This window comes from Lytechinus pictus, chromosome 5, assembly GCF_037042905.1.
Source record: "Lytechinus pictus isolate F3 Inbred chromosome 5, Lp3.0, whole genome shotgun sequence".
Taxonomy (NCBI): domain Eukaryota; kingdom Metazoa; phylum Echinodermata; class Echinoidea; order Temnopleuroida; family Toxopneustidae; genus Lytechinus; species Lytechinus pictus.
The window spans coordinates 45,630,650-45,774,828 of record NC_087249.1 but is presented as its reverse complement, the minus strand read 5'-3'; the positions used below and the strand labels follow the sequence as shown (position 1 = coordinate 45,774,828).

Here is a 144,179-nt window from a genome sequence, read left to right as displayed (position 1 = left end):
ATCGCCAACATCCGAAGGGCGTAGAGCGTAAGGTAACATTCGATGTCTGAGGGTGTTTATTCATTGCATTTTATATTTTCTGTATTTAGTGTACATGCAACATGTATACAGGAATATCATGTAGTGGAATTTATTTTTTCAACCAAAGCACTTGTATCTAACATTTTCACTTAGGGCCCCGTTACAGAAATGTAGAACGGTGGTCCCTTAATACAATGGTAATCATGTATTTGTGTGTGTCTTAATTACCATTGTAGCTATATCAATTACGAATTATAAGGATTCGATGCAAGTCACCATAAAACGACAATGTTGCAATGGTTATAACGTTTATGCAAAGGGATAGAGGGCACACGTAATGGTACACATTCACGTACAAAATATATACTAAAGACGTAAAGGAACAAGATTTTTCATCAATACCATTATCACCTGTGAATCGTACGACATCGTTAATTCACACTGTCCTGTTATCCGTTACGAACTCTACGATTGGTCTTTCGTAGCTTACCGCGAAAAGTCTTGAACCGTCCAAAATTTTCTGCGATTTGTTCGATTGCCACGACTTAACTGATACGATCTGACACGAACACGATTACTCCACGATTAAGATCGCGGTTTCAATCGTGACGCAGGTCGTGGCAATGAGAACAAGGTATTAAAGACACTCCTTTCACCCCCATGGCTACCCCACCATGTTGAAGAACCCAACACACCAGCAACCACCTTGCAGAGCAATCAAACCCGATCAATCAGGGAGGGGGTGATTAAACATGCCAGACATCGAGCAGCTTAACAAGAACATCATGCATCTTGCCCCGGCTACCAAACTCTTTATCTTTCCTCTTCCAAACCCCTTGATATCTCATCGGTATCGATTACGTCAGCATGCACGCCAATCTCCCCGAAATGAATGACGTATTCATTTTCAAGATTACGTGATGGGTTGGAAAGCATCTGCGAAGATGGGTTTTAGTGATCGAAAAAAAGGGTGTCCTGGATGTCCCTCCCGCTCGAAGAGAAACTAGGTAAAATGTGAATTCGAACGTATGTCTCGGTGCTCTACATGAACAACATTTGAAACACTTTTTTAAAACAAATTTAGGCTCCCCCAGTAAACTTCCTTACACACCTTCACAAAAAAGCAAGATGGACTGATTCTTGAGTTCCCCTACTGTCCAAAAAACTCAGACATGTCAGACACCATCTCTTTGTTTCTTTCTCTCCCTAACGCACATAAATCTCATGTTGTCCTTTCTTCCCTTTCTATAGTTTCAATCACTATTGGGAAAATACATATATGTGTATTTTAAATAGAATCGAGAAATTTATTATTTTATTATACACTCATTTGTACTATCTCGATTAGATGTTGGAAATGCTCTTCTTTTTAACATAACCTCACGCAATGTCAATAAACTTCAGTATGCTCAGAATACAGCTGCCAGAGTTTTAACCGGTACATCAAAATATGAACACATTTCACCAATTCTCCAAAAGTTACATTGGTTGCCAATCCGGAAGCGTATAAAATTTAAAATACTTCTTCTCACTTGGAAAGTGTTAAATGGTTTGGCACCAACATATTTTTACAAGACCTTGTCATGCCTTATACACCAGCTCGTAGCCTAAGATCATCACACCAGCAACTTCTTAAGACTCCCAAGACACGTGTAGCATATGGTGCGCGAGCTTTCTCTGCCTCAGCACCTTCTCTCTGGAATAATTTGACGTTATATTTATGAATGATACCATCACTGGAGACCTTCAAATCTAAACTGAAGTCTTATCTTTTCTTGTGCGCCTCGGAATAGAATATTTCTAGATAGATGGCGCTATATAAATGCATATTATTATTATTATTATTATTATGCACCAGCACCTCCCCCCAAAAAATGGAATGAATAAATAAACACTCTCATGTAAAACAACCTAAAGATTCCTTGAACAAAGTTAATATTGATCACAGGCCTACAATCAAGCATAAGTGTAGCGTGATAGCAAACCACGTAACACAAATTTTCATTGAATTATTAATATTAAGCATTTCTTTATTGTTCCCCGATGTATAACAATTATCGTGCCCACTCGATCTAGTGGGGGAAAAGGAAATATTTAAAAATGCATAGCGTAATTCTCGGTTCGTTGACAACCACTGACCTGTATCCACACGGATCAGTGTTGGTAGCTTATTTGTGGTGAACAAATGTTGCATTATGGTAAGGAATCTAGAGCATTATGAGTACTTCAGAAATACAGCTGCTGCTATTGAAGCTAAAATTGTCCTACTGCCTTTTTAAAGGGGAACCGAACGTTGACTTTGTACTATTAAACGGATAGTCTTAAAATATACCTTTTGAGAAAAAAATTGATGATAATTATAGAAGATAAATAGCCAATAATTTGATTTGTATATATAAACTTAAATGTTTAAAATGTGAAAATGCATTTGTTTTTGCTACTTGGTAACATAATCATTGCGATATGAATCCATTGAGTTGTGAATCAGTATGTTATCATTCAAGAGGGCATTTGTTACAAGACTACACTTCTAAAATCGTTGCATTATGGGCAATTAGTCTAGTCAGATATGAGTAGCACAGGATTTTAGGTGGGACTATTTAGTTCGTATGCCCTTTAATGTCTCTCGAGCACGGGCTTAGGATGACTGTTTTGCCATGGTGTGATGAGGCAGGATTAAGTTCAGGAATGTGAGCTATATCCCCTCGTGTGTTATTGACTATCATTCCTTCAAGTTCCAACTTAATATCGTTCCCGGACTGATAAAAAGGAATGATCATGACTATAATTCCTGGCTGTACAAACGAACCTTTCTTCCCCCTTTTTTTTTAGGGGGCGTGCATGGGGATGGGGCAAATTTAAGATATTAGAAAATTTATATAAGCGAGGGCAATTTATTATTATTTTATGTGTAGTTGAAGTTGAAAACTGAAGGACGCCCACTTTGGTTGGAGTTTACTAACCCCACCCAAATTGACGATTTTCGAAGCATGCAATCCTCATCCTTACCATTATAGTAGTACTACTACCATTATCAATGATTAACAGGGTGGTGTTAGATTATTAAAGGGGTGTTGTTGTGATTTCATAGTTATCAATACTGTTATTAGCAACTTTCTAACAATTATGTTTCATGACTTTCCATGTTATCTGACATGTCAGATCAGGGACGTGTTAGGAAGGACAGAAATGTGTACCTGCTTAGTACCAGCCTGCTTTAACCCCATTTGACGAGCCGGCAACAGGATATTGTGTTTTAATCAGTTGTTCCAACAATGCCTTTCGAGTGTTTCAACAATACAGACATCTTCATTTTATTATTTGGGCGACAGATTCTCGGAGCAACAAGATAAAGTCAGATTCTAACTCGGCTTGTTTTGTTCTTAATAATGCCTTGAGTACGTTTTGTGAGCATAACGGGTATCGGCGAACAGAAATAACCATAATTCGAGTAATGTTAAAAATTGATTATCTCAGGATCACGCAAGAACACGCATAATGTATTATTTAAAAATATGTTCATAATCATACATCTTTCATAATGAGTGAGCTCTAAAATAGCGCGATTTTTGTCGAAAAATGTTTGAATTATTCAATTTTGTGAGTATTTATAATTTTGTTCACTATTCTTGTATATTATGCTGACATGAAAATATCACAAGGGCTCCGAAGGGTAAACGTCGGCACGCCACATGGAAGATGAAACCCCGGTGGTATTCTTTGTAAATTATTGAGATGCATATGTATTCCTATAGATTTTCGAATGTATTGTGCTTGAGTTTCCTATCCTTCCTAACACGTCCCTGGTCAGATATAGAGTAGTAACACTTTGAAAATGGGAGTCTCTGTCACGCTTATTTTGACCTAAGACTTCATACGGGCTGTGATGTAAAAAAGTATAACACGTTATATCCTGAGGCATCGTTGTATCACATTTCTTCTGTTTTGCCACAATCCGAGAGGATTTTCCCCGTTTTTTTAAAGACCTATAATTTGTATAAGAGTTGTAGGTTTGGAAGGCATGATGACAAAAATATTAAAGCAATTCCAATTTCTGGAAAATTCAAGTTACGTGTGTTCACCCAAAAAAATTTAAAAAAATTACGAAAAAAAAAAATCCAAAATATCAATGATTGACGTCAATGGAAGTTAACAAATTCACTTTTTTAGCAAAATATCACTCCATTTTAGGGTGCAAAATATGTCACTTCTAATATTCGAGTCCCGGGAAGGAAAACAATGGGAATTAGGTTATGCAGGTATTGAGTTTCACAAAAAGAGAGAGAAAAGTGGATACTGACTGAAACTTTGATTCCCATTATCCCCGGTGGAAATGCCGGGAAGCCGTTGTGCCGGGGCACGGTAATACTAACCCCACCATGGGGCCATTTGAGAAGTTCAAATACACATTATCCGGATGCGAGGTTGTCGGAATATCCTGTAACAGTGACGTTAATATGATGGTGTTAAAGTAGAAAAAATTATTTTGGGGTGTCTTTTAAAAGCTTATGCCGTAGGTTACAAGCAACACACTGCCTTTGTCAGAGTCGTATTAGGGAGTTTTCGCAAATACTATGCAGACGCTTTCTGACACGTAGAGAACCAATTGTCAAAAGCCTTTCATGACAAAGAAGGTTTTGTCGAAAATCGGTGAGTCAAAACAGCAGTGTCGTCCTGGACTCTGGAAAACGAAACATGTGCAATTTATTGTCAGTTCCGAAACGTATGACGATCAGTTCTCCCCGTTCAGCAATCTTCAAAAAAAAAACTCTCAGCTGTTAATCGTGATTTGACAGGCATTTTCAATAGATTTATGTTGTAGAATCCGTCCCCGTTGCAACTCGCCATCGTCCCATACTAGCATCGCGGTTTAGACTTTATGCTACTCCGAGAAGGGACAGGTGTTCAGTTGGTATCATGTCAAATAAATTATTACCGCATCACGCATTTAGCAAATTGGCCCTGAACTTTCCACCCTCCCCTCCCACCCCCACCCCCCAACCCGTTCATAAAACCCGTGAGTGGCTATATGTTATCCGACCTATTAGGGTTATTTCTATAAGAAGAGATTATATTCCTAGCTAAATTACATCTAAGTAGTAAAAGAAGTTTCAGAGCTTCGAAAATGTCATTGCCAAATATCTAAACATCTCGGCGAAATAGCCATTTCCCAAAACATCACCCCTCACCCTTTTCTCCATGTTTTCCCTTAGTTGAACTGAATTTTAAGCTTGAGCAAAGTATATTTTAATATTCAATTTCAATTGACAAGAGAGAAACACGTACATATACGTATATCCATCTAAATTAATATTATAATCCTACCAATTTTTACGGAATCCGCTACAAGAATCGTCTTTAAAGGATTGGCCCATCTGAGAATAATTGCTAGATTACTGGCCGTTCGATCAAACTTTTAACAGAATATTCAATCGAGGACTCCTGCGGATACAGATAAACGACATGCTTAGATATGGAATACAAAGCCAAAAAGACTCAAACTAGATTGCATATAAATTCAGTTTTTATCGTTTGAAATTCGGGTATCTGGTTGATTTGTACCCGTTCTCAAACCGTAGGGATTTTAATTTACATGGAAATCATCAGATGCATGAATATCTGGAACAAGAAAGCAATCTGTGATAATCAGTATGCTGCCTTGTACCGTCACAATCGGGAATGAATTAGGTCGAAGGAGAAACGATTATGAGACGAAATATCTATCAAAAAAAAAAGATCACGATCATTGCTGTTTAGAAACTGTTCAATCATGAACACGGAACAAAAATGAATATCAAATATTTTATCTAAATCACAATAAGTTTGTGTGTTGATATCTAAGGGAGATGTCAAGTTGTTGAGACTTCCTTCTTTCTTCCTATCTCTCGGCTCGTTCTCTATCCCACACTAGCATCTCTCTCTCTCTCTCTCTCTCTCTCTCTTTCTCTTCCTTCCTTTCTTCTTCAATCCATAGACCTACATCTCAGAGCCAAGTTCCTCTTAATGAAAGATATGTCATGATTACTGCCACCACCTCCGCGAATAACGATTCACTCACATTCAAATATTCAACACGTTGAGATCAGATCGAAGCGAGCGTGTAAGCCTTCATTTTCTGAGAAACCGATACTGTGACAATCGAATATTTATATGGGTTTTTATTGATTTATGCTCGTCAGTTCCCCCGCGTGAGTCCACCCCGTGCTGTTACTGGCGCTGAAAGTCACACCTTTGTATGCATTTCCTTGTGCATTCCAAGTGCACCGGTTGTTGTTGTTGTCATTGGCGGCGGAAGCCAAAAATTTTAGGGGGGACCAACCAAAAAATGTTGACAAGCAAAAAAAAAAAAAGTTTATCAACCCAAAATTTTAGGGGGGGACGCAGGAAATAAAATTCACAAGCAAAAAAAAAAAAAAAAAGGATAACCACAAAATTTAGGGGGGATCGTCCCCCCCACCTCAAATTTAGGGGGGACACGTCCCCCCCCCCCCGCTTCCGCCGCCTATGGTTGTCGTTATTATTTATTTTTTTCATTTTAGTTACAAAATTAATGTCATTATCATCATCATCATATCTCTCTCTCTCGTTCTCTCTTCCTTTTTTTTCCCCTCACTCTCTAAGAAGAACACACACCCTCTTTCCCATGCACTATCCCCAGTAAGGGGATTCGGAATCGGAACTAAAGGGAGGGTGGGGGGTTCTCCAGACCTCCCCCTCTCTTTTATAAACGTGCACATGATTACAAGAACGTAAAAATGACAATCTGAATGTGATCCCCTCCCCCCCCCCGTGCCAGCACGGCCAATGTCCCCATTCGTATTTACCTGCGCACACACACACACACAATGTTCACACAATTTCCACCCCCTCTTTCTCTCTATTCCTCTCTACCTCTATCACACCCATGAACCCTTCCGCAGACCTTAACGTCTGCCTTCAAACTCATCCACCCTCACCTCACCCACACCAATCCTATCCCGCTCACACACTTCTAAACACACGCAAGAGCCATTACAACCCCCATCCTCCCACGGACAGACCATTGCGAGTTTTCCCTCCGCCTTGTACGGAGGATTCAGGAACACTGTAAATGTATTGAATATTTCCGTCAAAGGACAAAGAAAAGCTAGAAGTTCTTTGTTGAAAAATGGTGAACCGGAACAGCAGTTTTGTCCTATAGATTTTGATGCTGACGAAAAATTGCAAATATGTCTTTTGTCCAGAGACTTAACTGCTGTCTTGATTCATCTATTTTCGACAAAGACTTCTTGTTCTTTGTCATGAAAAGCATTTGACAATACATTTTCGCAGTTATTTCTCCGTTATCATGTCGCTGTATACAAACGCCCTCCTAGCGCGACCATGATCCCTTTCCCAACTTTTCTAATGTTAAGAATGTAATCCATCAGAGGAAGAAGAATTTGGGAACTATATCATATAGACATACAACAAGTGGAATGCCTCTGGCCGTCTCACCTGCATCACGCGATTCAATATAGCAGCAGTGCTGATTTTGAAAACTACTATAACTCGCACAAGATGTTCAGTGATACTTGGTTACTCTTATTTCCACGTTTTATGAACTAGACCAATACACTTATAGAGATATGATGGCAATTCAACAAATACCCCCAACGTGGCCAAAGTTCTTTGACCTTACATGACCTTTGACCTTGATCATGTGACCTGAAACTCGCACAGGATGTTCAGTGATACTTGATTACTATTATGTCCAAGTTTTATGAACTAGACCAACACACTTTCAAATTTATGGCTGTAATTCAACAAATACCCCAATTTGGCCAAAGTTCATTGACCCTAAATGACCTTTGACCTTGATCATGTGACCTGAAACTTGCACAGGATGTTCAGTAATACTTGATTACTATTATGTCCAAGTTTCATGAATCAGATTCATAAACTTTCAAAGTTATGATGGTAATTCAACAGATACCCCCAATTCGGCCAAAGTTCATTGACCCTAAATGACCTTTGACCTTGGTCATGTGATGTGAAACTCATGCAGGATGTTCAGTGATACTTGATTAACCTTATGTATAAGTTTCATGAACCAGGTCCATATATTTTCTAAGTTATGATGACATTTCAAAAACTTAACCTTAGGTTAAGATTTTGATGTTGATTCCCCCAACATGGTCTAAGTTCATTGACCCTAAATGACCTTTGACCTTGGTCATGTGACAGGAAACTCAGGCAGGATGTTCAGTAATACTTGATTAATCTTATGGCCAAGTTTCATGAACTAGGTCCATATACTTTCTAAGTTATGCTGTCATTTCAAAAAATTAACCTCAGGTTAAGATTTGGTGTTGACGCCGCCGCCGCCGTCGCCGTCGCCGCCGCCGTCGCCGTCGGAAAAGCGGCGCCTATAGTCTCACTCTGCTATGCAGGTGAGACAAAAATGAGAAGTGGAGATGGGGTTTTGAGAGAGAAATGGATTTCGGTTTATCAAATAATTTGCAGCTTCGTCATTGGTATGGGATACTTCCTTACTGGATTCAATAGGTAATTCCTCGTCATACACGATAGTTTGTAAGTTACTGATAATACTACTAGAAACTGATCTGACAGAAGTTCTGATTAATCATGAAACAATATAATCAAGCTAAATCCAGGTATGAACAAAAGTGTACCAGCAGGTATATACTGAATCTCTAAAATAAATTGTGCTTTGACATAATTATAGTCATGTCCCACATTTTTACCCCCCCCCCCCTTCATCCCCCAACTTTTCCTCTGATGTTAATGTTTTCTGTTTGATTATTATCATCAAGTATAGTTTCTCCCTCTCTCTCTTTCTCTCTCACACACATAAGCACCCCACACGCTATGCTTTAAAATTGTTTAGGTTTCAAAATAAGAATTGGTTTAATCGGGTCAAGATCACACTTTTCATTGGCAAAGTACATAAAGCAGCTTGAAAACAAGAATACTGCACTCTGATTGGTCAAAGAGACCACATACTGGCAAATTCCAACGGTTCCAGTGCCTGGGTTCATGGGAAGGTCACACTTCCCATGTGGTAATCTCCTCAAATACCCCGCGCCTATTGTTCTGTGAACCTTATCCAGCCAATCAGAACTCTGGATTTCATGCAAGTACAAAATTTCAGAAATCTCTTCTTGTACCTTGGTGGGAAAAGTGTGATCTTGACCCGATTAAAAGGTGCCGCATATCAAGAGCGGCATTGTGAGAAAGTACAGAAGTTCAGCTTTATGGTGATATAGATATCATTGAGGCTCAAAATAAAAATTTTTGCACAATTTGCAAAAGAAAACAGAGGAAGAAAATTCAGTTTTGAGGCACATTTTCAGGCCAGAAATTTACTTATTTAACAAAATATTGTATACAAAATAAATGACCAATATGAAAGAGTAACATTTACTCTATCTGATGGTGCAATAATATTTAATTTAACTTGAGGTAAAAACGGGTAAATTCTTAGAGAAAGAAAATCTCACGAATCACGAGATTTTGCAAGAAGGAGGATTCAGCCACGAGATGATTTGGATGAATCTGGCCTTTTTGCTCATTAGCATAGGGACCTGCGGTCTGACTTTAAAAGTCGGTTGTTTATTCAAAACACGTAGTGCCATTCGCTGTCATAGATCGATGCTACAGTTTAAAATTAGATTACGAGAAAGATTCATCATTTGTAAAATACCCAACAACAAAACTGACAAGAAAATGGACAGCCGTGTAATTTGCATTTACTTTTACAAAACAACAATCTATTTTTGAGAAATTTCTAGAATATATTGTTTGTTCCTCACAGAATGCCAGAAGGCTTAAAGACTCTTGTTAACATTGCAAAGGTCTCGTTTAAAATGCCCCTGAACTTTGTAATGTGTTGTATCATTATTGTTTATATGGATGAATAAACACACACAATGATAAAAAAATGAATCAAGTTCATGCCTTCACTTTCAAGATTTATGATAGTGTTTCTGGGCACTTTACTTTCTACCTCTTTAAGCACTGAAAATTTATTTTCGGGTGAATGTTTTTTTTTCAGGGCTTAATTTTTACAACATACCAAAGCCATGCGCAAGTAACAAATGGGATCTTGTGGTTAAGATTTGTTTTAAGTAAAGTCGATATCAACTAATGCCTTTAATCTCCTAAGAAATACCCACTGCCATCCCTGCATTCCTGGAAAACTGTGTTTCAATTAATAACAGAGTCTTATTTATCCTTGTCGGCAAACATTGTTTTTCCCGTCGTCAAGCTTCTTCGACGCCCCATTGACAACCGCGGTTGAGATGCATTATTGAACATTAACTGACATTTCAGAAAGTAATGTGCAGCTCTTTCCGAGCAATTTCCTTTCTAAACTATCCCTTATTAGCATTGCCAACCTAAATAATAATCTGAATACTCCTCATTTATTTTTTTCCCTTCTCCCTAAATTTCGAGTTGTAAAAGTAGTACATGCAATATATATAATATACACGAGTACAATCATGTTTCCAATAACGTGTGAAAATTTTATCAAACTGTTGTATAATAGTTCGTAATTTTGCGACATGATCAGTCATTACGATGAGGGAAGTTACGAAAGAATCAGCTTTAATTTTTTTTACTATTAAGATACTATTTCTCTCGATTCTCGATAGTAACTCAGATGAAATTGATGTATAAACTAATTAATCGTATTGAATTTCAATTCATTCTATCTGATGATATCAATTCAAGTGCTCTCGTTTCATTCTAAAGCGGTTTAAGTCATTATTTAGCGATAACTTCAAAAAATATCTTCTACATTAGGTAATACCAAGAAAAGTACAACGTCACATTGTCGGGAAGAAATTTTAGAGATGAGAACGAGATTCGATGGATGTTGGACTATTTTCCACGACGCTTGGTCGAGAACTAGAGCGTGATAAGCTTCTTCTCTTAGACCCTCCTTCCGATCCCATCAGCGCTGACGTAGATGTGACTAGAAATTGACATTTTGATTTGAGTAGCTAAGCTCGCCCATTAATAGCCATCGCTCGCAATGTCGGGCAACCAAGCGTAATACCACCATGATATTAATGAACTTCAGAGAGGATGGAAGCACGGTGGATCCATTTTGAAGGTCACAGCAGACAAGGTGCTGTTTCGTAGAGAGATATTTGCCAACGTACACGTGACTTTTAAAACAACTGAAGTGTGGCGCGCTACCTGCGATTTTCTTTCCCTTTTTTATAGTAATAACGAAAATGAGTTGTATGATGAATTTACATTGCAATAAAAATTGTATTCATAATTTTCATGAAAATACATTTAATTTCATTTATTTGATTGAATTGGGACATTTAAACTAACCTCTCTAGCCAGACTTTGCATGGACATTAGAGGAAACTTTATTTTCTCATCTCGCACTTCATACAATCATGTCACATTTGAAGTTGATCAAAATCTATGTTAAGTAGGGTCGGTCGGCACAATTTATTTTTAATGAATCAAAAATCAAAAGTTGGCAGCTTTTAAAAGGGTGACCTTTTTTATCACGATCTGATCTGACAAGGAAATATCTGAAAATATTTTATGTCCAGTTACACCAAAAGACCGACTCCAGACCGATCAAAGCTATTACGTTATTTCCGATGACATACCATCGGTCGGTTTGGAGTTGGTTTCGTTGGTGTGACTGACCGTTGTTATCTGTAGGTTTGCTGAGATGGCGCTGTTAACGAACATTTGCCAGTCTTGTATATTTCGATAACGATCATGAATATATATATATATATATATATATATATATATATATATATATATATATATATATATATATATATATATATATATATATATATATATATATATATATATATATATATATATATATATATATATATATATATATATATATATGCCGCTGAAACTAATTTAAATAGACTGAGCGTTTGGGATCGGCGCATGAATGCTCTCGAACACAGTAAACACACAGTTTCGTATATAGTTTGTTAATTAGTATTAAGTTTGGGGACTTGCCTTCTATACAAGCTTTTCTTTTCTTAATTTCCACATTCTTTTTATAGATAAAATAATTGCATGCAACTCACTTTAGTTTTGTTTCAATTTATCTCCAATATTTGTTATGAATGTCATTGAACTGTTTGTATTATATTGAATATGTATTGTTGCTGTTATTTTATTTTAAAAAATTTGGTGAACGGAAATAAATGACTTTAAATCTAAATCCGTGTTTAAAATGTATAGAACGCCGTTTATTATAATGAACCTTATAGTAGTTGTTAACGAATTAAATAATCACGCTTAATTTATTGAGAAAAAATAAACTGCTGTTTAAGATTTTGAACACTCGTTTAAACTGTTTGAACAACCACTGTAATGTTTATACATGCAGTGAACAGCGTATGTACAAAAAAAATTAAACAGCGTTTTTACTGTGAAGAAAACTCACTTTGAACATGTTACAAACAATTTAGACATGGGTCATGATTGGATGTGTCATCATTCAATTTAAAATACAATACTGCATAGTGGTCACAAAATATGTCCATCTTTTGGTCTATTCTACAATTTCGTTTTCTTGCCTAGCTTTCTTGTATTCTTTTCTCCCCCTCTCTATAGAGTAAAAACGGTGTTTAAAATGTTATACTACGCTGTTTACTAAGTTAACCTTTGAATACAGTAGTTGTTGAAAAGTGTAAAAGATCATGCTTTATTTATTGATACTCAAATATTAATAATTGAACGTTGCTCTTTGAGACTTTAAGCACTGTTTTTTTCACTGCTCACACAAGTTACTGCTGTAAGGCTCATATAGTAAACAGCATTGTATGATTTTTTAAAGCCCTTTTACTGTGTACATTGTTCTTGTCACATTTTGTTTTAAATAGTTTAGAATATCATTTGCACTATCATTACTGTGAGTTGAAAACACACTAGACAATCCCCTCGGGCTTTTAGCTCCACCCGCTTTCCATATTTAATCGTAATTGTAATTATTACATGTACTTATTTCAATTCTGTCTTATATCCTTTTAAATCGTGTTATTTTTTTATGTGAAATTTATTTTCTTTGTGATTTACGGGTTACAGCGCAAGTTGTTATCTTTAGATTTTAATATGGAAATAAAAAAGAAATGATATCCTAATGAGTATCCAACGTGGAGATGTAATATTTTAGGGAAAAGGTTTATATTTCTTCCTGAATTGACTTTTTGAACATGGTTTGCTTTACATATGCTAAATTTAACGGTCGATTTCATCTTTAATGTTACAAAGCCTTGGAAGATGTAAAAAAAATTAATTAATTTAATTTCGTTTCTTCGTGTTTTTTATGCTTTACAGTCAGTTGCTTGGTCAGGCAAATCCTAATCAGTTAAAAAGGGTTATACCTGTGATATCAGAGCCCAACTTAACGATAGTGCTTTTATACCTGACTAGATTAAAAGCAAAATATCTACCGATTATTAGCCCATAGGTAAAACGTGTTCCCCTAGAGGTCAATAAAAGTGCGAGTGCATTTATTTTTTTTTACGCTATGGTATTTGTCACACATATTTAACCGACTTCACATTGACCGAGGATAGAAATCGTTTTGCTTTGCCTTCATGACATTATTGGTGTAATTTTATCATTGAATTATCCTTTTTTGTTAAAGAGGGGGGGTCGAGGGATAGTCTAAAGCAGGCACAGATCTAGGGTGCGGCGCGCAGCACATTGCCTCCCCCCACCCCCTCTGGACCCAAATCTGTCACAAATACTATCTCATTTGGTGAAGTTCCCTTTTTTAATGAAGATCATTGTTTGGGGTTGCTTTTAAATTTATCGTCTACAAAGGGGGTGTGACCAAAATTTAGCAGTAACATTTTTAGTCAAACTCAAGAACCGGCTTGATTTTAAGAAGTCTATCTAAATATTTACTTCCGCCTTGTCTTATATCTCTTTTAAAATGTTACGAACATCACAGCGATTTCACAGTGACAGATCATTACGTAACAATGAAGGTGCCCGAATCAGATAATCATGAATATAGAATAGGATATTTCAGAAATAAGTAATTACAACAAGGGTACATATTCCATAACAAAACAATAGAGAGTATGCAGTAATCGTAATCAACTTAGCTGTGATGCAACTGAAAGAACGGCAAAGGATAAAACGAATTATTTTGCAATGTTAAAAAGGCCCTGTTGCACTGTTTTCTTCCTCCAAAGTCTTCCTGGTCACGTCACCATATTCTTTCATCCTGTATTGCCCAATCAATTTCAAATCGCTTTCGACTCTTAAACGGTCCAAATACCTGCGCCTTGCTACTTATCGAGCTATTTATAGACAATGATAATATAGGTAAACCGTCTTTGCAGCAAGTAGCGAACTTCAGTAAATGCGCATGAGTTATTTTAAGCTTTTTCATTGCCGAAATTATTTATTGTAATAATAAATTTCATTTCGACATTGCATTGAACGGAATATTATTTAAAATCCTACACTCTGAGTAAAATTTTACCTAATATTGGGTAGAAAGGGAACATGCATGTTTGCTTGGTATTTTTTTACCTCATATTGAGCTATTTGGTCGCAACATTGCGTAAAATTTACAAAATATTTGGTATCTTATTACCCAACCAACATGCATGTTCACATTTTACCCAATATTGGGTAAACCTGTTTTAGAGTGAAAGCAGGCGGTGCATGGCTTGCATGTATCCTCTATAATGTTGTTTTTGTCTGTGATTGTGTATCCTCCATCTTATACCTTTTTAATTGTCGAGTATGTTTTACTGTGAAATTTTTTCCGCCCTTGTTAAAATTCATCTATGCACTGTAAAAAATGAAGTGCTAATTTAGCACTTCCAGTGCTTGTATATATGGTGACTGCACTACCAGTGCTGATTTTCTAGTTCAAATTTGAACTAGAAAATCAGCACTCGAAGTGCATTCACTATACAAGCACTGTAAGTGCTAAATTAGCACTTCATTTTTACAGTGTACCCCCCCCCCCCCTCTAGTCTGCTGTTCAGACTCTTCACTCGAGTTAAGTGATTTGAATACACAGCCTTCAATGGCTTCTGTAGGCCTACTGAAGGCCCTATTGCTATTTCATTCCTTAAATTGAGACAATAAGTTTTAAATGTGCTATTCAATATTATTGTGAAGACCTTATTGTTGATCAGTTAAGGGTATGTGTCTGCAGACTTCCCCATCCCTACCACCCCCACCCCCTTCGTCTAAGTCCCATAATCAGAGCTTAATTGCCCAAAATACTGGCAGTGGTAATTTATTTTAAGCTCATGTTGTTTGTTGATTTTGGTTGTTGTATTTTTTTTTTTGCTTTCTTGTAGGACGTAGGAATAACAGTAAAATCAGGTCAACGTTGTCAAGAGATCTTCTTCTATATACCAATCTGTTGTTCTACTTATGACCATCCTCAGTCGTCAAGTCCGCAAATTCCTAGTACTGAGAATGATACTACAAAGTCGAGCGATTTGGAAAAGTTCATAGTCCTCGAATCTTATATTAGTATCAAGTACTGAAATGTCCATAGGTAAATGTTCTTTGTTACGGCAACATGATAGCCCGGGTAAGTGTGCCACCTGAGTAAATGGATTTTCTTCACCGAGATACATCGATCCTCTCTCAACTTTAAAGTTATTTTGAAGATTTTCATCGCGAACAAGCGGACTTTCTCCTGAATTATCCGAATTATCTCTTTATCATCATAATAATCGACTATGTTCTTGTTCTATAATACTCTTTCCTCTCATCACCCAAACTATCCCCACTCTCACTTTCTCTCGTACTATTTCTTTCACTCTCTCCTCAATTATGTATGCCTCCAGGGCCTCTCTCTCTTTCTCTCTCTCGGTCTTTCAACATAATTGTATATATATATGAAAATTATATATCTTTTTATATCTTTTGCTCTCTCTCTCTCACACAACCATACACAATTTTGTAATATTGGGGATTCACTTATAATCGCAAAAGTGAGGACGTGTGTTTGCGGTCCCATACTCTTAAAAAACGAATTTAATCTACTACTGCGCACATTTTCGGAAATACGTGAGCAGAGCACTTCTATTGGGGACGCTTCCTCCCTCCTACATGAGCTTTTTATAAAACATGCTTTCATAGGTACCTATCTGGAGCGTTGTGACCCAGTGGATTAGTCTGCGGACTTTGAAACAGAGGGTTGTGGGTTCGAATCCCAGCCATGGCGTACATTCATTTGGCAAGAAATTTATCCACATTGTGCTGCACTCGACCCAGGTGAGGTGAATGGGTACGCGGTAGAATGTATTCCTTAAACACTTTAGCGCCTATTAATATGGCGGCTCAGCTACAGCCGGGATAATATGATACCAAGTATCAAAGCGCAGTTGAATATATGCACATAGTAACTGCGCTATATAAATGAACATTATTATTATTATTATCTGACACGGTTTGAAATGAGACGAGGATTGATCCTGGCATGGTTATCTGGACCGGGGACGTACCCGGTTATAAGACGTCTCCGGTTGATGGGTAAAGTGTATTAACGAAAACGTGCACAGAAGTGTGTAATTCAATACAAACTTATCCCCCCCCCCCCCCCCCCATACACCCAAAATTACACCCTCACACAACTTCCGCATTGTCCTCACTTTCAAGCACATGTACGCGTTTGCCCTCAAAAGCACAAGAACACGTTCACTTTTCTAAGTCTCCACACTGTCCCCACTTTCACCATGTTCACACAGTACATTTAAAGAGTACCGAGCGAGTGGAGCGCACGAGCGAAGATTGTAGCCTTTTTTAGAATCGGATTTTCTTTTACAAAATGACATACCTTTCAACAAACGGTATCATATTCCACCATTTTCATTCCCTTTTCCTCTTTTTTTTTTCTTTATTCCTGGGTGGTTATATGAAAAAGAATTAAGGTTATTGAGGAATGAAAAATTGATGAGTTCAAAATTCATCGCCCCCTCCCTTCATTAGGCCAGGTACCGTCATTAACCAAGTTCATTTTTTTAATGAGAAACTACGCAAATCCAAAATAATGATCCCATCACCAGACATGATTTTCTATGATCGTTATCATGATTTAAGATCGCATTATAGGACTGAGAAAATGTATTTTTTCTTTCAAAAGGAACTCATATTCATGCAATCACCCCCGCATCATTGAGTAATCCTTGTTTACCGAAGCCCCGATCAGAACATCCTAGTTTTATCGACATTCCATTTATCGTCAAAACAATTTTTGGGAAATTGGCTTCGATTTATTTTTCAAACCATTATAAGACATGTAGGCGTTCAAATGTGGCTTCAGTATTTAAAAAAATAACGAAAATATTAGGATGTGTTTTGCAATTGTGGAGGAAAACGATTAGAACTTTATACAGCAACCATGGTATCGCTTACACTGGCGTGGGGGCTACGGGGTCATGGACCCCCCCCCCCCCCCCCCCAAAAAAAAAAAAAAAAAAAAAAAAAAAAAAAAAAAAAAAAAAAAAGTTTCACAACCAAGAAATAAGTAGGGAAAGAAAGAATAAAAAGGAAAACGGGTTGAATTTATTGTCACATGTTATGTCAAAATCTTTCACAAAATTGGATTTTTGTATAAAAAAGGGAGAAAAATGCGCTCACTTGCTTCGCTCACTCGCAGCTTCTAATATCCTATACCCCCACGTCTCCATTTAACATGTTTAAGCTTACTACTCCACTAATCTATGCTAGAATCGACACAGATGAGTTTGGAAGAAATGGAAAATGACCCCTCACTTTCTCTGAAAGGTAATCTAAAATCCAGCCAATCGACTTTTAAATAGATCAGCGAATCATTTTTCTTACTCGCAAATTTAAAGAGATGAATTGCTATTGAAACATGTAAAGGGGCAACCCCACCCCAATAAAGATTTGATTTGAAAGCGAAACATTTAAATGTTAAAACATTTAAATGCGAAAACATTTTATTTTATATCGAATTTTGATGATTTTTTTTGTTAGTTTGCCTGGTTAAAATTTCTCTATTCCTTTAGATCAACTTTCTGCTGCGGAGGGGGGGTGCTATATACATGCATGCATGTGCGTATATATCAAACTATGCCAAGAAAAATTATAATCTTCAAATCCCCAAAAGAAAATTTGCCATCATGTTTTTTTTTTTCGTTATCCTTTTTTTGTTCTTAATTCTTTATCATTACTTATATTTCCCCGTGGATTAAAGTGCTAAATGAATTGGGGTTCAAGTGGATTTAATCGATGGATAGTCCTGTTTTATAGCTGTAATTGTTCTTCAAAGCTGATATAAATTACGGAAACCAAGGATGATAATTCTAACATATTGATAACGGAAAGCAGTGTGCATATAGACACATTCTGAAGCGATTTCAAGTATTCAAAAGGAGTTACTCCGCACTTTTTAGCCCCAAACATTAAATTGCTTCCCCACTTTGGCCCTATCCCCCCCCCCTTCCTTAACCATGTTCATGCAAAACTCCGCAGTCCACGCACGTATTCAGAGCGAGCAAATAAAAGAAAATGTATTTCAATAGACTATAAGCGATTTTTCCATACTTTGTACACAGCCTCAATAAACCTATTTGGTCTAGATTTTCTCTTTGTATCGAATCCATTAAAGCCATTTTGGAGACATCTTGACGGTGGTTTGTTTTGTCCTCGACTCGTTCTAGCCGATCTGGTTTCCTCCCTGAAGATATCACGTGACTGAAATCGTCAGTCACGTGACCTATTAGGATTTTAGCTAAATCTTATTTGGTGGGATTTTTGTCCTTTATTTTGTTTTTGATGTTTAGTGTCAATTCATTGTGTCAATTTCATCTTTTTATCAGTCACTATCGATGGTATAATTTCGTTTACATTTCCGTTCTAAATAAAAATAGGCATTCAAGTTTGTAAAGAGTATTACATAACACTTTTGTTATAACTTTCAAATTAATCTTACATACGTGTGTCTCACTTTCAATGAAATTTCAAATCACTTTCTTTTTTTTAATTCATAAAGGTAACAAACAAAAATACAATAACTTAATATACGACATAGCTAAGATTCGAACCCACGACCCTCTGTTTGAAAGAAGATTGTCAGAACTTCACTACGACGTGCCCAGGGGCGCATCCAGGATTTTCCAAAAGGGCGGCACATTTTTCCGATGAAAATTTGACAAGCAAAAAAAGGGGGTTTTCACCTAAACTCGGAGGTCATTTCGTCCGCGGAATATTTGAAAAGCAAAAAAAGAAACGGTCCTCTCTTCCAAGGGGGGGCACATGTGGGTAAAAACGGTTCATTTACATTGCAAATTTTGATTATGGCTCTCAAAAGGTAGGTACGGGAGGGCTGTGTTACCGTCCCCCCCCCCCCCTGGATCCGCCATTGGACGTGCCCACCGTATATAAGTGGCTGATTTAAGTGGCAGGAAAAATTACAGAATATAGGCCTACACGGACAGAATGGCGTACAAAATAGCTTTGAAAATACCGTGAAGCATTTTGACGAAGGAAAACAGAACAACATATCCACGGCAACTAAACGCCTCTATTTCTAGTTAGCCCCCCCCCCCCCCCCTTCTTCAAGGAATCCCGACCTTTTATTTTGGGAAAATAATGGATGACGGATATTTGAGGTTGAGTGCCAAAATGTGTGAGAGAGCGTGGCACTGTCCAACCAGGCATGCTTGGTAGTTTGTCAAGTGGAGTTAAAAAGTCAATTTTCACCGGTTCAGAAAAAACGGTAGGTCTAGTTGTTTCTTATGATTTAATTTTTTTTTCTGATCAATACATGACAGGTTATGGTATACTTGGGGTCCGTTTCATAAAACTTGTAAATACAACACATTTACAGTAAGAATTAAAATCTACTAGAATCCCTCAATCTGATTGGCTGATAGTAAATTTGTCCTCGAAATTGTGCATTTGTTTTGATAAGAAGTCTTTATGAAAACTAAGTCTCCTTCTACATGTTCTATCATCAACAGCTGGAAATTAGAAAAACCTTTCAAAATGGTTCAGGAAAGTGGTTGTTGTTCATCTTATAGGCCCCCGCCTATTTGATGTGCTGGAGGGGAGGTGCCTAAGCTAGTAAAAATAATGAATAATGTAAACAATAATTCGGAAAAGGGCAACCATACATGTCTCTGTTAGCTTTAACAATCTTAGACCTTTTTTATGAACCTTAATGTCACAATAATTGAACTATATATCGTACACTAGGTAAGGGAAAATAAATGTGTGTGTGTTTGAATTTAAAAAGACGTGTATCAAACAGATATGAACATTTACGTCAGTGGGACAGACCTTTAACGTCAGCATCTAAAAGACATGACCAGAGCTCGATCCTCTGCATCGAGTTGTAACTTCCCTTATTAAAGTAACTTGGATTACAGTCGCACGCAACAACGCCAACAGCAGACAGACTTCTTTCTCATTAACGATCAATTATGAATTTAAAGGGACATTGCAAAAAGTTATTTTGTTATCCTTGTTACTCGAGCCACACAAGCCGACTCCAAACCGAAGGATGGTCTGTCACTGAAATTAACGTAATAGCTTTGATCGGTCTGGAGTCAGATTCGCCAGTAGGACTTTTCACATTTCTCGGTTTACTATGAAAGTTTATAAGTGCCCCCGAGATGTTCAGATAATCATCTCGCCATGTCTACATCCCTGAGAAAAAAATGATCACACAAGATATCGGTTCTCGTCATGTCTGCATCCTTAAATGGGTGATCAGATGACGTGATCTTGGATCTCATCATGTCAACATCATGATTATATATGGGAGAGATGATCAGAAGACAAGATCTCCGACCTTGTCATGTCTACACCCTGTAGGAGAGATGATTAGATGCCATCATCTTAGATCTCGTTTATTCCTAAATCCTGATAAAGGGGGGAGCAGTATGATCGGATGACAAGATCTAGGATCTAGTCATGTCTATATCTATTACTGTTGATCAGATGCCATCATCTTACATCTCGTCATGTTTACATCCAGAAGGGGAGATGATTAGATAAATGAGCTCTCAGAGTCAATATCATGTCATTCCTGTCATCTGATCATCTCTTTCTCAGGAATGCAGACATGACAAGATCCGAGATCATGGCTTCTGGTTACCTCATCTAACAGGATGTAGACATGACGAGATCCGAGATCTCGTCATCTGGTCATTTTTTCCGTGAGATGTAGACATGACGAGATGATTATCTCGTTGGCATTTCATAACTTCCATATTTTACGGTCAACTTTCTTAAGCTAGCAGCTCTTTCTAGTAACTCCAGTGTCTTGAAGGATATAGCATTTCAATATTTTCCTTTGAACGACCCTGGTTTCATCGTTTTGCCGATCTCTAATGACTTGCTCGGAGGGAGACGTCTTTTTGTGAACCTCAAGTTTCGGGGAGAGGGTGTATTCGAATTCATTAGAAATTAATGAAACAGATTAAATTTCCATTGTGCAGGTGCACCTTGTTTGTTGGAAGAGGGTAGGATGATAATCATAATCTCTTAAAGCCATTTTTATCCTCTTGCCTCTATCTCCGCCTGTCTTTCTGTTTCTTTCTTTCTTTTTCACTAGCTTTCCTCACCCTTTCCTGTCTCCTGCTCTCTACCCCCCCCCCTCTCTATCTCTCTACAAATTGATGATATGAGAATTAGATCATCTGCTTGTAAACCAAGTGGGTAAAACCTGAAATATGCCTGGCACAGATTTATGCGACCTCTCCTCTATGAAAATAAGAATTTGATTGATTTGACTCAATTTGAACCTCCCCCTCGCAAACTTGTCACATTAAAAGACGTGTGAATTAATGAATCTTACGTAGATATGAACATATACTTTAGATTCTCCACCAATCCCCCCTCTCTCTCCCTCCCTCTCTCTTTCATGTACACTCTGCCTCACAAGCACACACTCATGCACCCTCACTTACATAAAACATGAGTTTAATTGTTATCTGGACCGGAAACGCCCCGGACGTCCCTGGTTGATAGGTAAAATGTAAGAAATGTTGAAAGTTGTACAAATTTGGCAATGAAACAATACTGAATTATTTAGAAGTGTTACAATCAAGATGTACCATTGCGCGGAAATGCTCCTGTTTTCCCCCCTAAATACATCACTGGACCTGGTTAATTATCTACGTCCATTCTTTATTTCGTTGTTCCCTTTTAAACTCTTTCCATTTGTTCTTCCGTTTTCACCCGCCCTTTTTAGCGTTTCACCTATGCACTCTCCTCCCTCTATTCCCTTTCATATTGCCCTTCATAATCTCGAGGCATTAAGGTAAAAGCACGCGTCCGCATCACTGCACAATAGAGAGGCCGGCTTTTCCCGCCCTCCGGCATTCTTCCTTGTTTTCTTCTTCCCGTTAATCTACTCAGATTGTTACGCCTGGGGCCGATTCACTTGTACGTCTAGTAGCTCTGTACGCACGAGTAGCGACCGAGGGTAATTTGGGGTGATGGTATTTTAATATTCGTTAAAATAAAGTCCTTGCCCCATTTACCAACTATTTTTCTTTGAAATAATCATGTTGATATTACCGTGATTCCACGGGAGGTTTCCTTCATAATCATAACCACTCATTTTTACTGCACAGTCTATCGCGTCTGGTGTTTTGATGCCTGCAAAATGAAGTAACTCCTTTCTATTAAAAAAAAAAAGCCTCGCTGAAATCATAACCGTACGCAGCGCAGGGGGGGGGGGCAAAGGGAGGGCTTTTGTCTAATCAGCCCCCCACCCCCCCCCCCCTCCCCTCCTCGCCGAAATCGTTTTAATCACAAAATTATTCCTAAAGTTTGTAACAGATCCTTCAATTACAAGTGAAAAATTAATTGAATATTTATCGGAATCAACTCGGTCAATCGACTCACTCCCTTATAAAATATATCTTTTTGAAGATTTTACACCACTTGGTATGCTGGAAGTACTCATATGCCATCTTTCCGCAATTTAAAAGGAAGCCTAAATTACGTGCATGTGTAAGTTATACATGTACAAGTATATGGTATTACCAAAAACTATTCACCAATGAAGAGTCATCTCAATCTCCAATGGAAGGGATACGTATACACAAACCTAGAGACCCGAATTTAGAATAAGAGTATAAATATTGTGCTCAATATCATAAACATGCATGGATATTTTGTTAGCAATAAACGGAGCATTTAACGTCACTACTTAAAAAAATAACATTGGAGTGCCCCCCCCCCCCCCCCCCGAGGAGGGGGACACCGCATCTACCAATGCACGCCAAATACGTTTACAAAATGTTACTTTGCATTTTTATCATAATCCGTTCCGCTGTGCGTCGCGAATTTCAATCTTAGTGGCGCCCACGAAATGACACAATGCAGGGATGGTTCAACGTGTACCTTGAACTTGTTCGACGAGTAACGATCCAGTGGTAACGATTCCCTTTCCCCGCCTTGTCCCATTTTCCAAACTTGATATGATCTGAGATGACGATGATGATGATGAGAAGTCGAGAGAGATGATCAAATCGTTGAGATAAATCGATCTTGGGGATATCCGATCGCCTTCCCCCTCGACCAGGGGAAGGTTACGGTGAAGTGGGGTTGCCATCCACGGTATCGCGTCCGTGATCATTGAAAAGCGCGGACTTACACTCTTTTGAATAGGTCAGAAGTGATCGAAGAAAATCGAGCCGTTCCCAGAAGGGCATCATCTATACAGTGCGTATCAAAAAACGGGACAGATTTGAAAAGTCTATAAAATTTTTGTTTCAAATTATGATGTCTATATTTGAGTGTTTATAGGTGTTCTGAAGTCTTATCTTTCAAATTCCATTAAAAAATTAGTTTCGTTCATGCTTGAGTGAACACGGAATGTTTTTGTCTTGGGTTAAAAAGGAGGCTTGTGCCAAAATATCATAAAATGAGAAATATGATGATCAGATTTCTTGCTAATCAGCAGACTTCCTCTTAACCTTTTCCTTATTTGTGCCATAATTTTCGAATTATGCGGTCAAAATTCATTTTCAAATCTGTTTATTTGTTTGAATTGTTGTGTTGTTGTTACTTTATAATATGTTCTCTTTTAGCTTTGAGTATTCTTCCATTAAGCAGAAACAAAAAAATTCAACCGAAGTATGGGAGAGCGTGTATTTTTTTCAAATCCTTTCATTATTGCTACAAATGTTATGGTGCCTTTAAACAGTGGCATGCAGATGGGCGGGGGCTCAGGGGTGCATCCCCTTCAATAAATAAGAGAAAAGTGGAAAGGAAATAAAAGGAAAGATAGAAAGTGAAATATGATTTATTTTCTGAATATTATGTCAAAATGAAAAATCTATCACAAAATTTGATATTTTAATAAAAAAGTGGAAATCTTTGCTTGCTCGTTTGGCTCCCTCACAACTTTTTAATACATTTTATCCGATCTGCCATATCTTGCTCCTTCAAAATTGACTCAATACACCATTGCCATTGAAAGACATGAATCCTTTCCTGTTTGTCCTGTCAAGAACATAATTAAACTTGGTCAAGGCATCAATAACCCCATGAAAATAGCATTCATGTTTTTAAAGGTACCATTAAACATAATTCGTTTCACATAATAAAATGATTTGAACAATTACAAGTTTTTCCAATGAATAATGCAAATCTCCTTGCTTTGGTTTACGAAAGGTCTTCTTTTTTCTTACTTATGAAGGAAAATTCAAAGGTAAAAGAAGTTTAAATGAAAAAAACAAAATAATTCAAGTAAATAAATGAATTTGTAAATGAAATTTGACAGCATAATTAAAAATTCATGGCAAAGATAATGAAAAGGTTAAGAAAAAGTGTGCTGATTAGCAAGAAGTCTGATCATCAAATTTCTAATTTCTGCCATTTTGGCGCAAGCCTCTTTTTGATCCCCCGACAAAAACGTCCCGTGTTCGCTCAAGCATGAACAAAATTAATTTTTTTTAATTGGCATTTCAAAGATAAGATTTTAGAGCATCTATTAACATCAAAATATAGATGTCATAATTCAAAACAATTTTTGTATAGACTTTTCAAAACTGTCCCGTTTTTTGTATACGCACTGTATATAGATTGCCAGGCATGGGACAGTGAGAGTGGGAGGGCGTGGGGTGGGGCTAGGGTATTAATTGATTGATTTATTTATTGACTCCATTTGGGGTATCAACGTAGGTCTAGGTTGGTGTGGGGTCATACATCATTGTACATGTACATGTAGATGAGGGCGGTAGTTGCATGCACTCTATCTCCACCCTTTAAGGAGGGGTGATCATGGTGATGATCAGATAAAAAAAAATCGCTGGTGTGTTTGTGTGGGTTGGGGGTGGGAAGGTGTGTGCGAATTGAATAGAGAAAGGGAGAGAGGGGGCATATTGGATGATGAGGGTCTGTATTCTTCTTTTTCTTCTTCTGCTTCTTCTCTTTTTTCTCCTTTCTCTTCTTCTCGTGTCACTAAAGCTACACAATTCCTGTCCACAGGGGGTAATACATGTAAGCATGATGAATAGCCGTGGATAGAGTGCATTATTAAAATGTATATTAACGAAGAAAGCAAATTATTCTTAGGGGTGATATTAAAGGGTAATGAAACCTTTGGAACAAGTAGGCTTGTGTCAAAACAGAAAAAGCAAAGACTTAAGAACAAAGAAAGTTTGAGAAAAATCGGACAAATAATGAGAAAGTTATGAGCATTTCAATATTGCAATCACTAATGCCATGGAGATCCTCCTAATGGCAATGCGACAAGGATGTGTGATGTCACATGTGAACAACATTCCCTTTGATGGACTATAAAATACCCCCAAAGTGTCTCTTTTTGCTTTTTCTTATGGTGATACAAACTCCTTATCCATGAAATATTCTTTGAAAATCTGTATTACATGCTCTCCTATAGAAAGAACACGATCTACTGATAGATGGTAAAAGAGGCAGTTTTAGTGAAATATATACTAAAGTAATGGGGAGAGTTGTTTACAAGTGACATCACACATCTTTGTCGCATTGCCAATATGAGGATCTCCATAGCATTATAGTGATCACAATATTCAAATGCTCATAACTTTCTCATTATTGTCTGATTTTTTTATCTGTTTCTTTGATTTTTCTGTTTTCATATACATGTAAGCTATCTTATTTCAAATGTTTTATTTTCCTTTAAGAATAGTGAAGAAAAAAAATAACCGTTCATCTAAACACGCTATTCTTGTCAATACCTTAACATGATGACATATGTATTACGACGATGTAAAGATCAACCTATTTAAAAAAAAATAATGTGGAAGCCGATTGAGCTATTTAACATCAGTGTAGTGTAAAATATGCCCCCCCCCCCCTACATCAAAAGAATTTTAAAATATGTCATTGCTGAAATTTGATTAAATATTTAGGGAAATTCCCCTTCGGACTTTTTTTTAAATTCGATGTGGTAGGGGAGGAAAGTCTTCACTTACTGGAACATGGTCAATCTGGTTGGGGATTCTCTAAAACGGGAAACCATGAATGCATCTCGAGACAGTCATATCCAACGCGTCAATATGGTTTAATCTACATAATTTTATCTCATTTTTCACTCGTAAACAAAATACCCGTGCATTCGTCAAACTGGAGACACTCTATCCTGATTAATCTCCTCCGAACTGCGAATCCGTCACATCCATGCGGATCATCGAGCGCTGTTAATGGCGTCCAAGAAGAGCTTCTAAGAACGGTGTTAGCAAAGATCTTTTGGGGTTTACAACTTGATACTTGCCTCTCTTTGCGAGCAATCGTAAGGGAGTAATTCTATACATTCACGCGCCCAATTATATCGCGGCGTATTAATAGATTTCTAACGCCTCCGATTGCAATTCCAAGGCCGACGTGAATATCTGAAATGTTCTTGTTGTTGTTTTGTACTACTTCTTCGCGCCGAAAAATCCGGGGCGTCGATGAAGTCGTGAAATTTAATTCTGTTGACATTTGGCGATAAGGAGACATACAGGAAGATGATCACGTGTGTGGAGCTCGGTTATTACATGCCATCACCACTTCGTCCTATTACAGAAATTGCGCCCCGAACTGCTTGAATATTCGATTTCGACGTGCGGCAGCCACGCCGGCAGCCACGTCGAAAGTGTGATCATTTGAGAAAACACGCCGTGTGGAGCATAATTTTATGCAAGGTTAGGTATTGAATAAAAATAAACATTTATGATCAATGATCGATTCGCGATGTCTGGCCTTGAACTCGAATGAGACCGTTTAGTCCAGTCAATCTAGCCAGAATAGGAGGGTAACCCACCACTAATTGCAACACGAGATATTCCACAGAAATGCTTTCCAGGAAGGTCCCCTAAACAACATACTAAAAGTCCCAAGAAATCCAAGCAGTGGAAATGTATGAAATTTGCATATTACGCAAATTAGCCATGAAAAATTAGAAAAAGAAAGGAAATAATCCAAAAATTACAAATTAAATGTCCAAAATAATTTAATTTGAATAGAAATTCATGATAAATAACTGAATTCAATGTTTTTAATCAAAAGTGCAAAAAATTCTACCTCATTTGCATATTATGCAAATAAGCATCCCTATATTGAAAAAATGTCAAGATATTGTGATTTTTCTCATATAGACTGCTTGAAAACATTTCATTAATGTTGACATTAATATGCTACTATATCACTAAGCATGAGAATTCATCACAATGCCTGAAAATTAATTTGCATATTATGCAAATTAGCCATTTAAAAATAGAAAATGAGGAAATTAATCCAAAGATTACATATTGATTGTCCACAGCGAGTAATTTTGAAACAAAGTTCATGATGAATAAATAAGTTCAATGTCTTTATTTTAAAAAGCTAGCAAATCTGCCTCATTTGCATATTATGCAAATAAGTATCCTTATGTGGAAAATGTCAAGAAATTTTGAATTTTATCACATTGACTGCAGTGAAAACATTTCAGTTTTTCAAATTAATATGCTGCTATCACTTAGCATTCAAATGTATCCTAATATGATTTATATTAAAGGAAAAATACTGGAAATATGTTCTTCGCTTCCTAAGCTGCGTTGTTAGTCTGACAAATTGATGGGATTGGCAAGAACAAAGCACAATGTGTAGTTTGTAAGAGTTGACAACACTTTCTTATATGGATGGGAACGACTTAGACTTTCTTGAAATTTCACCGTATAAACATGATAAAGGGAGGCCAGGAAAAGCAAACTTATGGCAGGTAAGATCTGATGATATACTCTCATTAAGAAGTGTAGCAGAGATTCCGTCAGGCCTAGTATAGCTTCATGCAGGTTGTTTTCTTTAACAATTTCTTCAGTAGTCTGCATGGCTTCACCTGCTTGACTAAACAATATGTTATCTGGCCATATCTGGGTCAGGACTGGGTCCCAGGACTTGTAGATCAGCGTCATCATGATCAGTGGTGAATACTAAGACTAAAAATCTTTGCCTTCCTTTAATAATGCTATTCCAATGTAGTCATAGCTATTGATATTAAGGGCTCCCAACATGCTAATTGTTACAGCCTGGATCATTGTCAATCCGGTCAACAAATTATGTATTATAGGCTTGTCTACTCTTTCATGCATTGTAGCAATTATGAGCTTTACCTTACTGATGCTTCTGGATCTCTAAAATGTGCAAGCCTTCGTAGCCTTTCTCTAAAACTCTTGACATCTTCCGACACCATTGTCCATTGAGGCAACTTGTGTCGGAAGAAGACATGGTTAACGGTGTGTACTTGTTAAAGTCCTCTTGATTGGCATTCAGTCTCCTATGCTCGACTTGTCGGATTTCAGTACAGAGAGTTGTATGATTGTCCAAAGTACATCTGCATGACACTATTAAAGTCAGCATTCCTCCAGAAGAACATCCTTAGTCGTACCATAATTACTAAAAGGTTTATTCCTCTGGATAACCTCACAGTATACCCATGAGTAACACATTGTGGCAAATAAATCCTGGAAGTGGTACACACTGTATCATCAATGTTGGATGGTATTTGATGCCCAATTTGATGGTGATGTTAAGGGTGTTGTTCCATTATGTTGTGTCCACTTGTTGGAAAGGCAATAATCTGGCTTAGTCCTCCATCTGGTTTGTTCATTGTCTCACTGAGGAATTTCTGTTTCCCATAAATATCAGGAAATTAATATTATTATCTGCATACGACTTACTTAGAAACTATAGCTTTTATATCTGGAGATGGTTGCCATAGGAGATTTATCAAAGAGGAAAGAACAGAAAATGGGTGCTTTATCCTGAAGCAGCAACTGGATTCAGCAAGAACGTCTAATCATGATTCCTGTATCTGAGAAAGATGTCTATAATACACTTAAAGCCTTCATCATGAATTTATGAATGGCTTTCATGTCGCTCGTATAGGCAAATGCCCATTGTTACTCTTTTTAAGCATGCCCAGAGATCTTGTGATCCAAGTAAGTACTCATATTCACCACCAAGACAAGTGATGATGATGATGATGATGATGATGGATTCTTGTAAGGCGCCGGTATCCACCTCAGCTGGGCGCTCAATCGCTTGCTCAAAAATAGGAAATATCTCACAAATTTAAATGTCTCCAAACAGTGCTTAGGATCATAATTCAGTTCACGTACTGTCCTAGTAATGCTACAATTGAGTTATTATTGGGATAATGTTGGAAAGGGGAACGGAAAGGTCTTCAGGTAACACTCAAAAGTTGATTGGGTCTCTGCTCTCCTGATAAATTGGGGAAGGCTATTCCACATCTTTGGTCCAGAGATGTAGGAGGCTCTATCACCCCAGGTTGTGTGGCTGAGAGATTCCCTCTGCAAAGCTTGATCTGCTGATCTGAGACTGCGTGCTGGTCTATGCTGAGATAAGAGCTCTGATATGTAGGGTGGAGATTTATCTTTAAGCGCTTTAAATACAAGGACCCCAAGTTTATAAGCTAAGTGGTGTGCTACAAGGACCAAATATTCGAAGCTAATGGGCTTTTATTCCTACGGGTGTGACATCTTGTGCTGATCACTTGGCAATCCAGGAGCTTGCTAGCGTGGACTATACTCGCAAGAAACGCAAAGTCTCTACAAAGTCAAGAAGAGAGCAAGACTAGGATGGAAATAATGAAGCATTCAAGCAGTGGGAATGTGGGATCCATGTAGAATGGACTCATCATTGTACAATATGAGTGGGGTAACTGCTCGTGACTAAAGTCAATATCAACCAAGCAAGAAGTGTAGGGAAGGTCATCATAGTTAATACACATACTCTACATGGAATTTTAGAGGAAAGCATCACGTATGTGTTTCCTTGAATATTTATAACACGTCGGATGCTTATTTGCATAATGATTATGTAAATTACACTTCAGATATCAAGCTGATTATTCATGTATTTGCCATTCTTAGTGATCACATATTGATCTAGACAGAAATGTTTTTGTGAGAAAAATACAAATTTCTGGATTTTTTTTTCCATATAAAGATGCTCATATATATGCAAATGAGGTAGATTTACTTACGATTTTTTATTTAAAAAATTAATAAATTTGTAAAACTTATCGTGGGCTTCAGTTCAATTCGTATTGTTTTCTGCACTTGATTTCCAATATTTGGATTATTTTCCTTATAAATTTGTAATTTATTATGGCTAATTTGCATAAAATGCAAATTTTTTTATTTTCCTATATGCCTGTATATTTAAGGACTTTTAATATGGTAACCTTCTTGTGAGGTATTGGCATATTCCAATTTCAATAGATAATCTACTTGCAATTTTTGAGGGATGTATCACCAGTGTGTTTTCTTGAATATTTATAACATGTTAGATACTTTTATTTGCATAATATGCAAATTACACTACAGACACCAAGCTGGATACAAATGTATTCAACGTCCTTAGCAATAGCAGCATGTAAATTTCACCATTAATGAAATTTTCAAGTAGATAATGAGAGAAAATCACAATTCTTTGACATTTCCATATAAGGATGTTTATTTGCATATTATGCAAATGAGGTAGATTTTTTTTAGCACTTTTGACAATAAACATTGAACTCAGGTATTAATCATGAATTTTCGCTCAAATTAAATTGTTTTGGACGCTCAATTTGTAATCTTTGGGCTATTTTCCTTATTTTTCTAACTTTTTATGGCTAATTTGCATAATATGCAAATTTCATAAATTTCCACTGCTTGGATTTCTTGGGACTTTTAGTATGTTGTTTAGGGGATCTTCCTTGAAAGCATTGCAGTGGAATATCTCGTGTTGCAATTAGTGGTGGGTCAAACCCTATATTGACTGGACTAGTTTGAGAGTTCGCTCGTATGATATGCTCAAAAGCCTAAAAAGACATGATAAAGTGACATTTTATTGCATGATTCGTTAAAAAGGTAAAATAACTATTCTCTGCTCGCACTTCCTAGCGGTATTTGTTCTTAATAACTGAATCATGAAAACACTTTCTAATGCAAGGTCTACGCATAATTATATCTTTTTCTATCTATCTGTCTATATATCTATATATCAAGTATCTACCTACTCAATGATTAACACAATATTAAAAAACGCTGTAACAGTTTATGTATAATACTCTACATACAAATTATGTGTATTGTTATTATTATCATTATTATTGTTAATGTTATCATTTTTTTAAGTATTATTATTGTTATTATTATTATTCTGAATGAATCTTTTCTTCGTATTAATCCCAACCACAGCATCAAGAGTATACAAGTACTGAGAGCAAAGAACAAAATTTTAATAATCAAAGAATATTTAATCTTTATTCGACAGAAACTTGGACGCTGCTCTCTTGGAAGATATGAGCAGTATTATTTTGGGTGATTTCAACTGTAATTGTATGCCACAACAAAATGATGTGAATGGGGGAAAAATAATGTTTTATACAAATATGTACGGGCTGAGTCAGCTAATTGATACTGCTACAAGAGTTACAAATACCTCTGCCACTTTAATTGATTTGATATTTGTATCAGACAAAGAACTATACAGTGAATGGGGAATATTTGAAACTATAAGCGATCATTATTTGGTGTATACAATTCGCGATTTCAGTGCTAAGATGTATAAAGATTCCGAATATGCAGAATTTCGTTCATTTAAAAATCTTGATGAGGAAACATTTTATAGTGAATTGAGAAATATTCCTTGGCAGGTCGTAAAAGATATAGATGATGTTGATGTTGCTTGGGATGTATGGTTGACTTTTTTTCAATGATGCAATCAACAGGCACATTCCCTTTTGTAAAAAGCGGATAAGAAAAAAAGCTTATCCTTGGATATCTGACGAGGTCGTCAAGCTAATGAAGGAACGTGATAAGGTTCTAAAAACAGCTAAAGCTAACAAAAATAATGATATTTGGGACACATACAAATTTCTGAAAAATAAAGTTATTCATCTCATGAGAAAAAGTAAAAAATAATATAATGCAAACCAGATTTCACAAAATCATAACAAAAGTAAGAAAATGTGGAGATGTTTGAGAGAACTTGTGCCCAAGTCATTACCTATTTCTCCCAACACCATAAACGTAGATGGAACAGATGTATCGGGCAATGCAAATATTGCTGAAGCATTTAATGACTTTTTAATTTCAAATGCTACTGATATTACTAAGGACCTGCAAAGGGATACGTCTCAACAGAGAGTTCAAGTAGAAGATGATACAAATGTTGGTTCAATTCACTCTCAATTTGAGCTAAAGTTGATCACTAGAGATTTTGTTTTGAAACAGACTGATAATCTTAGTATAGATAAATCAACTGGGGAAAATCATGTCAGCTGCAAACTTTTAAAGATGACAAAAAATGTTATCGCAGAGTCCCTTTGTGATATTATTAACAAATCCCTTTCTACTGGAGTTGTTCCTCGTGAATGGAAAAAGGCTCGGGTAGTACCAATATTTAAATCTGGTGATATGTCTTCGTTGAATAACTACCGCCCCATTTCTATATTACCGATCGTGAGTAAAATTTTAGAAAGGGCTGTTCACCAACAGCTAAGTGAATTCTTGGACGTGAATGATTTATTACACCCAAATCAATCTGGTTTTCGGCCTATGCATTCAACAACTACTGCTCTTGCAAAACTTGTAAATCAGTGGTCGTTAAACATTGATAACAATTTGATTTCTGGAGTTGCGTTCATAGATCTTCGGAAGGCCTTTGATACCGTGGACCATGAGCTGCTTTTAAAGAAATTAGCTTGCATTGGTTGCAGTAATAGGACTATCACTTGGTTCAAATCATATTTATTTGATCGACAACAAGTGACACAATTCAAAGGAGCCAAATCGCACCCTTCAATCGTCAAATTAGGCGTGCCACAAGGGTCAATTCTAGGTCCCCTTTTATTTTCAATATACAGTATGTTAATAGTTTACCTGAATGTATTCATGAAGGTATCATAGATATGTACGCTGACGACACGACACTTACCGTCAGTGCGAATGATGCGACAGTTTTGGAAGAAAAATTAACTGTTGCATTATACAAGGTCATGGCATGGATTAAAGATAATCAGCTCGTCATCAACACTGAAAAAACTTGTGTCATGATAATAGGTTCTCGTGCTAATCTCAGGAAAATAGATTCTTTCACGATTTCGTTAAACGGTGATTTGATAAATAGAGTTCAATTCACCAAATGCTTAGGAGTTTTGATAGATGAAGAACTGAAATGGTCAAAACAAATTGAAAATGTATGTAAACTTACTCAGAAAAGTATTGGCATAATAAAGAGAGCGAAAAGTTCTTTGCCTGTGCAGTCCTTAAAGGGGGATCCAACCCAAATAAAAACTGGTTTTTATAAGGAAAAGAAAAATCAGACAAGTTGATAGGTGAAAGTTTGAACAATACTGGACAAACAACAAGAAAGTTATGAATTTCACTATACCAATAGAGACTTCAAATTTGCCGCATATGGGATGTCATAGGGATGTAAAGGCAAGGACTACTCTTCCATGTACTCCAATACATATTATGGTTAAAATGTCATTTTTTCCCAAAAGTTTTATTTCAAATTATATTTTTCTTTCATGAGGACATAAAACAATATACTACCTGGGCTATATTTAGATTACTGCCCCAGGGGAATGGGTACTTAAGAGAAAACCACTAATCCCTGATAATAAAGTACATGGCCTATGGTAAAGTTGTCCTTGCCCCTTGTCATAATTTACTTACCCAGTTGCCAATTTGAAATCTACATAGTATTAGTGATCTCAATTTTAAAGCAGCTATAACTTTCTTATTGCTTGTCCGATTTCTTTCAAACTTTCACCATTCTGTTTAATTTATTTTTCTCCTTCCCAACACAACATTTTATGACCAAGGCTGGATTCCCCTTTAAAGTTGCTTTATAACAGTTTAGTGTTGCCAAGATTTGATTACTGTTCTGCTGTATGGTCGAATATATTTCAATCCCATACAATTAAGCTGCAAAAAATTCAAAAGAGGGCTGCAAGAATAATATTGAACAAGACATACGACACACCGTCGCACAGTGGGCCGGGGCGAAACAAAAGTGCGCCAAAAGTCATTTTGTGCAATTTCAGATTTTTGATTTTTGTCATGCCCAGCTGAAAGATAACACTTTGAAGAATACTTCAGCAAAATATTTCATTCTGGAATTGCATAAAGGTTGTTAATTTCCTACCTCAAATCGTAAAATGTGACATTTTGTGAAATGTCGCGTATATGACAACCTAGTTGAAAAACAGGCCATTTCACAGAAGGTTTTTCTTGTAGGAATCTGAAATGGCTCCCACATAATCCTGATATTTTCTTTTTTCGTGTGGAAGGGTTCAAAGTAGATAAAAAACATCTTTCAGGAGGTTTATAGGATGATTATTCCTCGAAATAGGCTGAAAATCCATGTTTTTTGCATTTACATAAGAAACGTTTGGATTTCCGTGGATTTCCGTCTAAATTCTATAAGCATCATTTTTTCCGATGTCTAAGCTTTAAGTCGATACCAAATTTAGCTGCCCGTTTTTGCCCGTTTTCATGTTAGAGCCGATTTTACTTGACACAACACCCCCAAAACCTGCTAAAAAACGGTAATTTTTATACCGCGCAGTCATCGTAGCGCACCGTATGGGTGTACATCGCCGTTCGCTTTTGCACGGCGAGGACGACTCCCCTTCCATTCAATGAAAATGACATAAATTCCGGGCATAATATAAATGAAATAAAGGTTGCTAACGCAAATGAGGGCTATACCCACAACTCTTCCAGAGATAAAACTTACTTGTAGAATAATTTCAGTCAAAAACCCTCCTCATAGTAATACATTCGTGGTGTTATATACTCTGCGTTTTACACAAGTCAACACAGATTGATAAAAGCACGGTTAATATTTTTCAGATTTAAAAGTTTTTTTTAATATAAATCTAATTAATGATCAGTTTGATGCCATAAAATTATTTTCGGCATCTCATACACACTTTTTAGGCATGGGTAAAGCATAATCCAACATTCACTCTGGTCAATCTTAAACTAGTACATAACACAAAGTTTATATACTACACATTGTTAAGCGTAATTTGTCTTTTCACAGATAGGTTTTAAGTAGCCAATCAAAATTTGGTATCAAGGTAACGTCATATCGGCTTTAAATTATGTTCAGTGGATTCTACGTCCAAAATTACCCATAATCAACATGTTAAAGTAAAAATCTAACACGGAATATAATTTTGGCACACTTTCAACTCATTCTGGCCCACTGTGCGTCGGCTGATTTGTTCGCAAGTCTTAAATGGATGACACTAGACAAACGATTTGAGCTCAGTCGTGTTTTGATGATATATAAATGTGTTCATAATTTAGCACCTTCTTACCTTCAGGTAAACTTAACCAATCCAAATGATGTACATGAACATCATACCAGACAGAGAGACAGTGGATATGTACGCGTGCCCAAGTTTCGAACTGATTGTTATAAGTGTAGTCCAATTGTTTCTTCAATATTTGAATGGAATAAGCTTGATAATTCAATTAGAACAGCTCCTTCTGTCATTTCATTTAAGAGAATGTTTAAAAGAACTTGTAATTTATGAATAACTTGCAGAACATCCACTGTTGTGCGTATTTTGTGTTAGCATGACCTTGATGATTTGGTGTATATCATCAGTATTTTCAAGATGTTGTTCTTAGTTAATTTGATTTATTTATATTCGATTATACGTCAAACGAGTGTCCGTCTGCCTTTTGTTTGCTGCTAAGTTTGTTAATGTTTCGTTTTACATTCAAATCCTAATGTGAATTTTAATGCCGTAACATTCTGTACATATGTTATGCATTTTGTAAATATGTTTATTGTTATTCAGGGCCCCATGGAAGACCACTACTTATTGGTGAATGGGCTACCCTGTCAAAATATCAGAAATAAATAAATAAATAAATAAATAATGGTTAGCTGCAGCTATCGATGAGAAAATGAAAAAGAAACGCGTTAACCAACTATAAAGCTTAGTTAATGGGCCATAGACCGCCAAATTATGTTAGATTAATCGTTTTAAACCTATCAGAACAAACAAAGAAACAAACTGGGGTGAATATATTCATGACTAATTACATACATTTTTACAAGAGATACACTAAAATAGAAAATGAGCAATGTTGAATAGAAACAATTGCTATTGCATGGCCCTAAAGAATACGAATCTGGAATAAATAAAAATATTTAAAGAAGATAAACGAAAAATAAGAAAAGTAGGAAAGCTTTATTTTTGCATTGATGATTATGGAATTATTGTTATTATAATCATTATTATTATTACTATTATTATCAACATCATCATCAATTCATCATTATCATCATCACATCATCATCGTCCTCATCATCATTATTATTACTTTTATTATTTTACCGTGACGTCCGATTTTGATAAAACATGATTCTTCTTATCTTTTTATGTAAATGAATTAGCCTTTATTACCTATAACAGGATAACTGTTGTTGATTAAAAATATGCAAATGAGAAAATGAAACCTATAAAGAAATAAATGAATGACTCACTTCTATTATAAAACTAAAAAATCGAATTTCTTCTAACTCAATCGTACTGTTCGAACAAAAACCAAAGAGGGAGGCATTCATGAAAATGGCAGCCTACATCTGGGTCGTCGTGGCGTGTATTTCCACATTGAAATGCTTGCTTATTCCTTCATAGTAAGTTCAATGAGCAAATTCTGATGAATCTGTGTCATGTTTTAATTATAAAATTTCAGTTGAGAATCATTTATATGCATGCTATGACGTTTTCGATCAATATTAGCTGTCGATTCTTCAAATCAGTTCCTTTTTTTACGTGGTCCCATGTGTTGTAAATAATGTTAGTGAGGTAACGTTTGACGAGGGTCTGGTAAACGAATCAGGGACAACTCTAACCCAGAGAGCTCCCGCCCGCGCAGCGGGCGGGAGCCCAGAAGCTTACCGTGTATTTTACCATTGTCACCGGACTAGGGTGATTTATGGTCTAAATATTTCTCCAAATGAATTGTGAAAACGGAAAGTATACAATTACCACGATTATATGGATGAAGGTCTAACGGAGTAACGAGTGGCAGATTCCTGACATCTGGGCACAGTCTGGAACCTCAAAAAAACGAAAAGTTCTCTCCTTCTACCCAGTCTCGATTGGCCATTTTGTTACGATTTTTAACAAAAATGGCCGATCGAGACGGGGTAGAAGGAGAGAACTTTTCGTTTTTTTGAGGTTCCAGACTGTGCCCAGATGTCAGGAATCTGCCACTCGTTAGACCTTCATCCATATAATCGTGGTAATTGTATACTTTCTGTTTTCACAATTCATTTGGAGAAATATTTAGACCATAAATCACCCTAGTCCGGTGACAATGGTAAAATACACGGTAAGCTTCTGGGCTCCCGCCCGCTGCGCGGGCGGGAGCTCTCTGGGTTAGGACAACTCGGACCACGGGACATCTCGGACCGTGGGCCGAGTTGTCCCACCCGTTTCTTGATTTTTTTTCCACAAACTTGCGTCTATTTTTCCCTCATTTCGAAATTTCTTGTAAAGATTTTCTAGAGATATGGCAAGGCTCGACATTAGCGGTGGCCCAGGGCCACCAGAAATTCACCGCGGGCAACCATTATTGAAAAATATTAATTTTTGGTGGCCCGAATCGGGCAACCAATAATTTTCAGAATAGCGCAAGTTTTCTCCCTAATTTTGCACGCATTTATCAACTTTCTACAGTTCAAATTGCAAGCCAGTTTGTCATGCGCCCTTTTTGTTGATCTACACACAAACACACACACAAAGTTGGCCTACCGCTATAGCATTAAGTAGCTTTTATCCAGCCGGCCGGCTGGCGTGAGCTTTTCATGCTTGAAGCAGCTGTGCGTTAGCAGCCTATTCAGACTCGGGGAGCTGCAATACGAAATGTTGCTACTAAGAAATCTTCCACAGAACTGAAAATCCAAGTCAAAGTCACATTTTACACCAATGAAATGCCCTTCTAGTTCTACGACTACAGACCTTTTTGCTAAAATCTGGTGTATCCTGATTATTTGCAAGCATTAAAAAGAGGAATCATGACCTCTCTTTTGACTCAAAAAGACCGATTTCCAAATGAAAATAATACACATAAAAACACATCTAGGTGAGTACATCACAGTCCCACATGTGCATTTGTATGTATGTTGTTACTTGGTTTCTTTCGAAGCTGTGTCTTTTCTTGTCTTTTCTAGCCAAAAATAAACAGACAGTTACTTTCTTTCTTGTTTATAAATGACTTCTTAAACAACTCTTGAGAAAGTAAATACTTTGGGAAGGCATTTCATTAATATGAAATGTGAATTTTTTCCAACATTTTGGCAAATTTAGGGAAGGAATTTTCTCACACTTTTTTTGCCCTTTTATTACTTTCTTTGCCCTTTTATTACTTTCTTTCATTTTTTTTTACAGTGGTTAAACCATTTATACCCATTTATTAATTTTTAATGTTTTTCTTTATATTTTTCGGGCCACCAAACTTTAATATGGGCCACCAAAAAAAATTATTTGAAGGTTTTGGTGGCCCGAACGGGCCACCACCAAAAAAAGTTAATGTGGAGCCTTGGATATGGTCAGTTGGTAATGTTCTTCACTTTCTATTACTTTTTTTTCGCTGAAATTAAAAAAAAAGTGTAATTTTACTTTTTTTAGGCGTTTTTCGAGAGCTCGCGATTCCCATAGGCGCGTGTGTATTAACAGTGTCGGTGCTCGGCTCGGCCCCGCTTAACAACTGACTTGATTTTGTGATCATTTCTCCCCAAGTTACCACTTTTATCGCAGAAGATGGACTTTCTTGACCTTGTATTCCATTAACTCCATTTTTTCATCACAAGGATAAAATTCGGTGTATATGCACGATTCTGTTAAAGTTTTACACCTTTTCTCTCTGGTCGTAAGAAGCGAACAACCGATGAACGGTCCGCTGCTCTTCATCGCAATTCTACGTAGCTCGGCCGCCAAAACTTGCTGGTGGGATTCAGCCCGAATCCCCAAGCCCAATGGAAGTGGGCGTGCACAGTCAAAGAGCTGAGCTTGAGTGAGAGTGAACTAGAGCTTGAAGAAAGGGGTCAGGACGTACCTATAGGCTCTGCTTTTTTTTTGGTAAATATATATATGTAGTTTTTTATTTTGTCTATATTGATTTTCCCTGGTGTAGAGCTTTGAGATTGTAATAATTTGATATGCTTCAATTTCTTTGGCTGAGTGACTGGTGTGGATGTTTGAGTCGCACAAAAAATACTTAACGTGGATGGGAGCTTGGGGTGTTTCCACTCCTGCCCCCGAAATGTGAAAAAATATTTGCGGTGTAGATGTGTGGGCATGCCGGGCTGAGGGTAGCCATCAATAAAAAAAAAATTATTTGGGGGCGTAATTTTTAATCAAATTGATTATTTTTAGGCCTTTTTATTTTTTTTATACATTTTATTTATATTTTTTATATTGAGTTTCCCTGGTGTAGAGAGCTGAGTTTTAAGTTGCAATAATTAATATGCTTCAATTTCTTTGACTCTGAGTGTGACTGTGGTGTGGATGTTTGAGTCGCAAAAAAATTACTTTTACCTGGGTGGGGGCTCGGGGCGATTTCACTCCTGCCCCCAAAATGTGAAAAAATATTCGCGGTGTAGATGTGTGGGCATGCTGGGCTGAGGGTAGCCATCAATAGAAAATGTTTCATTAGGGGGCTTGATTTTTGTCTCACCTGCATAGCAGAGTGAGACTATAGGCGCCGCTTTTCCGACGGCGGCGGCGGCGTCAACACCAAATCTTAACCTGAGGTTAAGTTTTTGAAATGACAGCATAACTTAGAAAGTATATGGACCTAGCTCATGAAACTTATACATAAGGTTAATCAAGTATCACTGAACATCCTGCATGAGTTTCACGTCACATGACCAAGGTCAAAGGTCATTTAGGGTCAATGAACTTTGGCCGAATTGGGGGTATCTGTTGAATTACCATCATAACTTTGAAAGTTTATGGATCTGATTCATGAAACTTGGACATAATAGTAATCAAGTATTACTGAACATCCTGTGCAAGTTTCAGGTCACATGATCAAGGTCAAAGGTCATTTAGGGTCAATGAACTTTGGCCAAATTGGGGTATTTGTTGAATTACAGCCATAAATTTGAAAGTGTGTTGGTCTAGTTCATAAAACTTGGACATAATAGTAATCAAGTATCACTGAACATCCTGTGCGAGTTTCAGGTCACATGATCAAGGTCAAATGTCATGTAAGGTCAAAGAACTTTGGCCACGTTGGGGGTATTTGTTGAATTGCCATCATATCTCTATAAGTGTATTGGTCTAGTTCATAAAACGTGGAAATAAGAGTAACCAAGTATCACTGAACATCTTGTGCGAGTTATAGTAGTTTTCAAAATCAGCACTGCTGCTATATTGAATCGCGTGATGCAGGTGAGACGGCCAGAGGCATTCCACTTGTTAATTTAACTTATTATTTTTAGGCCTATTTATTTTGTATATAAATTTCATTTTTATTTTTCATATTGAGTTTCCCTGGTGTAGAGAGCCGAGTTTTAATTTGCATTAATATGCTTCAATTTAGTGGCGTACGCAGGGGGTGGTTACAGGCATTCAAACCCCCTTAATTTTTTTTTATACTCAACCCCCCCCCCCCCCCCCATTCATATATTTATATTAAATTTTTTTAAGTTTTACAGGATTTTAATTACAAGCTCGCCTGCTTCAATTGCTCCCTCTTTGTTTGTAATTCATTTTCCCTGGTGTAAAACTTAAGTTTAGTTCTGTGCCTTTTTGTGGTGTGGCTTACTTGAGTAAGCCACACAACTGTTTTTGGGGTGGAAATTAGCCGGAAACACCAATGGGGGAAGTGGACGCATGTGCACAGCCTGAGCTGGGAGACTAGCTTGGCCCTGCAGTTGTGAATAATATGGGGGGTTTTTTCAATCAATTTTCTGTTTCTGGGCCTAATTTTTAATTTAATTATTATTTTTTACAGGATTTAAAATGATTCAATTCATTTCCATTCCTTGTTCCTCCCTGATTTATTTTCTTGAAAGGAATGCTCCTCCCATTCGCCTCATTCTCTCCCATCATCTCCATTCCTCCCACCATCTCTTGTGTCAACATTTTATCAACTACGTGAACTGCAACTTGCATAATTCATGTAAATAATATAAAAGTCAACAATTTTCTAACTGGTACACCTTAAATGATTACATCCATAATTATGATACCAGGAACTAGAAAATGTAGATTGGAAAACAACACTAAGGCAACTTAGTGTTAGATACAGAGTTCAGTTTTCTAGAATGGGTGATATTCTATTAAAGAAAAACAAAAACAACATCACTCCAAAGTTTCATAAGGAACTGCAAAAATCATTTGATAAAAACAAAACCCTCTTCATAATCTGCTAATTGCAATATTGTATTGACCACCCTTCTGTTTTTAAAACCCAGACAAGCATGATTTGTTGTTACCCCCCCCCCCCCTCCATGTACCTGTCATTTCTTTGTATTTCCCCTCTTTTTCTTTTTTTTTTCTATTGATCGATGTATCAGTGTTTAGTATTGTTGTCTTTTTTTATACCAGTAACAGAATATGAATTTAATTGAAATGAGAGTGATGAACATAAAGAGAAAAGGAGACAATGATAAGAATGGAGATAAAATATGATTTAAAAATATTACAATTTACAGAATATATTTATTCAAAGATCACAATTCATTTTTATTAATGTTTACATTTCAAATTTGAATAAGTTAATTAAGTGATGCATTTTGGAACAATACTAAATTAAATACATTTTATATTGAATAAACAATAATTGGTAAAAATACGAAACACAAAACTTCTTACTCTATTATTTCCTCCTGTAAAAAAAAAAAATGAATGAAATGGACATTAGTTCCAGTGGCGAATCGGGGGGGGGGGGGGGGGGGGCACATTCGGCCCTTCCCCCCCCCCCCCCCTTGAGAGGTACTCAAAAGGCAACTGAGAACCTTTTTTTCTTTGCTTGTCAAATTTTTCCTGGGGAAAAAATTACTGTGATTTGGTAGTGAAGACCTTTTGTCAAAAAATTCCTATACAAAATGCCCCCCCGGCCCTGTAGGGAAATTTTGGATCCGCCCCTGATTATATTTCAAATGGGAATAAGACTGAGAGGCCCTTGTTGAACCGGCCAACTGAGTATTATAAAACTTGATTGAAAAAAATATTCACAACTGCAGGGCAAGGCTTCAGTCTCCAGGCTAACGACTGTGCAAGTACGTCCACTTCCATTGGCAATTCCGGCTGAATTCCACCCCGGCAGCCTGACATCCACCCTTAAGACCAAGAAATGAAATTAAAGTAAATCAGGGAAAAACAAGGAATGGAAAGGGGCACAATGAATTTCATCATTTTATTTTAAATCCTGTAAAAAATGAAATAATTTAATTAAAAATTAAGCCCCCAAATAAAACATTTTTATTGATGGCTATACCCTCAGCCTGGCATGCCCACACATCTACACCGCCAATATTTTTTCACATTTTGGGGGCAGGAGTGAAATCGCCCCGAGCCACCACCCAGGTAAAAGTATTTTTTGTGCGACTCAAACATCCACACCACAGTCACACTCAGAGTCAAAGAAATTGAAGCATATTAATTATTGCAACTTAAAACTCAGCTCTCTACACCAGGGAAACTCAATATAAAAATAAAATGTCAAAAAATGAATAAAAAGGCCTAAAAATAATCAATTTGATTAAAAATTAAGCACCCAAATAACACATTTTTTATTGATGGCTACCCTCAGCCCGGCATGCCCACACATCTACACCGCGAATATTTTTTCACATTTCGGGGGCAGGAGTGAAACCGCCCCGAGCCCCCATCCACATTAAGTATTTTTTGTGCGACTCAAACATCCACACCAGTCACACTCAGTCAAAGAAATTGAAGAATATTAAATTATTACAATCTTAAAGCTCAACACCAGGGAAAATCAATATACATGTATAGACAAAATTAAAAAATACATATATATATTTACCCCAAAAAAGCAGAGCCTATACGTGCGTACACTGCCAAGCTTCAAGAGGTAGCTTCAAGCTCTAGTTCACTCTCTCTCACTCAGTCAAGCTCAGCTTGCAGTACGACAATACGCCAGACGGTGGGCTGTACTTATAGAGAAGAAGAAGAAGCTCTTTGACTGTGCACGCCCACTTCCATTGGGGATTCGGGCTGAATCCCACCCCGCCAGTTTCGGCGGCCAAGATACGTAGAATTGCAATGAAGAGCAGCGGAACGTTCATCGGTTGTTCGCTTCTTACGATCAGAGAGAAAAGGTGAAAAACTTTAACAGAATCGTGCATATACAACGAATTTTATCCTTGTGATGAAAAAATGGAGTTAATGGAATACAAGAAAGTCCATCTTCTGCGATAAAAGTGGTAACTTGAGGAGAAATGATCACAAAATCAAGTCAGTTGTTGAGCGGGGCCGAGCCGAGCACCAACACAGTTTATACACGCGCGCCTATGGGAATCGCGAGCTGTCGAAAAACGCCTAAAATTACACCTTTTTTTTTTATTTCAGCAAAAAAAAAGTAATAGAAAGTGAAGAACATTACCAACAGACCATGTCTCTAGAAAATCTTTACAAGAAATTTCGAAATGACGGAAAAATAGACGCAAATTTGTGGGGAAAAAATCTTGAAATGGGTGGGACAATTCGGCCCGCGGTCCGAGATGTCCCGTGGTCTGAGTTGTCCCAACCCCCTGGTAAACAATCGCCCGACTAATGTTAGACCAAAAGCTTCAGTCTCAGTATTTTGGTTGTTCCGCTGAACTGCATGTACGTTGGCTCCACTCATCAATACATAGACTGAAGAGCTTGGAGGCCCATACGTACAGCCAACGTATAAGTGAACTAACGTTTTATAGGTCGTGATTTAAAAGTACTGTTTTTAACTCAAGCGAAATTTACAGTTTCATGGTTTCCATTGGCATTAATTATCAGGAATATAAATCACTTTAAGTAATTGCGTACCTTGGACCGGAGTTATTGATAAAAATCCTCTGGATGATCGACATTTTCACCTGAGCTGACGGTTTTTCTTGCAAGTTGCCATCTTGAATGACGTCATCGATTTTTAATTGTCTCGATATATCGAATGTCGTCTGCTACCTGTGTTCGTAGCGGTTTAGCTCGCATGTGGAGCAGATCGCATAATAATTAATATCGAAAGCAATATCGATATCACATTTGTAAATTGTTGATGTACTCTCTGTTCGTTTGTAAATATCTCATATTTTGGCTGCCATTTTGGGAGTGATTCTGGTGTCCAAGTCGCAAGTAAACATCGGTAAAGTACCATTTTCACACCTTTTAATCTATTTCGTTGACTGTTATTCATTGATTATATATGAAAGATTGATATCTTGTAGTTTATAAATCCTAAGAGTGTAAATTCGATGTAAAAAAGCATATCGAAGTGTGGACAGTTAATCGGCAAAAGGGAGGATGAGATAACACATGCAAGCTCACACTAACACACTACCGTCGGTGAATGGGGATGATAGTAAAATGTCAGAAATTGTTGAATAAATCCCCAGAAACGACGGTTATTCCTGTATTTTGCTCGACTAGCCAGGAGGCTCCTAGAGTTAGAGATTAATGTCATATCACTGAAGTGCTTTATCTCCATGGAGCCAGGGACGGGATGCCATTGCTCTACATGCACCAAGTATTTTGGAGACAATTACCGTATGTTGAGCACTCCAAAATATTATTACTTGTTTTCTAGGTTTTGAGCCCAAACTTATGTAGATTCTAAATGGGCTAAAAGTATATTTAGCGTGTATATGTTCAAATGAATCGAAAAAATAGCAAAAAATAATTAAGAGCAGGAGCGTTTTCTCACAGTCTGTTATTGTCGCCATCTTGTCTTCTTTGTTATGCACGCTACATGTAGACCAGTTGAAGCGGGATTTAGCATCAAGGTGAGATTCATGATATTTATCAGCAAATGCACGCATTTTTTTATCTAGCACCGCTCATGATTTTGCCACCCTCTATACGGGTCTGGTAGCTAGGCTACATAACATAGAAGATAATTCCTTGCCTGTGTCACTTTTTCTTTTCCTTCCCATCCCCCCCCCCTCTCTCTCACCCACTCTCTCCTTTTCTCTCTCTTTGTTACCTTCAGTTTTCTTCTCATTCCCCCTGTCATTTTCATTTACTAGTAATTATAAATTCATTTGATTAAGGATTAAGGATGTTTCAATTTCTGGGTTTCTGTATCCCTCTTGAAATTGAATTGAAAATTTGTGTTCTTAACTGTAGAGGGGGTATGGTTATTACTTAAATATCTTTACCCATAATTCGTCCATACAGGTTTATATTATCTATATCACATATTGTTTTCAATCACTCATGTCGCATGCTACACCCCTTTATATTAAGAGAACTTTATTATTGTTTAGTTATTAATATACTGTATATTGTAAATCAACCACTGGAATTGGGACAGGAGGCTTTATGCCACAGTAATTCAGTTAACTTTTTCTGTCTGTGGCATTCCAATGGTTGTTATTTCTTATTTTGTAATTTGTATTATTAAATACTGAAATGTATTTTGTAATGTTTGCCGAATAAATAATAATAATAACAAAACTTGGACATAAGAGTAATCATGTATCACTGAACATCCTGTGCGAGATTCAGGTCACAGGACCAAGGTCAAAGGTCATTAAGGGTCAATGAACTTTGGTCATATGGGGGGTATTTGTTGAATTGGCATCATAACTGAGAAAGTTAATGGATCTCCATGTAGTTCATGCCATGGAAAAATAGACATAAGGGTAATCAAGAATAAATGATTGTTTTGCACACATCTTAGATCACATGATCATGGTCAGAGGTCATTTTGGGTCAATGGACAGTAGTTTATCATCATATGAATGTTTTCTTTTGTGAATTATTATTCAATAGCTGTTTTCAAAGTCAGCACTGCTGCTATATCGAATCGCGTAATGCAGGCGAGACTGCCAGAGGCGTTCCACTTGTAATATGATATATGTATGATATTATTTCTCAGTGTTTATTTCAAATTTTGATATTTCCAAGAAGAAATTCTGTCAATTTCACATTGAATTGTTATCAGCAATTGTTATTCAATGGAAAAGATCCATTCAACCGGAATTGTTGTATCCTTTACCAACACTATCCACGAGCTTTAAAATAGTTAGTGCAAAATAGTTACAGGGTGGAATAAACCATTAATAAGCGGCTGTACACTGGTGCAGTTACTCTAGACCGAAAGCTTCAGACTCTGTAAAGTGGTTTTGCTGAACTACGTTGGCTCCACTCACCAATACATGTAGACTGGAGTGTTGGGGGGCCCGTACGTAGAGACAACATATTAGCAGTAACGTTACATCTAAACCTGTGAATAACAATGGTTATTCCTGTCTAGGTTTTGAGGGGGAAATAATTTCTGACATTTTCCTGTAATGAGTGATAATGCTTGTGTAATGTGTATGATGAGTGTTGTGGTTATTGACTGTGCTGGCTTGTGAAATAATTTTAACTTGTGTCGATTCACTGCACATGTCGGATTTACATGTAGGGTGCGTTTATGTCTATTATTAGTTGCGATGCTGAATTTGAACTCAATGTAAAATCTTGAAATTTATCGCCACCTTTCAGTGCTGTGACTACAGACTCTGTGATTGATTCGACAGAGCGCATTACAAGTAAGCGTTTGAAGGCAATTCGTGCGAGAGCCACAGAATCTCACCCCATGAGATATGCAACCGTGAGTTGCAGCAGCCATTGACATCTGCATCGCCCTTGAATCCACTGTAAAATGAAGGTTCTAGTCAATAAAGGAACTAAATAAAAAATGAATTAAACTGATTTAAGATGAATTTCGTAATATTGTGCCATGTATGTATACATGTACAGTGTTTTGGATCATAAATGCAAATGAAAGCACACATTCTTGCATAAATTTGCATAATTTAAATTTTGCTTCGCTGGAAATAGATGCTTTAACACTTTGGCTCCACTATTATCTATTATGGCAGTTGTTTACATTAATTCAAGATGATTTTTGACATCTGATGGGACATTACCTTGGACTTGCCCAAGAATAATAATTTATACATTCCTTATTCTGAAAATCAGACATTTCTACATCAGACTAGATCTACATTTACTTCCAGGTGTAATACATTTTGCGGTGATCCTTTATATCAGGTTAAAAATGAAATAAATGCCCCTCAATTTTCAATTCACATAGAGATTTTCGTTCATAACTGCTTGCGGAGGGGAGGCGGGGGGGTAGAAGTAAGAAAGAGCCACACAGGTACAAGTACATATTTTTAAAGTGTTCCTTTATTGTCAAGGTACATGTAATAGACAAAGTAAATGCCCCTGGCCTTAATCTTTTATGTGTAACATACTGTTATTCTGAATGAGATTGTCCATAATTACTTATACCTCGGTCACATTTGCTCTACGGCGGCCGTATGGCGAGTCGAAAACAGCCATTTAAATAATTTTATATTCAAGCCACCTATGTATAGCTGGTACAAAAATGTTAAAAAGGCTGTTTTCGACTCGCCGTATGGCCGCTTTAGAGTAAATGTGACCGAGGTATTACTTCCATTCATAGCTGCACCTATTTTTCTTCATTGCAATAAAATTAAACCCAGTGGAAAGAGATGGGAGAACAGTACCTTCTATTTGTTTTATGTACAGAGCTCATTGATCTGTACATGAAAGATACTTTATTACCAGTCTTCGTTACATATATTTCCACAACACCGAACATTGTTTGGCCTGGAACAAAGGGTAATCCTCCCCCTGCGGGCTCGGAAATAAAGTCGCCCCTAAAAACTCCCGGAAAAGTTGTCTTTCATCTGTGGATGCAAAGATCATTTTGTGAATCCCAAGAAAAACAAGCGAGGGCATCGAGCAGAGCAGCTGACACCAAATCTTGTTTTCGGTGAGGCTCAAAATAGGCTAGATTTATTTTGGCTGCCTCACTTTTTATCATGTCGCCCCTGGGGAAGAAAAACATGTCTTCCGTTCCAATTAGTAAGGTTAGGGTACGGCAGTCGATGATGAGATTTTTTTGAATGAAGAGGCTGGGGAATTTCTATGTGATGGTTGGCTGGCCTCTGGCAAAGTTTTGATCATGTGAGATACAGTATATTGATGTCTGTTCATGTATGTTGTGTTTTGGTAAATCTAAGATTTATTATTATTTCATGTTTGAATTCATCGCCACATAAGATTAAAAAATTATACATATATCATAACTTCATAAGACAAATATTTTGTGAAAATGTGATATAAAATTTCGTATTGATTGGTAAAACTTTGATGTAATGGATACAAGTTTGTTTATCGTGGTAAAAAAGTCTTCAATTTGCATTGTTTATCTGCCTCTGCCCATAGAGATATATTGCAAACTATCTGGGGGGTTTTTCCTATTATTATTATCAAATACAATTTCTTGCCTGTATTCCATACGTGTCAGGTCTTTGCTTTAAGTACTTTCATTTCCAGGTCATCCGTCTATCCAGTTTTCATGCTCACGATAATGTAAATTGCGGGGGATTTGGGCAATTTCACCACCAAAATACTCAAAGAGGCCAGGGCCCCGTCTTACAAAGAGTTACGATTGATCCAATCAATCGTAACTATGGAAATCCATCAGTGTCATAATTGTTTTTACAGGAAATTTGCAAAATGTCCTTTGTAAACAATGGAGAGCACACCAAATTGTCAAGAAATCAATGAATTTATTGGATATATATTCATATCTAGAATTTTTTTTTAGCAAACATGCATTTTATATGTTGACATTGCTGGCTTTCCATAGTTGCGATTGATTGGATCAATCGCAACTCTTTGTAAGACGGGCTCCTGGAATATAAAAGAGGAGCCATGATAAATCCCAATTTAATATATATTTGCAATGTTATTGTAAAGCTCATCCAGCGTTGCAGATTTAGGCAGTGAGTTGTGAAAAGTAATCCCCCGAAAATAAAACATTTAATTTTTCGCCTGAAATGTACTGTAATATATTCTCTTTGGTCTGTCAATGACAGAGGCATACATGTATGTTAATATTTGGCTGAACTATGCAGTTGAGAATCCTGATCTAGTTTTAGATTTGATTCTTAATGCAATAATGAATACACCTACATGTACATATATCATATTAGGGAATTCCTGGATGATGCTTTATCTTGTTTTCATTGTGGGGGAAAAGATTTCTGACAAATATACATAAAATCATTTCATAACTTTGTTTTGTAACTTTCTGGGTCACTCTTATTTTGTAATACCTCATCTCTCCTGCGGATGTCATCAATTTCTCTTATACCCTTTGCAATAATTCACTGCTTCGGGGAAGGCGATTATGACGGCCGAGCAACAATGCCATTACAAGTACATCGGTGGTTCCACCGCATTCGACATCCCACGACTGGGCATTCTCGTCCCGATCCCTTGAGGCCAATGCAAGGGCGCCTGACTGAAAGTTCATGAAAATAGCATAACAGATGAGCCAATAATTTCAGCGGGAAATATAATACGTTATAGCTCCAAGGATTGGATTTTATTGAGTATATTGTCCAAGCATATTAGTATAGATGGTGTCCCATTTTTTTTCCACCGATATGATTAAAGTGTTTTTTTTTTTAATACCGTGACAAATTTCTTTGTAGTATCATTTTTATAAATGGAATCTTTCCACTTGGATATTGTCATTGATATTTTCTTGTGGAATTATTTTCCTTTACTTGTGAAAATTGTAGGCATTGTTCCTGGTTATCAGTGAATAAGCCTCTATTTTGATGTAACATGATGACATGTACATGTAATTAGTGTGTGACAATTTCTTTTCACCAGTAGGATAAAAGTGTTTTTTTACCATAGGGTATTTTTTGCAGTATGGTATCCTTTTTCAGAAATGCAATCTTTTTATTAGATTAATGTTGATATTTCCCCCTTTTGTGATTAAAAAATTGATTTTTTTTTCATGTTATATTTCCTGTTTATCGTACAATAAGTCTTATTTTTTATCATCAATAACTGATCTTTCCTGATCAGGGTACAGCTGCAAAAACAAATATAAATCAATTTTCATGAAATATACATTTAGGCCAGTGGTTTGATACACATGCATATCACCACTTTTTATATTTACATATAGTGTGGCACCACATGAAAAAAAATACTTTGTAAAAAAAGTAGAAATATTGGGAATTTCTCACTCTGTCATAATGTGAGTGGATTTTTGTGTTTATTTTAAATTATTGTATTTTGGGGGAGAGGGGTTACAATTTTCGAGGAAAATAATATGTGATTCTTTCTATACTCATTCAAAAACAAATTTTTGTCCCGTTTCCACTCAGTCGATCTACTGATTTTGAAGTGCATCGTAACTGGCTAGCCATCACACACAGTCTTCCTGTTTCCAAATGGTATTTTGAGGTAAGTTCATATAAAAAGAAAAACTCTTTTAAATATTTCATTAAGAAAATAGTAATACTACTCATACAAAGGGTTTTATATGAGTAGAAGTACGTGAACAGCTATGAATCAGCATTCCTTTTTCAGTTATTTGATTTCTACATCAGTCACCGGCATATTGTGGTTTAAAACCAGTAGATCTTTTGCTGATCTATGCTATTTGTCAATTTTTGTTTTAATATCATGGCCATAATGGCCACCATACATGTATTTCAATGTTGATCAGAACATGTTCATCTATAGGTTCAAAATTGAATTCAAATTCCTGTAAACTGTTCAAGAAGCTTGTAAATATACAAGCCTGAAGTTACTCATGGTTTGCCAGACATAGCAGTGATTTAGCACATGATTTGCCCTAGAATTGGAGAAGTTACATTTCATTGTACATTTTTACAATTGATGACTGGTGTAAAATATATACATGTATCTCTATAATCTGTAAAACACTTTTCAAAGTTGCCCTGATGTATTATGTGCTACATGTATATGTTTGAAAAGTCTAGCAATGCTTTCGGCATACAGTATCATGATTTCATGTAGCCCTATGATTATAGTACACGAGAAGCCTATTCAAACTTCTCACAATGCTTCTTCTTGTAGGACACTTCAGAATGGACCCTGGATTACCCACCGTTCTTTGCATGGTTCGAGTACTTCCTGTCCCAGGTCGCCGTGTTCTTCGACCCTGAAATGCTCAAGGTCGATAACCTCGGCTACGCGTCAGCAGCCACCATTCTCTTCCAGCGTCTCTCTGTCATCATAACCGACCTTGTCTTGGCGTATGCAGTCAAAGAGTAAGTCAGATTTCCATAAGTGTTCATCCATAAATTGTCTGTTTGATTTTGAGAGCAAAAGAAAGTCAACAGACCAGGAGCCAGAATTCATAGAGAAGTACATATACAACTATGGTAACATTGCATTATAATGTGAACTGCTGTGGTGACATAGCTTACTAGCCAATCAGTCGAGATTTCAATTGTAGCAAAATTACCATGTTTGTAAATTTTGTTATGAAACAAGCACTAGATTTCTATGATGATTATGACAATGTGGATCCACAATAGTAATGTGATTTCATTATCAATAGAGTTTGTGTGCCTTATGTATGAATGTATCTGAATACTTTCTTTTACACACTTTGCCTTTTCGAACACCCTTACCCATTGCAGTTTTCCGTTGATAGTTTCTCATTGAGTCTGAGGTATCATAAAAAATACATGTCATTAATTTTCAATGACAAACTGTTGAAAGTTCCTGAATTCCTTGTGTCTGATTGGCTCAGAGCGATTCAATGACAAGGAATGTTTTGTGAAAGTGTCCTATGATCTGATTCTGTCACTAGAACATGAATTCCATCCCTATTGGTTCACAATGTAGTTTCTGAGTTCCATGCATCTGATTGGCTCAGAACAATTCACTGACAAGATGTTTTGTGAAAGGTTCCCCTTGATCTGATTCTGTCACTAGAACATGAATTCCCTCCCGATTGATTCACTGGTGGGAATAGGGTTTCCATATTAAGTCCTTCCTACTCAGCAGGGATCCATTCCGGGAGGAGTACTTGACAGAAGAGGTCTAATTGTGTCTTCGCATTTCTGTTTCTTCTATTTAATTAGAATTCAATGAAAGTATGTCGTGCTTAGCTCTCATTCTCTATAGATTTGCAAGAGTGATTGTAATTTGTTTCATGTTTATGGATATTTTGTTTTCTTTTCTGGAAGGATAGTCTGATTTCTCTTGTTGGAATCCAACCTATGGAAAGGTGAAATATAATTTGCGGCCATTCTCTGCCTTTGTTCATTCTGTTAAATGGATAAAGAAAGAGAAAAGGGCCACCATGCACCTTATGATTGGTCTGCGACCCGATCATGGAATAAAACGGAGTATAAATTTGATGCTAATACTGAGAGATGAAATATCTTACTGCATGATGTTCTAAATCATCAAACCAGTACAAATCTGGGGCTATGCTACCATCCTTATTAGAATAAAATTGAATATGATATCTACACGAGTCGTAATGACATCATTGCAATTTGAAACTTATTTGGCGTTTACTTCAAAATAGAGGCTTGCAATCATCCAAACATTTTATATTTGTATTCTTTCAGTTACCTGTAATTTGACCCTCAAAAAGAATCATTTCATTTACATTTTCATAAAATAAGCAAAATGGGATTTGAAACAAAATCGGATTGTGTACCAGTTGTTAGGTGAACGGTGGCCTTTAACCCAATCTAGGTCGCGGCCGTGCGACTCTTTACTCTCAAGTCTTGCGCATCTTTTGAGACCAAATTTGCAACGCCTGGGTATGCGTTTCTGAAATTACGCAACATTTTTTAAGTGCATGTCAGACCAAAAATTCCTCAAAAACGTGATTTTGTGTACAAAGTCAATGCTAATTGTGTTTTCAACAAAAAATCATTAAAATGTATGATTATTTTTAGTTTTGCTTGTCTAATATGGATTTATTTTTTTCATGATCTCAAAAGAGTCCCCAACAAAGTTCATTGAATAAACAATGAAAAACAAAAGATTTTAAAAACATACATAAAAATACATAAGAAATTGCAAAAAACAATATACTAGTAATATATAAGAAATTGATCAGATGTCACAATTTTTCTCGTTCATTTGCTAAGAACACCACAAAGAGTTTCTTCACCCAAAATTAGAACATTTGGAGCCTTATTTGGGGAATCAGAGGAAAAAGTATGATTTTGCATACTAATTATGCATAAATTAGCATAATCAATTAATAATTATTTGCATGAAATAAATTAATACAGAATTTTGTAGATTATGTCCCAGGTAACCTGCTTGCCAATTTTTTGCGCATTCGCGCGATCGACGGCCGAGATCTCAAGGGGGAGCCTGGGAGGCCCCCCCGCCATATGATCTCCCAAAATACCCCAGTTTAAAAAAAGGCCCTTCAAAAGCTGCAAATTTAAGTGTGTCATCGTGTCCCAGTGCCCATCACAAACTAGCTTGTTGATTGATCATATATTTTGTTGCGCAATTATTTTCACCTAATATTCAAGGTAATCCATCGTAATATCAGCCCTCTGATTAGTCACTAATGTTTTGAAAATGGGGAAGACCCAGTAAACCTACACTGCAAAAACTCTGGTGGTGTTTTAACACCAGCCCGGAATCTATATACATGTATGTCCACACCAGAAAAGGGTTAAACAACACCAGTTTCGTTTTGGTCTAACACCAGAAGGTGTTTATTCAACACCAATTAGTAATAGTATTAAAACAGCATCGGTTTGATTCCAAACTGGTGGTGTTTCAATATTTTTCTGGTGTGGACATATATAGATTCCGGGCTGGTGTTAAATCAACACCGGAGTTTTTGCAGTGTAAACAAAATTATCAATTGGTTGTAATCTTTTCCCTGGTTCATCTTTTTTTATAGTACAATAAAATACATGTTTCGGGGATGGGGGGGTCATCCTCAGCCCCGTGTATTTTTCCCCCTTGTTCATCACCTTAAAGGGATGGTCCGGGCTAAAAAATATTTATATCTAAATAAATAGAGTAAAATTCACAGAGCAAAACGCTGAAAATTTCATCAAAATCGGATAACAAATAATGAAGTTATTGAATTTTAAAGATTTGCATTATTCCAGTGAAACAGTTCTAGGCATGTCTTCATGAATATTCATTAGGTGGGCTGATGATGTCATATCCTCACTTGTTCTTTTGTCTTTTATTATATGAAATTATTAAAGTTTATTCAAAATTTTTCTACCAAGAACTAAAACAATTGGATTGACAACTGATTAAGTTGCACATTAGTTATTTATTGCCACAACTTATTTCATCCTAATGGAGACACATCATTTACACATGTATGAAAGAATTATGATTTCATGTAATTATAAAGAAAAAGGAAAGTGGGGATATGTCATCATCAGCCCACCTAATAAATATTCATGAGGATGTGCATATGACTGTTTTCACAAAATATTGATAAACTTTAAAATTCAATAACTTCGTTATTTTTCATCCGATTTTGATATAATTTTCAGCATTGTCTTCTGTGAATTTTAGTATTTTACGCTATTTAATGTTTTCAGCCTGGACCATCCCTTTAAGATTTGAATATAGTGCAATATAATACATATATATAGGGGGGGGGGGGTCGTGTAACCTTTCCCTGGTTCTAGTGCAATAGAATACATGTTCATGTATGGGGGAGGAGGGGTTGCCCTGAGTCCCTGTGTTTTTCCCCCTTGTTCATCATCATCATATATACATGTACATGTACTGTATAGTGCAATAGAATACCTGTATGGGGTAGGGAGTCACATCAATCCCCATGTATTTTTTCCCTGGTTCATCATCCTTAGATATGAATACATTGCAATAGAAAGCATGGAGGGGGGAGTGGCCTGAGTCCCCATGTGTTTTTCTTCCCTCGCTCATCATCTTTATACATGTATATGAATGCAGTGCAAGAGAATACATGTATGGGGGGGTCACCCTAAGCCCCTGTGTATTTTCACCCTGGTTTATCATATTCAGATATGAATATAGTGCAATATTTAGAGTACACGTGTACATGTATGAGGGGGGGGTACTGTAAGGTTCCCTAAACCCCATGTAATTTTTCTCCCTGGTTCATCATGCAATATGTATGGAGGGGGTCCCCTGAACCCTCATGTAATATTTTCCCTCATTCGTCATCTTTAGATATGAATATAGTGCAATAGAATACATATATGAGGGGGGGGGGGGGCCTGAGCCCCCATGTGTGTTTACCCCTTGCTTATCATCAGATATGAATATTGTAATGAAATGTGGACATACATGTAGGGGTAATCCAGTATCATTGCTCATCTTGCACAAGTCTTGGGTCACCTGATCAAGATCAAAATATGTACAATGTAGTATTATATTATTATATTAATGGCATTTTTTGTGAATGCTTATTCTATCTAGTCGTTTTCAAAGTCAGCACTGCTGCTATATTGAATCGCATAATGGAGGCAAGACTACCAGAGGTACTCCCCTTGTTTTCCCTGGTTCATCATCTTTAGATATGAATATAGTGCAATAGAATATATATATGGGGGATGCCCTAATCCCCCATGTATTTTCCCCCTATTTCATCATAGTGCAATATTTCTGGGGGGGATTCGCCCTAGTGCTGTAGCCGAACTGCCGAACCGAACGGAAGTTCGCCGAACTTGGCACTACCGGACCGAACCGAACGCAAAGGCCTGGTTTGGTGGTTCGGTAAAAAAAAAAAAGGCACATTAATATTGCTAAGTAAAATGCATAACAGCGGGGACTACATAGATTTAATTGGAAAATAAATTAAAAAATCATTGGTTAGTGATTGTGCACAATAAGAATTCCACCCAAAATATTTTTAAAATCCACTATGAAAGCTCCCATCTTGTCTTTGATTGAACTGTTATCAACTTAAGAATATTTTATTAACATGAATATATTTTTTCTTGATAAAATGAGGGGACATTTGAAGCTAAACTCGGTATAAAAGCGTGATTAATTACATATTGTCGTAATCGATCGTGATCGTAATCGGACCTAATTATTTTGTATTTAATAAAGAAAAGGACCAGACATAAATTCATTCCTCATAAATGAAAAAAGTATGACAGCTTCGGTCTCGTCTTTGATTGAATTTTTATCAGTTTCAATATTTTTATAAACATGAATTTATTTTTTTCTTCATAAAATGTGGGAACATTTTAAGCTAAACACAGTTTAAAAGTGTAGTTGAATTTATACGTATTGCTGTAATCGATCGCGATTGTGATCGGACTAACATGTAATTGTTTTGTATTTAAAAAAGAAAGACAATACATAAATTAATTCCTTGTGACAGACAAAGTAATGGTAAAGTATACATATTTCACCTTCTGAAATTTTCATATTAAGATAAAAGATAAATAAATAAGAGATGAAGGAATGAGGGTAGAAAAAACAGAAATGATAAAAATTCAAACCAAATCAACGCATGTTCCCTGATCGCGTTCCGAAATGGTTGGTAATGAAAGTTGAAACAGGAAGTCCAAACAACCTGCTCTCAGTTGCTATTATGTAAAATTTGTATTCCGAATTCGAAACGTTTTTCCATTGTAAATATTTTCTAAAAAGTGGTTTAATCTGGTCAATTACTGAAAATGAAATGATTAATTATCAGTTCCATCTTAGTTCTGAAGATCAACGCCGAGTGATTTCACAACACTAAAATACACAGTACAGTCCCATGTACTCATTTTCGTGTTGGAAATATGTTTGAAGTCACGTAGCGTCGATCTTTCTGGACCAAGAATGGACTGATATTTTATCTTTTTAAAGTAATTGATTGACCAGAATTAACCACTTTTCAGAAAATAGGGACTTTCTAAAACATTTCATATTCTTTGGAATGTGAATTTTACCAGTATAATAACAGTTGAATGGAGGTTGTTTATCTACTGTTTCGACATTCTCGATCGACAATTTCCAATCGGAGAAGCTGCGTGCAGCGTTTGCAATAACATTGTAATCGATCATGATCATAGCTACATGAAATAATCATGAAAAAAAAAATATGATCTTTGTAATTCCATTTCTGTCCTGATTCTCTCATTATCAATATTTTTTCTTTGTTTTTTTTTATTTCATTTTAAAAAATGAAAGTAGAAGTGACTCTTATTTTTGTTTAAAGATTATAATAAATAAAAGAAAGTTATGCAACAATTTTTTATAACTATTCTTTTCAGAAACAAAATTTATAATAAATGTATTATCTGTTTCGAGGGTTGGCATTTCCTTATTTTATGTTAATAATTTATTTTTGGCATTAATAGCCGAACCCCGAACCAAACCAAAGTTCGGAAAAAAATTGCCGAACCCTGCCGAACCGAACCCGAACATGCCGCCTGACTTGCAGCACTAATTCGCCTTTCGCCCCGAGCTGCCGTGTATTTCCCCCCCTGGTTCATCATCTTTAGATATGAACATGTACTGGTCTGATCGGTTCATTATGTAGTATGCAGATTGTCCATCCATGATGAACTTGAAATACCATATTTCATATTGAGACATATTTTTTTTAGCAAAATCTTGTTTGCAATTCAGATTTATTTGCATGAAACATGAAGGGGAAGCCTTGACAATAGTAACACAGAGTCAGGATAATTGACAGATCAATACTGTACATGTATGGTTCTTTAATGCTGCATTTTTTTAGCAGTGAACAAGAATTTAGAATGAGTTCATTGTATTGAAATCGTAGCTAATATTGGGCATTAAGATAGTGGAAAAAAGGAAGTCAGGGATGAAAGTTTTCCTTCCAAAACATGCAATTTCTCTGGTGATAGCTTCTATTTGACCCATTCACTTCTGTACCAATTGTTGTTTTTTTTGCTTAATAACTATATTGGATATGTAGAAGGTCTGTTTCCTTTCCTGAGTAATGTGTATAATATAGCTCTGTTTCTCTTCACTGTGTAAATGTTGAACTAATATATATGTAGAAGGATTGTATACCTTTCCCTAAAGTTCATCAGTAAAATTTATTGACTTTAAAGAATCTCCCATCATGTAAATGCTGTCCTTTTGTTTGAAATTCATGCATTTTCAGGAATTGGTGCATTTTCAGAGACTCGTCCTATACCCCTGGCATTTGAAAGTTGATATGAACTAACATTTCCAAGCTCTCTGCTTATAAATCTATTCAAATCTACGTGTAGCACTTGAAACCAAATAGGAGTGAAGGACAAAAATCTTTTATAGCTCTACACCAGCAGTTACCGTCAAAACATTTCTTTCACACCCCACCGCTATCGCAAAAAAAGGATGTCTCATATTTCGGAGTGACTGCAGTGTTACTCTTAATGTCCTTAAATTCAAAGGTAATTTTCCTAGAAAATGAGTATACATTTACATACTGCGACAGATAACAAGAACTTTTGCAAGGGTTTATCAAGGTTGCAGGGATCTCTGCTGCTTGAGAGCAGCTTACAAGAACTTTTGACGACAGGCTAGAAGAATGCCTCTAGGAATGTCACAGGCTTCCTGCTAGCTAAAAATAAAAGTAAAAGAACTTAATTGTCTAGTTTTAGTTTAGGTTGGTGTGAATGCAAGAAATGATTTGATTTTGGGGATGTAATATTAAAGTTCTGGTGGTAATTTGCATTTTGTGATTGGATAGGTAATAAAACAACTTTTTATTGTCATCTTGACAGGGGCTTTTACACCTTCCCAATCACAAAAAAGGTCTCAAAACGTTTCTCTACACAGATCTGCCTAAATCAGAATGCATTAAAAGTTCTCATACAGTTTTCAGCTTGCTACAAGACTCACAATCCTATAGCGAATGTTCTACATTCTTCTTGTGTTGTATCAAACCAAAAGTCTTTTGTTTTCAGACTACAACCTTGTTGAACGGATTTTGAAAAAGTACCCATGATCTTGCAGTTATTTTCTGTTCTAAAGGAATATATCACAACTTGTGTTTTTACAACTTCTTTTTTTCCTACTCGCAAAATATTTATTTTTATTATTGGATGGATTGGATGAAAGATCCTAGCGGGACAAGGAGGAGTATTATAAAGCTATTTTCAGTTTAATATGTAGTGTTGTGGGTTTATTAGACAGCTATTACTCCCTTATCCCCAGATGCTGTTAGAAATAGAGTTAAATAGTGGAGGCAACGAGCGTCTTGACATTTTATCGCTGCGTCTGTTGCTCTCAACCGAGAAAGAAAGGCTCCCTCGTCCTCCCCGAGGAGCGTTAAAAGTGTAGCTCCCGTGAGAGCATTTAACAACCTCTTTCTGTATCCCTCTCAGTCTCCACCCATCTCTTATTCTTTCTTTTCTCTTTCTTAACTTTCATTATCATTTGTTTCCTGCGGTTTCTATGTCAACATTTCCTTTAAAAAGGGAAGAAATTGTCAACAGTACTTTAATAACTACATGTATCTCTCTTTTGTAATAGATATCTGATTTGTACTTTTTTATCAAAACATACATTATACAGTACCATTTCCTGTCAAGAACATACATGTACATGTATACATGTATGTCCCAGAATATTGGTACTTTTACGTGTATCATCTCCCTAAACAAGATTCTCCTCCCCCCTTTCTCTCTCTTCTTCTCTCTCTCTCTTCTCTAAAAAGAAAATAGAGAGAGTTCTACATATACACCCATTAGCAATGCGATCTAGATTGTTACTTGTCCGGAAGAGGAAAATGGTGATTATGTGGTTAGAAATTTGGTATTGTGTTACTTTTGCGGACATTTCTTTTTGTGTAAACGGATATCAATGAAAACTCTTGGAAAAGATGTTTACATGATATCATGTTTCTCTGGAGTGTAACCATCCATTATAATGATAAGATTTGTAATTAATCCTACCTCTCTTTACCACTGTTGGGTTTTCCTGCTTTTACTTTTTCGTCAGTGATTTTATAGCCAACATTCATGTACATGTATACTGCACAGCATATATGTTGCTTTTTCTATTTTTCCCTCTACCTCATCCTCTCAGGGTGACCAGATTTGGACAGTTGAAAAGCGGGACACTTCGGGATAAGATCAATTGCATAATTGTTTTTTTTTTACTTTGTTCAAGCAAGTGAGCAAAAATCTTGTGATAGATTTCTACATACTCTTTTTTTAAAATAACATTTTCCCATTTTGCTGTACTGTGCATATAAATAAGGAAAAAAAGTGATGTGTGAATATTCTCTCATGAATGTATTTGAAATCGTAAAAATATGGGACAAAACGGCATCTCAGGAAGGGTTAGTACGGACGCAGGACAAATTGCTGAAGTACGGGACAGTCCCTTGAAATCCCTCTCTGTCTCTCTCTCTCTTCTTTACTCCAAATTGCTCACCAATTCACGTATTCAGGGCTAGTCAACATGGCAACCTCATCGGTTGCTTGGTCAGCATTCTTGTAAGCAGGGCTGTGGTCAGTACTTTACGTATTGACCCAATCACTTTTGAAGTAATTCTAGCCTTCATTATGCATTTATTGGGGAGGATGTATGAGAGTGGTCAGTTCAAGCTACATATGAAGCTCGAAAAGGCATATTCAGTCCGCTCCATTACCAGAATACCCAAAATTACAAGAACTTGTTCAAGCCTAGAAATACAACTACACCCAATTACATGTAGGTAAATATATGTACGTTTTCACACCGACCAGAAGCAGACCCTTTCGGGACCCACCATAATTTCTTGAAGTTACAAGCATGCGCAGTATGGTGTGATAAGCCCACAGTGCCCTACCTACATGTAAATGTATAAACTACCCGCTGGGTTGAGACTTGAGAAAGATCTCATACTTTGCTTTCACACTACCAAAATACCTTGGCCACAACCTTGGAAAAAAAATCCCTTTGAGAAAGTTCTTGTAGTTTCGGCAAGTACCTACCAATTAGTGGGTATTTTGCTTTCACATTGGCAAAAAATATCTGGTATATTCTGACTGGGGTTGATCACTCATATTGAGGATAAATTTCCTGATCAGAGTGACAGAGAATACAGGTTATTCTTAAACTACAAGGCGGTCTGAATACGCATAAAAGGCTGAAGAACAAATTTGAGAGGAGGAAGACAGACTTTTATTTAAAAAACGGAACTTGGAGGGAATTATTGTCAGAGAAAGAAAGATATACTGACTGGGGACTTTTTAACATTCAAGATTCATGATATATATTACATATTATGTGTTTACATGTAGGTCCTCAGGATTATATTCATGCTATTATATTTATGTCTAGTTTTTTGCTTATTAGAAGATTCTACCAAGTCTGAATCCATGCTTACTTTCAAACAACAGTTTTTAAAAAGAACTTGAAAACCAGCTTGAGCTACATGTATTTGGCTAAAATCTTTTTCTAAAAATCCTTAACAAGGTCAAAGACTTCATGAAAACTAATAAAACCAACCAAGAATGCAAATATGCCCCATGTAGATGCAATTTGTGTGCAATGAAGTATGATGGTTTCAGCTTCATTGCATCCCATTTGCAACATTCGTGGCCTAACGACGGCCTTCAGCAAGTTTCCTTTCAGCAACAATATGGTATTGATTTTTGGTCGCAATTCTGGAAATGTAGCTAGTGTAAACGACAACATGGAGCGTTGCTTTAGTAATTTAATCGCTTTATTTGATTTTTGGTCGCAATTCTGGAAATGTAGCTAGTGTAAACGACAACATGGAGCGTTGCTTTAGTAATTTAATCGCTTTATTTTATGTACCTGTAGTAAGTTCCATGGGATATTCGCAAGATAATAGAAAAATGCAACAGCTCCTGCGACAATTGCTCCGATGGAAAATATGCACGTTGAGCCAAACATAAAATCTAAGCTCCAAACTAAATAAACCCTCATTCTTATCTTTACATGTTATTCTATTACAACCATAACTTTAACCCTATGCCCTTTGAGATACTACAAATGGAGAAAATGTCGCAGGAGCAAATGTCGTATCACCAATTTGCCTAGATACGTAAGTTTGATGATGCATACCTTTTGATAAAATGATTTGAAATACATTTTAAGTTTTATGAAAATTGTCATGGCCTAGTGAGCTAGAAGTAAAATTATTGGCCCAAATTCACAAAGGTGGTCTTTAAAAACCATCGGTTGAACCCATCGTTTATGCAGATTTCCTGTATAAATTACACTAATAATTATATTAAAAATGTCCAATGCTGATGCGCACTTTTGTCACAGTGCACCAAAATGACACCTGTTGAGGTGGTTGTCCACGCTATTTTGTTCATGAGTCTACTGTTCAAACAGTGAATAAAATGAATAAAATAGCGTACTTAACCATGGCAACAGGCGTCAATTTAGCACACTGACAAAAGCGCGCATCAGCATTGGACATTTTTTAATATACGCGTTAAATAAGCGTAATTTATACAAGAAATCTGCATAAACTATGGGTTCAACCGATGGTTTTCAAAACCACCTTTGTGAATTCGGGCCATTTTGTTTTCATAAATTCTTTTGTCCCTTGACAATGTATTGCTGGCATGATCGAATGTTTTGAAGAGTGGTGGAACTGTTCTGCATTTAAGGATGGTGCATTCTTGAGAAAAAAAAGTTCATGAAAACATTTTGAAGTACAGTTCACTCAAAGTTGATACATATGTGGGTCTTTCCATGAAGTTGGGGCACAAATTGTGACATTTCAGCATAACTCAGTACTAATTATACTATACGTTTATTGTTTGTAGGCTTTGTATTAGTATTAGACCATACATTTACTGGGACTTAGGGAGCATTTATCTTAATTTTTCATTAAGTTATCTAGCAAAACAGCTACTGTACATGTACATTTACAAGGTGTCTATGTAGCATGGGGATATTTACATTTGGTCCTAAAACTTAAGTCAAATTATGGCAATTAGGATGACCTTTACTTATTAGTCAGGTAGCTAAATATCTCAGATTTCCTTTGCATATACATGTAGTTCTAATTTCAAAGGAAAATTAAAAAAAAATTGTCACTAGTATGCTACTCTGTGTCCATCAAATGTGACATTTCCTAATTCTACAAGTACATGGACACTGTGACAATTTTTTAAATGTTCTTTTTCTTTTGAAAATATGCATAGCAAATCTGAGGTGTTTAGCTTCCTGACTTGACAAGTAAATGTGCATTTATATCAAGTGTATATCAACCTAATTGCCGTAATTTGACTTTTAGAACCAAATAAAATATCCCGATGCTACACGCACTCCGTGTCCACAGCGTTATACAAGGTTTTACTAAATAACTTAATGAAAAATTAAGCTAAATGGCCCCAAAGTCCCAGTAAAATGTTTCATCTTATATAAATATGTAAAGCCTACAAAGAATAAATGTACATCTACATGTATGCTGAAATGTCACAATTTGTGCCCCAACTTCATGGAAAGACCCATATATGTATGTTATGCAAGGAAGAAATGGTTGCTTTTATTGTAGCTTTTCAAGGGTACATGTATATGGCTGTATGCGATTCCTTTATCCATTTGACTTTCACCACAAGAATTACCATTACCAACTAAAAATGAAGACTTTTTATCAGTAACACATGAAATGTATCTCCAAAACAAGGGATATATATTTGGTAAGGGGTTTATTCATAGATAGTTTGTGAAAGAGGAAATCTATCCATTTCACCTGATTTGATATGAAACTACAGTAGAATAGATGCATGGATCCCATTGCGTTGAATAATTGAAGTTTGCAATATGAGAGTGGTCTCATTTCAGAGAGTGTAATTTGCGTGAAATACATCCATTAAAATGTTTTATTGATCAATGTAGACATGCATTAAAACAACATTCTTGGAATCTTGTGAAAAGAAGGACTTGGGGAGAATTCTGAATGGCTGAAAGTTTTAGAGCAGTGTTTCTGAATGAAGAGTCTGCAGTACTCTACACTCTAAGTTCCAACGAATTAAAATAATTTCAGATCAGCTGTGAATATTGACCAGTCACATATTAGATTTAGATTTAAACCCTTTTTAAAAGATTTTAGATCTACAAGTTAATCCTTAAGATTGAAAATAAATCCAATTTTCGGCTGGTCACTATTCACAGCCGATCTGGATTAATGTCAAATCCTTGAAATTTAGAATGTAGTAATAAGCACGGCTTTCTGTGAAAGACACCTAAAACTTTACTTGTAAATATGTTGGAAAAAATTGATAAGGAATTTTAAAAATATGTGTCGGGTCTATGTTGGGACACAAATTGATTAGTCTACTTGTAAAAACACATCATATCAAATTGACAAATTTGGCATGAAATCAATTTTTTTTTTATAATAACCATAATGCAACTTAAACTTTTCAGTTCAATTTGCCCAAAATGTTATGAAATACACGTAGGCCATTGCATTGACTCTCCCCAGGCCTCTAATCTGAAACTTACATTACTTCTTTTACATAAGAGAAGGAAACTGGTAAAATTCATAATGGACAAAAATATTGCAGCGAGTCATAAAAATTAGCAAAATACATGTTTTGGACTTTTGGTGTATATTTTCATTGTACTAAGGGAAGAGTTGTATTTTTGTGCGCTCACAAATCTCGATCGCATTGCCAATTTGAGGATCTTCATAGCATTAGTGATTTTGACATTCCAATGTTCGTAACTTTCTTATTGTTTGTCCACTTGTTCTTGAACTTTCATTGATCTTTTTCCTTGATTTTCTGTTTTCATATGAGCTGACTTGATCCAAGAGTTTCACTCTCCTTTAAAGATAAATACCAGTTGTGGTAACGATCTCAAAATGAGTTCGAACAGAATCCAGCAAAATTTCCATGCAGGTGTTTGTATACATGTATAAACAAAAAATATGCACTGAATGGCTCCGGAAGAAAATGCGTACTTGCTGAATGCTGAGAAATTACCAAAATAAGCACAGAATTTCATAAAACGTCAAGCATTTTTCAAGGCAATATTAATACACTGTCCCACATATGCTTTTCTGTGTGAATAATCATCAGAGTTATGGTTTTTGAGCTAGATTTCATGATTCTACAAAGATAAGTTTGCATTTAAACCAGATGTAGATCAGTGATGATATTGTGACCATTAACCTTGATTTAAAAGACTTTGTCACGAAATAATTGTTTGCTGCAACTACTTTCTTTTACCTTTAATATGAGATTGAAAAATGGTATGAATAGTATCAGCCAGCTTGTGCGAAGGAGCAGTCAGTGTCACCGATCCTGTCATGTGATTCGTACAAATTGATTTTTTGCCAAGAATGAGACGTTACCGAAAACGGCGTTGCAAAACCTGATGGGGCTCGAGGAGGAAGCTACCGCAAGATTATGGAAATAAAATTCAATATTTGCGTGAAAAACAACACTGTGATATGCAAGCCAAGGATTCAAGGAGGGCCCTTCATTGTTCCCAGCGGAAATATAAAGCCAACTTCATTCATATCTGTATGGTTGTTTACAAGATACTCTGTACATCTGTGTTTGTCAGAATGTTTTCTGGCAATTTTATTATTACTTTCTTTATGTTTTTCTTTTATTGGAGAGGGTTTATGAACTCGCCTGATTCAATAAGATATTGACCCGATGGTTTTATTATCCATGCGTCCTTGCCAAACAAAGTTGGAGGAAGCTATAATATTAGTTATTGAATTCAGCAATATTTTGTGAAAACAGTATGTATAAGTATTATGCCATTATGAATATTCATTACGAGGGCTGATGAGGTCATGTTCCCACTTTCCTATTTCTCATGTTATGTGTGTATGATATGTCTCCTTTGTAACAAAATGTGTTGCAGTAATGAATATCTTATATGCATTTAAATCAGTTTTCTTTTTCATTCCTGGTGGACAATATTTGCATGAATATAATTTTATATAATAATAAATTACAAAAGATATACATCATCAGCTTGATCATTACATGTACATGCACATATTTTTGAAGACATGCATAGAACTTCTATGCTGATAGAACTGTTTCCTCAAAGTAAAATGTCAGAGCTTTGTTATTCCTTGACTGACTTTGATGAAATTTTCTGTGGTTTATTGTCTGATATTATTTTTATTTTTATGCTGTTTTGTAAAACATTTGTCAATTCAGCTTAACAAGCTGCGATCATATGTTCTAAATAAATCTTGAATCTTGAATCTTGAATCTATTATTCTATATGTTCAAATCATGAATATATTATTTTCAGCCTGGAGTACCCCTTGAAACAGGACTTTATGATACAAGCCTTTGTAATTATCCCGTCTCTTTATGACCATTCCACTTGTTAATTCCCTTCTGGATATGTTGATATGCAAATTGTAAACTCCTGAAAAAGTAAGTCCTCCACTGAATGTGCACTGCAGTCGAACCCAAGAGTTGATAATATACATTCAATTGCTTGCATTTCTATGTAATGCTAGCTAAGAATTCAGACGGGTCTGAAATTTCATCTCAGCAAGACATCTTCAACATTCGTGCTGCCAAAGGAAGGACGGACAAGGTTTTTTCCTGCTTTGTTCCTTTTTGATATAAACGATTCATAAAATCAAATGAAACTGAAAAATTCATGAAGATCCTCGTTTATTATGAACAAATGTATTTAGTGGTGTTGTCACAGCAAACCGTCTTCTTTCTTTTTCTTTCTCCCTGTATCTCCATCTATTCATCTATTTTTCATCTTCATGTGTAGGCACTTGTTTATTATATTGTGAATCATATTGCTTCATGGTTTATTCTGGTTTTAATTCCAGAATAGTTCTCTGAAAGCTAAATTGTATAAAGGTAAAACAACATACATGCATTGATGTTCAGAGTTTTTTAATTTTGCAGAAATTTGTGAAAAATCACATAATTACAGAATTAATTATTAATTGTAAAAGGTGTATTATTTCTGAGTGTAGATTTTAAAAAAATAATGATAATGAATCAGGTAAAATCATAAAAAAGATAAAATCATATATTTCATTATTAAAGCTGATGTCCATTAAATGGTTCAGAACCAAATGCAATTTTTAGATAAATCTCTTTTTTATATATATTTTTTGTCAAATACAATGTACTCTTCATTATTCTACAGTTACATGTAAATCATACAATGCTCACATGTATCTGTCCAAGAGTTATTCTAAAAAACTAGTCAGCTTGAGAAAAAAAAAGGAAAAAAAATGATCCCTTAAAAATTGTGCAAATTGAGAAAGTGTAGTACTGAAAACAGATGTGGCTTTAAAATGCAAAAAAAAAATAGAAAATGAAATCAGAATGTAGGAAGAATGCATGAAGCATTGATTACTCTCTAAATTCCTTATATATTGAAAGTAAATCTAATAGATTGTGGTCAGTGACCAATCCAAATTGGATCATAAATTTCAATCCCTCTTTGGATTGGTTCCTGTTCACAGTCTATTTCAGTCTAAGGAATTAAAGAGAGAATATGCATATGGTGGTGCTTGTTTCAACATTACATTGTTTTCCCCAGCATCCACTATTATTCTTTCTCTATGAACAGAGAGCTTCACTCCTTGTCCAAACCAACTTCTAATGTAAATCTGCCTAACTCTATCACTCTCATCCAATGTCTGTGCAGATTTTGCCTAACTCTACCCAAGCCATCCATCTACCGCCGAGAGGAAGGCATGCGAGGGTGGTCACAACCTGGCTTCATCCTCTCCATCCTTCTCATCGCAAACTTTGGGCTTCTCATCGTTGATCGTATCCTTTCCAAAATAGCATACACTCAAACCTGTGTCAGGATTCACTTGTCTTTTTTGAAAACCTGTCTTCAGCGGCCACTAATATAGTCTCCCAATTGAAATTAATATGGTATAAACAGCCAATTAGTGGGATTTTATTTGAAACACCCCTTCATATGTATTATCAATCATAATAAATTTTGTTATTGAGGTTTAACACGGTCTTAACGTACATTACATCACACCGTCTTTCAACAGGAAATTGGATTAGCAAGGCCAACACTCGAAGGCATGAGAGTAATACCAGTGTTGACAAATTATTATTATTATTTTTTGGTTAAGTCATGATATAAGTTACTTGTTATAGGCAATTGTACATTTTTAGATTAAGCTGTCAAAGCAGTCCAATATTAATGATTTTTTGGATGAAGAGAATGTCAAAAATTCAAATTAATTTGATGAAATAGGGATGAGAGTCTAGATATCCAGGTCAGTGAATGTTAATTTATTGCACTGCTCAATATTATCATGTTAGGCCGAATACATTAGATTGCAATTGCTTTTGCTTTGCTTTTGCTAGAATCCATACTGCACACTAGCGTACCTATGGGGGGGGGGCAGACTGCCCCCCTGACGAGTCACAACCCATGCAAGGGACATATCCCTGCCCCCCCCCCCCCCCCTGACGAGTCACAACTGATCCCTGACAAGCCACAAGTAGCCCCCTCCTATGAACTTGAAGACCTTTTTTTTTTTTTTTGCTTGTCAATTTTTTTTCTGGTACGAAATCCTTTATTTGTGGTTGAAGACCTTTTTTTTTTTGCTTCTCAAATTTGTTTGCGGACAAATTTGCGCCCCCTGTGGAAAATCCTAGGTACGCCACTGATACTGCATTACAAATAATCAAATTGCTTGTCCAAAAGATTTTGCTAAAAACCAGAGTCAAATGGCCAGCTAGATTCAGAAGAACTGTAAAAGTTGTTTCTAAAACTGGAATTAATTTGTCGTCAGAATCTGTTCCTACCAATATCACAGACGTGTTGTACATCCCGAATGTTTTGAATTAGTCACGTCATGTGCTCAATCCAACAGATTCGGTGAAAGCCAAGTCACGTTTGTCAAATAGATCAAAGTGTTTGATCATTCTCAGCTAGTTGAGACAAAGTTATAGAGGATGATGATTGTTTGATGATTGGCCAAGCCCCCAGTTATGTTTTTTAGCTTTTTACAAAGCAAAGTCCACAGACACACCCACAACCTGCACAGTTCTATTCCTTTGCTTCTTCAATCCCCAGCTATATAACAAAAATATTACTCTAGGAGATTGAGCATTTGTCAGTGCAGCCTCAAAATTGTGGAATACTTTGCTCTTTGAAATTAGAACTTTGATATCCATCAGTATAAGCTTTCAATATTAAATTAAAGACCTCTCTTTTTAACTTTAAAACTTTCTTTTTATCTTGTTTCCAAGCATTTCAGGAGCTCTTTAATACAGCACAGAAAAATATGTTCATAATTTTGCACTATCAGTATGTAATTATGATAATTGTTTTAATGACCTTGACCTGTCATTCATGTCTCAGATATTCATTTTCAGTACAATGGTTTCCTTTTTGGGTTAATGCTATTATCTATCACAAGAATATGCCAGGTTAGTCCTTCCTTCAACTTCAAGAGTATGCATAAAGCAAACCTTTTGCTTGTGCGTTTGTTTTGCGAGTTGCGTTCACACCACCGTGATCTTGCTATTGTTCAAACCGCTAGCAATCGCTTTCTGAAGGCAAGAAAAGGGTTAAGCACAAGCAAAGCGAATCCTTGATTTTGATTGGCTGTTGATCAGCGTTACCATGGTAGTTATCATTGGATGGCAAAGTTACCATAATGGTAAATTCAATATGCAATGGAGCCCTGGAAAGACCTTTCTACACTCATCCCGCGACTGTGTGCCTTGTCGTTTACGCTATTTTTGCTTTTCCCCCAACTAAAACATGGGCATGTTCTGATCAGGTAGGATGGTATAAAAAAGCTTTTGAACATATTCAGGATACCATGCCAATGTGATTATAAAAAAGTGTCTTCTACACCATCCTCTCAAAGTTGCTGTTAAAGGACAAGTCCACCCGAACAAAAAGTTGATTCTAATAAAAAGAGAAAAATCCAACAAGCATAACACTGAAAAATTTCATCAAAATCGGATGTAAAATAAGAAAGTTATGACATTCTAAAGTTTCGCTTAATTTCACAAGACAGTTATATTCACATCCTTGTCGGTATGCAAATGAGGAGAGTGATGACATCACTCACTCACTATTTCTTTTGTATTTTATTATGTGAAATATTCTGATTTTCCACCTGTTGTCCTGTGAAACAACGATTAATTCCTCCCTGAACATGTGGAATTAGCATTGTTTAATACTATATGGTTCAATCAAGTTGGTCCTTATTGTCAAATCTGTAAAAAATGAAATATTGCATAATTCAAACAATAAAAAACAAAAGAAATAGTGAGTGAGGGACATCATCGACTGACATTTGCATGTCACTGAGTTGTGCATATCTCTGTTTTGTGGAAAAATAGGCGAAACTTTAAAATGTCATAACTTTCTTATCTTTTTGCCATTTCTTATTTTACTTCCGATTTTGATGAAATTTTCAGCATAATGCTTGTTTGATTTTTCTCTATTTATTCAAATCAACATTTTTCTGGGGTGGACTTGACCTTTAAGCTGCTCTAGATTTCACGCTCTCCACGGATCTAATGAACAGGGCAGATCAAGGAGATATCTCTCCTTGGGTAGGTCTGGGTTTCAGATCATGGTAGGATGAGGGTAAGTCTGGAGTGAGCGGTTTGGTTTTGGGTTGGCTTGATGTGCAGATTTTGAGAACAATTTGTCATTAGAGCAATTTGTCAGTGAAATATTTTGCTCTTGTATGATACTTTTACCTCTTTCGTGCATCTGCATTAACCTAAATATTTTCAGCGCGGCCCTGATCAAGTGACGATACGATTGCCCTTGAACCACCTGAAAGCTACATGTAGTCTTTCTTGTGCTCTTTCTCTATCGTGCACTCGTGTATCCTCAGTGCTAAGATAGAGGCTCTCCTTTCATTCCAAAAAGGACTCAGTTTCATGAAAAGGTCTTGCAAAGACCTTCATTTCATTTTATATTTTATTTCATTGACATTGCTAATAACATGTATGAGATGTCTTTATGGAATAAATTAAGATTTTAATACTTTATTTATATCAATATTTTGGACTTATAATTTATTATCTAGATCAAGTGTAAAATGATGTCATGACATGAATTATATTAATATCATATTATCTGATATTTATTTTTATATGAATGATTATTTTGAATGCAGTAAAAGGTTGATGATAAATGAAAAGCAGTCTTATACATCATATCGTGATAAATCAGCAACACAAAGATCTACATGTATGGTCGCTTTGCAAGGAGCCTTTGAATGAAACCGGGCTTTTATGAATGATAATTGGGAAATGTGTCAGTATCTGAACTCCAAATTTCTGATTCTTCTGAAATGAAGATGAATTGAAGTCATTTCGGCGAAGAAAACAAGCATAGCCAAAAGGCAGACAGGTATCTTTTCTTGAACATACACATGCATATAAAGATGATTTACCGAGAAGAGAAGTTCCTCGTCCCTCCTCTCCCTCCGGCTTAACACCAACCAAACAGTCAGTTGGGACCTATTGGGAGATAAGTTGCCTCCAGTTTGAATTAATCCTTAGTGAGAAAAGCATAAAGAAGTGACCCTGACATTCTTCTCATCCCATGCAACATCCATTCTCTTCATTCTCACTCCTTGGGGCCCATTTAGACTAGGAAGATACCGTATAGAGGTGTTGGTGTTTGGGTTAATAGTGGTTATGTCCTCAGACCTTGAACCATGAGGTCTGCGGTTCAAATTCCACTGCAGGGCAGGTCCAAGCTATTGTCCCCTCTGAAGCCAAAATTAGATCTTTGCCTAAATATAACATATTGTATGTCATTTTAAAGTTTTTTGCCCTATATTTTTTTTCTTCTGAAAACTTAAAGTTAATGAATGCCAAGGTCACAATTCCAAGAAATCATTAATTAGCGTGACGTACAGGACATCACATTTTTTGATCTGCAGATAATGCAAATTATATATTTGAAAATATTTCTGTGGGGACTTGTAGTGCTATTAAAGTTAATGCAAACATTTGAGAAAAAAAAATATTTTGAAAATTAATTAAGTTAATTATCTGGTGTCCAACAGGCAGTTTCCCATACATGTATGTCACTATTTAGCATATGTTTTTTAAGATACTAATTAAGAAAAGGTTGAACAGTTTTCTTCACACTTTGGAGAGTTCTAATTTATATTACTATATATCCAAAATTAAAGTGAATTTACTGAATTAATTTCATGTTTAATTATATCAGCTAATTAATCTTTGTGACGTACGGGACAAGTGTGTGACATACGGGACACACCATAGGATTTCTATGTAATTCTAATTAGGGTTATTTTTCAATTAGGAGCAAAGATAAAGTAAATTGAGATAAATAATATCATATCAGTGGTTGAATATTGGTAAAAGGCTGATAATAAAGTTATGATTTGTAATAAATAACAAGGGTGCATATATAAAGCATACTTGTTAACATATGTTATTAATTAAATCTTTCATAAAATATAAGGTCACAAAGTTTTTTTATGTTTTGTTTGTTCATATACCGGTAGAAATATATATCAATCATAATGATCCATGTAAAACTTACTTACTTTGGTTTACATCCAGTTAATTATAAATTTTGATGAAATGTCACTTTTCCCATTCGTTTAACACATGGAATTATTTGCAAGACATCTTTCATAATATTTGTAAGGTCGTAAAGTGTTTGCTATGTTTAATTTTAGTGTATGCTATTAAAGAAATATATATCAATCCTGATAACCCATGTAAAACTTAACTTACTTAATTATAAATTTTGATGAAATTTCACTTTCCCCATTCGTTTTACACATGGACAAATGTCCCGTACGTCACATGTCCGGTACGTCACAGCGCAGATGTTTAAATTTTGAGCTATTACATAATAACAACAATGAGTTCTATCATTTCATTCATGGCTAATGAAACTTGATAAGATACAAGATGAAAACATGATAATGAGAGATTTCCAGCTTATTCCAATTCACAGAGTTTTGATGACAATCTTTTTTTTTTTAAATCAGCTTTTGTCTGGTCCCGTACGTCACAGCGTGTATTAATTAAAATATTACATCGTTAATGGAATTGTAGATCACTAATTTTTTTACTGAATAAAGAGGGCACAACTGGCCTTCCAAAATCCATAAAAAATTATCTGTTGTGCATTTATTTTTTATGTTACACAACTTTAAAGTCTCTAAATGTCCCGTACGTCACAAGTCAAATAGCTTGGACCTGCCCTGCAGCACTAATGTCTTGAGCAAGATACAATCGTGCGGCTACAGTGACGGTGATGATGATGATGATGAATGATGGTGGTAATGATGATGATGATAGTGATGGTGAACTGATGATGACAATGATGATAATTGATGATGATGATCATGATGATGATGATCATGATGATGGTGGTGATGATGGTGGTGGTGATGATGATGATGATGATGATGATGGTGACGATGATGGTGATGGTGATGAAGGTGCTGATGATGATGATGTTTGTAATACTGATGATGGTGGTCTTTACAAACTTGTATCGTATTGGCGATCAGAACCTGGTATTTTGCAACATTACATTTGTAGGCTCAATGAAATACAAAAACTCTTAAATATAGTTCAGTTATTTTCTTTTTGTTGTTTATGATTAGGTTTTTAAGAATTATTATCAATTTTCCTGTTCTCTTATTGTTTTGGACCACAAGCTTTTTTTAACCACAAAAATATAGAATCATCATTGTGATAATACTATCTAGGAAATCATTGAGTCACAATATTACTAATTTTTTTTGGCATCATTAAATCAATACAGGATTTGCTTTACATTATCTTGTGGTAGAACAGATCTTTATGATAGAATATGAAATGAAAGCGGAATCATAAAGGCTTAGTTAGAAAGAGGAGGGTTTGCCAAAGGGTAAAAGGATCTCTGCCAATAAATCAGCGGCACCTTTCTTGTTTACCGAAATCCTGCGATATGGTCAGTTGTCTGTTGTCCCACTATATATACTGACCCCCTGGGAGTCATGTGTCGGTATGGGCTGCAGACTGATCACATTACTGTCCATCTCCTGTCAGGGGAGATAGGTGTGGAGGGACTTTCCGAGGTTGTCCACGCAGGCTATTGCCTTACGGAATGTCGTCAAGCACTTCATAGCCGGTTTATGGCTTCACTGGGGATTTGACGGAGAGGGATCAACGGCAGGCAGAGATTCATTAGCGATACCTTCTCTATGCCTCCGCGGACTGCTAAACGGCTTGGGTTATTGGTGCAGTGCGAGTTAAAGCCATTTTGGTGGCGGCGGATTTGTTATCCGATAAGGGACATTTGTCTGTATTCTTTGCACATACTCGGCCGATCTTGGTGAGGTGTCGTCCGGGAAGTGAATGCATGATGGTGATATCCTATTAGCTATTCTAAACCCATGCTGCAAAGAGGCAACATCAAGTTTGAGAACCATTTCCATCTGCAAATGTGAAGGAATTCGATTTTTTTTCTTCAAAATGCTCCCCGTTTTAATGCACTTGAAAAACAAATTATATGGCAAAAAGTGGCTCTGTTATCTGTAGGCATGGAAAGAGAATAACACAAATACTTATTGTTTATACACTGTATATTCATATACTGCAGATATTAGTGTCAAGTATGACAGCAAGCCTACAAAACTTCTTCATTTTATAAAATTATTGGAATTCAAGCCTTATTTCAAATGAACAGAAGTTTGATATTTCTTGACCATTTGATATGATTGAGGTATCAAAAAAGACGAGATATTGAACTTTTTTTCAAAAATTACACTTTTTTGAAACTCAGAAACCACCTGCCAAGTGACTTTTAGGTATCCTTTCTCCAAATTGTTATTGCTCATTCTTGTGTTGAGGAGGAATCATACGTTATTCCAGATGAAATCGGAGTCTTTAAAAGCTTTGCAATGAAAGGCCATTGTCTATTGTATTTGTGATTTAGTTATGATATATCATCAGTATTTTGTTGGTTTTTTTCTTGGGCGCACTGTATTTGTATACTCTCCATCATTCTATGCCTACAAATAATCCCATAAGGGATACGAATTCCCCAATGTTCTTATGTAGGGTGACGCATCATATCATATTTAGATCATTATACATACAATGAATGTCTTTCATTTTTCACACCCTAGTAGAAGGGATCGGTTTTAGCTCCCGTGAGGATTTTTACTCCACTTGTTTGTACCTTTGACTTTTGATGTGAATGTATTATTGAGCTTCGATAAAGATGATGTAGTAATCCAAGTTTTGTATGTTACCTGTTTTGTTGTTGTTTTTTTTTCCTTTGGCTGCATTCAGACTACCCTAGTTATTCCATAAAGAGGTACACAGCTTTCATATACCGAAATTAATGTACTTTTACTCTTAAAATTGGCAACAATCATTGATTTTTGTCTCGCCTGCATAGCAGAGCGAGACTATAGGCGCCGCTTTTCCGACGGCGGCGGCGGCGTCAACATCAAATCTTAACCTAAGGTTAAGTTTTTGAAATGACATCATAACTTAGAAAGTATATGGACCTAGTTCATGAAACTTGGACATAAGGTTAATCAAGTATTACTGAACATCCTGCCTGAGTTTCAGGTCACATGACCAAGGTCAAAGGTCATTTAGGGTCAATGAACTTAGACCATGTTGGGAAAATTATTTTCAAAATCTTAACCGAAGGTTAAGTTTTTGAAATGACATCATAACTTAGAAAGTATATGGACCTAGTTCATGAAACTTGGGCATAAGGTTAATCAAGTATTAGTGAAGATCCTGCTCGAGTTTCAGGTCACGTGACCAAGGTCAAAGGTCATTTAGGGTCAATGAACTTTGGCCGTGTTGGGGGTATTTGTTGAATTACCATCCTAACTCTGAAAGTTTATGGATCTAGTTCATAAAACCAAGCTCCTTGATAAAACTTGGACATAAGAGTAATCAAGTATCACTGAACATCCTGTACGAGTTTCAGGTCACATGACCATGGTCAATGGTCATTTGAGGTCAATGAACTTTGGCCGTGTTGGGGGTATTTGTTAAATTACCATCCTAATTCTGAAAGTTTATGGATCTAGTTCATAAAACTTGGACATAAGAGTAATCAAGTATGACTGAACATCCTGTACGAGTTTCAGGTCACATGACCATGGTCAAAATTCATTAAAGGTCAATGAACTTTGGCCGTGTTGGGGGTATTTGTTGAATTACCATTCTAACTCTGAAAGTTTATGGATCTAGTTCATAAAACTTGGGATATAAGAGTAATCAAGCATCACTGAACATCCCCTGTGAGTTTCAGGTCACAGAACCAAGTCAAAGGTCAGTTAAGGTCAATAAACTTAGGCCATGTTGGGGTAATTGTTTAAGTGCCATCATAACTTTGAAAGTTTATGGATAGAGTGAATGAAATGTGGACATGGGTGTAGTTGACAGTCTTAAGTCTCTGTTCAAATGTCATTTATGGTCAATGAACGTAGTATTATGTCATTATATGAATGATGTTTTTGTGAATGATTATTTTATAGTAGTTTTCAAAGTTAGCACTGCTGCGATATTAAATTGCGTAATGCAGGCGAGACTGCCAGAGGCGTTCCACTTGTTTCTTTTTATTTTCATGCTTGAAAAATTAGTATTTTAAACTCTAGTGTAAATTAGTAATGAATGATTATTTTTAATGAAAATTACCATTTGAATCTTTAAATAGTTGTTTTCTTGTGTTCATTGTGTGTATAATGAATATCTCAAATCTGACTGCTCAATATTAAGGAATGGCTCCATGTTTATAAATTTTTCAGTACATTTCCCCCTCTAATCGTATTTCATATGTGATTACTAATGTTCAAGGGTGGTATTATCTCTAAAAATTAATTGGTATCCTGAGATGACATTTTATCATTCAGATAAAATTGAAATTTTGTATATCAGAATGAATTTTGTATATCTTGTGTATCTAAAGATACACGACAGAGCAGTGGTCTGCATAGATATATCCATCATGTATCTAACCCTTGCAACGCTTACGTCCATGTTACTTTGAAGAAAAGATAAATAAAAGTGAAATAAAAATAGGGTGGGGGCTATTTCAGCAATATTTCTCAGTGAATTAACTCCAAATGCTTTAATAGAATTGAAGGAAGATTTACTACATAAACATTGTAAGTAATACCTTAACATTATTCCTGTAGAATCGGAAAATATTTCAAGAGACTTTTCTTGACTAATGTTGTCTTTGAAATGGTGCTTATAGTGATGCAACAATGACATCCAAAAAAAAATATTGTTCATTTTTTCAAAGAAATCCTGTAAAGTGGTTGAGTGAGAGCAGAGTGCTATAAAACAGCATTTCTTTTTTGATGTTGCTTCAAAAATAGTCTTGAAGATCAAATGAAGATGAAATGGTTCTCAGAATACCAATTCTGAGAGATTTTAAGGGTATTTTATATCACTGATTTTAAAGGAGATAAAATTATCTGTGATAAAATGGATCTCAGAATACCACTCTAGGGTAATAATATCTATAGTAATAGTAATAATATTGGGGGTAGACGTGTACATGTACATGTAGTTACCTTAACTAAAGCTATTTTCAAATTTGACCCCTCCCCCCCAAAAAAAAAAAAAAAAATGAGAATGTAAATATCAAATATCTACAAAAAGATGTCTTTTGAAATGTGATTTATGGGATTCTATGTTGCAAATATTAATTAATATCTGTGCTTTTGAACTCAAAATCTGTCTGAGTATGAATGCAGCTGAATATTGTAGGAAAGATGTTCAATTTCTTATCCCTCATACTTGTGAAAAAGTACATTCGATCAAATGAAAAAAAAATAATGGAGAGAAGACATTGATGGCATTTTTTATTCAAGAATGTTCACAACCTCACACCATGCCCAGAATAGCAATGGAGAAATCATGTATCAGGAATATCAAAATTTGTGACATTCTGTCATAGTCTGAATGCAGTAGTATATTATAGGAAAGATGTTCAATTTCTTGTCCCTCATACTTGTGAAAAAGGACATTTGATCAAATGGAAAAAAATATTACTGTCAAGGAGAGAAGGCATTGATGGCATTTTTATTCAAGAATGTTCACAACCTCACACCTCAGACCATGCTCAGAATAGCAATGGAGAATACATGTACGGTATCAGGAATATCAATTGACTGAGAGGCTAAAAAATATCTGTTACAAGTAGGTTATGAAATCATCTAAACTATTCATGAATGCTTCCTGTAGAGACAGGTACAAGTACATTATGTATATTGCCAAGAGATTTGAAATGTATTTAAAACCCATGATTCAACAAGAATTATTCATAAATTCATAAACCCACTCGTGGACTAAGTGTTTGATACAAGTTTCCCTTTCACGCTAATGAAATTGATAATGATACTGGTGATGATGATAATGACGATGGTGATGATGATCATGATCATGATGAGAATGATGATGACTATGATGGTGATAGAAGTGGTGGTGGTGGTGATGATGGTCGTGATGATGATGGTGATGGTGGTGGTAATGATGATGGTGATGATGATGATGATGATGATAATGATGACGATAAGATAAGATAATGATTATGATATTAATGATTTTAATTATAATTGTAATTACTAATTAAGAAAGAAAGTGCATGTGTGAAAATAGAGTAAAGAAAAAGGATGAATTTTTTTTTTAATGGAGGAAAAAAAGAAATTGAGAAAAGAAATGCAATAGAAAGGCGTGTATGTGTTTTATTTGTACATGTAGGTTGATACAGGCCTTTAAATTTGATATGTTTATTGTCACTTTTCTATAGGAAACATTTTTTTTTTCGTCACAAATGGGTAAAATCTAAAAAGGCACCAAACGTCCAAATGAAGGCCAAGTGCTAAGGTCATTGCCTTTGAAGGCCTCTGATTAATTTAAGCCTGGGATTTGTATTCAGTATCAATGTGAAGAAAGAATGACTGGCAAATATTTGTATTCATAATCAAAAAGTTAACCTAGAACTAATTTTTTTCTTTCTTTATCCTTCATAGGATCGAACTCTAGAGGGAGCTTTTTGGTTTGCCGTGCTACTAAACTTCAAGCACATCTATGTTTATGTAGCCCCAGCGTACTTCATCTACCTTCTTAGGACGTACTGTTTTACTGCTTCAAATAAAGGCATGTATGATGAACTCAATTCAATTTGATTTCAGTTTGTATATTGTAGATATTTCCGTTTAAAATATATACAAAGTTATGTTCAAATAATTGGGAGCTTTGATGAGGATTCCACCTTAAAACAAAAATAATGAAATATTAGTGACATTGAAACGTCAATGAAAAGCAATATTAGATAAATGTATGATATTAAGTTAGAGTATAGATTTGAGAGCTGATTAGGGATAGTCATATCCAAATAAAGTGTGTCCCCCCAAAAAAAAGATTAATAAATAAATGAAATAACAAGGAAACAAGAATTTTCATTTATTTTGTCTAGCATAGGCAAATGGGGTATGATATTTCATTTACGTCAACGTAAAATTAAGATGTTTTTCTTTTTAATATTCTGATACCATTTTATGTTGATCTTGCACTTTTCATTCAAACAAGCTGTTAGTGAAAAAAATAAAGGACAAGTCCACCCCAACAAAAAGTTGATTTGAATAAAAAGAGAAAAATCCTCCAAGCATAACACTGAAAATTTCATCAAAATCGGATGTAAAATAAGAAAGTTATGACTTTTTAAAGTTTTGCTTGATTTAACAAAACAGTTATACGCACATCCTGGTTGGTATGCAAATGAGACTGATGACGTCATCCACTCACTATTTCTTTTATTTATTTTGTATTTTATTGTATGAAATATGAAATATTCTAATTTTCTCATTGTCAAGTGAAACAACAAGTAATTCTTACCTAAACATGTGGAATTTAGCATTGTTAAAGAGAAATTCCAGTATTTGCAGTAAACACTGATTTCATGAGAAAGTCTGTAAAACCAGGCTTAATTGTCAGTATATCATCGAGGATCTAGATCTGGTACAGTTACATAAACTGAACTTTGTGAAATCTTGAAATCTACGCTGAATAATGTTCAGACTGAACTTTTCCAACACAGATAAGCGCACGTGGGACAGTGTATAATTATTGCTTTGAGCGTCAGGCCCGACGCTCTACCCGAATCCTGTGCTTATTTGCTGATTTCTCAGCAATTACACAATTTCTTCCAGAATCCTTTGGCACATGCGTTTTATTTATACAAACAGACACTTTGGTGGTCATTTCATTGGATTCTGTACGAACTCATTTTGATATCGTTACCAAAACTAGCATTTACCTTTAAATACTATATGGTCAGTCAAGTTGGTCCTTAATGTCAAATATGTAAATAATGAAATATTATATAATTCAAACAGTAAAAAACAAAAGAAATAGTGAGTGAGTGAAACCGACCACCTAGCTTGGGGCCATTAAAATTATTGCGTATTACAAACAATACACGCGGGAGAGTAGGCGCAGTGTCCATAGAAACGGTAAGAACCGATTTTACGAGAGAAAAAAGGATAACAATTTTTTTAGTAGAATTCATCAAAATTGTATTAACCAGACCCGAACCCCACCGACAAACAGTTGTTCATACCAAGAAATCCGATAGAAAATGGCTTTAGAACAAATATCCATCGTCAATTATCGAATCATGGGCAGGAGCTCGCAGTGGAAGTAGTGAGACGATCATTTAGCATGTTGACATCATAGAACTGATTTGGAAGAGTCAAAATGTTTCGCCACAGTTACAAGAATCGGCTGTGTATCGCGAGTGGTTAGTTTCAAAAGAAGGGTGCAAATGAGCAAATGTAAAATCGTCGCATTCCTTGTTCACGATAGAATCGGAGTCGTTGATCAAAACATGGGAATCTTATTTGCTCAATTTTCTGCACAAATTAGACGAAATCTACGTAAAACTGATAGATACAATGCTTAGAAAATTAGGTGGTAGATAAGGGCTAGTTCCAACCATATAATGATCTGTAATCATGAGCCATTCTTGTTCAATAAATTTAAACCCTGTTCCAGAAAGTTTTACATAGATGACAAGTTGCAACTGAAATCCTGCTTTTTGAGTGGCTTTTATCAAATTTATATAATTTCTTTATTTGTTGATTTTTGTGAAACGTCCTGTTTTCCATGTACAGATGGAGGTGTGAAATGGACAAGTTTTTCTCTTGTAAGATTAATCTGCCTTGGCGCTGTGGTGGTATCTGTCTGTGCCTTGTCGTTTGGCCCATTCATTGCTATGGTAAGGATATAAATATTTCATAATTTGCTCTTATACATGTATATGACTTAAAATCGTATGCATATTGATACGGTCATTTTTGCCAACACTGATTAGATAGGGCTACAAATAATTGGTGCAGAGATGCAAACCTTTCCGCTGTGGGGCATTTTTTTTTGCTATAAATATTAAGGCAGTATGTTTTGGTATTGTTTTTCATGCCATTGTTTTTTTTAATTTCTCATCACAGAGTACATGTATGTGTCACAGTTACATGTAATTGACTGATCGATTTGTTTACCATCCATATTTCCATTTTATAATATTGCTGGTGACAAGAGTAGCCGCAGTCATTATTATCATTGAGCATAAGAATGATGGCGAATCCACTATACTTGCCTGGTGTACATGTAGGGACGTTGTCTTGTTGATTCTCTCTGTCACTGAATCTGATATTTCCGCATTTTGTCTGCATCCTAAGGGCCAGCTTCCTCAGGTCCTCTCACGGCTGTTCCCGTTCAAGCGAGGGCTCTGCCACGCCTACTGGGCACCTAATTTCTGGGCCCTCTACAACGTGGCCGACAAGGCCCTGACCATCGGCGGTATCAAGTCTGGAATGGTCTCTGGGGATATCCTCAAGCAGAAGGCGTCCATGACTGCAGGTCTGGTCCAGGAGTTTAGGCACACGGTCCTACCTTCGGTCCCACCTATAGCCACTTTTGTGATGACAGGGCTTTCAATGATGGTCTGTATACAATAAGCACTTGCATGATATGAGTGACGTGAAAGTGGTTTATCCACTTTCAAATGAAGTTGAAATATTTCAACCGAGGAAAAGATGTTTTTGATATTAAAACAGTCATAAAACTAAGATGTTACATGATACCACTCATACCAGTTTATAACCAACTTGTCATAAAAGACCAAACCTACATTTTGATAGCAAAGTCAATCAAGGATTAGTTAGCATTAGAACATCCAATTTGCACAACCAAGTGCATTTACAGTGTATATTTATACTCTCTCCCCCTTTTTCTCTTCCTTCTCTTTTCCTCTCTTCCTCTTTCTCTGCATGTATATCTTCCCCCCTTTTTTTCCTATTCCTCCATCTCTGTCTCTCTCTTCGTTGCCTCCCTTTCTCTATCTCAATTTCTATCTTCCCCCTCTCTGCCTCTCTCTCTCTCTCACTAACCCTTTCTTTGATCTTATTCTGTTCTGTCTCTCTTGAACAGCCATCATTACTCCACCTCTGGCGCTACCCCGGTGGTCCAAACGGTTTCATCCGTTCCATCACGCTATGTGCCTTCAGTTCGTTCATCTTTGGTTGGCACGTCCATGAAAAGGCTGTCCTCTTGATGATTGTGCCTCTCAGGTGAGATTGAAGGATTTCATTTAGCAGTAGCCATTTTTTTTTTTAAATTGATTATTGCTATAAGCTACTGTTAATCTGTGCATTTGATTGGCTGAGAAAAAATTAGTCAGTGAAAATCCTTGACGAACCTTTTCATTAAGCGTTCCCAAGGGGAGAGTTTTCTAAAGCAAATAGTGATTTTTCACCGACTTTCATTTGTGCTAATCAGATGCAAAGCTTTACAGGAGCTTATAACAATTGAGTGAAAATCATTATTTATTTCATGGAAATGCTAACCAGTTATCATATTTAAAAATTATGCTTTTGTGGCTTGTTTCGAGGAAAAATTGTTTAATGGGCAAGTGACAACAATAGTGTGTGCAGGGCGCGACAAACCCGCTTGCCCGGGGCAAGTGAAATTGAAGTGCGGGCAAGCATTTTTCAAAGTCAATTGCCCGATCGGGCAAGTGCTTGTTTTGAAAATGTAAAAGATAAATTGACAGTAAAGTTTAATAATTTTTTGATGAATTGCAATCATCGGCCAATTATCTCTCATACAATGTCATACCAGTAAAAAAACAGTGGAAACTTGTCAAATCAGCGCCAATTTACCGACATTTTATCGCCAGCTGTCCCGTTCAATGGGGGCTGCCATCTTACTTTCTAAACTATACTGTGCGCATGCGCTACTAATCAACGAAGGAGCTAGCTGGGGAAACCCCTCTCTCGCCCTCTTAGCGCATGCTCTAATACATGTACATCGGCGCTACAGTACATGTACGGACGTACACAAGCGATCGCGAGCCAGTCGACTCTCGAGCTAGATCGCGCTGAATACATGCAATCTTCGGACTGACTCGGCCAGGACCAGGGTGACCAGACGTCCCGTATTTTATTCATTTCTAAAACAGTTTAGTTTTTTTTTTTTTTTTTTAATATATAAAAAAAAACACCAAATATCATTAGGATTTTTGTTATATGATTGGATTGTTTTTATTTGCTTGAAGTTTGAACTTTTTCCTCTTTCTTTCTTTTCTATCCTTCCTTTTTGCCCTTTTTTTGTTACATATCTATTTTTATTTCCTGATCCTTTCTCTCTCTGTTCATTTTCTTTCTTTCCTTCTTTCTCTTACTTGCCTTCTTTATTACATTTCCTTTTTTTATTTCCTTCATTCCTTCTCCCTTCCACTCGTTTTTATTTTCGTTCTTTCTCTCCTTCCATTATTTTCTTCTTTTTTTTCATTCTGGCCTCCCTTCATTCTTTCCTCCCTCTCTTTCCTCCTTTCTTTCATTATTTATTTCATTTTGTCCTTATTCTTTTCCCTTATACTTTCTTTCCCTTTCTTCCTTCATTCCTTCCTTCTTGTTTTCTTCTTTCTTTGTTTCTTTCTTTCCAAGAATGAAGGAAACATTTTTATTCCTTCATTCTTTCTTTCCTCCTCCCTTTTTCTTACTTTCTTTTTGTCTTTCTCTTCTTTTATTTTGACTTTCACACATTTATTCATCTTCCCTTCTTTTCTTTTTTTTTTCTTTCTATATTCAATTCAAAGAATGACAGAAACTTTTTTATCTATTTTTATTCTCTCTCTCATCCTTCTTTTATTAGAACTTTCTTATATTTTTTATTATTTCCTTCATTTTTTCTTTCTTGCTTCTCAATTCATCTCTTTTCTTTCTCTCCTTTATTCTTTCGTTCACCCTCCCTTCCAATTCTGTATATTTTTTTCACAAGTCTAACACTGTGTAGCCTTCTTTCTTGATCTTTTTTTTTTTGTCGATTGTCCTGTATTTCATAATTTTGTGAAATCTTGTCACCCTGGCCAGGACTCTGCTTCAACTTCAAACCAAATAAACAATGAGTCGTCAGACTAAAATAGGCTACTTTCATGATGAAAAACCTCCATTTGAGAACACTATACCCCAGTTTCCCTTGCAATAAATTCTCTTCTCCAAGTACGACAAACCCTACTGCCCCAAGCATGCAATGTAAGTATCAAAACACCTGTTTCTTGACCTCGGTCCGAAGATAACACAACAGCCCGGCATATACAGTCACAGCAGGGGGCCACACACGATGGGATGCATGCGCAGCGCTGAGTGCGGACCCGGTATATGCCGTCATTTATATTCGCTTACTTTCCTTATTTCGAGGTCGATTTTCTTCGTTCGAAATGAAAAATGGACTAACATTGAATTTCTGAATACAATATGCCTTTGAAAACGTGATTAAATATCGAATACAATAATTTCATTCAGAAGGTCCTACTACAGGCAGAGAAGTCTTACGTAATAGCACAGCTGTTGTTTATCATTTCGTCCTTAGCTCAACGCTGATAATCTGGCCTGTGGAGGTGAAATTGAGACAGCGGGGATTACCTGGCCAAGCGGGGTTGATCAGGCGGGTGTTTCATAAAGCTGTTCGTAAGTTAAGAGCGACTGGTGATCCTGTCTTGCGGTAAATGGTACACATTGGCGATAATCACCAGTCGCTCTTTAAGTCGCTCTTAACTTACGAACAGCTTTATGAAACGGCCCCCTGGGCTTGGAAATGATGTTTTAGATTTTCAAATGCAAAATGGGGTGAAATACCGCAGTTTGCAATCTGAACTGCGGTATGTTCTCAAACGGGGGTTTGACGTAATGTTTGTCGTCGTGATCGGCGACCAGAACAACTTGAACAAGAGTCAAGAAAAAGAAATGCCAAGGGCAGCGCCAGTAAATCAAGTTCAGCCAGGACAGAAAAGAAAAATTAAGAGCAAAATAATTTTTGAAAAAAAATTGGGCAAGCAGTTTTTTCTATCGGGCAAGCAAAGTGGCCTGAAGACATGGTTCAGTTTTATCAACTTTTTGTAAACTTATTACTTTGTCAGAATTGAGACATTATGAGACCACTTTTAATCCGTTCCATGCCAATTATCCTATGCAACGTATTTACCACACGTCATAATTTTCTATATTTATGTGGAATAAATCTGTTTTTCCTATCATTCTCACTTTAGTTTACTGGCAGTACAAAGTTTCAAAGATGCCCAAGTCTTCCTATTATTATCCACTGTTGGTCATTTTTCGCTCTTCCCACTTCTATTTACTCCAGCAGGTGAGTAGAATATTATCTTAATTTGTTGTATTTTCTTATTTAAAGTAATATTATAAAGGGCCAATTCCATAAATTAGTCAACTTCTTTGTATGCCCACTGCCCATTTATCCATTTGTTTATTTATATACTTTTTTGCTTCACTGCACGTTCTTCTCAAGCCATGATAAATGTAGAGCATTCCATCTTTTCCTACAATCTAGGATATACATGAACAAAAAAATAATTCCATGAACGCTCCACATACAGCATATGGATGTAGAGGATTATGCGTGCTTTGTGACTTGAATTTTTATTCATTTTTTTTGTTGGATATGGAAATAAAATTGAAATTAAATTATCCTGTGTGGAGTTGCCCAGAACATTAATAATGAAGTATATTTTTCCGGTATTAAGCCTCAAAATAGGGGTGTGTTCTCATTTCACCCAAATTTTGTGTTTACAATCTTTGTCCATAGGGGCTGATATAGTGTTGTTTCAATGTTTTTTACAATCTTTTTTTTTATAGAAACACCAATAAAAGTCTGTCTGATGATCGTCTATACCTGCTTTTGTTTTCTAAGCATGGAATCTTGTCACAGGTGGGTATATGTCCCAAGTGGGAGGGGTTTGGGGGTGGGGCAGGGAATCAATTGAGGTATTCGGAAAGGTATTTTACGTCATGTAGTAAGGTGTATACTACTAATCCTAAAATAACCCTAGGGTACGTGTTTCAGAAAGAGATAAAATGGGATGTAAAGTCATGCCTAAATGTCTAACGTGTGATGTGATTGGTGGATACACGGTAGTGAGCGTCTCAAGTCCATGATCTGACTAATGCGGTGACGCTTTATCAAAGATACTACGAGGGGAAGATCGGACACTTCGGCGATTTTTTGAAACGCTCCCAAACGCCTGAAAAATGCTCTTGGGGAAGGACACGCCCACTAGCGTTGAGTAAATAAACCATCGCACATTGGCACGCAGCTGTGTATAAAACATATGGGGGAAATGAGATAGGTGAGTTTGGAGAGGGCTCAAGGGTGGTGCATGGGAATAATTCCACCTTTCATTACCCAGAAACCTCTGAAAAATATTCATCTTTAATTTACGGGGAAAAACATGAATGAAAAAAAATCTAAAATGTAAAAATCTTCCCAAGCGTTTCATTACGTGGTCTATGTACTGTCCGATCTTCCCCTTGTAGTATCTTTGGCGTTATGCATCACACACAACTTAAATTTAAGGATGACTGCAAGATTTATGTACGTGTAAATGGGGCAAGATGTGCAGATATTTTATTTTGACCAGGCAACTGATCAAAATAAACTTTGATGTAAAATTGGTAGATTTATCCAATAAAACACATTTTTTGTTTAATGCCCTTCATATCATAACCATTATGGGCACACACATTCTTGTAATGTAGAAATGAATTGGATTGAAGCATTGTTATGTTGCCAGACAGAATAGGCCTACATCATCTAATCTATATCTTTTATTCTTTCCTATATCTGCAGATCCATCAAGCATTCATTCTCCCTCCCATACCTCCCGCTGCTGAATCCCATAGATACCATGTACATTGTGGGGCTGGTACCCCTGTATGTGTATTGTGATATCATGCATCCTCTATTAGGGCTGTCAAAACAGCTGGCTTTCCTCCCTCTGTTATTGATATCAGTGTATTGCTCAGTAGGTGTTATATACTCATGGTTGCGACTCTACTCTAACACACTAAAGAGAGGGGATGTAAAAGTAGAACTTAGCAAGCAGGACTAGATATGTTTAAAAAAGATGAAATTATATACAATGAATTCCAATCCATGCAATGAAAGTTATCATTGTCGTTAACTAATGTTTTTGTTGTTTTCTTTGATTATAAAATGTTTATGAGGATAGACATGTAAAGATTGCATCGTCTGTTGAATAGAGTTTGACACATTCTAGATGATTGACAAGTACATGCCTATTTTTATCTTCAATGCTCTTCTTCAAACATAAGCTTCAGTAATGATAGCACTGTTAGCATGAAACTGGCATCATTATCAGCTACCTGTAACAGCGCTGCCAAGTAGTACTGAAATTCAGTAATTAGACTTGAAAAATTAGAATACTGATGGTTTCTTGCAAAAGACTGATTTCTTAAGTTTCAGTTGTATGTGTTGCCCTATGATATTTTTGTAGATACTTATTTTTCTCACCAAAATACTTATTTTCAGTTTTTAAAATACTGAAGTCTTCTTGTTCAGGTTAGTAGCTCTGATGTAGAGTTTGAATGAACAACATATTTAACAGGTTTTCAGGGTTCACAAGAAAATATAACTTATATAGAGGATTTTTATATAAAACTAAAAACGTTTTGCCTTTTTCTCTGCCATTCCAAAGTTTATATCACAATTATGACTACCTTGTGAGATATAGGTATTTATGTACAGTACACCATACATGTATGTTCATCATTTTCATATGTCTTCCAAAGGCCTTCATAAGGCCTTGCGTACAAGTTTTGCTAAATCAATTTTAAGTATGTAAATGTAGTTTCTATAATTTTAAACTATTTGTTGTTTTGTTTTCTTCATTTTATTTCATTTCATTGCAATGTTGATGTTTCGACTCTTTGATCTCTGAGCTGCCTGAATGAAAAATAATGATACATGTAAAAGATATTAGGCACTTACAAATAGTGCTTTCTATCAAGAGATGGTGGAAGCATCGTGTTGTAGCAGTTCTGACTCTCGTTTTGTAATCAGAGGGTTGTATTCAAATCCCACCCCGGCCTAGCGTCCTTTGGCAAGGAATCAGTCCACACTTTGCTACTCTCAGATGTTAAATTAGTACCCGGTAGTATGACGCCCCTGAAATTTAGTTGGGAACAAGCATTCCATAAGTGTTTTCCAAGTTAGCCTGTGGTTACACGATCAATAATGTGAAAATTCAGTCTTTATCTTTAATAAAAACTGGTTACAAAATATAATAACACAAACCTGTCAGTATACTGTAAACTCTTATGCTTTTAATCGTGTCCTGTTACATTCGGTACTGATCTGAAATTTCACAAAGCAATAAATATCGCCACTGTATAGGTGGTTTCAAAATGAAATTTATTTCAGTTTGTATTTGATACGGTCTTGCAGTAATTCATCTTAGTTAATGCGAAAGCACTAAGATCTGATTGCAACTCCATGGCACCTCTCCTTTTATGTGCGTGTTGTCTGCACTGCGGCAGCGCAGCAACTTGGTCGTGACGTCATCGTCTAGGACAGATCTGGGGGGTGTTTCACAAAGATTTAAGTATGACTTAAGTCGCACTTAAGTACCTGATATGCAACGCGCGATCTTATTGATAGACACGCAGTAGTGCACGTCCTCATGACACGATCTGACCAATGCGGTCAAGCCTTTAATACCGTACGCAACTCAGTATTTATGTGCGACTCTAAGTCATACTTAAATCTTTGTGAAACACCCCCCTGATTGGCTTACAATGTAAATCATCAAAATTGCAGAAGGATCGCAGGAAGATCTGACATGTCAAATGTCTGAATTTTGGTCTGGGATTTTTCTGCAACAAATCGAATCGCAGTTGCAGCGCATTTCAGGTTGGCCCACACTGTGATATTGCTGCAATCAGATCTTAGTGCAATCGTGTCGCATAGTGTGCTCTGGGCTTAAGACTCATGCACGCATGTACCGAAATGGAGTAGAGTGGCACGGGGGTCTTCATGAAAGCCATGGTTATTGGCTCAGTAGCACTGGTGAGACAATGAAGGCATAAATCACCATAAAGAGATCATTTTAGTCCTAGGTCAGGAAAACAGAAAGTCTTTTTATCCTTTTCACAATTTTTTCAAGCAGCCACTGTGTAGCAGTGGAATTTTTCACCAAGCAAACCTTGCAAATTAGATAAATTTCAGAATGAAAATTATACACTGTATTTTGAAATGGAAAACATCTCCCACAACACAGTGAACACTTTGATTGTACTGTTGCTATGAATCAACACACACTTTGTTGAATATTGCACCTTTTATTTTTTATTTCATTTTTTACTCTCATACTTGCATATTTAGAGAATATTATTTACAAAGAGGGTTACTAATTCCGACCATGGAACATATATTTTGGTGGGAGTAGGATTTTTTACAGTTTAAAAGTTGCATGAATAACTCTGCGATTAGACTGAGTACACTTTGGCTTGTGAACACAAATGAGAATAAGATTTTGGAAAGATATAAAGTTGAATTATTTGAAAAAAATGCAGGGAGATGCCTACAATAGTGGGTAGAATAGAAATGGAAAAAGAGCATTAATATGAGTATGAAAAAAAAGGAAGGGGGAAAAAACATATTCTGATGAAAAAGAAATATATCATACATGCAAGAATGATGCTTCAGTAACACCAAGGAAACCTATTTCCAATGATGGCGTATCCTCAGTTGGCTAGGAGTCGGTCTCGCCAGTGTGAATGTACGGGTAGCATGAGAGAGAGTAAAAGTGAGATGAACAGATTGAATATTCACAAGAGAAATAAAAGGAGCTGGGTCCCCTCTCACAAGTAGTTGCGATTCCAGTGGCGTATGCAGGGGGGTTACAGGGTTAACCCCCCCCCCCCAAAACCCCTCTTTTTTTGAAGACTGAAGACCTGAAATTGGTGGTGAAGACCTTTTTTTTGGGGGGTGGTCGACATTTTATTCAGCTTGAACCCCCCCCCCCCCCCTTTAAAAATTCCTGTGTACACTACTGTGTGATTCATCAAACCAACCGCAACTATGAAAATCCATCAACGTCATAATATTTTCTACAGGAAACTTGAATGTCCTTTTGTAAACAAAGAAGAGCACACTGAATTTTCAACTAAACGATGAATCTATGAGTATACATCATCATCTAAAAGACATTGTAAAAATACATGCATTTTACATATCGTCAGTGAGTTTACGAACCGGCTCAAACCTAATTTTTAGTCAAATTTTCGATTTTTTTTTTTTTTTGCATATTATGAAAGCCTGTGATTCACTCTATTGATTTGCCAAATTTCAGATTAGAATTTGTATTACTTAAAGAATAAAAGCATACAGTGTAGTTAAATTTCTTATGAACCGGCTCAACCCCCTACTTTGATTTTACGAACTGACTCAAACCATTCTTTGTGTACTACATGTATTAACCCTCAATCTCCCGGGGAATTTTGATTCTTGTCAATCCCGGGGGGGGGGGGCCATTATGGCCCCCCCTTAAGATCTCGGCCGCCGATTTCGCGAGCGACGCAAAAATTTGCACACTGGTAGTGTGCGATGTAATCTACAAGGCTGTATGGTAAAATTTTCCAAAATAATGAGATTTTATTTTATATGAATTAATTATGCTAATTTATGCATAAATCATACTTTTTGCTATAATTCACTAAATAAAGCTCCTAGAATGCTAATTTTTGGTTAAAAAATTCTTTGTAGCAATCTTAACAATCGCAATTAAAAAAACTTCGGTTCGGAAATCAATTTCTTATGTATTTTATTGTTTTATAAATTTCTTATGTATTTCTTTGTTTTTTTACTTTTTGTTTTTTATTGTTTTTTCAATGGAAATCATTCCAGACTTAGTTCTGATCATAAACAAGGCAAAAATTAATTCAGTTTAATCAGTAAAAGTAGAAATAATGATACATTTATGAATTTTGGCTAAATACACAATTTGCATTGGATTTGTACATGATATCACGTTTATGAGCAATTTTGGGTCTGACATGCACTTACATAATGTTGCGTAATGTCGTAACCGTGTACCCGGGCGTCACAAATTTGGTCTCAAAATTTGCGCGAGACTTGAAAGTAAAAAGTCAGTGAGCGGCGAGGTCAAAAAAATTTGCGCAGCAGATATATCGCGAAAATTGTCAAGGGGGGGGCCATTATGCCCCCCCCCCGGGAGAATTAGGGTTAAGTCTCTGGAATGGCACGCACAGGTCCAAGACCCCACCTAGATACTGCGCGCATGTGGTTTGTGCCTCTAAAACAACATCCGCATCACATGAATGATTTTACGAACTGGCTCAAAACGTGGTTTGCGCAGGATTTGTGCCGCTGAAAAAAAGTGCACATGGTGCGCGTGATTTTTCAAACTGGCTCAAACCCCGTTTTTGTCCAAATTAGCAGCTTCAAAAATGCATATATGCGCTTCATGTCAAATTTTGAAAGAATAAATACGAATTGCTGACAAAATTTTGTATATTATAAAAGAATAGAATGTATGCTTTAAATTGGTATAAATAATTGATCTGGTTTCTTTCAAAGCGTGAAGTTATAAGGGTCTGAAAAACTTTCAAACTTTGAACGCAATTATCTCGAAATCATGTTTTGGAGATCAGAGGAGGTTTGAGCCAGTTCGTAAAATCACTGACGATATTGGCGGTGCTTGCTTTCCATAATTGTGGTTGATCGGATCAATCGTAACTCATTGCAAGACGGTACCAAATTATACAATTAGTCCTAATTGTAGTCAACAAATAAATATATCATGGTGTGAAGATAAAACACTATTTCAGCACTGATACGTACAGACATGTACACACATACATGTATATAAATACAATGTTGAATAATCAACATTAGCAATACAAACTGAATACAGTGAGAACACCAAATGCATCCAGGTAACTTGCATAAGTCAAATCCGTGGGAACCACAAAAATACCTGTTTGACTTGGGCAAATTATCAATATACAGAATGTTGACTTATGCAAGTATACATGTAATTGCAAAAGTAAAAGCAGAGCATTCGACATTGATACCAGAAACAGAATACACTTAAAACAAATAATTTGAAATATTGAGTTCTTGATTTGCGATGTATTTATCTAGAGTTGATAATTCTTTTGGCAGTGAGTTCCTCTTGCCTGCATTGCCTGAGTTTGGCATCTTGGCGTTTTATTAGACCAGCCATTTCTGTGGAGAAAACAACATGTAAAGCAAATTAACATTAAATGATAAGGTTTCGTTCTCACCCTGTAAGAGAGATCATCCTAAATCGAGCTGTTAGGTAATCTTTCGGATAATAGCTTAAAGATATTTATTCTTCAAGTGATCTACTCTTCATGGCCAGAGATGGACACATACATGAAGGACACAATTTGAAATACAGGAAATAATGCACAAAAAATAAGTTATACCACATCATCTGAGAAGAAACGCTAACAATTAAATAAAGCGGTGTGGGCAAAGGCAGGAGGGATATAAGTATTCAAAATATTTTCAATTACAAAGTTCCTTGTAAAGAAACATCAAAAACTCGGTCTACATGTTGATTGCAGAGCTATCCACTCACCCCCCCCCCCCCCCCATTTTGATAAATACTGTGCGGCCCCTGACTTGAGCAAACTTGGTTGTGTAATACCACTTCTGATTATTATCACTCACAACAGGTGAATGTATTTTTCTATACCCTGTCGAATAAAAAACAAATATTCCAGCAGTGGTGGATCCAGCCAACGCTGAATACAATACTATTTCAGGGGCTAGTATGTTGTTTGATCGCAATAGTCAGGCCCTCAAAATACTTGTGTATAATCCAGCTAGATCCTTCCCTACTTTTCATACAAGTAGACGTATGCAATGAATAGGAATAATGACCCTCTTCCATGTTGGATGTTTGTTATCAATAGAAAGAACAAAGTCAAGAATAAGAAACAACAAGGTATCACTTGATTTGTCAGGAATTCTGCCATTCTTTGTTGCATGGAATCAAAAGGCCCGACTATCAATTCATTCCAATTCATGAAATGTATCTTTTCATGAAAACCTGTCTAATAAATAAGGAATTAAAATAACCTGTTTTCAAAACGACAATATCTGGAATGCAGTAAGCACACAAAAACTAGTTGCTACATCTGGTAAACCTCAAGAAGGTCTGGTTGTCAAGAACAACCTTTATTTACACATGGAAGGGGGTGTATTGTGTGGTAGAGCATGGGCATGCAGTCAACCCCAGCTGAACACACCACTTCTTTAATAGCCAATATCATGATCTCTACCTTTGATACATGATATGGAAGTGAGTTTATTTCCACTCAAGACTAGCTGATAATTTAGTCTCCAGCATGGTTTTAACAGAGAATAATTGCTTGATTTATGAAGTGCTTTTCGAGAGGATACACAACAAAACTATTATTACATCAGCTAATACATGTAGATTGAGCTGCTGCTCCATCATAAGCTCTTAGTGTATTTATGGAAATAATTCTGAGTGCCCATTCATCTTACCAGTGGAACACAATACGGATAAATTTCTTGCTGAAGGAAAAACCATGACTAGGATTTGGACCCACAACCCTCTGTTTGAAAGACGAGAGTTACATGTAGAACCACGAGACCACAGCGCGCCCACATGATAGAGAACAGGGATAGCAGAAGCATGTAAACGGCCTTACTCTCATTTCGTAATCCAGTAAAAATCTGTAAATTTGATGCTATATTTGCCTCACTCAAGGGTTCATTACATGCCGCCGCGCACAGAAAAATCAAGCCATAGAAGTCGTGTGTTGTGGACACCAGAATAGGGGTCGCAGCAAATCCACTGCCAAACGCGGTTCATGGTGCGAGGTTAGTATACTAATACTAACCCTCGCAATACGTGTGAGTGTATTTGCCTGAGTTTTCTGTTCTCCATTTCTTGCATACATGAGTCTACATCACTTCAGCCCATGTAGTCCAAACACATTAGTCTAGTACGTGCCCCGGGGGGGGGGGGGGGTACTCGACCCAAAAAGCAGTAGGTATGTGCTGCGGGCGAGACAAAAACGGGGGCCTTGGAGCAGGCTTATTGTAAAAAGGAGGGTCCTCGGAACGGGCTTCTGAACTACAAATGTTTGTGAAAACGGGGGGGTCCTTGGAACGGGTCGCCTGCGTGTGAGTGCGTATGCATCCCTATGGAACGGGCATACGTGCATGCAGCTAGCCCAGAGTCGATTGTCAAACAGCGCTTTGCGGCCGCTTTTCACCAAAATTGTGGCTCATTGAAGCAGATCTATGCGGCCGGAACGCTTTGGATCGGCTTTCTTTGTTCTTTTTCTCAATAAGACAAAAACGCTATGCCTTGGAACAGATATTTGAGTGTAAAAATGGGGGTCCCCTCTGCGGCACATACCCACTATGCATTATATACTGAGTGCCCCCCCCCCCCCCCCGGTACGTGCAAATGAAGAGGGCATTTGCCCCTCGATTTTTTTGTAGCCTCATTCTCCATCAATCTCCATCACATGCAGTAACGATCACGCAAGATTTAGATGCGCACACGTTGTGTACATACGCGCTAGCAGTAAAACATTGCACAAAATAAAGGTGCATTGCCCCCCAATTGTTTTGTGGTGATGCTATAGTTTTTTGTGAGGTAGCAATTGTTAGAGCAAGATCCAGATGCTTGTGCACACATATGTGCTAGCATTATAACAAAGCATATCAACTGAATTGATTTTTTTTCAAGAAAACCTTGATTTTCCAAAAAAAATCAAACTTCCTTCTTGTAGAGACATATTGATTTTGGTTTCTTCATTTGCATGAATAGTGGTTCTCAATGCGGAATATAAAGCGTATAATCACCTCTTGATATCGGGTAAACTATCACTTCCTCAGCAAGCTGGATGTACTCGCTATCTTTCCTCAGCTACATCCAGCTTGCCTCGAGAGTGACAGTTCGTCCATCACCTTCAACAACAGTGATTATTTGCTTCTGGATGCACTATTTACTGTAGTTTACCTTTATTTCCTTTCTGAAGTTGATTACCCATCTGCGAGAGAGCAGCTAGCCTTTCTTTCAGACTCCTCAGACTGTCAGACCTCTCAGGCTGATTATTGTTTGGGACATCTACAATAATTGAGAAATCAAGTAATTATTCATCTATAATATGTAAACAAAAGGCCTGGGCCCGTATTCCATAAACGAGATAAGCTTTTTGCTTAAGTTTGAGCAATTTGTCTTAGAATTTTGCTTGTCTAAGAAATCTCCCCTAACGATATTCCATAAACTTTAAGACATTTGTCTCAAGTCAGAGGATATGGCTAAGCCAAAGTCTCAAATTCTATGACATCATGAGAAAATTGCAACGTCGCGCAACTTTTGTCGCGAACCTAACAGCTGCTATGCGGTAGGCCAATTTCACTGAAGGAGAGAAAATTACGCTAATAGCAGAAATAAGAGAAAGGGAAGAAATCTTGAGACCCATGCCTAATTTACGTATCACGTTTCAGGATAAGGAAAAGGCGTGGGCCGAAATTGCCTTGAAACTAAAACAATTAAGACAGCTCACAATTGTCTTAAAGTTAGGGCAAAATTCTTAGCCATGTTGAATTTATGGAATACAGACTCTGCAGTTATAAGAAAAGTAGCTTAGCCATTCATCCTATATCTGTCTTAGTCGCGCAAAAACTCTCATTCTTTATGGAATACACATCTTGGCTAAGAATTTTGTCTTAGACAGAAAATAAGACAAAATGCTTACATTTTTTACTTAAGCATGCTTATCTCGTTTATGGAATACGGGCCCAGGGACACAACTGAATTACACTATGGATATCAATTATCTCAATTTCTCAGTTTAGGAATGAAAATGTTGAATCTAGATGCCAGTCATACATGGATACAGCATGTACTTGTAATAAATCTTGTGTTAGACTATTTTTATTTTCAGACAAAATACGTAAAGTCACTGATCTTTTTTTTTCAGAACAGCTTTTGAAATTATTCTGGTAGAAGACATTAACTTGATCAATAGAAATGCTGTTGATACTATACATTAGGGCTGCACGATATTGCCTATCTGGGTATTCTACTATCGCCAGTTGTAAAAACCATGAAATGGCGATATACAGTATGTACATTTCACTTAGTGGGCCTTAGTATTAATGAAATCTGTAGTCTGATTGGTCAATTTTTTTGCAGAGTAGACTGTATCCATTAATAGAGTGCTAGAATATTAAAGGTCAAGTCCATCCAAGGAAAATGCTGACTTGAATAAATAGAGAAAAATCAAACTCGCATAGTGCTGAAAATTTTATCAAAATCGGATGTAAAATAAGAAAGTTATGACATTTTAAAGTTTTGCTTATTTTTCACAAAAAAAAGATATGCACAACTACATGTAGATGAGTCAGTCGATGTCCATCACTCACTATTTCTTTTGTTTTTTATTGTTTGAATTATACAATATTTCACTTTTTACAGATAAGGACCAACTTGAATGAACCATATAGTATTAAACAATGCTAATTCCACATGTCCAGGGAGAAATTAAACGTTATATCACTTGACAATGAACAGAAAAATAGGATATTCCCAATTTTATATACATGTAATAAAATACAAAAAGAAATACTGAGTGGATGACATCAGTCTGTTCATTTGCATACCGACCAGGATGTGCATATAACTGTTTTGTGAAATTAAGCGAAACTTTAAAGTGTCATAACTTTCTTATTTCACATCAGATTTTGATGAAATTTTCAGTGTCATGTTTGTTGGATTTTTCTATTTTTATTCAAATCATCTTTTTTTGGGGGCGGACTTGTCGTTTAAGGACAAGGCTTACCAGTGCTGTGAGACGTGACTGAAGTGATAGAGCTATCATCATCATCAGTGATGATCAGATCACTCAGCATCTCAACATCACCGCTCTCCATTCTATTCCTGTCATTGAGCTTCTCAAGGTCAAGTCCAGCTTCTCTTGTGTGAACGTGTCCAGGCTCTGGCACCTCTATTCTGAGCGGGACTGAGACATGATGAAAGTCCATTGCGTAGGAGCGTTCATCTGTTGAAACTTGATGGCTCACGGCTCTTCTGGCATCATGCTCAGAAGATCTATGCATCCTGTGGCTTTGGCCAGTCCCCCTGTCTCTATGACCATCCTTCACTCTGATCTTGTCCGGTCTGTTCAGACTGTACGATTTGGTCGTTGCTGCTGCGCTTCTCGCAGAATGTCCAATGGTGCCATTTACACTGTGCGCGACGACAGCCCCTGCTGTGCCTTGTCTATGTGCCCTGTTCACACTAGTGGTTTCCCTCTCAATCTTTTTAGCATTTAGTCCCTGCCGCTTTAACAAGAACGTATCGCTGTGCACTTGACCGTGAAGCCCGAGGAGATTTGTGACAGGGGAAGAGGGTGTCTGTAGCTCTATGTCTCGTTTAAGAATGGCAGGTTTGTAAGCAAGAGGAGGCGTGTTCTCGCTTTCTGGTTTGTAAGGGGATGACGTCAGAAGCGGAGGTTCCATTGCATCTGTATCCAAAGACACGTTTCAATTGGTATTGTCAGTGAAAAACCTATCCTAACATAATACAAATATGACATTACAAATTATGGCCCATTTTTCATGGTAGAACATCTCTTTTACATTATGTACACCAATTACTAAAATAAAATCATATTTTCCAAATCCCTGCTCTTTAGATCTGTTTTTGCAGCTGTTTCATGAGAGATTAATCATTCAGGAGGTTGATGGATGTGCAAACCCTACACTTGAGTTAAGGGGTCTGTACACGCAGCCTACATTGCCTTTTGCACTGAATTGAAACAGTTTTGAATGTGCTAGTATTTTGTGAAGACCCACTTGTTGATCAAAGTTTCAATAAGGGTCTTTGCCTGCAGACTAGACAGGGTCCTGCACTTGTCACTGCTTACAAGTGCTTTTGACAAGGCCTCGCAACTTGGCTCTATTCCTAGTCAAGCAATGGCTGAGACGAGACTAGCAGCAGACAAAGAGAATTGGCGATACCTGAATGAGCGTGAGAGCAAGCGAGGCCTTTTGGAATCTCGCTGATTGGTCGCTACCTCTCAGGTAGCTATCACCAGTCAAAAACAATAGTTAACATAAAAAATCCCAGTAAGATTCCTAAAGGCCCTGTGACTGAGCTCAAAATCCTCGCACTCACACAGCTTTTTGCGAATAGTCTTTTTTTCCAGTCGGTAGGTATGTGATATAAATATCACAACAGATATACATGTAGGGCCTTGTTTAAAGGCTAATGCTAACAAGATTTTCACCTACTTTCTCTTTCTTTGTCAAGTTTAAGTTCATGAAACGGGTTCAAGAATATGCCCATTCAAAATATTCATAATCACATTTATGTACCGATAACTAGATTATACATTATTGCGTTCATTTGCTGCTCCTGGAAACCAATTTTCTATGTCTTTATTCTAAAACAGACCAATAAAGTATCTGATCTAATCCAATACATGTCAGATAGACATTGTGTGTACCTGTTCAGGACAAGATGTTGTTGTCTGTCTCCCAATAATTGCTGTTTGGTTCAGAATTTTACAACCATCAAATACAAAACTAATACTGAAGAAACAGCTTTTGTAATGAAGAAGTTCATTTGGACCAGTTTACATGTAGCTCTAAAATTCAACTGGCAAAAGGAAATGTTGGGTACCGGAACTGGGTGGTTCCTGTATAAAGCCTATGGGAACTTTTTACAGAATCTACTAGTCGATTGGTTGACCCACCGCCTACTGAAACCCGATGATCATCGTACACGGCCTATGGGAATTACATAATTCAGTAGTCAAGCAGTTAACTCACCTGTGTTATACTGAGGGGTGGAGTCTTTGGCTGATTTCACTATCTCATCAATGTCATGCCCGTTCGCCAAGTTGAAGGGTGATTTTTCTTTCAGACTTATCCTTATTTCGAGGGGAAAAAAAGGAAAAGAAAAATAATAGTATGCAACATATAAAAGCACTTAACGCAATATGTTTCTAAAGTGCTGCATACTACTACCAGGTTTTACATGTAGCAAGTCTCTTTTGATTGGGCGCTCAGGCATTCAAGGAATTCCTTCCTACCGGGTGCCCATTTATTACACCTGGGTAGAGAGTGGCAAATGTAGACAAACACTGCCAAAGGACTTGAGTGCTGCAGTGGGATTTGAACCATGGACCTTGTGAAACAAAGTCTGGAGACCTATCCACTTACCCACAACACCCCTGCATTCAGTATATCATTGATACACAAAATTCCAGTGACCTTGACTTCTAGGCTTCCTGCGTAATTCCCATTTTTTTGTTAAAGAGAGGGCCATGTTCAACGACTGTATCCTACATGTATGTTTGTAAGAAATCTGTCTGTACGAATGTAGAGGGAACTTTTCCATGTCCCTATATTCAGTCTATGCCTTCCATTTGTCCCACATTCTTGGGTTTCAGGGTTGGCAGGTATGCTAGTATTGTCAATGATGGTCATTCAGGGCCACTTCTCATGATATTATAGTCAGGTTTTACATGTAGTTCATAAAAGTGCCTGGTGCGAGAAATTGTTTAATAAACAAAGTTATATGTCCCTAGTTTCCAGCAGCTATTCGAAAACTACATGTACATGTACAACATGGACTGCCATATTCTATGTAATGATACCAATTCAAAGTGATAAAAGGCCTGAAAATTATTTGCAATGAAACCCTTTCTACACTATTTTTCCCCCACTATATGGAACTCTGATCAGTAAGAATTTATACAATAGGTTGGAATGTTCATACCAAAAATAAGATTACAGCAGATCATGTACATGTAGCATGGGCGGGGCTTTAACCCTATCTAGGGCAAGGTATTTTGGGAGTTCATATGGCAGGTTGTCTGGGACATAATCTACAAAATTGTATAGTAATTTATTTCATGTAAATTGCTATTAAGTGATTATGCGTAATTAGTATGTGAAATCATACTTCTAACTCCGTTAACAAAGCTCCAAATGTTCTAATTTTTGGTATAAAAACCCTTGGTGGTGTTCTTAGCAAGTTTACATGAAAAAATTGCAATATCAGATCAATTTCTTATATATCATTGTTTTTTGCAATTCCTTATGTATTTCTTCGTTTTTGACCTTTCGTTTTCCATTATTTTTTCAATGAAATTTGTTTGGGACTCTTCTGATATCATATACAGCATGAAATAAATACATTTAGACCAGCAAAACTATAAATAATCATACGTTTATGATTTTTAGTTGAAAACACAATTTGCATTGACTTTGTACACGAAAGCACGTTTTTGAGCAATTTTTGGTCTGACATGCGCTTTCATGTTTCATACTTTCCGAACTGCGTAACCGGGTGACGCAAAACTGGTCTCAAAAGTTGCGCAAGACTTGAAAGTAAAATTCAGCGAGCGTCGCGGTCAAAAAAATTTGCGTAGCAAAAATCTTGCGCGAATCGTTGAGGGGGGCCTCCGAGGCCCCCCCCCCCCCCCCCCCGGCCTGGGTAAAGTTCCAACCTACATGTACCTGTCCATCCCAGTATGACCATCGGGTTCTTTGTGACCAGACTGTGTGTCCTTCAGGGCAGCCATGTTAGCTAAGAATACACTCTTGACTTCTTCAAGAAGGTCTTTGAGCTCAGAAGAGACATTGTGGGCTTCCTCGGCCGTTCCTGATGTCTCCTGCAGTAACAATCATTGTTTGATAAAATAATGTATTTTTTTAAATGTATTTCCTTGGTTTTTTTTTAACTTTATGTTTTTCATTGTTTTTTCTATGGAAATCTTCCTGAAACACATTTTCAGTCATAAATAACATGAAACCTATTGCTTTTAGTCAGTAAAAATAAAAGTAATGATACATTTATTTTGGCTACGTACAGAATTTGCATTGGATTTGTACATGTACATGAAATCAGGTTTTTGAACAATTTGAGTCTAACATGCACTTACAAAATGTTCCGTAACTTTGGAACTGTGAACCCTGCATCACGAATTTGGTCATAAAAGTTGCGAAGGAATTGAATAAAAAAAGTCATAAAACATTGCAGCGTGATCTTTCCGCGTTACAGATTTATCGAAAAAAATATTGAGGGCTGGATAGGGATAAGGCATCTTTAACACTCACCCGTCTGTCTCCTTGGACATCACCCTGAACCCCAGATGTATTCATGACAACCACCGGGATAGGGCTGATGTAGTTTCTCCCGACCAGTCCACCCATTGCCTGAACACTGGCCGACTGTAAGAAATGACTGGCTACCACTCCAGTAGAGGTTTTGTCCGAGGACTGCTGAATCTTGGTGAGGGTGGTTGCGGACTCGGACGTTTGGACCTTCTCCACCGTAGTGGTCCTCTGCTGGGTGGACATGGATGATTGGTTGGGTGTGGTCTTAGAGGAGGTGGCCTTTGAGGCAAGGGTTCTTTGAAGTGCCTATCATCATTGTCAAGAACATTAAAAGGAAAGATTGACTGATAGGTAGTCTCAGTGGATGTGTCCTAGTGGCAAGGGTTCTTTGAAATATCTAGGGTCATACTCAAAATAATTAGGAATGTTGCAAGAAAGATTGACATGATAGGTGGTCAATGTGGCTGGTGCCCAAGTGGCTAGAGTTCTTTGAAGTGCCTATCATCTTAATCAAGAACATTACAGGAAAGACTATCACGATAGGTAGTTTAGGGGGTTTGGCCTCATGGCAAGGGTTCTTCGAAGTATCTATCATCATTATCAAGAACATTACAGGAAAGATTGACATATGTTGTCTTGATGGGTGGTGGTCTAGTGGCAAGGGTTCTTTAAAATGTCTATCATCACAATCAATAACATTATAGGAAATTTCAACTTCAAACGAGGTCTTGGCGGATGTGGCCTACTGACATGTTTGATGTTGTTGCAGCACCTTATGGCTGTCTCCTAGGTCTAAATGTCATATCCAGGAAAGGATCTTCATTAGGCAAAATGAGAGAAATCCCTGTGAGTCTGGCTTTAATTCACTTCAGCTTTTCAAATATCGAACTACAACTATAGATCAATTCAGATTTTTAAATAATTTCTTACTTTGGGGCTTCAAGTATTCCCAACGAAAGATTGTGTACACACTGCCGTAGCAACACATCCATTACCTTAACTTCTAGTTGATGTCTTAGAGTCATCTTGGCTATCGCTTGTTCTTGTTCCTCAATCAGACGCTGAGCATCGGTGTGTTTCAGAGCAGCCTAGAATGACCAACACAAAACAGTATACACAACTTGATGGATGTTGTCTAAAGCCGCTCGTAAGTTACTAATGACTTTAAATGCACGACTGGTGATCCCTTCCTAAGCGCTAAATCAGCATCGATGAACCTTTGAACATTGAGCACAAGAAAGGATCACCAGCCATACGTAAAGTCGCTTGTACCTTAAGAAACTGCTTCTTGGAACACCCTCCTGAGAGACGTTTCCTGAAGGCCCTGTCACATCGTTCCGTGCAAACCTTGCAGGTGACTTGCGGGTAACTATTTCTGCTACCCGCAGGTCGCCTGCATTGGCAATATCCTGCAAGTATCTCACACGCACTTCTCCGGGGAAGCGCACGCAAGTCCAATTTGCACGCAAAAAAGTTTTGAACGTGCTCAACACATTTTTGCGGGGATTGCCCGAAACTCACCTGCTGCTTGCATGGAACGATGCGACAGAGCCTTAAACTGTTCATAAGTTATAAATGACTTTGAACATGATTGGTGACCAATTCTCGCGCTAAACAATATTCTGTACAGGTGATTCTGCTTAAAGTCAAATCTATTGGGACAGCAGAATTTTAATCAACTTTAATAGGTAAAATATGACTTAGATGTAAATGACAAATGTTTTGCATATTCTGAGGGTGTTTCACAAAGAGGTGTGACTTAGAGTCACTTATGATAGGTCAACTCATGCAGAGTCTATTGTATCCTTATGTAACTCATCCCCAAGGAATATGATCAAGCAAGTCCAGTTGTTTGTTAACTCGTGGATAACTATATAAAAAGCTTTATAAAACACCCACAAGGGAGAGTTTGGCCCGAATTCACAAAGGTGGTTTTGAAAACCCACGGTTGAATCCATGGTTTATGCAGATTTCCTGTATAAATTACGCTTAATTTTGCACTTATCGGGCGCGTGTATAAAAATTCCAATGCTGACGCGCGCTTTTGTCAGTGCACCAAATTGACGCCTGTTACCATGGTTAGATACGCTATTTTATTTTTGAGTCCACTGTTTGAAGAGTGGACTCATTAATTCAAAACAGTGGACTCATGAGTAAAATAGCGTGGATAACCAAGGCAACAGGCGTCAATTTGGCGCACTGTGACAAAAGCGCGCATCAGCATTGGAAATTTTTTAATATACGCGTTAAAATAAGCGTAATTTATACAGGAAATCTGCATAAACCATGGACTAAACCGTGGGTTTTCAAATCAACCTTTGTGTTTTCGGGCCTTGAAGTCTGACATTGCGTCATGGGTACATACAAATGCCCATTTGGCATGGCATTCCAATCCCAGAGTATCCTACATGTACATGTACCTTCTCTAGAGCAGTTTCTAATTTGGTGGCCATGTCTTTCTGTGATGTCCTTTTGTCAGCAAGACTCTTTAGCTTGCGTTGGAATCGCTCCATTTGCCCCTTCAGCTTGGACACCTGATCCTCCAACCGGGCCTTCTCCGACTCCAGGAATGACTTCTCCTACAAGACATTGGAAATGGAAAAACAAAACTTTAAAGCATCTCGGGGGGTCCTGCAAGAAATATTTGCACTCAATGCAAATTTCTGATGCAAAATTTTCATTAATACATGTATATCAATTGCAACTAAAATGTTCTTTCATGAACTGCCAGACTTATGATTCCTCCCCCACCCATAAAATTGACTCATATTTGATTATAAGTTTCTTTCCATCCTACCTTGATAGCTGTACCAAGGCTTTCCTCCAAAGCATGTATCCTGATTTGTAACGAATCCACCTGGTTTCTTTTGCTCAGTAGATCTTGCTGTACGCTGTTTGCTATATCCACAGCTGGAAAACAAAAAAGAGATGTATAGCAGGTATGGGTTATTAGAAAGATATAATTTTGATTATTGTTATCATTATGATTACCTTTGTTATTTTTTTGAAGTCACCATTGCTTGGGAGACAAAAAGTGAACTGAATCACCAAGACCCACAGGTCTCTCCTCCCGATATGTACATGTACATATCTGTTTTGGGGGATGTGCAGATGGGCCACTAAACGCTGAATAGTGCAGTGTCTTCCAAACATGCAAAGATTTATAAAACGATATCAATATATAACTGCATAAATATTAATGGGGGATATGGACTTTGTGGCCCTGAGGGGTTCTTGTGTCATCTGAAGATCATGCTCCATGCATCCTAACATCGTTTTTGACAAATATTTTGACTCACTCTAAAGACATCTGAAGATCTATGACAAACATTACCCCTTGCATCAACTAACTAGGTGGCTCTGAAAGCTTTCAGTCATCTGGATATCATGCTCAAGGAATCCAAACATTTTTTTTCTTCCAAATATTAACTACATATGTAACTCTTAATACATCTAAGTTGTTTTCATGTATAACATAGTCATCATTATTAACTCTTTGTGCGCTGGACCATGAACCCATCTGTACTGAATTATTTTCAGGGAGGGAAACAATGCATTGTCTGTTGAGTGTGAAATGCGAAGTTCGCACGGCACCGAGTGTGCATTGGTGCGAAGTACGCGTGGAAAGGGTTAAAGATCTAGCCCTGAGCCCTTTGATTGCCATCTGAGAGGAGTTTCATGAAAGTGGTCAGCACTAACAGGGTTCCCAGCTTTTCAAGAAAACAAATTCCCTGACTTTTCAGGATGAAGTTTGAAAATTCCCTGATAATATTTAAACCCATTCCTAGTTTTGCATGTTTTCTAAGTTGTTGCAGTGAATTGCATGTATTTTCAGTATAAAAGCAATGTAATACTAATTACTGGTAGTACTACACAGGCATGTATACAGAAAGAGGTTGATTCAAGGCAATCCTAGTACATATCATAAATTACAACACACTATGTTAAAGACGCCACTTTGATATGCAACAAAATCTAACAGAGTCTGACTGACTACTGGTTTTCAACTTTTGGGCCGATCAAGATTCCCAAATTTTTCCCTCATTTGAGGCATTTTTCCCGGATTTGAGGTATTTTTTATTAAATTCCCTGATTTTTCCCTGACTGGAAAAAAGTAAAATAATTTTCCCTGCTCTCCCTGATGGGCTGGGAACCCCGAATGACTAATTTTCAGCGCTGTCAATTTCAGTGAAATCCTTCATTTTTATTGGCTTAGGAGCACTGGTTGTAACTCTCAGAGAAAGACAACTTGTCAGTGCTGACAACTGTAATGAAACGGTCCTAGGATGGACATACTCAAGGCATCCAAACATCATTTCTGACAAATATTACAATTCTAGAGACATCTTAAAATCTAAAATGAACATTACCCCTTGCATCAGCTGACTTGGTGGCCCTGAGAGCTTGGAGGGTCATCTGGAGATCATGCTCCAGGCCCTGGATCCGGAGCTGGAGACTGCTCCTGGTCTTCTCCTGGGATGCCTCAAGATCGTGATACCTAGTCTCCAGGATCTCTCTCTCACTCGTCAATCGAGTGACCTGAAAGATCAGTCAAGATGGCATCGGTAAAGAGAGAAGTTGGATAGGAAAGCTTTCGATTATCTTATTTAGACTCTCGAGTTTTGTTTTAAGAATTGAAAACTCAAAAAGGTCATGTTGAGTGATGTCTAACATGACATGGCACTCTTTCACCTGTCAAATGAGTGATCTGGAAGATAATTCAAGATGGCATCAGTAAAGAGAGAAGTTGGATAGGAACATCTTTTTTTAATTATTATTAGAGTCTTAAGGTTTGCATTAAGAAAAACTCTTGAAAAGTCATGATTAGTGATTTATGACATAAAATGGCGCTCTTTCACTTGTCAAACGAGTGATCTAGATTGGCAATCAAGATGGCATTGGTAAAGAGAGAAGACGGATAGGAAGAGCTTATGTCTAGCACTTCTAGATTCCCAAGGTTTAATTTTGGAAGACTGCAAAATTCTCAAAAGGCCATCTTTGATGAGGTTTCTCATAAAATGGCACCATGAACTAAGGCATGAGTATACCTAGAAAAGAAGAATAAAATAAAACTTCTTATGCCAAATTTCAGTACAAATAAACAAATATGTGAGAGATTTAACGTGCATACCCTACATGTTACTGATGTTGTTAAAAAAATGAAGATTTTAAGAAAGTAATGATGAAAAGTTCATACCAAGATAATATGCTTGGAATATCAGACAATAACATAATGCATGATGGGACTCACCTTGTGTTGACATGTCTTCAATTCCTCCAACAATCCTTCCTTTCCTTCTATTACCTTCTCCACCTCACCATGATTTTCCTTGACAGCCTCGGACAATGTCTTCACCTCCAGCTCCAGAGACCCAATCCTCTTCTCCCTGACCTTCAACTTCCTGTTCAGGTCATCCTTCACACCTTTGACCTCTTCATACTGCTTAGTCTTCTCATCCATGAGTTTGATGAGGCTATCCTTTTCCTTCCTTGCATCGGAACTTATCCTCTCGTTGGACTCGATGACCCGAGTCAGGTTGATCTTTTCTTGGTGCATCATCTGGTATTCGTGCTCTCTCTCCGTGACCTGGCTTTGCAACCTATTCTGGAGACTGGTGGCGGAGTCTAGTTCCTTGATTCTCTCCAGAGACATCTGATGATAGTGGTCCCTCTCCTGTGTGAGGATATTGATCATCTTAGTCTTCTCCGCCAGTTGTTTTGCCAGGTCCTCATGGGTGGTCTGCAGCTCTTCCAGCTTGGCAGATGTCTCCTCCAGCACGACGGTGAGTCTATCCCTGCTCTGGTTGGATTGCTCCAAGTCAGCAGTCTTCTTCACCAGCTCCAGGGAGAGTCTGTTGCTCTCCGATCGCTGGGCTTCAAGGTCGGCCAGGAGTTGGCTCGTCTTGTCCACAGCTTTCTTCTGCTCCTCGCATTGCACTTCAACAATCTGGGGAAAACCATGAAACAATTGGTTTTTATTGCAATCTTAAGATAAAAGTAAATTGTACAATCATCAAAAAAAAATTGTCTGTTGGGAATGGTATTCAAACTTCTAACATCAAGAAATTTGTGAGCAAGCTTTCATCCACTCCCGTGGATGGGTTTTCTCAATCCAAGTGATCGGTTCCATGTGTCCCTTATGCTGCCCAGGGATTGTTTCTTGAAACACATAGTCAGTAATTTTCACAGAAAAATTTGCTCTAAGCCAATCAGATGCACGGATTTTGGTAGCTTATAACAATAGTGGGTGAAAATCATTGACTATCTGTTTCATGGAATGCTCCCCTGATGTCTCAAATTCAATGGAACAAATTAAGTAAAGCATGTTTAGGTGATAAGTACACTTTAACACTGTGTACATTGTACCTGCTGCAATATCGACTCCCAAGGCTGTGGAAAGAAACTATCAATAAACCGCGAGTCAATTTTAGGTCCCAAAATCAACTATGAAACTCGTGATAAATAGCAAAATTGCAATTGATTGGTGGTCTGTTTCTTGCAACGGAAAGCATGACGTGATGTGCTAAAGATAAAATTGATCTTTTCAATTGCAAATTTCCAAATAAGTCTTTCATGTTTGACCATTAACTTACTTGCAAGTAAACTTGATGATAATGATAATGTAGAGGTGTTGCGGCTCAGTGGATAAGTCTTCAGACTTTGAAACCACAAGGTCCGGGGTTCAAATCCCACCGCAGCACTAGCATCCTTTGGCAAGGCGTTTATCTACTTTTGCCACTCTCGACCCAGGTGTAGTAAATGGGTACCCAGTAGGAAGGAATTCCTTGAATGCTCGATGCGCCAGATCAGGGCAGCCATGCTAAAGCCGGGGTAATAGTATGCAGCGCTTAGAAACATTTGTATTAAGCGCTATATAATTATAAATGTTTCATATTATTATTATTACAAATATTTATATCGCACTTAGTACAAATATTTTTAATGGCTGCATATCATAATCCCTGCTTTTGCACAATTCCATGTACCCTGATCAGGCAATACAACACTCAGGAATTTCTTCCTACCAGGTACAAAGTCACCAGGGACCCATTACATCAAGGTTTGCGATGAAACGCAGTAGTGGTCTTGATTGGTCATTACCATTTGGCAATTGATAGCAAACCTTCATGTTACAGTTGCCTGGGTGGGGAGCGGCAGAAATACCAACCTTTTGTCTCAGCAATGCCTGAGCCTGTTCTTTATGCGTCTCCAACATCTCTTGCATGTGCCTGACCTCCAGTGACCTTGCCTCCAGCTCTCTCTGGATGTTGGTCAACCTTTGACCTTCATGTGACCTCAACTCTCCAGTCTTCTCCTTCTCGTCTTTCAGCTGGGCGTGGAGGGAAGAGAGTGTTTCCTAGTGCAAGATAGGAGGGAGAGGAAAATTATCAACATTTTGCAAGCTCGGAGAGTAATCCAGCAATTAATTTACCGTAATAATACTATATAAGCTGTTATTTTCTCAGGAGTTTCATTTTCGCGGATTTCGTGAATTGCTGATCGGCCACAAATTGAACAACGCGCGAAAATATTGAAACGTTTAGTAATCAGTGCCAATGTCCCCAACTGCAAAGCTTTGCTATTGCAAACATCCTGCGTGGTGAAAAAATTGAGATATGCACCTATATATGTACAAAAAATAAGGTTGAGGATGTACAGTAAGTAATTCAAAAATTTAGCTTGAATTTCACTATTTTAGTTCTCAAACAAAATCAGAGCCTCAATTATTCCCTAACATACTTTTATCAATATATTTATTCACTCACTGTAATATTTTAATATTGACTAAATAAGTTGCCAGCAACAGAATCATATTGGCCCGAGTCTCTATAGACGAGGGCAATATATTTGATGTTTCCCAAAAGAAAAGCCAGTCAATATTATTATTATAACCTACAGCTGTATAATGTGTAATTCAAGCTGTTATTTAGAATAATTTACAAGCCTGTTTCTTATCTCTACTTCTGATATCTCGTTATTCACAAACTTGGCGAAGTACATGTAATCATTGCTAAGCATTTATGACGTAATTGTTACCGCGCAGTCGCGCATCATGCATGGCGCGAACATCATCATCACCACCATCATCATCATCTGATGATGATGATGATGGTGATGATGATGACATCATCCTCAACATCTGCATCATCATCATCACTAAAATAACCATCATCATCATCATCATCATCATCATGAAGCACATGAACCGTTACCTTGTTTGATTGTAGTGTGAGGTTAGCATCAGCAACTTGGAGTTGGAGTCTTGATATCTCTTCTCGTGCTGCTTCCATGTTGTTTCTGTTTGAATCCAATTCAGCAGTAAGATCATCAATCTGGAAGTATATACATGTTCATTGTACGACATTACAAAATGCAACTGATGAAAATGAAATTAATCTTTTTAATCTTTTGTTTCACAATAAAACGGATATATCGGAGGGAAGCGAACTGCCAAGTTTCTTGAGTATTACACAAAATCTAAAGAAGTAGTTTGTTATGCAAGATTTTTCCCTGATTTATAGTCATAATGTGCCATTCCCGTGGCAACAAAGTTCCAAAATCCAAACACATTTGAAAACTATCTTTTGCACATCTTTTCTCCAGTCTGAGTATCATTGGTCAAAAACTGAGGAAGTTGTTTCATCTGCATGATTTGCAAAGGACCGACCGACCCAACTTGCCATATCTTTTGAAGAGCATTGGTCAAAAACTGAGGAAGTTGTTCAATCTGCATGATTTGCGATGGACCGATCGTCCCAACTCGCTGTACCTTTTGAAGAGATCTATGTTTCTCTGTCTCCGCCTCCTTCTTCAGCGCTTCATATTGACCGGTTAGGGTAGCAAGCTCCATGGTCTTGAGTGATAGTTGCTTGGTTGATTGCTCTCTGAAATATAACAAAGATAATTCATAGAAGATTAAATACATTAAATAAATGTATATACAACCGACCTAATTACTCGTAAGGCAATAATCATGCTATAGCATTAGATACAATGGCCCATTGGTATTATGAAACAACATATCAATACATAAGAGCATTAAGAAGCAAAACAAAAAATCCCAAATCCATACATCCTACATAAATCTCATTAAAATGTGAGGTTAAACTATAATGATTTGAAGAAGCCCTTACTGTAATTCTGCTAGTTGTGTCTGCAAGCCGGCTGCTTGTTGTCTTGCATTAGTTGCTCGTTCGGTCAGGGACTCTAATTGCTTGTTATGGTCCTCGGTCACATGAAGAATCCTTTAACAAAAGAGGGGGAAGACATAAAGAGAATTAGATTGTAGAACGGTTAGCTGCTACTGGCAAACAGCTGAAAAGTTAAGGTCAATAATACTCTGCGGCCTGTACTGCCAACCTTAGATCAAAGCCAAAATATCCCAGGGAAGGAGACAAAAGTAAGGGATGATAAGACTTTCCCTCCTGATGCTGGAAAATTAAAGAAATTAATAATATTCAAGACACATTTATGTGTAAAAGCGTGGTGGTTCTAATTTGTGTTTCTATTTTGTAACTATGCCATGGAATAGTGATAGCTTGTTGGTAGAGTCGCTGCCTGGAAACCAGTAGATGACAGGTCCGAATCCCGCTGGTTCCAAGATTTTCCATGACTTATTTTCAGATCAAATGCAACTTTGTGCAAGCCATAAATTCATTTATATTGTCAAGCTTCCCAATTCCATTCCATTGTCCATGGTGGACTACGAATGCAAGTCTGAGGTATTTGTTCTTATTTCATGACTGTGTCATGGACCAGTGATGTCCTAGTCTGCAGGCACAGACCTCGATTGGGTCTTCACCCAGAGACTAGCACATATAAAACTTGCTGTTCCGACTGGGCCTTCAGAACACAAGGCATTGTAGACTGCACATTCAGACCCTTAACGCAAGTGGAGGGTTTGCACAGCAGACTAGCAATGACCTGGTGGTAAAGTCACTGCCTGGCAAACAGCAAATGTCGGGTTCAAATTTTGCTGGTTCCAAGATTTTTTATGACAAATTTTCAGATCAAACACGTGATCTTATTTACTGGGTGCAAAACAGAAACATTACTCACTTCTCTCTGTTGTCAGCGGACAGTGTTCTAATCTTGTCTTCGGCGTCTTTCCTCGCCGCTGCAAGCTCTCTCCTCGAGCCCTCTGCGGACCTCTCTAGCTCCCTGATAGCCTCCGATCTACCTCTCAAACCCTCCTCCACCAATCTCACCACGTGGGAAGGTGGCAGGGCTCTGGCGACATCCTCCCCTGGTCTGCTGGGGGAGAGGTACGGAAGCGACCCCTTTGGGTACGGTGGCTGGCTGGAGAGCAAGGAGCGAATTTGCTGCAGAGCCGCGGAGCAGGTTGAGGCCGTCTGTTGGGCGGAGTCGGCTCTTTGATTGACCTCTAAAAGATTCTGTGAGGAAGATATAAGCAGTTGCCGTGGCAAGAATTAACTGATGAGCATAAAAGTGAAAGTTATAAAGAACAGAAAAAGGTGTGATTGTTGTGGAACCAGCAATATATATATATTTTTGCACTTAACAGCTAAATGCCTCTGATCTCAAAATATGTCAGTCTTCCACTCTGTTCCATAGATATTTTACAATAATCATATTAAAAATTAAATTCAATCCAAATCCTTCTGTTTTAATGATCAAAAGAAGCAATAGTCCAAAACACATCTTTCTTAAACAACCAGATAACACAAATTTTCATTTAAAGAGAAATGCTAAGAGATTTCAGTAGAAGTTCAAAATCAGTAGCTGGTACCTGAGCAAAGCAAGTCCTTCAAATGGTCACTATCTTCAAGAAGTCACCTAGTGAACAAAGAATATTTCTTTCTTCAACCTAACCAAGTAACACTGCTTAACAACAATTTTCATCACACAGAAGGCAAAAAATGTCAAAAAATTCAGTTGTAGTTCAAAATCAGTAGCTGGTACCTGAGCAAAGCGAGTCCTTCAAATGGTCACTATCTTCAAAAAGTCACCTAGTGAACAAAGAATATTTCTTTCTTCAACCTAACCAAGTTACACTGCTTAACACCAATTTTCATCAAACAGAAATGTCAAAAAATTAAGTTTTAGTCCAAAATCAGTAGCTGCTGGTACCTGAGAATAGAGGGTTCTTCAAATGGAAACAGAGTAACTAACTAGACCACCTTAAAGAAATGAACAAAGATTCTCTGATGCATGAGACCCACTGACACCTTCATGAATGCATCAATCACCCAACAGGGAAAAAAGGAACACCTACGGTGAGTATTATTCTATGATTTTCACCCTTTCAACATGTTTATTGCAAGAACTGTCAACACTTTCTCCCTCATTAACTCGGTTGTCTGTAGAGGTTCCTGCATGACCTCGTTGACTACTGAATTATTGAATTCGCATACACTTTGTACAGCAGGTTCTAGTAGGCAATGGGTTAATCCCACATTTCAAGGGCTAAATGACCATAGAGTACAATGCTAAAGCAGTTACATCCTTGGCACTATAGGATGGGCCAACACAAGTTATGATGGGCAATCATCTGATGAAAGGAACACCTATAATCCTCCAGTCCTGGTCTTAAAGAGAACAAGGACTGTAATTACTATAAAGTGCTTAGTGTTTATGGAAGTACCGCAGAAAGGTATTGTGGTGATGTTCATTGCGTTACACTTGACTGACTGTGGGGTAACTGAAGGATCTGACACATGTCACTTCATGTTGTCAAAAGAATCTGCAGACCTAGGTACATGTAACTCCATAGCTCAAAGCCCTAGGTTTGAATTCCGTTAAAATTAATCTTAAGCTTTTTGTTTAATTACTTAGAAGAAAGCAATTAAACATAAACATCACTTGTGGTAACGATCTGAAAATAAGTTTGTACCGTATACAATGAAATGACCCCCAGAGTGTCTGCATAGGCCCAATAATTTTTTTATGTTCCAAATGTTGCTGGTAGAAAATGTAAAATTGCTGAGATATTGACATTGACATATTCGATGTAAAATTGACAAATATACAGTTGTGTTTTAGATGTAAATCCTCGGCGACACTATTTCAGTCATAAATAACATGAAATAAATTGCTTTACTAAGGTGAAGTAAGAATATATGAATTTTGGCTACATACTGCATTTGCATTGGATTTATGCATACAATCATGTTTTTGAGCAAAATTAGGTCTAATATGCCCTTACAAAATGTTGCATATCTTCAGAACTGCATGTCGTGAATTTGGTCTTAAAAGCTGCACGAGAAGAAAGTCATGAAACGATGTGGAGCGAATTTTTGCATTATAGATTTCATTTTTAAAAATGTTAAGGGGGAGGGGGCTTTTTCCCCCATGTACATGTAGATAGGGTTAATATGGAATGTGAGAGGAAGCTTTCAAAATATGCATGAATTGACAGGGATGCAAACATTATATGATCCTTTCATACGCAGATGCTATGTTCTGGATGCTGAACAAATGACATCAAGTTCATGTGCCGACTACTCCCGTACATATAAGACATGTGATCTGTGATTTACACATCGCCTTATCAGACTTTGTATTGACAATGGAGAGGAGTGTTGCATCAGTTAACTAAATGGCAAGTCTATCCTTTAATACTTAATAATAATATAGGATTTGTATAGCGCACGTACATGTATCCACCTTGCTAGGTGCTCAAGGTGCTCCTATATTACCCGGCTAAGCTAGTCTACCGATTCTGGTGCGCACAGCTTTTTGAGGAATTACTTCCTGCCGGTACCCATTTACCTCACCTGGGTCGAGTGCAGCACAGTGTGGATAAATTTCTTGCTTTGGGAAAACACGCCCTGGCTAGGATTTGAACCCACGACCCTCTGTTTGAAAGGCGAGAGTCAGAACCACACGACCAAGACGAGCCAAAACTTTGAATACTTACCTTCTCTTGTTGCCTATTTACCGCATCCAAATCTTTTACTGATTTCTGAAGTTGTGCAATCATCTTCTCTTGACCTTCCGACTCCTTTTTCCTGAAACCAAAATAAAATATATACAAACACAGTGCAAACAACATTTTAATTAGAAACATGATTTGCAAGATAATACATTCTCTGTTCACAATTATGATATTTTGCTTGTGTGGTTAGCTTTACATTTGCAAGGCTGCAAGGTTCATCACACCTTCGTCAGAGATGGCGTCGTTCTTGATACAGCGGGACGGGGCTTAAGAATGGGATCGTAGGTCAAGGAGAGAGCATATTGTCCATCATTCTCTATTTATCGGGAAGTTCCATTTCAAACGAATGTGGATAGCCTCCCGCATGCATATCTCTAAGACCTACAAGCCCCATTCTTACGACTCAAGCTGTTGCTTCAGCAACTACACCAACAACTGTGATGAAGATGTGAAGAAGTTTGCAGGCTTTCAAGGGAAAGCTTACAAAAAATAAACAAAATTTCACAATTGTGAAAAAAGAATGGAATCTCATGCCATCATGCCAATCAGAAGAACCTTTTCAGTGAAACATGATTTGGAGATTATTGTGTTCATACAACACATTTCATTCTTCATCAAACCATCCTTTCATTCTGTCATTTTACCATGTTATTAATTCATGCCTCATTATCTCAACTACTGTTTCCATCTCCGTTCACAAGCTCACTATCATCATGTTTCCTCCCCAGACCAGTTGTGTAAATATTGACCATGCTGTATTACCCCCACCATGAACAACCCCTTGTTCAACTCCATCTGTTTATACTTTCCTTATCACTTTGCCTTCCTCCAAATATTATGTAACTATGTACAGTGAATTATATATGGTAATTTAGTATAGAGAATAAAGTCAGTTGTGAATGTAACTCCAAGCCAAGCAGGCATGCCTAGTTATTGAGTAGAGATCGAGACAGAGTATGAGTTCAAGTGTGTATTAAAGTTAGGATACACATACACAAAATTGGCGACGAGGATAAAAAAAAACCTGAAAAGGCAGAGAGAATATGGCTCGACGCGTGGACCTTTCACAGCCAGCACCCTTTGATGTTCGTTCGGCTAGGGCAGGGATTGCCTGGCCGAAATGGAGGCGGGTATTTGAGTATTACCTGGCAGCATCAGGAGTCTCAGCAGATGGTCAGAAGCGGGCCCTTCTACTGCACTGTGCAGGACCAGAAGTTCAAGAGTTATATGAGACACTGGTAGATGAGGATGAGCCTAAGTATGAGACAACGCTGAAGGCTCTGACCAAATATTTTGAGCCCCGGAAGAATGTGGTATTCGAGAGACATGCATTTCGACAAGCAGTCCAAAGTGATGATGAGACAGTCGATGAGTATTGCACTCGACTGCGTGTATTGGCAGCATCATGTGCATTTGGTGAACATACCGATGAACATATACGTGACCAAATTGTGGATAAATGTACATCTAGCTCACTTCGAAGGAAGCTACTCAGGACAGATGACCTGAAACTGGATGACTTGCTATCGATAGCAAGAGCAACTGAATCTGCAGACCGGCAGGCTGGAGTGATGGAGGCCTCGGGAAGAACTTCGGAATCTGCGTGTGTGATTAAAGGAGGACCAGTGAGACAGCCTAATCGTAGTGACAGGCAAGTAAGGCAACCGCAATCATCAGAGAGTGTGAACAATCACGACAATATATGCGGAAACTGTGGAATATTGGGACATCGACCGGGAGATCGAGGATGCCCCGCCCAAAATCGTGAGTGTCTTGTTTGCAAACGGGTAGGTCATTTTGCACGAGTTTGCAGTTCGAAACTGAGGTCTGGTGGTTTGAGTTCGAGACAAGCTCCCATCAACCATATCAACAACAACGAATTTGCTGGGATTGGGGATGGCGCAAACTTGGCAGCGAAGACGAGTGACAATATGAATGAGATCTTCAACTCGGATGATGATGTGATGTTCAGCGTGAGAGAGGAGGGGAATGCCCTTCCTAAAAGGTCAATTATGGTGAACAATGCAAAGATTGATGCCCTTGTTGATTCGGGATCGTCAGTCGACATCATCGATGAGCGTACTTTTCGCTGGATGAGAGGCCGGTGCTCACCACTCCGGTTGACCCCCAGTCGCATGAGATTATACGCATATGGAAGTCGCAGCCCACTTCCACTCTTGGGACAATTCTTTGGGAGAGTGTCGACAGAGTCATCATCGACCACGACTCGATTTGTGGTAGTGCGAGGCAACAGCGGATGCACTCTCAGTCGGAAGACATCAACAGAGCTCGGACTGATATGCTTAGCGGGAGGTGCTCAGACACAGGAGCAGCACGTTGATAAGGGGGATGATCACGAGCTATGGACCGTTGTCCAACGAAGAAAGAATAAGAGGAGGAATGTTCAGAGGAGGAATATTCTGCGCTAAAAAGGTTGAGAAATATGGACTGATAACTTGATTATGGAACTGGATTGGATTATGACCTACGGAACAGAACTGTGAAACTTAGTAAATAGAGTAGTAAAGCAGAGAAAAAGAGGAAGAACTGAGAACATTAATTTCTTTTGACTTATTCCATTAATAGCTAAGTTCACATGTGATTTGTTAAAGTAAATTGGAAGTTATGTGCATGTGGAAAATTTTACGATTGTTGTTATTGCCCTCAAATATTACAATGCCTCAAGGACTAGCAGAAATTCATTTATAGATTATACATGTATGTTCCAGAAAGATTAATTTGTGATAATGTTGATTATGAATTTATGACTTTGTTAATGAGATCCAGTGATCGAATTTTGTGAGGATCTTTTGATCGTACAAGTTTTATTCCAAACAAGGGAGGGATATTGTGTTCATACAACACATTTCATTCTTCATCAAACCATCCTTTCATTCTGTCATTTTACCATGTTATTAATTCATGCCTCATTATCTCAACTACTGTTTCCATCTCCGTTCACAAGCTCACTATCATCATGTTTCCTCCCCAGACCAGTTGTGTAAATATTGACCATGCTGTATTACCCCCACCATGAACAACCCCTTGTTCAACTCCATCTGTTTATACTTTCCTTATCACTTTGCCTTCCTCCAAATATTATGTAACTATGTACAGTGAATTATATATGGTAGTTTAGTATAGAGAATAAAGTCAGTTGTGAATGTAACTCCAAGCCAAGCAGGCATGCCTAGTTATTGAGTAGAGATCGAGACCGAGTACGAGTTCAAGTGTGTATTAAAGTTAGGATACACATACACAAAATAGATGATAACAGTACAAATGAATATTCTGTTTTCATGGTAGTTCTTTAATCAACTGCTCCCCCCTTGTGGAAAAGGGGTGGTAAAGTAAATGAAATGATGATGAAAACAATAACACAATTTGTTACATGCTTGCATCCATTCTGCATATTGCTCACTGTAATAACCACTTACCTGAGATCAAGCACAGAATCTCTGCCTACAATGGTTTCATTGAGCCTTGCCTGAAGTTCCTCAATCGCTGACCTGAACTGCGCTTTCTGCTGATCACTACTGTTTTCTGCCTGTATTGGATATGTAACCAGGGGAGTGTTTCACGAAACAAATAGTCAGTTAATTTTCACTGACCATCTAGTTCTGAGCCAATCACGTACATGGATTTCAGTAGCTTACTATAAATTTAGTTAACCATGAAAATCACTGACTATTGTTTCATAAAATGGTGTCAAGCAGGTTTTGATAAAAAGTGGATATGAAATGATGTGTCTGATGACATAATGAATGCGCAAGTAGCATCATTCTCAATTTTCTGAGAAAACGGCATTCTATAGAATTTGTATCACATGATCAAGGGGGTAGCTGTTCGCATACGTGACAAAACCCAAACTTAAGAAATGCATAACTGCCTAATACCTTGGTCACATTTGTTCTACGGCGGCCGTACGGCGAGTCGAAAACAGCAGTTTTAACATTTTTTGTACCAACTACATATCAGTGGTTTGAATTAAAATTAATACAACGGCTGTTTTTTACTCGCCATACAGCCGCCGTAGAGCAAATGTGACCAAGGTATTACTCTTTGATGGATTTTCGCCAAATCTTCACCAATATATGTTGATGGTATCATACACTTTAATTTATATTTCACTTTAATTTTCTTGTCTGTGATGATGTTTCTCATTTCACTGTTTCTTCATAAATGTATCATGTTATGCTGAACAATTTTTGTATCAGTGATTTTTCTTATTTTAATGTATTGAATTCATCATATTTGTTGAACCCAAGTTACTCTATCTTTTATGCACTTATTGTTGTTATTTTGATGTTAATGTTATTTTGATAGCAAGTTCCTGGCCCAGTAACACAAAGTTTTGCTATTGGTAAATGTGCTGATTTTCATCACGTTGAGAACGAGCCACACAAATCAACTGTAATGATCACTATGCTCAGTGGCGGACCGTGACCCGGAGAAGACGAAGCATTGGAGGGGCACAGCATTGTTCACAAACAATACAGTACCCCTCCAATCAATTGTCTCCTCCGGGTCACGGTCCGCCACTGACTATGCTTGTATTTCTACATAATTATGTGTATTTATTATAATGCAAGACTTACATTTTTAAGCTGCTCATTGAGGACTGTTATCTCAGCTTTGGCATCGGAAAGTTGCTTTCTCAGAAGAACCCTATTGAAAAAATAGAACAAATAATGATGACAATAAATTAAATGCATACTAATATATATATATAGCATTTATAAAAGCAACATTTATACTGTCTTCACCCCGGTTTTCAAATTTATCCCTCAACACCACTATAAACTCACTATAAATGCATTCACAGTAGAAAATTTATCCCGGCACAGTACTGGGATAAATTTCATGTATCTATTCACACTGCAGCAGGTGATCTTTATGACCTCCGTATTGAAACATGTGTAGGCTTGTGACCCTGTGAGTGACCCGACTCTGATACACCTAAAATACTTGAGGTTGGGGAATCGAACCCAAGTCCTTCAGATTGAAAGACGAGAGTCATAACCAACCACTAGACCACGACGCCCCCACATTATAGAAAAATATAACAAGTGGTTTATCCCGGTGTTGTAGCGGTGTGCCTTTACACCTAAGGAACACCGCGACAGTGGCAGGGCTGTCCAGCTGCTATTACTATGTCTTGCCTAGCGATAGTTTGTTGCAGAGTTATAGCGAGGCGAGGTTATCCCCGGGTAGTTTATTGCGGGTCTGAGAATGCACACAGAAGGCAACACCGCTACAGTCGAGGGACAGTCCCAAGACCGTAGTGGTGTTTGTGGCCAGTGTGAAGACGGTATCAGTTGTATATTCCCTGGGAAAACAGATGTGTTTATCATCCTGGTTTTAGCCAAAGTTTTAACCCCTTTCATCAGGGTAGAATGTAGTACAATGCCTATCATATTAAGGAAACACATACTCTTTTTGTTTATCTGACTAATATATTCATGCACTTATACTTGGGAAAAGATCTTACTTGGGAAAAGACATCTTGCTGGAATACCATGCTTATTTTGTCAATTTATCAGCAAATTCTACCGTCACACATAATTTTTCATTTAAACATGCGCTTGGATGATCATTTTCTTGGAGTCTGTTCAAACTTGTTTTGTATTGTAACCACAACTGGCATCAAATGCATGAATTCCTTTAGTGCATTCCTTACTCTGTAGCAGATTCTGTATGCAGTGACACATTCTCAATGGGGGATCTCCTGCTCCCCCTTGCGAGAATGGACTCTACCGTCTCCCTCACTGTGGGTGTCACTGGGACTTGTGTGTCTGAGAGACTCCTCGGGATTGCTCCATGATTGAGAGTAGGGGTGATAGAAGTACTGAGAACTGAAGGTATGTATGTTTGTCTGGATGTTGCTGATTCGATTTGCCGTCTCAGCTTGGAGTTCTCCGACGATTGCGTTTCCAATTGGTTTCTAGAATAATAGAATGAGAGGGAACCAGATATTTTGAAAATATAAGAATGAATGTTTTTAAATGTCCATGTGCAGTATCTAAATGTATCTGAATGACTGAATTAGTTCCTGTATTAATTTGATTTAGGAAATGCTTAAGAGACACGAGTGAAAACAAAAGTTATAATAACCAACATCCAGAGAAATTATGTACAAATAAAGTTCGAGGATTGAAGCCGACGAGAAAATGAATTACACACATTAGATATCATTAAGAACTACTGTACATAAATTGCACATTTGTATTTTATTGAGAAAATCTACACTTATTCTTGACAAGAAATGCAATTGTTCTTCTGGGCATTTTCACGGTAACTGACGTTACACGGCACAATTTTATACACTTTTCATTGTGTGTATGATTATCTCTAAAACAACAAATGATGGGAGTTTGCTTTTAAGCAAACTCCCATCATTTTGTTGTCAGTTACCGTGAAAATGCCCTTCTCATGCTCATGTGCTCTATCTTTTCCAATGCCTTGTTTTCACAAGGATTTCAGTAAAGATATCAAATCTAAAATCATTATGAGATTGGGGAAAACTGGTCGTAGCCAGTTTTTGTCATACATGTACATTTTACAGGTGTATTGTTAATTAGCGGTTTTCAAGGCATTCTTGGTTGTGATGGACAGATTCTACAGGAACCGAAACATTGAACATGAGAAGCCAAGAATGGCCTGGGTATCAGATTGGAAGTCTGTCCATGAATGATCACAAGATGGCGCTGTTTAAAACACATCTACAAGTCATTTCCCCTTTACCTCCCTTTTTCCCTCTCTCCCCCTCTGGCCCATGCTCTCCCTTTTCTCCTTTCCATTTCTCTCTCTTCTCTCATTCATCCTTTACTCTTTCCCTTTGTATCTGTCGAATGTGTATTTAGATTAATTTGTCTAGATTTATGACCATTACTTTATAGAAATGTACAGGAATTCATTTGGCTTGTATAATTTATGATTAATCAATTCATTATTCAAATGTTACAGTGTGCAATGAATATTCAGACCCTCAATAGTTTTCTTTTCAATGTATGCACTTCATTCCTATCTTTATTTACGCCTTCTTCTTTAAACCCAACATGTACATATTTATATTTTCCATAACAAATTGATTTATGTATGAATTTATGTTTACGAAAAAATGTAATGTAATGGAAGAAAATAAATGTTTATTTGAATTGAATTATTTGCATGTTCATGTTTATGTTCACATCTATGTTGTGTATGTTATTGTCACCCGGTGTCGTGTTCGGGAAGGACCTATAACCTGGGTTTTATGTTCATTACCTTTGCTTTGATTGATCAATAAAGAGGTGACTTATCAAAACAAAAATACAACATAAATTATACAGAATCATTTAACACTGGCAGAAAAAAGTACAGATACCGTACTGTGTATTAAAATACAGAAGGCACAATACCATAAAAGTAGAAGCTTATGGCAGGATAGTAGGATACACCTGTAAACACATCATAAAATTGTGTTTTTTTGCAAAAGATCTTGCTTCTTGTATATACATGTACAGTACAGGTGTAATTTACCTCAGATCGGAGATCATTCTATGTTCAATGGAGATGCCACTAATCGGTGATAGGCTGGTTCGAGACGGGGACAAGGAATGCCCCCTTGATGCTGGTCGGCCATATGATGTCTACAAAAAGAAAAGTAGATAAATTGCAATGTTCAAGTCTGAAATAGTGTCATTTTCAACATCTGTATTCAACTTTGTGACTTTATGACAGATAAACATGTATATTGCCCTGATTGTCTTTAAAGAGTGCTGATGAAAATTTTAATGGCACTAACCACTTTATGTTCTATTTTTTTAACAAACAGTATTCACACAAAAAAGAAAAGAAATCAACAAAATTGTCCCCAAAATGCGAGAATGTTTCAATCACTTCAATTAGGAGAAAGTAATACACATACATGTACATATATCCCTGTAACAAAAGTATATCAAATTTCAATTGATTTAGAAAGGTGCAGCAAATGAAAATAAAATGAGAAACACTTTGCAACCGCAATGAAAAGACACTAGACTAAACAATCAATGGATTGGAGCTTTTGCCAAGGGAAATACCAAGAAGTAATCTACCAATGTGAACACCTTTTAAATGTCACCTTTTAAATGTTCCATAACTTCCATTGCATAACATTTTTTTAGACAATGATACAGAGATAGATCACAGATAACAAACTCCAGAATACAGAGTGTACAATTGTTACTTTAAGGTCAAGTCCAACCCAGAAAAATGTTGATTTGAACAAATAGAGAAAAATCAAACTTGCAAAACATTGAACATTTTATCAAAATCAGATTTAAAATAAGAAAGTTATGACATTTTGAATGATCCCTTATTTTTCACGGTTATATGCACAACTCAGGACATGCAAATGAGACAGTCATTGATGTCTCTCACTCACTATTTCTTGAGTTTTTATTGTTTGAATTAACCCTGTAACCGATTCTCGGATCGGCGGCCGATCTCGATCTAATCAATGCTGATCGATCGTTTCATGCCGATCACCGATCATAGCAAATTTATCGTTATGATCGGTTGCGAAATTCCCCGCACTGCGCCGGGCCAAAGTTGGCTGCGCTAGCCGGCCGTAGCTGCTGTGCCGTCGCTGTGTTAGCTCTTGGTCGGCTGCCGTGCTGCAAGCCGATATGACTGCAACAGTGAAATGGATGTTTTGATGTCCTTAGATGTCCTTAACTGAGGTCATCATTGCTCCGGGGTTACCACAAATAAAGATAAAAAAATACCTGTTGCCATGCAGAAAACCGCGGATTAATTGGAGTCGCGTGCCCCACAATCATTCCACATTCCTCTTAAAGAAAAAGATTTACAGTTCACTTTTTTCTGCCCAGCTAGCCCCAGTTGGCTGACTACGCTCGTAAATAACTTCCACCACCATGCACAAGAATGTTATTGCGACCTCCAAATTCTGAGCCCATCATTTTCTCTGTTTTGTTTCACGTTCTCAATTGTTATTTCACTTTCTGTAATATGATATCGAAAAATAAAAGGAAACTTGATGTGTTTTGAAAGCATGTTTATGTTTTTAATCAGTCTAAGAATATGAAAAGCATGTTTACATTTTCGTCTTTGAGGCAGTAAGGTGAGCGGTTATGTAAGGCTGTGCAAGAAAGTGAAGAGGGGTCTTTCCTTTCTTGACTATATGTTTTCATGTTTTACGTCCATTTCCTCAAGTTATCAATTCCATCTCTCGCTCTCAGCTTTTGAAAATCATTCCCTATTCTTTCTCATTCCTCATTTGCATTTGTTTAAAACGTTACTTTGGGGGGGGGGGGGTGCTTCATGTCATTTTAAATTGAATAACTTTATTGTCCATAAAGTAAAGTATTTATTCATAACCACCCATTCAAATTTTTAGTTTGTACATGTTACAATTAGAATAGATTTCAAAGTTTCCAACTTAAATCACAAACACACAAAAACTGTACCTTTATACTTTATTCCCATTATAAATCCCGGTATAAATCCAACTTGTTTGTGATACTGATTAAATCCAGTGCATATATTCCTTGAAGTCGTGGATTGTGCATGCCATGGGTGTGATAATGTGATATGAATGCAGCGAAGGATCGGAGGAAACACAAAACTAAAAAAAAAAAGACCACGTGTACGCGTGCAACATCACATCGAGGTACTACATGTAGGTGCTTGGCGGAGCTCCATGCTGGCCGTCCTGATATGATGACCTGGGAATTCAAACGATTCAGTTAGCTCGAGAGAGAGAGAGATGGGGAGAGAGATCGACATTCGGTACCATACGTGGAGGAGAGAGAACGGGGAGGGGACTGAAAGGAATGAGAGTAATGGTTTATGTTAGGTGTTACTTTGAAATAATGCCAGATCGTAGCAATAGGGAGTCCGGGGACAGGGTAGTGATGTGCGTAGAACAAAACATGCTGGCATTGAATTATTTTTGTGCGTCTTATAAGAAACGAAAATTGCATGCTTTTTAATAGAGTATCAATGTTTATCTGTTCCCTTCTGTTCTCACTTTCATTGAACTGTGCGACTATTAGTCGACATAGAAAAGTGGGCCTATTCATTGCAATTTTTAGTCTCATAGGTCAGTAGGGGATTTTTTTATTTCCCCGACTAATACATAAACTTAGTATGAGTTTTCGAGTTAAACAATACTGCTGTAGGTATGAACATTATGTTGGTGACGATAAATGATAGGAAAGAAAAGTAGAAGGATCATGGCTGGTACACATCTCCCTGAATAATCATCTTCCGTAAGGGACAGATACCAGGGGGAGGGGGAAGCTGGAAGTTTGAGTTCATGCAATTTTTTTTACTTTTTTTGAGCATTTTTTCCCCCCATACTCCATTGAGACAAGGGTTTTTTTTTTCGCCTTTGAAAAGATTTGTCAGTGGACCAAGTTTTTTTTTTTTACTCTGATGTTAAGTCAATTTTTTGCTGTTGCTCATTTAGCAAGTGAAGTTTTTTCAAACTTCCAGCCCCCTTCCCTGGATATCTCTAATGGTGCGTCCCTAACAAATATGAACACCCTTTCCTACCCACATCTCCTTCATTGACAACTTTGATATTTTGGAAACATCCACTTGAGAAAATCCCCCTAATCGACTGGTGGGCATTACGCTCCAGTGGTTTTGTAAACAACTTTATACATACTGTATGAAGGAGATCTTGTCAGATGATAAATCCAATCAGCATCGAGTACCGTGAATGGAAATTAGAGGGAACGATTCTCATTGGTCAATTCCAAGCAGGGAGGACAGGGCTTCGCCAAAATTTACGAGCTAGCTCCAACTTACGGTGCCACATGTCAGAGGGTCAGAATGAAGAGTTTTTTCTCCCCTGATTTTTTCCATCATCCCACATTTTCACACACAAACATCCACACATGTGATCTGTTAGCAAAGTTGGGAAAAGAAGCAACCAATCTCGCAAAGCATGAAAACTCCAATGTTAATTTCGGTCATTTACTTTCTCTTGCCTTTTATTTTCGCTTGTGTTAATATAACTTTTAGGCCTGCATGGGAGTGCACATTGATTGGTCGAATGGTTTAAATGGCGTGCCCGCCAATCAATCAGCAAAATTTACACTAAAGTGAATGTTCGGCAGATCCCGATTATGACGTTGGGATTATAGCTCAGATACCCAAGTAATAATAACAAAATGACAAGAAAACAATGATGACAACAGTTTTTTTATACTTGATACAGGTTTAAAAATGATGCTACCAAGGTAATTTTTGAAAAATTATCAATGATTGTATCACATTCACAGTTACACAACAACACGAAAGAGCTCCAAAAATGTTAATCCCACTCGACCTTGCCCTCGATACACAAAATAAGTCATTTTCTGCGTGCTCAAAACAGAAAGTAAACACACAACCATCTCACTTGAGCTGATTGGACCTTCGGCTTCGAAAGCCAATGAAACCTTCGGGGAAACAGAAAAGGCCACGTGGTTCCCTTATCAGGAAAGGTCGTGACTTCAGAAATAAATTGACCCCTCCCCCATGAGGGAGAGAGAGAGAGAGAGAGAAAGGTAGGGGGTGTGAGCCGGAGAATTCCTTTCAAGTTTCAAACAATGCAACCTTTTTTATATCCCCCTCACACAATCAAAAGACATTCCAACAAGCGCCGCATTCATCAGTACTTTCTTGGTTAGTCTAAAAAAATAGACCCAGTTATACATGTAGGTTCAAATGATAAAAATTTGTAATTTTGAAAGGTATTTCAAATGAAATATTTTGCAAAATATTTTTTTTGAAATGCATGTGTAGCATCGTGGGCAGTGCCACAAGTGGGGTGGGGACATGGTGTGGGCAAGGGATGATTTTTTTTCAAGTGAAATGCTCCACCTGTGTGTCAGTCTCAAATAATACTTCATGAATGAGTTGTTAAAAGAGAACGAGAGAACTTAGTTGATTCATGATAACTTGAATGAAGCAGAGTGGAAGAGAGGAGAAAAACAATTCGAGAACGTTACCAATTATCTCTGAAATATTCTCTTTGGATTTTCAAGTATTGCAAGTCTTTCATTCTTGTATTGAAATCCATAGTTACTCTCTTCAGTGAATATCAATATGGACATTAAATATTCATGTAGACATATTTGAAACCTCTAGCAAAGAGCAAAAAAAAAAAAAAAAAAAAAACAGTATCTGCTCCTCTTTCTCTCCTTCATCCCACCTCAAGTCATAATAGAAAATGTTGGGGCGAGCCGAGGGCAGACAAGATTTTTTTTTTTTGAATTACGGGATTATGGACTTCATTTTTATTCGAATCCCCCCCCCCCCCATCGCCCGATGCCGCCACTACTTTTAATACAAAATATGGTATTTTCATTGATGATTATATGACACCGAGGCTGTTACTTCAACATTTAATTCCTATTTTCATGATTAACGAAAAAAAAGCAACAATGAAACAACCAACAAGAAACAACGACTTCATACAAAAAAAAATCAGACCTTTCTTACATTTTCCGTCAGAACTGATCAAATTTTAAATACCCTCAGATGAAAGTTGGCATCATTCCACGAGGTTTACTCTCTGCTCTCTTTTTTTTTCATAACTCCCTCCGTCCCCTTCTCTCTCACCTTCTCTCTAACTCTCTGTGCGGATCGGATTGGGGAAAGTGTCTGCGTTGGCGTATTTATTACATGAGCTCCGATGCTCCCTCTCCCCCTCCCTCTCCCTAGTGGACAGCCAGGCGTTGTCTTGCGATGACGTATTTACAACATTATAAGTGCACGGCATTTAAGTGCTGTGAGGGCGGGGATCCATTCTAACGCTGGTAGTGATACCAACCAGCTGGGTCATGTCGGCGTAGAACTATCGTAAATCACTGCCTCGCTTGACAGTGAGACCCAGACTCGGCAAGGGATGAATACGATATGTGAGTAGTGCTTGGAATGCATGGGGTCAGCTAAGGACAATCAGGTCAGCTAAGGACAATATGGGTCTGTTTATTGTGCTTGATAAACAAATAGCAAAATCCAATATTTGCTGCCGATATTTTCGACCGATACCGATCATAGGGATAAGTATGTGCCCCCGATCATCCGATCCGATCAGAGCTCTAACTTACAGGGTTAGTTTGAATTATACCATATTTCATTTTTTACAGATTTGACAATAAGGGCCAACTTGACTGAATCATATAGTGTTAAACAATGCTAATTCCATATGTCTAGGAAAGAATTAATTGTTGTTTCACTTAAAAATGAGGAGAAAATTAGAATATTTCATGTCATATAATAAAATACAAAAGAACTAGTGAGTGGATGACGTCATCAGCCTTCTCATTTGCATACCAACCAGGATGTGCATATATATAACTGTTTTTTGAAATTAAGTGAAACCTAAAAATGTCATCACTTTCTTATTTTACATCCGATTTTGATGGAATTTTCATTGTTATGCCTGTTGGAATTTATTCAAATCAATTTTTTGTTGGGGTGGACTTGTCCTTTAAATTTCATTCAATTTTCAACAAATTATTCATTTTATAAGTCATAAACTACACATTTTTGGGGACTAATTTGTCAATACCAAAACCCTTTACCTCTGGGAAATCTGCAAAGTTCATGTCGAATTTGATATCTTCAAGGTGAGTAGCCTTCTCATTCAGCAAATCCTGTAACATGATGTATCAAGAATTCGTGCCTTGCGACAGTAACATTACAAAAACCACAACAAACATTGCATGGGGTACTAAAACAGAATGCAAGGGTAAAAGGTTGCCAAAGGACAGATAACAATAAGGATGATTAAGATAAAAAATGGTTTCAAAGGATGATTAATCCAACAGGTATACTTTGTTGTACGAAGGTGGTCAGAAATTAATAGATTAAAAGATACATGTATTGAAGATGAAAAAGTTGTGTATTAAAAAACATGTTTTATCGATTTCCAAATTTAATTGCATTAACGTTGAGATGAAAGATGGAAGTGAAAAAGTTTCAAAAGACACGAACGTACAAGTACATGGACAGTATGTTGCATAAAGTAGGTCAGAATATATTAAATAAAGATGGAGTTTTCGAAAGTGAAGAGACATTTTAAAGGAAAATGTGCAGTTTGCATGCAATAAATGATACATGCATAAACAACTAGAGAAATCCAATCTAAGCCGCCACCCCCACCCCCCCGCCCCCCCCCTCCCCTTGTACACTCCAGTTAATCACTGAACACACAAACAACATTCCTTATCACATGCATTTCATTTTTTACTAACCTATTGATATTTCCACCTGCTTTGTACATGTAGGGCCTACTCTTAACCAACAAAATTCACCCTTATCGTGTTTTGCTTCGCTTTTGTTTTGTTTTTACTCTGGTCAAGGGTAAGTACACATTAGCCCCCATCACACTTATTCCGAATCAAGCAGAATCAGCCAAAATTAAATAAATATTGTTCGACCACAAACTGGTCAAGTTTTTAGAAAAAATAAAAATACATAGAATGCAGTAAGAATGTACTTTGAACACCGTTTGATTTTCCTTCCATTTCGAACACACCTCAAAAATTTTGAACATGATCTAAACGTTTTGAGCGCCCACAAGAACTGGCCCGAATATTCTGAATGCAAAGATAAAACAGTCAGAATTTTTAGAATGCCCCTTGAATATCCAAGAACGCAGCACAAATTTTAAACCAGACTCCATTGAGGCTCATTTTGACTCTAGTGTGACTAGTGTATGATGAGTCGCCTGGTAAATTTACCTTATTAGAACTCCAGTTGGGTGAATTCGGACCCCCTCCCATAATTTGTTGTAGATTGTTTATCTTTATTCATTCCAGCTGATTCTGCTTTATTCCTGCTGATTCCTCATAAGTGTGATGGGGGTTTAACATACATGTACATATACATGTAACTGAAAGGATAAAACCACCTCCGCCCCCTCCCAGTTCAAGATTATCCCCCAGCTCACCTGTCTCTTGCTTTGAACATGAACCATCTGAAAGTTTCTGCTTAGGGTTGGTGATGTGTTCAAGGTGATGCTACTGCTGCTTACGGTTGGTGTTGGGACAAAAGATGCCATCTCATTGACATGGTACACATTACTAGATTCTGTACTTTTATAAAAGGTGAAATTACAATGCAAAATGGGGAGATTAAACCAGTCATTACATTTATGCACAGAAAATATCAGAAGCCTGTATATTTGTTACTACTTATTTGGAAATTGAGGAGTAATCTGCGATGTCATGTATCCACAAATGTAGATTCTTTGGTGTTTAAAGCCCTAATCAATATCCCATAAAGTTTACCTCCAATTTTTATACTTGTCATGTATGTTTTGAATTTTGTTGTCCAGGGGCGGTATTCTGAGGTCATTTTATCTTTAAAATATTTTATTTTATCTCTTAAAATGAAATTGGTATTCTGAGATGACATTTTATCTCTCAGATAAAATTTAAAATTTCATCTTGCATATAAATTTTATCTTGCGTATTTATGATGATACGCAACAGAGCAGTGGCTGCGTAGACATACCCATCGCGTATCTGGCCATTGCAACGCGGGTGATGTGCTTGCGCCCAAGTTACTTTGAAGAAAAAATAAAATAAACTTAAAAGAGGGTAGGGGCTATTTTATCTCCGCAACGTTCATTTCGTCAATATTTCTAGGTGAATTAACTCCAAATGTTGGCATGAAAATTAAGAAAAATGATATATTCGTTGAGAACAACACCTTAAAGTTATTCCTGTACAATCAGGAAGCATTTCATAAGACTTTTCTTGACTAATATTGTCTTTGAAATGATGCTTGAAAAGATGCGATATAGACTTCGAAAAAAAGATGAGAGTATTGCCATTTTTGTTAAAAAGAAATCTCTGTAAAGACGCACAAGCGTATAGTGCAAGCGTATTGAAGTCAATAAATTGACGCAATCTCACTCCTTCGCCACACCTCCTAGCGGAATGGATTTCCATTGGTTGAGTGATATGAGAGAGCTATAAAAGCGCGTTTCTAATTGGATATTGATTAAAAAATAGGTGTGTCATACAGAGATAAAATGAAGATAAAATTGTTCTCAGAATACCAATTCGGAGAGATTTTAAGGGTATTTTATCACACTGATTTTAACGGAGATAAAATATTTTATTTTATCTGAGAAAAAATGGATCTCAGAATACCACCCCTGAAGTTTAAACTATTATCATTTTAGGTTTGAATTCTAAATAAACATTTACAACAACTTTCCTGTTTACTATTGCAAGCTCTTTCCTGGGTGCCTTTCTAAATTTCTCAACATGCGATGGAGTCATGTAATAACGCGGCCGCAGGCATACTTGCGATTGTGAATGTGATGTTTCGAATTGGCAGTGAATTAATAACGCATGGAGAAATAGGTAGAAGTCTACAATTATTAGACTGATTGAACCATGGAAAAGCAAAGGAGTGAACTAATTGTCGATCATAGGGCCTAGATCTAGTTGCTTATCATTTGAGTAGATGCCCGGTAAGCCCACTTTCTTTATGTACATCAATTAATGTAGAGTCTTAATCTTGTGGTGAAAAAAAAATGGCGAAGTCAAATTGTGCATGCGCGGAGGTCTACAGTAATTTGTACCAAAAATTGCTGCAGACCTCCGTGCATGCGCAATTCGCCTTCGCCATTTTCGATATGGCAGAGAATCTAATACGTGTGATAAATCGAGATCCGGCTTCAAATCACCAATTTTGAGACGTTTTCAAGAAAGGGCAAGGAGTGAGTCTGTGTCCGATGGTAAGTTAGTTTAGTAACTGTAGAATGTATGTTTAGGTCTTCATATGTTGGAGGGTAGCGGTAGTGAAGTGTCATGGAGCCTATACGAACTCTCGCCTGAGGTATCTACTGCCCTGCCGGTGTACACATAGTCGTAGAGGCACATGGCCAATATGGGAGACTGTGATCGTAAAAATTAAAGAAAAAAAATATAACGAGGGTCGAGGGATATGAATGACTGAATATCTTACTCTACACCCATATTTCACTCCGTGTCCATCCTCCGGTTATCCTCAAAATTTGTGATTTTGGGCCAGTATCTTTTTACCTCACACGTAGTATTCACGGCCGATTACAAAACATCGCATGCGATCGCGATCATGCGAGGATAACCGGAGGATGGACACAGAGTGAAATACGGGTGTAGAGTAAGATATTAAGTCATTCATATCCCTCGTTATATTTTTTTTCTTTAATTTTCACGATAACCATGATTGCCATCCCACCTTTGTGACTCGGTATATATCCGAAATGGTTCACGGTCCCGATGTTCGGGTAGGTGGAGCGTAGTGTAGCGGTAGTGAAGTGGAGTGGAGCCTGCACGAACATCGCCTGAGGCTGAGGTAGGTAAGTGCATAATTTTTGTTTCCACATTTTATTAAAGATTACTATTGAGACCCCAATCTTCCCCATTGTCTCCCTCGTTTTGCACGGTCGACTCCTGGGCTCCAGCCTGTTTCGCGGGACGGAGCTCCCTGGGTTAACTAGTAACTGAATACTGGTGTAAACTTCAGACTTTAAAAGCCAAGCCCAAGGTACCGAATAGTCGTATGTGTTTTGAAGTGAAGGTTGCATTTATCTAACATTGTAACAATAACTTGTACCGGTATTGTAGTTTCACAAAAGGCAGGGTAGGGCCACTTGTTCACTGCAACCACCCTGCCTGTGGGGAATCTACAGGTTGGACTATGGCATGCCAATGCTGTACAGAGCACACACTTAAAAAAATGATTAAAATATCACTTTTGTGACCAAAATTACTAATTTCCGTACAGTTGGAAACTTGGAATTTATTATTCATTAGTAATTTGGGAATAATTTTTGTATTCACTAGAGCGCTCAAAAACTTGAATTTTGGGCATATTTTTGTGTACGCCCTCTATTGGTGGAAAATAATATGGCAAGAAAATTTTCATTTTTTAATCTCTAATTTTAATTAAGAAAAAAATAATTGAAAGAATCAAATTTACTTAAGGCCCGAGTTGTATGACGAATAGGTGTAATGGAAACTGTCAGTGTAAAAAAAATCAAGCATTTGTCCCAAAGAAAAAGAGAAAATAAGCCAAACATTGCCATCCTTATTTTGCCACACATGGAGATATAAGTAACTGAGAACAAGGTTATATCATAACCTTGTTCACTGAATGAGTGGGTAGGGCCTACTCTGGAGTCTCACCCAAGGGTTCATTACATGCCGCCGCGCACAGAAAATTCAAGCCATAGAAGTCGTGTGTTGTGGACCCAAGAAGTGAGATCCCAGCACGCGCGACCCACTAGTTAGAAATCCACTGCCAAACGCGGTTCGTCAGTAGAGGCGCACGGCCAAAATTGGAGACTGTCTCCAATGTGGGAGATTATCTCCAATATCAGAGACTTTTGTAAAGAATTTGGGTATCCAATATCAGAGACAGTCTCCAGTTTTGGAGTCCAATTTCCTTTGTTTACATTTGCTGCAAAAGGATTAACTTGGCGGCAAATAAAAATGTGAGATTCCTCATGAAAAATAGCCCCTTTTCACCGTCTACTTTAAAAATTCACCGTCTACTTTTATTTTGATAAGGATTTTTGTTGTCAATCACACACAAAACAAATGGGCTTCTGACCTCAGTGAGACAAAATTTTGGGTGGAAAAAATCATGCTTTTGTTGGTGTTGTTTCTTTTGTCCTTTTGCAAAGCAAGTCTCCCCTATTGGAGAGAGTCTCCCATATTGGCCGTGCACCTCTACTGTTCGTGGTGCGAGGTTAGTATACTAAATAACCTCGCATTGCTCGCAATACGTGTGTGCTGGAGTCTGGTAGTGGTACTTGTAGCACTTGCAGTGAACGAATACGACCCGATCAGATCGCACCTTTCACAACCCCAACTTGGCTCGGCCTCTCGGGCCTTGGCTACCCACAACTAACCTCGCATACTTGTGCGAGTGTTGGCTACTCAGCCACCGCCCAGGCCCAGCCCCAGGCACCATCGCCATCGACGTGACCGTCGGTCAATCACCAGCGCGGCGCTGGCAGCAGCTAGCAGCATGCATCATCAGCCATCACTTTTTTCAGCACAAAATTATCGAAATTGCAGTGTTACTTACACATGAATTGTTTCGGAACTTCGAGAACACTAAAAATGCAACTATAGTATACTATAGTTGTTTTGGCCTTATGTTTCACTAAATATGTAATCAATGTAAATTATTCATTTGCCTGCAATTCTTACCCAAATTGAAATTTGAAAGGATGCGCTGTAAGCGGGGTGTTTCTGAAATTTATGATAAACAAATAAAATTCGTAAGCTAGCTTTTAAATCAAATTTTATACAATTTCATGAGATATCACATCATTTTATAAAAAAATATTTGTTTATTCTAACGGACAAATAAAATATATTTGCAGATAATTTATTTGAAATGCGTTTCACATGGCAGATGTTTTTATTGTAAAATTTTGAATTGTTGTACGTACGCGACAACTCATTGCCAATTTTAGAAATACTCTAAGCTGATTACTGAACAAAAGCCTTTCAATAAAAAAATATTTAGGATAACTTGCTATATAATTAATATAATTTACATTTACAAAAATGATATTTTGTTTACATTGATGTAAATTATATTTATTTGCACAAACAAATTAAGAAATACCTGGATGCGGGTGGTGAAATTTGGGGGAAATCCCGGGCGTATTTGAAGTGGGCGTATACTTTTGTAAATCGAATAGAGAGTGTTTGCTCAACACTTTTCGTCTAAATCACTTTTTAAGATCTGAAAACTTTGCTTTATATTAATTGGCTGAAAAGTATAGTTCTCATGGTAACTGTCGAATAAACATGCCATGTCGCATAAAACATCTGATAAGGCAAATTTCATGAAGCGTGGAACCCAGAAGGAAAAACCAGTTCCACTGGACCAGTTAGACCAGTAGAATGTTAACTGGTAACTCTGGAAATTGGAACATCGGTTTACTGGTGTAACTGGTCATACTGGTCCAGTTAAAAATTAAACTGGTCTTGAATTACTGGAATTTTATACTGGTCTTGTTTCTGGTCTTCATACTGGTCTTCATACTGGTCAGAAGCGGATCTAGAGGGGGGGTTGGGGGGGGTTGCAACCCCCCCAAAAAAAAAAATCCGGGGACCATTTTTGTAAATCTTATCCTTTTTTTTAAACTTGTAATTTTATTTTCTTCTATTTTATGCAAGAAAACGCCATTTTCACACACAGATTTTCAAAAATTTTCCCTACTGTGGGAGGGGGGACACCCCCCTCCCACACCCTCCCCCCTCGCTCGCTCCGCTCGCTTGGACTCGGTCGCTACGCTCCCTCGCATACCACCCCAACCCCCCCCTTTATAAAAAGCTAGATCCGCCCCTGCTGGTATCCATTTCAAGCTGGGCTTTACTGGTATTTTTTACTGGTCTGACTGGTCCTCGAACTGGTCGATCTGGTCAGGCGCGTAGCCAGGGGGGGGGGGCGGTGGGGGCGGTCGCCCCCCCCCCCCCAAAAAAAAAAAAAACGTCCCCAAAAGAAAAAAAAAAAGAAGGGAAAAAAGGGAGGAGAAAAGGAAAAGGGAAGGGAGGAAAGGGAAGAAAGGTAGCTTTGTGTTTTTTTTTCTTTTTATTCTTTTTTTTTTCTCAAAAGAGAAACTCCTTCACTCTTGCTCTAGATTTATATATAAATTTTGCTTCCGCGCTGCGCGCGGTTAAATGACAACATTGAAGATCTCCATTGTTCCCCCCACCCTTTTTCTAACCCTGTTTTTCCACCTCAGCTATATGTGTTTCTTGCCAGTTAAAGTTCAAATGTATACATTAGGGCATGGAATTAGAGTACGGTTAGGCCGAAGTATATGAAGTTATCTTTGTTTTTAATTGATCGCGCAACTTCTGGTCGGGTCGGCTCCGGGCGGGTGAAATCTTTATATCAATTTCTGCCGTCACCTCCATAAAGTCAACTTCTCCCGCTTTTCAGCTCATTACTAAACAACCATAATTTTGGGGGCAAACAGGTTCCTAATTTAAAAAGAGGAAGGTATAAAATTCGTATCGTATTAAATAAAAAAGTACAATATTTTTTATCAAATTCTATTAAACTTCATGTCATTTCTCTGCACATTCATCTCCTGTCCTGTTTTGCGCCCTCAGTTTGAAATTTTGAATGACACTAAAGTTTCTTTATAATTCAAAATGAAGCGCTTCAGGATAAGTCAAAGAAATTAGGTATCCTTTTTATATAATTTTGATAAATCACAGAAGTTTCAACTTATTGCGCACTATTTTCCTTGTAATAAAGTTCAATAATTGTAGAAAATTAATTGAATTAGAGCCGATGGGGTATTGGAGATATCTGCATTTGATGAAATGTCCGCCCTTGGAAATTTCAGAGTTTCGTTGTTCTGCGCGGGGAGGAATATCTTCCTCCCGGCATATACACTTCTTCTCCTCTGTTTTGCGAGTTAAAGATATGCACTGTCGCTAAATTGTTTGTAATCAAATCTGATCTTTCCAAGGGAAGTATTCAATATGTGTTTGAAAATACCGTTTTCTCGGGACCCTTTTCATGGCAAAAAATTGATAAAACGCTTTAGTTTCCGCGCTTCGCGCGGGGTTATCATCATTTTAATTTCCTCCATTGTATTCCTTTTTTGTGCGTTCACAATCTTTTTTTAAAACAAGGTTCAAAATCACAATATAGTTAACTGAATTGGAGCTGATATATAGGTACTAGAGACAAGAGAGACGGCTCCTTTTCATTTTAATTTATGAAACACCAAAAGCTTCGCGCTTCGCGCTTCCCCTAGGGAGCGCGCGAATCTTTCTGTAAGTGTTGGCACGCTTCCCGTGCATTTACCGCCCCCTCCAAAATGAAAACCTGGCTACGCGGTTGGATCTGGTCCCCGTACTGGTCTTACTGAATCAATTTATTGCATGCATTTGGTTTGTTATATACCATGGTCAGTGAAATGTGATGGAAAAGATGGTTAGTAAATTAATCTTTCTGCTGTTATTTTAAATGTGATATACGAAATTACACATTTTCATTGTGAATTAGTTCACACACTTATTTGGAAAGTTTTTAAACAACAATGAGTGCCATTGCAAGGATATTCCATTCTAAATCCTGATTTTTCTTTTTAAAATAGGAAATATGCAAATGAGGTAAACCACGTGATCAGCATCATCAGAATTACTGGTATTACTGGTCTTGACCAGTTCAATTTCAAACAATGAATTACTTTAGACCAGTTGACTATATCAGAGGAATATATCTTGCTTTGATCTTAATCATAATTAAAGGAAATAATTATTTTAATTATAATGTTAATACTTGATAATTAGGATTATATTAATAATAATAATTACAATATCAATAACAATAACAGTAATAAGAATGATAACAATGATCATAATAATCATAATAATAATTATGATAATTATAAGAAGAATGATGATAACAATGATAACGATAATAACTTTCTCTGAATTGCAAGATTCATTTTCCATAATTCGTCAAATGATCTGACTTGAAATAAAGTCATTATTTATTGGACCAGTAACACCAGTTTGATGAAAAACTATTTAACTGGTATTACTACTTTGATTCAACTGGAATGCAATTGTTTGAACTGGTCTCCAGTTGATTTTTACTGGTCCAGTTAAAAATCAACTGGTCCAATAAACATATACTGGAAACCAGTAAAAATCTACTGGAAACCATTTATTGGACCAGAAACACCAGTTTGATGAAAAACAATTTAACTGGTATTACTAATTGCTTCAACTGGAATGCAATTGTTGGAACTGATCTCCAGTTGATTTTTACTGGTCCAGTTAAAAATCAACTGGCCCAGTAAAAATATACTGGAAACCAGTAAAATTCTACAGGAAACCAGTAAAAATTCTTACTGGTCTTACTGGTTTTTCCTTCTGGGAATAAATTTGCAAAATCAGTTAACAAGTTACTAAAATCATTCAATCTGATATATTGGTTGGTTGATCGTAAATTTGTTATAGAAATCGTGCTTTAGTTATTATACAACAAATTTTATTAAATGGATCCTTGGACATAGCCAAAATAGCCTACACGTACATATAGCCCCTTGATTAAGGATTTTTGCCCAGTATAATAACTTTAGCAATCCACACGCAAGTTATTTTGAATAATGCATACAGGTTGTATAGGCCTACCCAAGAACTTTTAAATTGCCGAATTTATGCCAGGGACTATGGAATGGGTTTCATGTCATTACTTAAAGGGATGCTCTGGGCTAGAAATATTATCAGATAAATAAATAAAATAATATTCACCGAGCAAATTTCATCAAAATCGAATAATATTAACAAATAACGAATTTTGGTTTATATATAAGGGACCCTAAACGTTTGCGCTTCTGTGCGGCCGCCACTGATTGCGACCGTTGACTCAGTCATACATAATGTTATATGCCACCCATCTTTCTTCTCGTTCATTATGTTGAAATCTCGGTCGTGTTCTTCTCTTGGTTTTTTTTTTGTCCCTTTTCTTCATTTTTCAACTTAGCCTTTGGCTCATTCCATTCTAAGTTCTCACTTTTGTTAGCCATCTTACTAATTGTTTTAATGTTTTAGTATTTCGGGCCCGGGGGGCGGGGCCACTTCCATTGACGAGTGGATACCATGCGCGTCCATGGGGTCTCGAAAAGCACCCTAAACACGTATTTTCCATATTCTGAAAATGCACCCCTTAACAAGTATTGGCGTGTGAAACCCTACCCTTAACAATATTGGAAAATAAACGATCCTATTGGCAAGTATTTCCTGAATTTAACCCCTAAACAAGTACAGCGATATTTCAATGAAGTCCAATGAAAATTAATGAAGTCCATGTCATTTCCACCAAATTTTGCACAGAGAGTTACTATGGTATCTATGCATTATGAAAATGCAAAAAATAATATAGGCTCATGTGCTTATTTTTTTTCTACGGGACTTCAAAGTCGCTGTATTTGAATGATATGAAATGCCGGGGGGAGCAGCGAATATATTGCTGTACACACGCGTGACCAAACAAAAACGCGTTTAAAGGGGTGGGTTTTTTTTTGTTTTGGACGCGGGCCAAGCGTGCACTTTCTAAGGGTATCAGCGATTAAAAAAAAAAGGGTATAAAAAACTGGTCAATGGTCAATCGCAGGGTCAAACGTATTAAGGGTATGTTTTTTCCAAAGCTTGTTTTTTAAGACTAGCCAAACGTGTTCAGTGTATGTTTTTCCCCCAAGCTTTTTCCCCGGGGTCATATTCTGGCGACAACTTGTTTAGGGGCCAAAATGTGTAAATATAAAGCCCGCAAAAAAACTTGTTTAGGGGGTTATATCGGTCCAGCAATCCATTTGACTGCCCCCCCCCCCCCCGGGATGAAATGGTGCGCAATCAAGGGAACTATGCCTCTCTTAGACCTATAACGAATTCACCAAATGAGTTTAAATCATATACTCTGTCGAAATCGAATCAATTTTTATCAAACTTTCATATGTAACTAAGTGGACGGAAAGTAGGAGAATATACCTTTTAATTGACAAAACTATATCTATTTGTAGTGTCCCTGTATTTGGAGTCAGCAGCGCCCTCATTTGACAAGAATGATGCATATATATACTTCCACAAAAACAAATTTTCAAAAATCGTGAATCTATATACTCGAAAAAAAGTATAGTTTAGGCTGCACTTTATTCAAAATCCATGCCATTTTCATCAAATTAAGCAAAATTGTAGACGAATGCATAGCGAAGGTGTAGGGAAGTTAAAAATATTTGGTCCATGGGCCCGTTTTTAAACTATCAATGTCCAAGGTGTTGCGAGTTGGCTTGAAAATTGACTAAAAAGTGCTCCGAAAAAGTCTTTAAAAATACCGTCTAAAAATGCGAATGGTTCCGTAGTTCTGCTCCCAAACACGCGAAATCCATGTCATTTTCATCCTACTCTCTAAATTTGTAGAGGAATTTATTCTGAAGATGTTAAAGTTGAATTAAGAAGACGATTCCAAATATTGAGATATTTGCATTAATAGCAACCTTACAACCCCTCAAACACTAAGAGGTGATTCGACCCCCCATTTTCTTTTTTCAAAATAGTGAATTTGAACGATTTATCCCTACCCATTTTCCCTGAGTTCGCTCCTGCAATGCCTACCGAGACTGGTGTTCTTTGACTGTGACGTCACCGGGGGGTATTCGGTCCCGGTGTAGTAAACAAGGTAGTGCCGTTTTGTGTACAATGCACGTACGCCTTCATATTTACTTATGTGTCAAAACTTCATTTTATCGCTATTGATTTTATGTGAACGATACTGAAAGGAAGTAATAATTATTCAAAGACATATAGTCAATAATATATCCCTACATTGTTAAAACCGTTCTTCTTTGTAGCGATTTTAGACGATTTTAATGCCTTGTTTTCGTTCGGGACTGTGTCCGTGGCGAAACAAGTCATAATGGAATAAACTGCAGTTGAAGTTGTATCTGTGAGCCGGAGAACTTGCAAAGAGGAAATGATTAAAAGTATATGTATGGCCGTACTATTATTCCTAATATGTAAATTCCCTCAGAATGATACCATAGACCCTAAAGGATTAATTTCAAGGCGAATAATATGACATTTGATCGAGATCTTCTCACCAGTCGATAACGTAGCAGACGTGTTATTATGACATATTTATCCGCGTGTGACGCGGCTCTTGCAAAAAACACAGTTGGTTGCGGAATTGCTTTGTGCCGACCGACCGGCCGCCCGCTCCGGCCGCGCTCAGCTAGCTGTCGAGCTACCGTACTATACCGCATACCTTTCTTGCTGTCTTCAACTCACTTGCGAATTGCGTTTGTATGTGTGACGATGACCTCTAGTGTAATTAGATATAGAAAACGACTCGGAAGGCCGAGAAGAATAGTACGTTTGATTCAATATTGTTCTGTGGAATGAGCTATGAGTGGAAATGATCCAGAGGATATAAAAATGGAGTCAAAGACGAAAGGAAAGAAGAAAAAGACGCCAGGGGATCGCTGCATGGTCGATGAACTGCGGGTCGACATACCGGTACGAGACCATTATACTGTACAGTATATATACAGTACACTCAATGCCTGGGTGTTGTGTGTATTGTATAGGCGTGCAGCGCGCGCAGAGCTGAGCTAGCCGCCGGAATTACTTTCCAGCTACTCACTTGATGGAACATCGTGATAAAATAAATGAGAAATAGTGAAAATATCATTCAATAACTCACTGTTTGTAATCTTACATCATGATTTAAGAGTTCATGATAGTTATTCATACTGTTTTTGATACAGGGAAAGTAAAGATTTGTACATACGATTCCTATTTGTTTTATTTGAGTTGCTTTGAAAAAAAAAGTAAAATCATCTTTCTCTCTCTGCATAGCATTTCTGTATTATATCCGGACACCTCTTATACTAAATTCCCCCCGGTGACGTCACACTCAGAGTGATTTTTCTGTACACTCATCTCTCGGGCTCTGACAGGTGGCTAATTTAATTCATAGACTTTCAAAGCAAAATATCGAGAGGGCAGAGGATTTTTGTGACATGTTATCTGTTTGAACAACTGATATATACTATATATTGTGTGTGGAACCCATATTTATGGAAACTCACCCCCTTCTTAATTCAACTTTAAGACCAGGCACTAAAAATATGGGGGTCCCTGTGCTCGTTTTTAAACTATCAGTGTCTAAAGTCTTGCGAGCTGCCCAGGACCAAAATCCAGTTAAAACCAATTAGGGCAAAACCAATTGAAACCAGTTGGCCAACTGGTTTCAATAGGGAAATTGGAACAACTGGTTCCAATTGAAAACCAGTTGCCAATTGGTTCCAGTTAAAACCAATTGGTTCCAATTGAAAACCAGTTGCCAATTGGTTCCAGTTAAAACCAATTGGGCAACTGGAACCAGTTGGCAATTGGTGTCAATTGGTGCAGTTGTTCCAATTTCCCTATTCAAACCAATTGAATCCAATTGGAGGCAACTGGTTTCAATTGGTTCCAGTTGAAACCAATTGGAGGCAACTGGTTTCAACTGGAACCAGTTGAAACCAATTGGTTTCCAACTGGATCCAATTGGAACTAATTGGAATGAACTTAATTAGTTACAAATTAATTAGCATTTGCACTAACTATTGCTCATTTGCCAACACAGAAGCAGTTATTATATGTCTATTAATACCAATGTAAAGGGCATTGATAAAATACAGACTTTCATATGTATATATTATATGAAAGATCTTCAAATATATGTATTTTTATTTGATGTAATTTGGTAACAGTTAGTGGTGTACTAATAATTATCCTTTAATCTGTTTTAATTATAATCTATAACATTTATGAACATGGTTTTCACTGCTAAGTATTCTAAATACTTATCTTTAAAAAGTGTGGCACTTGAAATTGAAAAGAATTAAATAGATACATTGTTAATGATGATGGATCTCATAAAACATTAATCTGTGCACACTGGCAGATAATATGCAAATTAACTGGTTTCAATTGGATCCAGTTGGGTAACTGGAAAATTTCCAATTGGAAACCAATTGGAAATCATTTCCAGTTACCCAACTGGTTCCAGTTTTATTTCCAGTTACCCAACTGGTTCCAATTAGAATTCATTTCCAGTTACCCATCTTTCCAGTTAGAAGTCCCAATTGGTACCAGTTAGGACTTCCAGTTACACAACTGCATGGTTCAAGTTAGGATTTCCAGTTACCCAACTGGTTCCAGTTAGAAATCATTTCCAGTTGAAAGTCATTTCCAGTTACCCAACTGGTTCCAGTTAGGATTTCCAGTTGCCCAACTGGTTCCAGTTGGGATTTCCAGTTACTCAACTGGTTCCAGTTAGAAATCATTTCCAATTGGAAGTCATTTCCAGTTACCCAACTGGTTCCAGTTAGGATTTCCAGTTGCCCAACTGGTTCCAGTTAGGATTTCCAGTTGCCCAACTGGTTCCAGTTGGGATTTCCAGTTACTCAACTGGTTCCAGTTAGAAATCATTTCCAGTTGGAAGTCATTTCCAGTTACCCAACTGGTTCCAGTTAGGATTTCCAGTTGCCCAACTGGTTCCAGTTGGGATTTCCAGTTACTCAACTGGTTCCAGTTAGAAATCATTTCCAGTTACCCAACTGGTTCCAGTTAGGATTTCCAGTTGCCCAACTGGTTTCAATTGGTTTCAACTGGAAATTGTTAAATTCCAGTTTAAACCAATTGAAACCAGTTAAAACCAATTGAAACCAATTGAAACCAGTTGGAAATCTAACTGGTTTCAATTGGATTTTGGTCCTGGGTGGCTTGAAACAGCCCAAAATCCACCGAAAACGTGCAAAAGTACTAATAGTAGTCGTATACCTAGTAGTAGTAGTAGTCAGGCGCGGATCCACGGGGGGGGGGCCGAGGGGGCCTTGGGCCCCCCCCCCCCCCTTGGCAAAAAAAAAGAAGAGTGAAAGAAAGAGAAAAAAGAGGGGAAGAGGGGAAGGAAAAGAAGAAAGGAAGAAGGGGAAGAAGGGAAGAAAAAAGAGAGAGGAAAAGGAGGGAAAGAAAAGAGGAAAGGGGAGAGGGCCGCGGGGAAAGGAAAAGGAGAAAAAAAGAGAGAGGAAGTCGGAAAGAAGAGAAGAGAGAGAGAGGGGAAAAGAGAGAGGAAGAGGGGGAAGGAAGAAGAGGAGAAAAAAAGAGAAAAAAGAGGAAGAGCAGGAAAGAAAATGATGTTCGAACCAAAAGGGCGCCGAAATGATGTTTGAAGGAATGTCAAAATGATGTTCGAATTGGGGGCCGAATTGATGTTCGAACGGGGGGGGGGGGGGGCGAATTGATGTTCGACGTTGGGGCGCCAAATTGATGTTCGAACTAGGGGGGCGCCAAATTGATACTCGAGCTAGGGGGGGCGAAATAATATTCGAACTAGGGGCGCCAAATTGATGTTTGACCTACATGTAGGGGCGCCGAAATGATGTTCGAAGGGATGTTAAAATGATGTTCGAACTGGGGGCGCCAGATTGATACTCGAACTGGGGGGGGGGGAGGGGGCCGAATCGATGTTCGAACTAGGGGGGGGGGCGCCAAATTGATACTCGAACTAGGGGGGCTCAGAATTGATGTTGGAACTAGGGGGCGCCAAATTGATAATCGAACTATGGGGCGCCAAATTGATGTTGGACCTACATGTAGGGGCGCCGAATTGATATTCGAGCGCCGAAATGATGTTCGAAGGGATGTTAAAATGATGTTCGAACTGGGGGCGCCAAATTGATACTCGAACTGGGGGGGGGGGGCGAATCGATGTT

The 144,179-nt window shown here is 37.3% G+C and overlaps 2 protein-coding genes across 4 annotated transcripts; one reads left to right on the top strand and one right to left on the bottom strand.

Annotated features, from left to right (window-relative positions):
* The first annotated feature begins 37,081 nt into the window (after positions 1 to 37,081).
* LOC129261353 (probable dolichyl pyrophosphate Glc1Man9GlcNAc2 alpha-1,3-glucosyltransferase) lies at positions 37,082 to 89,225 on the top strand. Of its 3 annotated transcripts, none has more exons than XM_064099096.1 (13): positions 37,087 to 37,176; positions 45,471 to 45,498; positions 50,932 to 51,010; positions 51,650 to 51,843; positions 68,120 to 68,244; positions 69,809 to 69,876; positions 79,473 to 79,599; positions 81,615 to 81,718; positions 82,185 to 82,442; positions 82,930 to 83,069; positions 86,048 to 86,145; positions 86,652 to 86,724; positions 87,643 to 89,225. In XM_064099096.1, exons 4-13 carry the CDS (start codon positions 51,740 to 51,742, stop codon positions 87,902 to 87,904), a joined length of 1,359 nt encoding a protein of 452 aa, XP_063955166.1. In that variant the 5' UTR covers positions 37,087 to 37,176; positions 45,471 to 45,498; positions 50,932 to 51,010; positions 51,650 to 51,739; the 3' UTR covers positions 87,905 to 89,225. The 3 variants fall into 3 exon arrangements, with proteins under 3 accessions (XP_063955163.1, XP_063955166.1, XP_063955165.1); XM_064099095.1 differs by having other exon boundaries at positions 37,090 to 37,176; positions 82,179 to 82,442; XM_064099093.1 differs by lacking the exon at positions 45,471 to 45,498 and having other exon boundaries at positions 37,082 to 37,176; positions 82,179 to 82,442.
* Positions 89,226 to 92,938: 3,713 nt separating this feature from the next.
* Positions 92,939 to 134,124, bottom strand: LOC129261354 (coiled-coil domain-containing protein 158-like). Its single transcript, XM_064099092.1, has 24 exons — positions 134,092 to 134,124; positions 129,822 to 129,966; positions 128,452 to 128,523; positions 122,405 to 122,514; positions 120,564 to 120,827; positions 119,482 to 119,551; positions 118,321 to 118,430; positions 114,866 to 114,956; positions 112,045 to 112,379; positions 111,120 to 111,230; positions 110,756 to 110,870; positions 110,199 to 110,318; positions 109,154 to 109,342; positions 107,237 to 107,932; positions 106,356 to 106,524; positions 104,783 to 104,895; positions 104,406 to 104,564; positions 102,981 to 103,073; positions 101,986 to 102,291; positions 101,386 to 101,540; positions 99,691 to 99,791; positions 97,698 to 98,381; positions 95,870 to 95,977; positions 92,939 to 93,063 (listed from the first exon to the last, which is right to left on the bottom strand). Exons 2-24 carry the CDS (start codon positions 129,930 to 129,932, stop codon positions 92,972 to 92,974), a joined length of 4,374 nt encoding a protein of 1,457 aa, XP_063955162.1. The 5' UTR covers positions 129,933 to 129,966; positions 134,092 to 134,124; the 3' UTR covers positions 92,939 to 92,971.
* Between the last annotated feature and the right edge of the window lie 10,055 nt (positions 134,125 to 144,179).

What these genes read in the sequence shown, in the direction of transcription:
- LOC129261353 (XM_064099093.1), top strand. Translation starts at nt 37,103, where the DNA reads ATGAAAATGGCAGCCTACATCTGGGTCGTCGTGGCGTGTATTTCCACA. An exon ending in TGGGCTTCTCATCGTTGATC is followed by an intron (nt 68,245 to 69,808) that starts GTATCCTTTCCA and finishes TTCATGTCTCAG; the next exon opens with ATATTCATTTTCAGTACAAT. An exon ending in TTGATGATTGTGCCTCTCAG is followed by an intron (nt 83,070 to 86,047) that starts GTGAGATTGAAG and finishes TTCTCACTTTAG; the next exon opens with TTTACTGGCAGTACAAAGTT.
- LOC129261354 (XM_064099092.1), bottom strand. Translation starts at nt 129,932, where the DNA reads ATGGCATCTTTTGTCCCAACACCAACCGTAAGCAGCAGTAGCATCACC. An exon ending in ATGTTCAAAGCAAGAGACAG is followed by an intron (nt 128,524 to 129,821) that starts GTGAGCTGGGGG and finishes ATCATGTTACAG; the next exon opens with GATTTGCTGAATGAGAAGGC. An exon ending in GATTCTGTGCTTGATCTCAG is followed by an intron (nt 114,957 to 118,320) that starts GTAAGTGGTTAT and finishes TTTTGGTTTCAG; the next exon opens with GAAAAAGGAGTCGGAAGGTC.